General features: G+C 50.8%; 4 protein-coding genes and 1 pseudogene across 10 annotated transcripts; 2 read left to right on the top strand and 3 right to left on the bottom strand.

The window, feature by feature from the left end:
* Positions 1-365: 365 nt before the first annotated feature.
* Positions 366-13771, top strand: LOC133344473 (5-hydroxytryptamine receptor 5A-like). Its single transcript, XM_061554450.1, has 4 exons — positions 366-1358; positions 2496-2660; positions 9087-9278; positions 13237-13771. The coding sequence occupies exons 1-4, from the start codon at positions 627-629 to the stop codon at positions 13399-13401; spliced, it is 1254 nt and encodes a 417-aa protein (XP_061410434.1). The 5' UTR covers positions 366-626; the 3' UTR covers positions 13402-13771.
* Positions 13772-48952: 35181 nt separating this feature from the next.
* On the bottom strand, positions 48953-53662 carry LOC133344472 (uncharacterized). The gene is given in 3 exon segments (XM_061554449.1): positions 48953-50338; positions 50340-50549; positions 52250-53662. Coding segments are annotated over 3 exon segments (1896 nt in total). The 5' UTR covers positions 52998-53662; the 3' UTR covers positions 48953-49400.
* A 721-nt stretch (positions 53663-54383) lies between these two features.
* Positions 54384-86432, bottom strand: SUGCT (succinyl-CoA:glutarate-CoA transferase). Of its 2 annotated transcripts, XM_061554686.1 has the most exons (15): positions 86190-86432; positions 85312-85363; positions 81336-81409; positions 80439-80524; positions 77752-77802; positions 77151-77271; positions 76204-76295; positions 71795-71938; positions 69360-69455; positions 68227-68298; positions 67033-67185; positions 66833-66930; positions 65785-65887; positions 61507-61570; positions 54384-57057 (listed from the first exon to the last, which is right to left on the bottom strand). In XM_061554686.1, exons 1-15 carry the CDS (start codon positions 86272-86274, stop codon positions 56903-56905), a joined length of 1446 nt encoding a protein of 481 aa, XP_061410670.1. In that variant the 5' UTR covers positions 86275-86432; the 3' UTR covers positions 54384-56902. The 2 variants fall into 2 exon arrangements, with proteins under 2 accessions (XP_061410670.1, XP_061410671.1); XM_061554687.1 differs by lacking the exon at positions 67033-67185 and having other exon boundaries at positions 86190-86424.
* Positions 86433-88675: 2243 nt separating this feature from the next.
* Positions 88676-104230, bottom strand: LOC133344650 (ras-related protein Ral-A-like; annotated as a pseudogene).
* Positions 104231-106138: 1908 nt separating this feature from the next.
* LOC133344648 (mediator of RNA polymerase II transcription subunit 1-like) lies at positions 106139-130119 on the top strand. 6 transcript variants are annotated; one of them, XM_061554684.1, is made up of 17 exons: positions 106139-106294; positions 108838-108926; positions 109388-109460; positions 110797-110851; positions 111312-111444; positions 112719-112747; positions 114183-114254; positions 114500-114574; positions 116218-116291; positions 116737-116826; positions 117587-117698; positions 118951-119075; positions 119479-119621; positions 119983-120217; positions 120586-120684; positions 121973-122078; positions 122823-130119. In XM_061554684.1, exons 1-17 carry the CDS (start codon positions 106153-106155, stop codon positions 126607-126609), a joined length of 5439 nt encoding a protein of 1812 aa, XP_061410668.1. In that variant the 5' UTR covers positions 106139-106152; the 3' UTR covers positions 126610-130119. The 6 variants fall into 6 exon arrangements, with proteins under 6 accessions (XP_061410668.1, XP_061410665.1, XP_061410667.1 ...); XM_061554681.1 differs by having other exon boundaries at positions 108838-108941; XM_061554683.1 differs by having other exon boundaries at positions 108835-108926.
* Positions 130120-131815: the final 1696 nt, after the last annotated feature.

The raw sequence follows: 131815 nt of genomic DNA, 5'->3' as shown, positions 1-131815 counted from the left end.
AAGAAAGTGGACTGGGTGGTGTTGAGTGTGGGTGTGAGGAGGCGGGGTTCTGTGGGAGGAGGAGAAGGAGGAGGAGGACGGGGGGGTGAGGGGGGGTCGCGCGCCTGCAGAGACACAAACTTGGAGCTCGCCTCGCGCGGTGTCGCGCGCGCGCCCGGCTCGGCTGCCGCACGAGCGGCGCGCGGAGGCACGCACGCGCGCGCGCGCCCGCTCGCCCTCCCGACAAGCAAGTGGACACACAGGGGACGGACACGCGCGGAACCAGAAGAACCCATCGCGAGCGAAGGGTGTGAAGTTGAGTTGCTTTAAGCGTTACAAAATTCACTAACCGTAGACCGTTGAATCCCCCGTAACCCCCCCCCCCCCACCCCCTCCCCTTCAATGTGTCACCTGAACGGTGGGAAGGTGTAGGAGGACGCGCCTCGGTCGGGTGGGTGCCGAATGCGTCCGCACGGGATGCTCAATGTGGTCACACGCGCGTGCGTAATTGCACGCGAACGGAGAATGCCGAGCGTCGCGGGACAGAGTTAGGGCTCTCCATCTCACCTCGCAGCAAGCTCTCCGCAGTTGCATCTCAACGACATCTGCGCACGGGCGCGAGCGAGCAGAGATCATCGCGGGAACTAATGCTGCTACTACTGCTGCTGCTGTTGCTGCTGCTCCACACTCGCGCCACCATGGCGGATGGCACCCTCGCCACCGCCGCCAGCAGCAGCAGCATCGCATCGAGTGCTTCCGCCAACGTCTCACAGTGGGAACCGAGCGCAAGTCCAGCAACCACCGCCACCACCTTCACCACCACCTTCACCACCACCACCACCGCCGCAGCCGCCACCTTCGCCTCCACCATCGCCAGCACCGCGGCCTCACCGCACTCCTCCCTCCTGGCCGTGCTCACCCTCACCCTCCTCGCGGCGCTCACCTTGGCCACGCTGGCGTGGAACGCGCTCGTGCTCGCAGCCATCCTGCGCGTTCGCAGCTTCCACCGCGCGCCGCACACCCTGGTGGCCTCGCTCGCCGTCTCCGACCTCCTGGTCGCGGCCCTCGTCATGCCCCTGGGCTTCGTGCGGGAGCTGCACGGCCGCAGGTGGCGCCTCGGGCGCACGCTGTGCCACGTGTGGACCTCGTGCGACGTGCTGTGCTGCACGGCGAGCATCTGGAACGTGACGGCCATCGCGCTCGACCGCTACTGGTCCATGGCGAGCCACCTGGAGTACACCCTGCGCTCGCGGAGGCGTTTGTGCGCGGCGATGGTCGCGCTCGCCTGGTTCATGTCGGCGCTCATCGCCGTGGCGCCGCTCGCCTCTGGGCGGGAGCAGGACGGCCGCGGGTACTCGGAGGAGACGCTGAGATGTCAGGTGAGGGTTTCATCGACACCCGGACGAGGGTGGCGGTGGTGCGCTCTGCGTGTCTTGCTTAATAGAGGTGGATGGGCGTGGGGGGGGGGGGGTAATCACCGCGTGGTGACGGCGGTGGTGTGGGTGCGTGGGGGAGAGTTGCGGTGGTGTGACAAAAGAGCTTCATGGCTCATCGGATCCCTCCAGGATAAATGCATACTGCTGATTGCGCGTGACGCGGTGGGAGTGTGCGTGTAACCGACAGCTCGGGTGAGTGCGGGAACTCATGTTGAGTTGTCGGTGCCGAGTAGAATGCGCAGCTCAGAAGAGTGCGCTGTCATTTGGATGCACACGGCGGCGGTGTCTGAATGATGCCGTCGCTTGCGCACGACGCTGTTGCGAATCAGCGCACGCGCATTTATTGCACAGAGAGTGACGGACGCAGGCGGTCCTCACGGGCAGAGAGGAAAGAAAATAGTATTTGAGCCTGGACTTTAAGAGGGGGCAGGGGGTTGGTAGCACGAAGGACTGGGGGCGGGGGGGGGCATGCCATGCATTGGGGGCAGCAGAGGAGAATTAGACGATTGAGCGACCTCACGGGTCCACCGAGAGAGTGACTCACGTGGCCGAATTGGTGCTGCCGGTGAGTCGGTTCTCCTGGGGCGTGTGCGCCTTTATTCAGGTTGCCCTGCGAGTGAGTAGCGCTTCGTGATGAGTCGGGTTTTTCCCGTCGCATCGTACACTCGTTTACCGCCAGGGTGAGCAGGTCCTGCGAATGAGTGGATCCTCCTGGGGAAGGATAAGCTCACGTTGCGCCGGTGCCCCTGTGGATAGGTGAGCGGTTCCTCCCGTCGAATAGCTCGTCCGGACGAGTAGGTTCCCCTGGGGAGAAATGAACCTGCAGGTGAAGGGTTCCTCCTCCGAACGAGTGGACAGCAGCTGCTCACTGCAGGGACGTGGTGCTGGCCACCCACCCCCTGATGTGCCGTGCCGCCCTTCGTAAGTCCAACTCGCAAACAGCATTCGCCCCAACAGTCTGTTCAAGGCTACACGGGGGATCTTTATCCTCGTAATGCGTAGCCGCCGCCGCTGACGCCACCTCCTCCGCTCAACCACCCGCCCAGGTGATGAGGCCCCCACCCCGTGCTGTCTCACCAGGTGAGCCAGGACCCGCCCCTCGCCGTGTGCTCCACCGTGGGCGCCTTCTACCTGCCGCTCGGCGTGGTGCTCTTCGTCTACTGGAAGATCTACCGCGCGGCCAGGCTACGCTTCGGCAGGCGATGCCGACAGAACGCGGTCACCCCCATCTGCAACCCCGTGCAGGTGATCGACCCACCTCCACCCACACCCACCACCCACCCCCCACCACCACCCACCACCACCCACCCCCCACCATCACCCACCCCCCACCACCACCGCACCCCCCGCCACTACCCACCCCGACCACCACCACCCACCCCCCCCCCACCACCACCGCCCCCCCCGCCACCACCCACCACCACCCACCCCCCCCACCACCACCGCCCCCCCCGCCACCACCCACCACCCCCACACCACCACCGCCCCCCCCCGCCACCAGCACCCGCCACCACTCACCCCCCACCACCACCCACCCCCCACCACCACCCCCCCCACACCACCACCGCCCCCCCCCGCCACCGCCCGCTGGCGTTCATCCGTCAAGGCGTCGTGCTGCAGGCGGTAGGGGTTTCCAGATCGCCCGAGCTCAAGTCGATGTCGTCGAACTGAGCTGCGAGAGACCAGGATGACGGCGTCGTTTGCAAGAGAGTTTTTGTTGTTGTTGTTGTTGCGAGCCACTTTGATCTGAGCCGGAACAGTCCGGGAACGATGTCCCTGCCGATCGTTCTAGTCACGCCACATCCATCGCCCCCCTTGTTTGGTAGAGTTCATGCTGTCTATATGTTTTATGGACCCGTTCATATGATTTTTATGAACAATACTAACGAGTCATTGTGAAGAGACGTAACTTTACACTCTAGTGGTAGTGCCTTACGCCAATAATCTTGACACCGAGCCAGACAAACACCGGAAGATACCGAGTGAGATACACGCCCTGGTTGTTACCGTCTGTTGCTCAGGGGAGTGTCCGATGTTTTCGCTGCACGTGCCGGGGAGCTTCTTGAGCTACTCGTTCAAAGGCGTGATGTTCGACGTTTTACTCTCCACGTGCTGGCAGCTTGTTCAGGACATGGCTAGCCCTCACATCAAGCTTGGCGCACCCAACTAAAAGAAAGACAGAAAAAAGCTGATTCGGATGGCCGCCAAATTGTTTCCACTGTAGAGTAATAGAATGTCACTCACAGTGGGAAACGCATCCCATTGCATATATATGCGGTTGTCGAGAATCTATCAATGTGGAGACGAGGGTTAGTGGATCGCACAAATGTTGTGAAACTCCCTTCCCGTGGGCATCGACGAGGTGCCGCTCGGCCAGGAGAAGGCAGTACAGCAAGTAGTCGCCCTTTGTTGCCATCCGCACGCGGGATAGAGCGTTGCTCCCTCGCGCGCGTGGCTTCTCTCCAGGCGCTCCGGTTTCGTCCCACGTGTATCAAGACTCATTTATAATTGGCCGCAAACATCTTAAATAAAATGTCCCAGAATCCTCCTGAAAACTATTTCCTGCGACTGAGTGTGGTTTTCCTGGAAGAATAGTATTAATTACAATAATTTATTAGAATCATATATATATACTACACAGTATACATCAATTAAATATAATGTACTTGCCTTTGGGCACATTTTCTTTTTAAAAAATGAGGGTGCGTCGGTGTGAAATTGCCCCCCATCCGCTGGCTTGGAGAAGCCTACGTCCGTCAGTGGATTGACCGTGGCTGCTGTTGATGATCTGCACTGAGCGACAGCGACCAGCGGGGTCGGCACCACGGCCGCAATTATAGAAGCGTTCCCCCAACAGCGGGGAGGAGGAGGAGGAAGACGAGGAGGCGAATTAACCGCTTCTCATTGAACTCAAAGTTCGATTCACTCCAGGACGAAGCTGTTCATACGGCGCGCCGAGACGTAAGCCCGGCCTGCCACCCCCCTCCCCAGAGCCCCCCCCCCCCCTCCCAGAGCCCCCCTCCTGCCCCCTTCCCAGAGCCCCCTCCCAAAGCCCCCCCTCCCAGAGCCCCCCTCCTGCCCCCTTCCCAGAGCCCCCTCCCAAAGCCCCCCCTCCCAGAGCCCCCCACCCCCCTCCCAGAGCCCCTTCTCTCTCAGAGCCTCCCCTCCTCCCAGAGCCCCCCCAGAGCCCCCCCCTCCCAAAGCACTCCCCTCTCACCCCCCCTCCCAGAGCCCCCCCCTCCCAGAGCCCCCCCCCCTCCCAGAGCCCTCCCACCACCCTCCCCTCCTCCCAGAGCCCCCCCAGAGCCCCCCCCCTAGGTTGACTCAGCGAAAAATGAGTACCCGGTGCGGTGTGTAAACATCGCCACTGGGAGACAAAAGCGGTTGGGCGTGGTGCTGGCCACCCACCCCCTCGTGTACCGTTCTGACCTTCATAGGTGCTCGCTAACAGCACTTGCCCCTACAGTCTGTTAAGGCTACACGGGGAATCTTTGTCTGTGTTAGTGTGGGGGGGGGCAGCGGTAGTGTTGCGGTTAGCGCGCTGCGGCCGATTCCCGCTCACGGTCACCAACAGTGACGATTAACTGAATGGATCCTGGGCCCTCCTCTAGGTCGACTCGGCCTTAAACGAGTATATGGAGCCGTGCGTTCAACATCGCCGCTCGCGAGACGAAGACGTCCTGGGCGCCAAGCGCCGTTCCTGCTGCCAGGGGCATTTGGGGGCGCCTGCCCCACCGAGCTGCCGGAGATGAGAAATTATTTTTAGAACAAAAAGATAATAATCTTTTCTAAAAATAGTTCTGTTGCGTTTCAACGCGAATTGGGCTCGTGAAGAGAACGTTTTAATCCTCTTAGTTTTTTCGGTAAAGTCACGTAGGTAAAAAATGAAATTAAAATTGATTAAAATATATTTTTTATTACTATTTAATTTTGATTAATTTAATTTAATTTTTTACCTACGTGACTTTACTGAAAAAACTAAGAGTATGAATCCTTGCAGTCACGAAAGCTTCAAATCTAGAAACAACGTTTTAAGTTGTTCGTATTAGAAACCACCGCTGCTGCAACACCACAGTCCGATGTGTGCCTCGTCTGTGAAGGTGTCCGAGTGAGAGAGTTCCCCCCTTCGATCGTTGCGATGAGCAGCTTCGCATTGTAGCCACGCCGTTTGAGACCCATTCAGGGCGATGGGGAAAGGCGACCATGGCTGTAGTGACGATGTCACAACGCGAGGTGGCACCGTGCAAACATTGCAAGGTCCACAGCCTACACACTTTGTTACATTGCACTTAATTGTGTAGGTGGGTATGTGGTTTACTTTTATTAAAAAAATTTTTACCTACGTGACTTTACCGAAAAAACCTAAGAATATGTGGTTGTTGTTATTGAACAGTATGCGGTGTCTTGGTTGCCTTGGCTCATTTGTTGAGTCGTGTCGACAGATCTTTAATTGTTCTTGAGGCTTTTGGCAGTGTCACAGCGATTGCGTAGTGTAGACTTCAGGGTCATGGGGGCAGCATTTGAGTGCTTTGTTTTGTTTGTAGATGCCTCCCGTTGGGTAGATAAGACAGTTTTGTCGCTTTCACGGGAAGGCCAATCACATGGCGAGGTTTTCCTTCACGAGAACACCATCCTTAGCCGAGGTCACGACCCGTCACCGCCGCACGTGGCGCTGAGCTCCTGGCCATCGACCCCCTCGTGTGCCGTGCCGGCCTTCATCGTTGCTCGCATTGTGTGTGTCTGTAATGTGCACAGGTAAGTACACGGCGCGTAGAAGATACGCTCGATGAGTGAGGATGATGTCAGGTTTTGTTGAGGCTCAAATATGTACCCAGTGAGATTAATCCGACGTAAAAATCAATGGCAGTTTCCTTTGGGGAATGCTCCTTCTGTTCATGGTAATTGTCACCAGATGTCATTTGATTCCCCAATGCTGATAGATACACACGCGTATGAGCACACACACCACACCAGGTACTAAGGTAAAGCTGAGTCGTCCTGGGGAAGGCTCAGAACCGGTTCACTCCATACACAGACACACTCCACACACAGACATACCCCACACACAGACACACTCCACATACACACACGCAGATACACAGACACACTCCACACACAGACACACTCCACACACACACACACTCCACACACACAGACACTCCACACACTCCACACACAGACACACTCCACACACTCCACACACACACACACTCCATACACAGACACACTCCACACACACACACTCCACACACACAGACACTCCACACACTCCACACACAGACACACTCCACACACACACTCCACACACACACTCCATACACAGACACACTTCACACACACACACTCCACACACACAGACACTCCACACACTCCACACACAGACACACTCCACACACACACTCCACACACACACTCCATACACAGACACGCTTCACACACACACACTCCACACACACTCCACACACAGACACACTCCACACACACCACACACACACTCCACACACACACATTCCACACACACACTCCACACACAGACACACTCCACACACAGACACACTCCACACACAGACACACTCCACGCACACACTCCACACACAGACACACACACAGACACACTCCACACACACACACACTCCACACACACACTCCACACACAGACACACACACAGACACACTCCACACACAGACACACACACAGACACACTCCACCCCCAAAGAGAAGCGTTATCCTCCAAAGAGAAGCGTCATACCCCAAAGAGAAGCGTTATCCTCCAAAGCCCCGCACTCATTCACCGAAGACTGAGCGAATACCGCGCGCGGCTTTGTGACTCCATCAGGTGGGTGTGGGGCCAAGGGAGTGGGGGGAGGGAGCGGTGGGACGAGAGGAACACCACGTGTCAAGGGAGATCAATGAGTGATGCGACACACTCGCGGAGAGACAGCGGAACGAGACACGATGTTGAGCGAACGGAGGGAGGGATGGAGGAGGGAGTAAGACCGACTTCATGAAAAATTCGCTTCCCATTGTATAGCGGGAAGAGGAGGAGGAGGGGTTATTTATTTTCGAAGGAGAGCTTCGATTAATTCTAAAGGTGGGCGGTCTGATCGGCACGTGCGATCAGCTTGTTGAGCATGTTGCCAAGGGTTCACGTGGAAGCCGCAGTTTGTGTTGACAACCGGGATCGGGACTTGACCCGCTTGGCATCGCATTGCCCGTGGTGTCACTTTCGACGGGAGACCAATTACTTCGCCAGAGTGTTGTGCTCAGCACGAGACGTAGCAGCTGTACACGCTCATCGAGTGAAAGCAAGCAACCTTCTAAGGCTGTCGTTGTCTTTATTGGGGGTGGGGGGTGATGGGGTGCTCATCGTTGACATGCTGTGTGTTTGGCGGATTGTTCTGCTTGCGAGCACAGACTTCCGCTAGATTTGCGGAGCATCTTCTTGGTTCTTTCGGTAAAGTCACGTAGAAGGGGAATAATAAAATAAAACATTATAAAATACAATTTTCACGACGTTTCGGCCACAACACAAGCAGCCGTCCTCAGGTGAAGAACAGGGCTGTCGGAAAGACGGCGTCCCAATGAACACCACCAAGCTTGGCAGCGTATATTTAAGCTGGGTTAGAGGAGGAGAGCGCCTTGACAAATGAGTTTACATATCAACAGAGGAATTTAGCATATTTATGGAAAATGCTGATATGGGATTAGTCACTACTTGTGGAATGTGTAGGTGGTGGGGGGGGGGGTCTCAAAGTCATATTATGCTCGTGTATTATGTAGGATTAGTAGTGATCACGAGAGGAAGTAGGATTAGCAGTAATAAAGGCAGGTAAATTTCAATAGTAAGGAGCTGCAGCAGCCAAACCCTTCTACGTGACTTTACCGAAAGAACCAAGCAGATGAATTCCTGCAGTCACAAAAGCTTTAAATCGAAATTTGCGGAGCATCGTTAAGAATTGTCAGACCGCCGCGGCCGTCTGTGGGCAATGAACGTCAGTCCCGTATTTCGTCATTTGTTTGCAACTGTTGTGGCTCTGGTGTACAGCACGCAAGGCAACATTGGGACCCACAGCATACACGCCCGTTCACCACGGGAGTCCAGTTCACGTAGAAGGGAAATAATAAAATAATACAAATAAAGCATAATTAAATATTCTCACAACGTTTCGGCAACAACGCAAGCAGCCGTCCTCAGGTGAAGAACAGGTCTGTTGGGAAGACAGCGTCTGAATGAAACACCCCAGGCTTGGAGCGTATATTTAAGCTGGAGTCCAGTTTACTACAGGAGTCTACTTTACCATACAATTCTAGATTTGAAGCTTTCGTGACTGCAAGGATTCATATTCTTAGGTTTTTTTCGGTAAAGTCACGTGACTTTACCGAAAAAACCTAAGAATATTTACCATACAAGTCCAGTTTACCATAAACATCCAGTTTACCATTGCTCGGTGTGGTTGAGTGTGGTTGAGCGTACCTGTGTGTGTGTGTGGTTACGTCCGGTCGGCTATTCGCGTGGCTGACTCTACTCACTTTAACAACAACAACAGCAGCAGCAGCAGCTGTACAACAAACAAACCGGAGCAAAACTTGACGCCACTCTGATCCGGCGCGTGGCCTCGATCCGCCGGCTCGCCGTGATCCAGGCCGCGTTTGTGTTGCTCTTGATGCAGGACGATCACCAGGAGTCGGCCAGCTCCCGCAAGCCCGAGGCCGTCTTCTCGGCTCGCCATGCCGCCGTCACCTTCCAGGTGGCCGAGGGAGAGTCGTGGAGGGAGCGCAAGGAACGAAGGGCGGCGCTCATGGTCGGACTTCTCATCGGCGTCTTTGCGCTCTGCTGGATTCCGTTCTTCGCCGCCGAGTTGGTGAGGGCAGCTGCTACGCCGAGACTTTAAGAGCGGTGCTCTTCATTGCAAGGCCCGCGGCCCCAGGTGGCCTTTAGTACAACCCCTGACGTGCGGTCCCCGACAATACACAAAGAGTGAAAAGACCCTTTGGAGGCGGTGTGGTAGCCCCTCACACTGATGATGTCTTATCGACGAAAGATGCCCCCCCCCCCTCTCTGAAAGTCAGTGAAGAACACTGCTTTAGAGGATGGCGGTCATCATCACCAGCAGCAGCAGCAACAACAGCAACAGCAGTAGCAGCTACAGAAACAACTGCAGCCACATTCGCACAAGCATCGTCATCAGCAGCATCATCATCAACATGTTGATGCTTTTTTCACAAATTTGAAAGCGCCGATTGCTTCTGGCCGTGTTATGCCAGTGCTCAGCATTCACATTAAAATAATCATATTTATTTAATATCAGCCGCAGCTGCAAAAATAAATTACAGCGGAAATAAGAGAAACAGTTTCAGCAGCAGTATAATCATTAGAGACAGCAGTAACAAAAGCAGTAGCATCATCATCAGCAGCAGCGTAATACATATTCAGCAGCAGCAACAGCAGTATCAACACAAGGGACCGTATCAGTAGCAGCAACAAGGTTGTCACGCAATTTACTACGAAAGGCGTCCAAATCAAGCAGCAGCATGATCTCAAGTAGTTGTTCACGTCGCCCAGTTCGGGGCTCTGGTGGACGGGGCTGCACAGCCCCGTCCGCACTGGGGCTCTGCGGTGACCTCTGCTGTTCTCAGGGTCGCGTGCTCTCTGGCAAGGTCATGGTTGAGGAGGTCATGCATGCGTGACCTATCTCATAAATGAATATATATTTCATCAGTTAAGTTAAAGGATTCATCTTCTTGGTTATTTCGGTAAAGTCACGTAGAAGGGAAGTAATAAAATAATAAAAATAAAACATAATAAAATAATTCTCACAAGAGAGAATTATTTTATTATGTTTTAATTCTCACAAGAGATAATTCTTTTATTATGTTTTATTTTTATTATTTTATTACTTCCCTTCTACGTGACTTTACCGAAAGAACCAAGAAGATGAATCCCTGCAGTCACGAAAGCTTTAAATCGAAATTGAAGTTAAAGGAGTTACCGAGAAAGTAACTGCTTGGTGTTATGGTGAGAGACAGAAATACGAACACGTGGATAATTATTCACCATACACGGGTTCATGACCTCTTCCAAACTGCTTGGAAAAGTAAAGATGCGGTGATGGCTGAATAATAATGACATCGTGGCAGGCAATGAACGGTCCGCGTTGGAGAGAACGTCGAATGAGGAGCAGGAGCTATGGAACTAGCCGGTGTGCAGGTGCTAGGATCTTGAGAAGTGGCAGTGGCTTGGGGAGAGGCATTCGTCCAGCAGTGGATTGACTATGGATGATGATGATGATATTGGTGAAGAAAATCATCAAAAGTCATTGGACAATAATTAATAGTTCACAAGATATTGCTGAGTAGGAATGCATATGGGGCGTTACGTGTTGGACATCGCTCATATAATGTATTCGCTAAAGCCCCTCTTGAGTACGTAGATTTTAATTTGATCCATCCTGTTTTAGATATTCTCCCAGTCCAACGTAAGTCTTGTGTGAGATGTCCCCTTACTGGAGATAATGCAAATTCAAGTTTCTTCACCTTGTTAAACACAGGACATTAATTTAAAGTGATATTTAGGGAAAACAGGAGTGACAGTTCAGGCAATTGTCTTTTCGTCGAAGCCAATTCCTTGTCTGCAACAATAAATCTCTCTTGCCCAAGAGTGATGCCGTGAAAAAAAAATTGCCTCGGTGCTATTTTTCTTAATATACGTATTGACATTTCAAACGACATATTACATCGATATTCACATTTTGTAATCCACACGTCTGTTGCCAGAACGTTATGCAGGACGAAAATTTTATAAAAACGATGTCAGGAAGTCGAATGAAAATGCAAACATTTGTTTTACAGACGTTTGTCGAATGTTGATCAATCTGCCCAGATGGGGGTGCAGATTCAGGCAAATCTGTGCGGCAATGTCAGAGAGGGTCTTGATTCAGTTACTGCGGTATTATTAATTTAGTCAGTGTGTCTTTTAAAATTCTATTAGGCTTAGTCTCGCCAAAAAAAACACTTCAGAAATTTTAGCCAGGGGGTTACAGTCTGTGCATTTTATTTGGTTACTTTTTGCCAGCTCAACCACAGCAGATTTCCTCGACTTTCCAGGCAGGCTTGCACGGATGGGTATTGACTTGAAGCACCTCAAGTGAATAGTTTGGAAGTTTGTGAAGTCCGTTCCGTAATTGGGAAAGGGCTCACAAGCACGTCTCATTACGTTTAACCAATCAAGAGACGACACTCACTGCGCTATTGGTTCTGATGTGTGTGAACCAGGGGTTAATTTCTCACGGAATATGTTGCCGAGTCACTGGCAGACCGGGAGGTGTGGCACGTGACGGGAATTGAAGCCCCCAGCGGGTGAAAAAAGAGAGAGAGAATTTGCACAGAGTTGAATCTTTCACCCATTCGTTATCCGGGTTTTCTCCAATGTAGCCTCGGTTGATACGGCCTTCCACCATCAGTAGATTATTGTCAGCATTTATCTTCACCTGCTCTTTTTATTTAAATGCAAATGGCAGCGAGTCTGTTTAAAAAATGAGCTGAAATTTACCAAACCCTTATAATACAGTACTCAGCTTAAATGTGTCTCCCTCTGGATATAAACCTCACAAGACAGTACTTTTTACGATGGCTATAGTTATCCGTCTGCTGATGATCATGATGAACCTGCTGTTGATACCCATTGCAGTAATTGCTGCTGCTACTACTGCGGTTGATGATAACTCCGTTGCTGTGGACGGTGGTAACATTGCTTCAGTGATGATATCTTTGCTGCTGCTGCTACTACTGATGATTCCACAGTTGCCGCTGACTATGATTCTGCATCTATTATCTTTGCTGATACTGCTGATGATTCCACAGTTGCCGCTGACTATGATTGTGCATCTGTTATCTCTGCTGCTGATACTGCTGATGATTCCGCAGTTGCCGCTGACTATGATTGTGTATCTGTTATCTCTGCTGTTGCTGATGATGATTCCGCAGTTGCCGCTGACCATGAATGTGCATCTGTTATCTCTGCTGCTGATACTGATGATGATTCCACAGTTGCCGCTGACTATGATTGTGCATCTGTTATCTCTGCTGCTGATACTGCTGATGATTCCGCAGTTGCCGCTGACTATGATTGTGCATCTGTTATCTCTGCTGCTGCTGATGATGATGATTCCGCAGTTGCCGCTGACCATGAATGTGCATCTGTTATCTCTGCTGCTGATACTGATGATGATTCCGCAGTTGCCGCTGACCATGAATGTGCATCTGTTATCTCTGCTGCTGATACTGATGATGATTCCACAGTTGCCGCTGACTACGATTCTGCATTTGTTATCTCTGCTGCTGCTACTGATGATGATTCCGCAGTTGCCGCTGACTATGATTCTGCATCTGTTATCTCTGCTGCTGCTGATGATTCCGCAATTGCCGCTGATCATGATTCTGCATCTGTTATCTCTGCTGCTGCTACTGTTGATGATTCCACAGTTGCCGCTGACTACGATTCTGCATCTGTTATCTCTGCTGCTGCTACTGCTGCAGTTGCTGCTGCTGACGACGACAATAATGATGGTACATCTGCCGCTGCTGACGCAGATGCGGCTGCTGCTGATAGTTGTGACCCTGCTGTTGATCATTTATCCTACGCTACTGCTGCTGCTTGTTCGTGACGATGCGGTGATACTGACTCTGCTGCTACTTCTGACGATAACCATTCGTCGGCCGCTGTTGCTGCTGCTGCTACTGCTTGCTGTTGATGTGGCGGTTGCCGCTGCTGCTGCTGATGATGATGCTACGACGATGATGACGACGTCTCTTTCTGCGCAGGTGAGTCCTCTGTGCGGACCAGCGTGTGACGTGTCGCTGGAGTGGAAGAGCGTGTTCCTTTGGCTCGGCTACTCCAACTCGTTCTTCAATCCGCTCATCTACACCGCCTTCAACCGCAACTACAACAGCGCCTTCCGCAGCCTGTGCGCCTGCAGCCAGCGGTGACGCCTCCGTTCGCCGAGGCGACAAACAAGCCGGCACCGAACCAAAACGCCTCGGTCTTAGCCAGGATAAGTCCCCGGGGGGTGGCGGGGCTGGCTTCTCCCGTTCATTCTCACCGCCACCGAGGTGTTCGCGTTATTTAGAGGCAATCGTGTCCCGGTTTTAAAAATAAAATGTAAGATCTGGCCTCTGGCGAGACTGCGGCAGGGGAGATTTGAACGGCCGCGGTGAGATGTGATGTGATCCGCAGCTTTTCTTTGGGTTGCCGAGGGATTTGGTCGAGCGCCATGGAACGTCCAGCACTTGCAAATTGTGTCACTGTTGTTGTGCGTGCTCCACTGGCGATGCGGACAAGAGGGGCGTGACCTTAGTAGTGGGAGGGGCGACCTTGGTAGTGGAACCTTAAGTAGTGGGAGGGGCGACCTTGGTGGTGGGCGGAGCTACCTTAGTAGTGGGAGGGGCTACCTTGGTAGTGGAACCTTAAGTAGTGGGAGGGGCGACCTTGGTGGTGGGCGGAGCTACCTTAGTAGTGGGAGGGGCGACCTTGGTAGTGGGCGGAGCTACCTTAAGTAGTGGGAGGGGCTACCTTGGTAGTGGGCGGAGCTACCTTAAGTAGTGGAAGGGGCTACCTTGATCGTGGGCGGAGCTACCTTAAGTAGTGGCAGGGGCTACCTTGGTGGTGTGCGGAGCTACCTTAAGTAGTGGCAGGGGCTACCTTGGTAGTGTGCGGAGCTACCTTAAGTAGTGGCAGGGGCTACCTTGGTAGTGTGCGGAGCTACCTTAAGTAGTGGGAGGGGCTACCTTGGTAGTGTGCGGAGCTACCTTAAGTAGTGGGAGGGGCTACCTTGGTAGTGTGCGGAGCTACCTTAAGTAGTGGGAGGGGCTACCTTGGTGGTGTGCGGAGCTACCCTAAGTAGTGGGAGGGGCTACCTTGGTAGTGTGCGGAGCTACCTTAAGTAGTGGGAGGGGCTACCTTGGTAGTGTGCGGAGCTACCTTAAGTAGTGGGAGGGGCTACCTTGGTAGTGTGCGGAGCTACCTTAAGTAGTGGCAGGGGCTACCTTGGTAGTGTGCGGAGCTACCTTAAGTAGTGGGAGGGGCTACCTTGGTAGTGTGCGGAGCTACCTTAAGTAGTGGGAGGGGCTACCTTGGTAGTGTGCGGAGCTACCTTAAGTAGTGGCAGGGGCTACCTTGGTGGTGTGCGGAGCTACCTTAAGTAGTGGCAGGGGCTACCTTGGTAGTGGGCGGAGCTACCTTAAGTAGTGGGAGGGGCTACCTTGGTAGTGGGCGGAGCTACCTTAAGTAGTGGGAGGGGCTACCTTGGTAGTGGGCGGAGCTACCTTAAGTAGTGGGAGGGGCTACCTTGGTAGTGGGCGGAGCTACCTTAAGTAGTGGGAGGGGCTACCTTGGTAGTGGGCGGAGCTACCTTAAGTAGTGGGAGGGGCTACCTTGGTAGTGGGCGGAGCTACCTTAAGTAGTGGGAGGGGCTACCTTGGTAGTGGGCGGAACTACCTTAAGTAGTGGGAGGGGCTAGCTTGGTGGTGTGCAGAGCTACCTTAAGTAGTGGGAGGGGCTACCTTGGTAGTGGGCGGAGCTACCTTAAGTAGTGGGAGGGGCTAGCTTGGTGGTGTGCGGAGCTACCTTAAGTAGTGGGAGGGGCTACCTTGGTAGTGGGCGGAGCTACCTTAAGTAGTGGGAGGGGCTACCTTGGTAGTGGGCGGAGCGACCTTAAGTAGTGGGAGGGGCTACCTTGGTAGTGGGCGGGGCAACCTTAAGTAGTGGGAGGGGCTACCTTGGTAGTGGGCGGAGCTACCTTAAATAGTGGGAGGGGCTACCTTGGTAGTGGGCGGAGCGACCTTAAGTAGTGGGAGGGGCTACCTTGGTAGTGGGCGGGGCAACCTTAAGTAGTGGGAGGGGCTACCTTGGTAGTGGGCGGAGCTACCTTAAGTAGTGGCAGGGGCTACCTTGGTAGTGGGCGGAGCTACCTTAAGTAGTGGCAGGGGCTATCTTGGTAGTGGGCGGAGCTACCTTAAGTAGTGGCAGGGGCTACCTTGGTAGTGTGCGGAGCTACCTTAAGTAGTGGGAGGGGCTACCTTGGTAGTGGGCGGAACTACCTTAAGTAGTGGGAGGGGCTAGCTTGGTGGTGTGCAGAGCTACCTTAAGTAGTGGGAGGGGCTACCTTGGTAGTGGGCGGAGCTACCTTAAGTAGTGGGAGGGGCTAGCTTGGTGGTGTGCGGAGCTACCTTAAGTAGTGGGAGGGGCTACCTTGGTAGTGGGCGGAGCGACCTTAAGTAGTGGGAGGGGCTACCTTGGTAGTGGGCGGGGCAACCTTAAGTAGTGGGAGGGGCTACCTTGGTAGTGGGCGGAGCTACCTTAAATAGTGGGAGGGGCTACCTTGGTAGTGGGCGGAGCGACCTTAAGTAGTGGGAGGGGCTACCTTGGTAGTGGGCGGGGCAACCTTAAGTAGTGGGAGGGGCTACCTTGGTAGTGGGCGGAGCGACCTTAAGTAGTGGGAGGGGCTACCTTGGTAGTGGGCGGAGCTACCTTAAGTAGTGGCAGGGGCTACCTTGGTAGTGGGCGGAGCTACCCTAAGTAGTGGCAGGGGCTATCTTGGTAGTGGGCGGAGCTACCTTAAGTAGTGGCAGGGGCTACCTTGGTAGTGTGCGGAGCTACCTTAAGTAGTGGCAGGGGCTACCTTGGTAGTGTGCGGAGCTACCTTAAGTAGTGGCAGGGGCTACCTTGGTAGTGTGCGGAGCTACCTTAAGTAGTGGCAGGGGCTACCTCGGTAGTGTGCGGAGCTACCTTAAGTAGTGGCAGGGGCTACCTTGGTAGTGTGCGGAGCTACCTTAAGTAGTGGCAGGGGCTACCTTGGTAGTGTGCGGAGCTACCTTAAGTAGTGGCAAGGGCTAGCTTGGTAGTGTGCGGGGCAACCTTAAGTAGTGGCAGGGGCTACCTTGATCGTGGGCGGAGCTACCTTAAGTAGTGGCAGGGGCTACCTTGGTAGTGTGCGGGGCAACCTTAAGTAGTGGCAGGGGCTAGCTTGATCGTGTGCGGGGCAACCTTAAGTAGTGGCAGGGGCTAGCTTGATCGTGTTGCGGGGCAACCTTAAGTAGTGGCAGGGGCTACCTTGGTAGTGTGCGGAGCTACCTTAAGTAGTGGCAGGGGCTACCTTGGTGGTGTGCGGAGCTACCTTAAGTAGTGGGAGGGGCGACCTTGGTGGTATGCGGAGCTACCTTAAGTAGTGGGAGGGGCTAGCTTGATCGTGGGCGGGGCAACCTTAAGTAGTGGCAGGGGCTAGCTTGATCGTGGGCGGAGCTACCTTAAGTAGTGGCAGGGGCTAGCTTGATCGTGGGCGGAGCTACCTTAAGTAGTGGCAGGGGCTACCTTGGTAGTGTGCGGAGCTACCTTAATTAGTGGCAGGGGCTACCTTGGTAGTGGGCGGAGCTACCTTAAGTAGTGGCAGGGGCTACCTTGGTAGTGGGCGGAGCTACCTTAAGTAGTGGGAGGGGCTAGCTTGATCGTGGGCGGGGCAACCTTAAGTAGTGGGAGGGGCTAGCTTGATCGTGGGCGGGGCTACCTTAAGTAGTGGGAGGGGCTAGCTTGGTAGTGGGCGGAGCTACCTTAAGTAGTGGGAGGGACTAGCTTGATCGTGGGCGGGGCTTCCAGAGGAGGAGGCGGGGCCTACAAGTCATGGGTGGGCCACACGTCCAGTGTGGAGGGGGGAGATAGTAGTTTAGTAGGCGTGTCTATGTAGAAGTGGGCCGGGCTTTCCGCATCACCGCGTGTCCAAGGTTGAGCCTCCCAGACATGGCGTCGCTTCACCGACCCAACTCGCCAAACGCGGACGTGTCGAATGGCCACGTCAGCCACCACCGCGGGCGGCTTGAGAAGGAAGCCACTTGCACTGACTAAAGAATCGGACAGCAGTGTATTGATTGTTGTTGTATGCGTGGGCTTAACGCCGATTGCTGGATGCTTTGGAGCGATCAGGCGTGGTGGTCGCGGTGATGGTGGCACGCGCAATGTGATTCAGTGCTCTGGAGGCGAGTATTGGTGGATCGCCAAGCGGTTATCAAAAAAAATAGTTGGCTGCGAGGTGGTGACCACGAGATGGATGTGCAGTGATGAGCTCTTGAAGCCATCTGTGCGGAGTTTTGAATGTTGTCCCCTCGCTTGCGTGGCGGACTTTTTTGTTGTTGTTGTTGTTTTTCCCCAGTTCCTCTGGTTTCCTCCCACGTGTGAAATTTCTCCTTTGTAAAAAAGGAATCGGCCAAACTTCCCAAACCGAGCCCCGTTGGACGACAGCGGACAGACACTCGCGACGGCTTTAACGAATAATCAACATGGACACACACGTGGCTGGATGGCGTGGCTGGCTGTAGCCTACGGAGTTTTCTCGTTTCTAAATAGAGGTGGCAGTACAGCAAGTGGGATCGTGACCTCCCCCACCCCCCCATGTATGTGAGAACCGTGCATTGTATGTGTGTTAGGGGGGAGGGATTGGGTGCAGGCCAGCTCTCGGCGTCTGCTGATTTCCTTATATTTGCAAAACACACGTGAGTGGAATCGGCCCAAACATTACGGTGCATCGACCCGGCTGAAAAAAGCGTTGAGACACACTCGGTGATGCTTCTGGGACACACAATACGATTAGCCGCATGACAATGCGATTGGGGGAGCAGGGTGATCGCAAGGAGAGACCGTCCGTTGTACGATTTGACCTCAACGCTGTGTAATTGGAGCCGCGTCTAAGGAGAGCGATCGATGTGAATGTTTGACTATTGGGTGAAGATGAGGTGATAGGTGAGTGTCAGGTGAGTGTCAGGTGATAGGTGAGGGTCAGGTGATAGGTGAGTGTCAGGTGAGTGTCAGGTGATAGGTGAGGGTCAGGTGATAGGTGAGAGTCAGGTGATAGATGAGGGTCAGGTCATAGGTGAGTGGCAGGTGAGGGTCAGTTGATAGGTGAGGGTCAGTTGATAGGTGAGGGTCAGGTGATAGGTGAGGGTCAGTTGATAGATGAGGGTCAGGTCATAGGTGAGTGGCAGGTGAGGGTCAGTTGATAGGTGAGGGTCAGTTGATAGGTGAGGGTCAGGTGATAGGTGAGGGTCAGTTGATAGGTGAGGGTCAGGTGAGGGTCAGGTGATAGGTGAGGGTCAGGTGAGGGTCAGGTGAGGGTCAGCTGAGAGGTGAGTGTCAGGTGAGGGCCAGCTGAGAGGTGAGTGTCAGGTGAGGGCCAGCTGAGAGGTGAGTGTCAGGTGAGCGTCACGTGATTCATTCAAGTAAAGAGACCTCCGTGTGCCAGGCGTTGTGACGTCGTGATGAAGAAGGGCTCTCCCTCTGCCACGCGGTGCCATCGTTCAACAGTCACGTGGCGCATGCGGCGTGCCATGGCCATTGACGCGACCTGTATTTGAACGGAGGAAGGCTGGCTACTTAATTATATTATTATAACGCTCGTGGGCCAAGGAAAGCCTCAATGAGTCTCACGGCTCGTTTACAGGAGGGCCCTGCCAAAGTGTTGTGCAGTGGGGTGGGTGGTTACTGCTCGTGTATATTAATTAATAATAATTATTATTATAATGCGCATTCCATTCTAGGATCCAAATGCGCAATGCATGAAAATCTGGAAACAAAAACATAATGAGGGCCAACCGACCAAACTCGAGAGGGGAGGCTCAGTTTAGAGAGACTTGAATATACAAACTCGCCTTTTTCCCGTCCAAGAACGGGTGTATTGCAGTAAATCTGAAACTTGCAAGCGAAAAGCAGACCGCGACGTGATATCCATTGCATCAATTCGCGTGCAATTTGTAAGGGCGCGGTGACACAGACCTATTTCATTTAAATGTTATAATCCCTTGTTCATCATGACGTCCTTTTTACTTTGATGTCTCAGTAGCGTTACGGAGATCGCGTGACGTGAGGGTTCTGCCTTTGTCGTGAGGGTTGTGAGTTGACGCCGAGGAGGGGGGAGGAGGCGCCTCGCCCCCCCCCCCCCATGTGGAGTGACGTCACCCGCTAATTATTATTAATGAGGGGGGGTGTCCATTTGGAGGACGTCACTTGCTCATGATTATTAATGAGGGGGGCTGTTCGATGTGGAGTGACGTCACCTGCTCATGATTATTAATGAGGGGGGCTGTTCGATGTGGAGTGACGTCACCTGCTCATTATTATTAACGAGGGGGGCTGTTCGATGTGGAGTGACGTCACCTGCTCATGATTATTAACGAGGGGGGCTGTTCGATGTGGAGTGACGTCACCTGTTCATGATTATTAATTAGGGGGGCTGTTCGATGTGGAGTGACGTCACCTGCTCATGATTATTAATTAGGGGGGCTGGTCGACGTGGAGTGACGTCACCTGCTCATGATTATTAATGAGGGGGGCTGTTCGATGTGGAGTGACGTCACGCGCTCATGATTATTAATGAGGGGGGCTGTTCGATGTGGAGTGACGTCACCTGCTCATGATTATTAACGAGGGGGGCTGTTCGATGTGGAGTGACGTCACCTGCTCATGATTATTAATTAGGGGGGCTGGTCGATGTGGAGTGACGTCACCTGCTCATGATTATTAATTAGGGGGGCTGGTCGACGTGGAGTGACGTCACCTGCTCATGATTATTAATGAGGGGGGCTGTTCGATGTGGAGTGACGTCACGCGCTCATGATTATTAATGAGGGGGGCTGTTCGATGTGGAGTGACGTCACCTGCTCATGATTATTAACGAGGGGGGCTGTTCGATGTGGAGTGACGTCACCTGCTCATGATTATTAACGAGGGGGGCTGTTCGATGTGGAGTGACGTCACCTGCGCATGATTATTAACGAGGGGGGCTGGTCGACGTGGAGTGACGTCACGCGCGTTACACACTGACATTCTTGGGTAAATATAGCGGTCAACAATGTTTGCCGACTCCGATTTGCCCGATCGAGTGAATATCCCAACTGAGTAATTCGCGGGGTCCTGTTCCACGTCCAACGCGGATCGCGGGCGATGTGCGCGGCCTGCCGTGCCCCCCCCACACCCACCGCGTAAGTTGTCCTGGTGAGGCTGCGGTGTTCGCAAGCCGCGCCGGGGGGCATCTGCAGCACGCGTTCCGGCGGCAATGTGATGGTGCATGAGCGACCCGTTGTGAGTTATTGCACCATTAAAAGCGGGTTCACCTCTCTTACAACGTCGTCTTGTTCTGTGGTTCTTATATGCCATTTAAAAATATATATATATTGCTCTGATTAAAGCACGTTTCTTTTTTCAAGTACAAGGCCAAAGGGCCCCCCAAAAACGCTCAACAGCCAGCAACAAACTGCACCTCATTGCTCAATTGTGACCGGTCAACGAGGGCGATTGTGCCTTGCACGCAGAGTAATCGATGTGCGCCGACTTTGTCGGCTCACGGTGCACGCTTGGAATCGTGTTCGAGTGGACACGTCTCGCTGTGCGTCGTTGCATGGGCAGGAGACGCGGGATCAGCGGTTGGCGCACCGCGCGCGACGATGTGTTGCGTGCAACAATGTCGTCAACTTGTAGCGCTTACTCTCCGATGGAGACAGACAGAGAGAACGACTCAGAGGCGTGTGGAGGAGCCATTGACAAGCGGGAAGGAAACCAGCAGCAGCAGCAGCCAGGCGGTGAGACGGCGCCAAATACTCGCTCCCTCCAAGCTCTGCGGTCCTCTATATATCAAGGTGTTATCGTCCAACGATTCCCGCTCACGGCCACCAACACCAGTGACGAATGTCTGAACCAGTCCTGGGCCTCCCCGAGGTCGACTCAGCCTCAAATGAGTACCTGGCGAGGCGTGTAAACATCGCACCAGGTACTCGTCGAGACAAAGGCGGCCGGGCGTGGTGCTGGCCACCCACTCCCCTGGTGCGTAGCACCGTCCTTCGTAGGTGGTCGCGAACAGCACTTGCCCTAAAATTATGTTCGAGACTGTCAGCGGTGTTCTATGCATTGTCATTGTAATGCTTAACAGCCCTCAACGATAATGTTACGATTGAATTATTTATCCCGATTCATTTCGCGCGGGGTTATCCATCTCTATAAATAGATCGCCGTGTGTGGCATCGTGTATCGGAACGAATGGGTTGACTGTTCGTCTCTTCCGGTGGTTCTTAACCTTGACTGCAGCCTTGCACCCCCCCCCCCCCCTTCGCTTCTCAATCGGTAACACAATGTATAATTTTAATAAATACATCGGGTTTTGATGAAACAAAGTTCGTTGTGCGTACGTGCACGTGCTTAATGTGTGTTTTAGGTAATTTAGCTTCTTAAAAAAGACAATATCTGCCCATGTCTCGCACCCCCAGAAAGGGACATCTCGCACGAGGTTAAGAAGAACCCGCGGCTCTACTCGCTCGGGATGGCGCTACGGGAAGTCTCTCGCCCGGCACGAACCCTTGCCACGATTTTCGTTCACGCGGCTCAGCCGTCGACTTGTGGCGGGCCGTTTGCTTCGCGTCGATATTCGAATGGGGGAAGCGCGCGGCCAGATGAGTCGGTCGCCACGCCGTGCCGCGGGAGGCTCTGCGGATGATTGCGAGGCGTTGAGTGCAATCGGCATTGGTTCACGGCACCAAATCGTGATTTCTTGGTGCTGATGTTACGTACTATATTGAGCTTTTTTTCGCACCGTACGTAGCCAACCCGTGCTAATCAGAGGTTCGGGGGAAGGACAACGACGGGCGGCCCGTTGGGTCGATCCGTTGCTGGATGACATGACGATACTCTACCACGGTTTGGTGTCGGCCAGGGGCACTGGTGGAGCGAGAAGCATGGACGCCCGACCGCCTTTGTCCCAGTCCCTCCCTTGCCCGCCCCTCCCCAATGCTGATGTTTACACACCACACCAGGCACTCATTTGAAGCTGAGTTGACCTAGGGGCGGCTCGGTGTTATTGCACGTGGGCGGGAATTGAACTCGGGTGGCCTGGTTCGTAGCGCAGTGCGTTAACCACACTGCACTACCGCTCCCATTAACACACACACATACACACACATACAACATCACAGACACTCTAACACGGACACAAAGGTCCTCCCGGCTAGCCTTTAACAAAATGTTGGAGCAAGTGTTGTTAGCGAGCACCTATTAAGGCTGGCACGGTACACGTGTAGTGGTGGGTGGCCAGCACCACGCCCGACCGCCTTGGTCTTCCAAGTGGCGATGTTTACACACCTCGCCAGGTACTCATTTTTGGCTGAGTCAACCTAGGGGCAGACCCAAAACCGGTTCAAATCATCGTCCGTGGTGTTCGTTGCGTAGCGCGTTAACGACCTCACCACTCCCCCCCCCCCCCGTACTCAAATCCCGAAGCTCGCTCCACTGTATTCGAGAGGTCATCAGCACGAGAGCCCAGAGGGCTCCGGCGCTGAGCTGAAGACGGGATTCGCACGTCGCCTGCTCCACGCGGGGGATTCATTTCGCAAAGTCGCGCGCGCCGGGGAGCAAGAGGCCTCGAGATTTCGGGCGAAGCGCAGCATGGAGTCAATTACCGCGCGTTAATTGAATAGGAAATGATGATGATGATAATGGTTGCAACCGGGCTTTATTTATTATTATAAATTAATGCGTAATGCTTTCCATAATGTAATTGTGACAGCTCCCTCCTCCCCACAACCTCCTTCCCCCCGCCCCTCCCCTACTCGGGCCCCCACGACCCCCCTACTGTGATTAAATCTAAAGGGCGGTGGTGGAGGCTGTTACGGTGGGGTGGGGGAATTGGATGTGGCCGTGGGCGGGCAGCAGAGTGAACCAGGGCTCTGTTTCCTTCCTGGAAATGTAAAGTCGCACTGAGACACGCGGTCCCAGTTGGTAGAGGAGGAGGGGCGGGGGGGCAGGGGGGGTGACCGGCTCTGTGTGGTGGGCGGTGAGTGTGGATGCAAGGATGAACCTCACCCGGTGAATTCGATTTAAAGCTTTCGTGACTGCAGGGATTCATCTTCTTGGTTCTTTTGGTAAAGTCACGTAGAAAGAAAATAATAAAATAATAAAAATAAAACATAATTAAATAATTCTTACGACGTTTCGGCCACAACGCAAGCAGCCGTCCTCAGGTGGAGAACAGGTCTGCCTTCTCGACAGACCTGTTCTCCACCTGACAGACCTGTTCTCCACCTGAAGACGGCTGCTTGCGTTGTGGCCGAAAGGTCGTGAGAATTATTTTATTATGTTTTATTTTTATTATTTTATTATTTTCCTTCTATGTGACTTTACCGAAAGAACCAAGAAGGCTCACCCGGTGAGTTTGTGGATTATCCTTGTTGTTATTGATCGTCTCCCCCCCCCACCCCGCGCGCAATGACAATGTGACTTCGCTACGAGCGGCGAGCTGGCACGGGGCGACGTGCAGGAATGCGGTGCCGTCGTTTCGGAGCCGCCACACAGAGTTGGCCTTCGGATCGGCCCCCGCGGACGCGAAATTTCGCAGCAGCCGCTTCTGCACGAGATGCCTTCAAAGTGACCTTCATCACCCGCCACGAGTACCGTGAAGAAGGGCCCATTCACAGAAGCGGCATCGATTGTGTATCAATGCTTCTATTAAGGCCATGGTGTTTGTTGACGAGTGCGCTGGGGTTCATGGGGAGGAGGGGGAGGTAATTGTGATTACCAACGCAGCAGCAGCAGCAGCACCACCGAGCAGCGTACGCGTGTATCCACACTAAGTGGCTGTTGCACTTTTTCCACAAGTTCCCGCACGCTGGAAAGATAGTTTTTTTTATTCGTCGCTTTGTAGTCAAATATATTTTTCCGCACCTCCAATTAGAAAGTTTGGCTACGTACGGTGCGAAAGAAGTTCAACATACATATATACGTATGTATCTTTCTTCCTCTTGCTCTCTGTGGCCAATCTCGCGTTCGATCTGTCTCCCTCCACGCACCCTACCGCTGCGATCAACTTCCCCTGTACATGAAGCAGCCCCCCTTCCTAGCCACCTCAACGTTCCTCTCTCAAAGCCTCACCTCTCCATCGCCCAGTCCCTTCCTCTTCCCTCCCCTCGCCCCTCCACTCCTTCCCGTCCCTCCCCTGTAGCCCTCTCGTGACCCCCGTGTGCCCTCTGCTTCTTCTTCTTCTTCTTGAGTGCTGCCTAACGGCGTGTGCGACTTCACGATGATATTGGTCCCGGTCTAGCACGACGTGTAGAGTTTGTTCTGTTGTTAATTGTAACCATGTTTTGATGTTACTGAGCCATGTCGTTTTTGGCCGTCCTGGTCGTTTCTTCCCTTCGATTTTTCCTTCCAGGATTTGCTTTAATAGCTGGTATTTGTGGTCGTTTCGGGCAATGTGGCCTAGGTAGTAACACTTCCTGCTAATGATGGTCTTCAGCAGTTGCCCTCTGCTACGGTCACTTATTCATCGGCCCTGGCACGCCCCTTGCCATCGAAATCACACAATATTTGTTACCGCTTTTGAACGAGGCAAAGCGCCTTGGGACTAAGGCGCTCTATAAATATAAAATAAAGATTAGATTGCAGAATTTTAATGAACGTGAGCACGGCTCACGATGGTGAGGGTTACGGCTCAGGTGAAGCTGACTCTTCGTTTACGCTCGTTGGGTGATTGGGCATTGTGCTCGTCGTATCTGTGAAACATGAGCACGTGTTGATTTGAAGCTTTCGTGACTGCAGGAATCCATAATCTTTTTCGGGAAAGTCGCGTAGGTAGAAAATAAAAATAAATAACATATCTGCTGGATTCTATTGACTTTATCGAAAGAACCAAAGAGTAGTGAGCACGTGTGCTCGCCTCGATAACAGGTTTAAAATGCAGCTGCGTTATTTAGTTTTTTTGGCAGAGTACGTCTCCTGCATGCGATTCATAATTTCGCTCATTACCCCCCCCCTACCCCCTCCACGGCATCCAAACCCAGTCCCGCTCGGCTCCCGGCTCCCCGCGGTCTTCACCCCGTCCTTCACCGCGCTTACGAATAATATATTTTAATTGCTTCGAGTTTAAAGCAGCGGTGTTAGGCAGCACTGCGCGCACACATTTTCTGATTGCATAAATGCAACGACACTCGCGCGCAAGACGAGAAGGCAGAGAGCCGAAGAGAGTGTGGATTACAAAACAAACCCCAAGGCTCCACGCTCTGAACTGATTCCCTCAACCCCCCTTCAAACGAAAGGATTGCGAAGTAAAAAACCATAGAGAGGGTATAAATGGTCGCCCGCTAAGCTATTTCTCACCAAAGCCACTGCGTGGTAATTGTTTATATCTGTGCGATTTAATCAGCAGTATCAACGCCGATATCATCATTATTGTCATAGCCACCAACTTTATCATTAACCTCATCACTGCCGTAATAGTATCGTCATCATCGCTACCACAAATCAGCAATCGTCACCATCATCAAAAATAATTACTAAAATTGTCATTGTCAACCTGATCCGAATCGTTATCAGCACGCACCCGACTGTCAACCATCCTCACCATCATCACCACCAATCATCAACCAACATCGATCAATCATCTCCATCTCGTCGAAATAATATTATTATTGATTATCATTATTATTACTACGCTTGATTACCCAGGAAAAAGCCTCACCGAGGGTTCTTCCCAGAGAGGGGGGGAGGGGATGAGGGGGGTTGAGGGGTGATGGGTGGGGGGGGGGGGAATTTGTCAAGTAGGGAGCGGTAGTGGAGCGGTTAGCGCTACGAACCTGGCTCACGGCCAACACCAGTGACGATTATTTGAACCGGTACCTGGGCCTCCCCTAGGTCGACTCAGCCTCAAATGAGTACCCGGTGCAGTGTGTAAAAATTTCCACTGGGGGGAGACAAAGGCGGCCGGGCGTGGTGCTGGCCACCCACACCCTCGTGTGCCGTGCCGGCCTTCATAGGTGCTGCTCGCTCACACCACTTGCCCCAACGGTCTGTTGCAGGCGAAACGGGGGATCTTTTTTGTGGGGTGGGTGGGGGTGGGGGGGATCTGTCAAGTTGGCCAGCTGAGCCTCTGTTCTGTGACGAGGCGTCTATTTATTTGGCATCCACGGAGCAGCAACTGCCCACGGGTAACGTGACCGAAGCGTTTGCTTCTAAATTCCCAGATTAATGTCGCGCGTTAGAGAACACCCGGCTTCAACGATCAAAAAGACAAAGGATCCCCCGTGTAGCCTTAACAAACTGTAGGGGCAAGTGCTGTTAGCGAGCACCTATGAAGGCCGGCACGGCACACGAGGGTGTGGGTGGCCAACACCACGCCCGGCCGCCTTTGTCTCCCCAGTGGCGATGTTTACACGTCGCACCAGGTACTCGTTGAGGCTGAGTCGACCTAGGGGAGGCCCAGGACCTGTTCAGATAATCGTCACTAGTGTTGGCTGTGAGCGATAATCGAACCCAGGTCGCCAGGTTCGTAGCGCAGCGCGCTAACCGCTACACTACCGCCGGTGTACACACACACACAAACGTGCACCGCATGCACAAAAGCTGTCGGTCTCGTGTATTTTACACCAACCACCAGTTCCCGAAGAACTGCATTGTGGTCGTCACGTGTTAAGTGGCCATCAATTAAATTGCGCAAACCGTTACGAACCGACAGGTAGCAGCGAGACAGAGGAAACTGTGCGGCCGTTCCCGTCCTTATTAGGACTCACCAGTACAGCAGCCGCCAATGCTCGGTGGCTGCCAAGTCCGCCTCTGGAAATCTCACATCTGCAGAGACGCCACTTCTACGCGACGTGGACCCATTAGCCTGCCCCAATGGCAACAATAAATTAACAGATATTTAATTAACCTGCAAAGCTTCCCGTGCCGCAGGGTTGCTGTTGTGTGACGGGCCCATCCGTGCAGATATGCATCACTGGGAAGAGCAGTACCGTGCGGTTTTTTTTTTTAATGAGACCGATGCTCACTATTTTTTTTGGCCGGATTTAATTCGCCACAAGATCAGTCCATTTTATGGTCAACACGATGTTTCATTGGCCACGGGGACGGAACCATTTTACCCTTCATTTAATTGGCCCCATTGCACGTAAGTGGCCACAATTTGGGCAATTTATGGACCACTTGCCGGGCCACAAGTGACTTATTTGTGGCAGCACTGTGGACCACTTAATAATATTCTATACACGCTTTGCGGTAACTAATTCAGACCCGACAAAATACAGAAAGGAGGGTTCGCGAGTGGATAAAACATTTTTTCGATTTAAAGCTTTCGTGACTGGAGGGGTTCATCTTCTTGGCTCTTTCGGTAAAGTGAAGGACGGCTGCTTGCGTTGTGGCCGAAAAGTCGTGAGAATTATTTTATTATGTTTTATTTTTATTATTTTATTACTTCCCTTCTACGTGATGACTTTACAGAAAGAACCAAGAAGATGGATAAACATATTCTGATTTCCACTCCACCCCCCCCCCCTCCCCGGCCGTGATCTATGAATGTGAAGAGAAAGCTCAGCTGAAGGGTGATAGAGAGCGAGACGAAAGTAGAAGGGGGCGAGTGAGCGGTGTCGGGCGAGAGGTTCCCTTGGTGGAGGCGAAGGGAATCAAGTCGAGGGATAAGGATCCGCGAGAACATCGTCGCGTGCAAGGTGGGCCACTCGATAGCCCCACCTCGTGTCGATTAACTGGTCACAACGTAAATAAGCAGACAATACGTAGCATTCATTTCTCTGTCACTCCGATATTTCTTTGTTTAAAATTACGTAACTTTAATCACGATGGGGTGTGATAAAACCCGTATTTTTTCGTGCGCACATCCCATCATCATTTCATTCGTCACGGCGTGCAGCACTTCAAGCTAATTCAAGAACAGTTGCTGTGCGCGTGGTCGTTATCGAGATGTCTGCCATCCCCTGTCCTAACTCTCTCTCTCTCTCTCTCCTCGCTTCTCTCTTGCCCGCCCACAGCCCCCTCCGCCACCGCCGCAAGTCTCAAACCCAACCCGGGGGAATGGATTTGTGGCCTTGCAGTTAATGGGAATTTGCCTGTCGTTAGGAGCCGCGGTAATCTGTTTTGTCGCGTGGGATAAAAACTATAATACCGTTTAGATGGATGTGGCGCGCGAGTGGCCAGGCTTGGCAACGCGATGGTATGGGTGGTGGTGGGTGGTGGTGGTGGTGGGGGGTAGTGGTGGTGGGTGGTGGGTGGTGGTGGTGAGTGTGTAGACGATGTGGTGGTGGGTGGTGGTGGTGGTGAGTGTGCAGACGATGTGGCAGTAGCCGCCTGTCCCGTGTTAACGTAATGTACGGTGACCAGACCACGGTTCGTTTATCTCTTTTTTTATTACATAAAAAAACAACTCCTGCAGCTCAATGTAATTAAATTATTGAAACGCTCGTATATACTGGGTGCTTCAAAAAAATGCAACAATAGCACGGGAAATATGCAGCCTCCGGGCTCTGGAGACCACCTGGGGAAGATCCCAGGCCACGCGTTGACAATGATGGCGAACACGTGGAGACTTTGATTTGTTGAAGTAATTAACATAACATTTGTCATCATGTTGAAGTGTATATTAGCCGTTATTTTTCCCTTGAAAACGATAGTACCATAAAAGCGTAAAAAAAATATTTGAGCACCCTGTATATAAAACTAGATTCGAAGCTTTCGTGACTGCAGGAATTACTCTTTGGTTCTTTCAGTAAAGTCACGTAGAAAATAACAAAATAATACTAGAATACGACGTTTCGATTGCAACACAAGCAACCATCATCAGGTAAGAATGAATGATAAAACACAGACACGGGAACAGCATAGGCAGACACACATGCAGAGAGAGAGAGTGTCTCTCTCTGCAAAGAGACACTTTGTGTGTGTCTCTCTCTGCACTTTGTGTGTGTCTCTCTCTGAACTTTGTGTGTGTCTCTCTCTGCACTTTGTGTGTCTCTCTCTCTGCATGTGTGTCTGCCTATGCTATCCCCGTGTCTGTGTTTTATCATTCATTCTTACCTGACGATGCTTGCTTGTGTTGCTACCGAAACGCCGTATTCTATTATTATTTAACTTTATTTTCTACGTGACTTTACCGAACGAACCAGAGAGTGTACCCTGTATATGGCATTGATAGTATGCCAATTTCGTTGCTACTTATTGCAAAGCCGTGGCGTAGTTGAGAGCGATATAAACCGAACGTGATCAGAGTTAGATTCCCGACCACGGCGAACATCAGTGTCGAGTGACGTCGGGACAGTTCCTGGACGCCAAACCACCCCACCCCTCTCTCCACCCCTCACCAATCTGCTCTGACTACCGGGGTGGAGTATGGCCACTGTAATCCCCATCAATGACTCGGAGTGGGGAGTCTTCATACAGCAGTGGAGTGACGAAAGCTGTGCATTGGTAATTCGTAGCAGTGGGATTAATTTAATGTTCACTTTCATGATTGATTTTATTCATCACTTTGACCAAATTTTGTTCAAACTTGTTGCAATGTCGTTCTCTTGTCATACCACGGATACATTTACATTTGGAGCTTCACAGCGACCAGTGCATCACTCTGTGCCAGAGAACCGCCCGTGATGATGACTTCGCAAGAGATACGACTGAGGTGTCTTTATCCACACGTGGAGGGCACATCTTTTGTATTCTCTGCCATGAGTTGGAATTTAGCCAAAGCGTGTTTAAAATTGTTTTAAGGTATCCAGTCAATAGTGACCGTACTAAGATGATACATTCTCGAGAGAACACGGCTGCTTGATGAAACCTATAGATTGGATCCCAGGATTTAATTGTCTGACCCTCTGAGCCACCAGGCCACCTTTTATCAATCTTTTAACTCCTAAAGCCACCAAAGACACAGCTCGCTTCTACGCCACTCTTAGCGAACGCTAATCTTCACCGACTTCCAACCCCGACTCGCATCTCGCCCGTCCGTCACCTCCACGAAGAGTTCACCTGGCCGTCACGAACTCGCCCTTCAACCCACGCTCACTCACCGCCTCCCCAGGTGTAACCTCGCCACTTCTCTCCACACATTCCTCACGCTTGGCATCATCCGAACCTCCACGCACACACATACACACACCGCCCACACCTCCTTGGCCATCTGAGTCTGTATTGATTGGTCCGTCATTGTGCCGCAACTGCACAAAAACGTGACCTGGATGCAGATGCAGAACTGTGTGGGCTGAGTTAGTGTGTGTGTGTGATGTGTGCATTAGCTTAATATCACTATTCACCAACAGTCTCTATATGGGAGATCTTACCCCTATGTGTGTGTGAGTCTGCGTATGTGAATGTGTGTCTGTGTCACGGCCAACACCAGTACCGATTATCTCAACCAGTACTGGTCCTCCCCTAGGTCTACTCGGTCTCAAATGAGTACCTGGTGCTGTGTGTAAAAATTCCCACTGGGGAGACAAAGGCGGTCGGGCGTGGTGCTGGCCACCCACCCCCTCCTGTACCGTTCCGGCCTTCATTGGTGCTCCCGAACAGCACTTGCCTCAAAAGTCTGCTAAGGCTATACGGGGGGTCTTTATCTATGTACTCAGCGTAGTGCTGGCCATATTTGAACCTGGTGCACCACGAACCCGACCGGCCTTAATGTGTTTTAAATAACAGCGCTTCCCCTCAAGGTTTGCGTGGGCTACACGGGGGATATTTGTTTTTGTACTATGCATGTACTCTCAAAGTGCACCTAGCCTGGCACAAGCGTTAAGGTGACGTCGCGGTCACTTGGTGGCAAATGCCTGCTGATGTCCTCTGCAGGTGATATGTGTTTGTGTCTGCTTATTAGGTGGGGAGCGGTGGCGCAGTGGTTAGCGCACTGCGCTACGATCCCGGCGACAAGAGTTCGATTCCCGCTCGCGGCCAACACCAGTGACGATTACCTGAACCGGTCCTGGGCTTCCCCTAGGTCGACTCAGCCTCAAATTAGTACCTGGTGCGGTGCGAAGCGTGGCCCTTAATGGGTGCTCGCTAACATCGTTTCTCTCAAAGGTCTGCATCGTCTACATCGATATCCTTGAGCTCGTGTCTCCATAGACGCGGTGGCGAGATGCTAACTACCTCGCCTGGTGTACAGGAGGTCGTGGGCTCGATCCCGACCCTGACGCCTGCTGCTGTATACTTGTATTTTATTATGTTTTATTTTTATTTTATTTATTATTATTTATTTACCGAAATAACCAAGAAGATGAATCCCTGCAGTCACGAAAGCTTTAAATAGAAATGTATATTTGTAGTTTGCGGTGTCTCCCTCCCCGTGGTCGCGTGGATTTTTCTCCGGGATCCTCCGGTTTTTCTCGCCACAATCAGAATAATCATCACGCGTTTAGAGAATTTGTCCGCTATACATCTCCACGTGATGATAACCCCCCGCTTCGATTGCGCTGTCATCTGTGGCCAGGTAGCTTCCGAAAAAGAGCTACGTAGCTCAGTGGGCCTGACCTGGTAAAATAAAATAAAAATAAACTGTTTAATTTGAATTACCAGCGCGCACTCGCCGCGCGTATCAGGAATGGCTGAGGTCACTGGACCGTCAAACTTCTCTTATTATTTGGGTCGTTTGAAGGCGCCCAAACCCATCACCGCCGCCTGCCGCTACTGCTGTTGCAGACGCGTTGATGAGAATTGACAGCCGGGAAGAAATAATAACAACTCGACTCGAGCGCGCGCGTGAATGATTTATCATGCGGCGTGCGGCGCGGATGGCAGCACACTCAGAGAGGAGCGAACGGAGAGGATGATGATGATGATGACGGTGATGATGCGAATGTTTTGGCGTCTGAATTAGTAGTCCCCCCCGTGTGAGAGTGAGCGAGGATTGTGGGTGTACCCGTCGTGGCTTGAGCCATCGTTACGAATCGCCCTCAGCATCGTGACGTTTGACTGTCACGGATGACGTAGGGGTTTGGCTCATTTTTAATCGATACCATTGAACTGTTCCCTAGGTCCGCCGGTCAGAAAAGCCAAAACTAAACTCGGTACGAAGAGAGCGACTCGTGAGCTCACTCGCAGACTGGCGCGCGGGGTCACTGCACGTGTGTTTGTTTGAGCCCGTGCGTGTTCGTGCAGACGTGTGGCGTAGCCTCCGCTAGTTCGGCTCAGCCTTAAACGAGTGCTTTTGTGCGGCGTGTAAATATCAGCGCTGGGGAGACAAAGGCGTCCGGGAGTTGTGTTGACCACCCACCCCCTCGTGCGCTGTGTCGGCCTTCATAGGTGCTCGCGAACAGCACTTTCCCCAACAGCCCGTTGAGGCTATACGGGGGATATGCGTCTTTGCGTGTGTAGTTGGAGAGGGGGGGTTACGGTGTCCTTGCCGGCCCGCACGCCCTGACCCTAAGCATCCTCGCCAAGCTGTGGGGTTCACACAGACCGAGGGGGGCGGGTAGGGCTCGCTGTCGACGGGAGGCAGCGAGCGCGCGTGAAGTGCCAGGGGCCGGGGGGGGGGCTGGGACGAGGTCGGGGAATCGATTGGAGGGCGCGGAGAGCGAGCAGCGAGTGACCCAAGGGGGTATATCATTGAGTCGGTGTTGTGTCTACGGCTTGTGTATACGCGTGTGTGTGTGTGTCTACGCCTTGTGTATACCCGTGCGCGCGTGCGTGTGTGTCTACGCCTTGTGTATATGCGTGTGTGTGTGCCTCCATCTGGGTATGGGTGTGTGTGTGTATGGCCGTGTATGTCTTGGGGAGCGGTAGTGTAGCGGTTAGCGCGCTGCGCTATGAACCTCGCGACCCGCGTTCGATTCCCGCTCACGGCCAACACCAGTGATGATTATCTGAACCGGTCCTGGGCCTCCCCTAGGTCGACTCAGCCTGAAATGAGTACCTGGTGTGGTGTGTAAACATCGCCACTGGGGAGACAAAGGCGGGTCGGGCCTGTGGCTGGCCATCCACACCCTCGTGTACCGTTCCGGCCTTCATAGGTGCTCGCTAACAGCACTTGCCCCTACAGTCTGTAAGGCGAAACAGGCGGGGGAGGTTTGGGGGGTGGTGGTCTTTGTCTTTGTGCATTCTCCCCCCTTAAGCAGCACAGCATGAAGATAACGTCCGTTGCTTCCTCGTGTCCGTTGTTTATGGACAGGTGAGATGGGACTCTGATGATACATTCCCCAGCCGTGACAGCGAGGATGCGAGCGCTTGACGGGTGATTTGCTGGAGTCCCGTCCTCTCTCTCTTCCTCTCTCTCCTCCTCTCTCTCTCTCGAGACTCCACGAGTGCGTCTCCGCACGGCAGCCGACGTCACCACTCGTGTCCTTCCCTGAACTCGTTTCCACGTTCGTCAGGTGTTCCTCGAGCTATTGCTCAAGAGAGAACACGCGTGCCCCTGTTTCACAAATACAGGGGTACGCTCGTTGAAACCGTCACCCTGTACGAGCTGTCACGATGGTGTCGTTAAACCCGCCACCACCCGACACAGCCAACTAGTAAGGGTTGTCACGTAAACAGAACATGCCAATTCGTCACTAGTACAGCACCACGCCCGACCGCCTTTGTCTCCCTAGTGGCGATGTTTACACACGACGCCAGGTACTCATTTTAGGCTGAGTCGACCTAGGGAGTCCCATGGCCGGTTCTGATAATCGTCACTATGGTGTTGGCCGTGAGCGGGAATCGAACTCAGGTCACCGGGTTCGCAGCGCAGCGCCCTACCCGTAACACCACCAAAAGACAAAGATCCCCGTTATAGCCTGAACAGAATGTTGGGGCAAGTGCTGTTAGTGAGCACCTACGAAGGGCGGCACTGTGGCACACGAAGGAGTGGGTGGCCAGCACCACGCCCGGTCGCCTTTGTCTCCCTCGTGGCGATGTTTACACATAGAACGAGGCACTCATTTGAGGCTGAGTCGACCTAGGAGGGGGGTGGGCAGGACCGGTTCAGATAATTATCGTCACTCGTGTGACGAACTGGGGTCGCTGGGTTCGTAGCTCAGCGTAGCGCTAACCGCGACACTGCCGTGCGCGCACACGCGAGAGTTGCATGGGGCCATGCTGCTTCTGCTGGTGGTGCTGATGATGGTGCTGATGATGGTGGTGATGATAATGATGATGATGGTGCTGATGATGATGGTGGTGGTGCTGATAATGATGGTGGTGCGGATGATGATGATGGTGCTGATGATGGTGGTGTAGGTGGTGGTGCTGATGATGATGGTGGTGGTGCTGATAATGATGGTGGTGGTGATGATGATGGTCGTGGTGCTGATGATGGTGGTGGTGGTGCTGATGATGATGGTGGTGGTGCTGATGATGATGATGATGGTGATGATGATAATGATGATGGTGGTGGTGCTGATGATGATGGTGGTGGTGCTGATGATGATGATGGTGCTGATGATGGTGGTGGAGGTGATGGTTCTGATGATGATGGTGGTGGTGCTGATAATGATGGTGGTGGTGATGATGATGGTCGTGGTGCTGATGATGGTGGTGGTGGTGCTGATGATGATGGTGGTGGTGCTGATGATGATGATGGTGGTGATGATGATGATGGTGGTGGTGCTGATGATGATGGTGGTGCGGATGATGATGGTGCTGATGATGGTGGTGGAGGTGCTGATGATGATGGTCGTGGTGCTGATGATGATGATGGTGATGATGGTGGTGGTGCTGATCATGGTGGTGGTGCTGGTGGTGGTGGTGCTGGTGGTGGTGCTGCTGCTGATGATGATGGTGGTGGTGCTGCTGCTGATGATGGTGGTGGTGCTGCTGATGATGATGGTGGTGGTGCTGCTGCTGATGATGGTGGTGGTGGTGCTGCTGCTATTAATCGCGTTCCCCACGCGCGTTCCAAGTGCCGCGTGGACACAGCTCACAGGGCTAATTACTGCTGCTCCGACGGCCGTGGCTAGCTCAGCCCCCCCCCCGCCCCCGTGTGGGAGTAATGGATAAGGGTAAATATGAGCAGACCTCCATCCTTTCCGTGTCTCCACCGCGTAAAATAAATAAGTGAACGAATGTGTTTTGTCCATCAGCAACAGCCCATTGGCTTTTTGCCGACAAATGGAAGTTAATATCAGGCTGTGAATTGCATTCTGGACCCGTTTCGAATACTCTATAGGATTCGTGTTTATTTTTGCGCAGCCACAGGATGGAGTTTCGGATTAAATTTGCTTTTTTTTTTGTTGCCCATAACGCCCCACGGCTCCAGCAGTGAAGCGAGCGCTTTAACGCGCGGAGCCCCGACGGTTATATTCCTGTTACGGCCGATGTATTTTTTTCATAAATATAGGCCGTCGAGTTCTCGTTAGGCTTATGCCAAAGTCGCGCAGTCGCCTGCGAAATTAGACGTTGGATACGCGGTCAGCCGAGAAAAGTAATAACTAAGAACCCGCAAGACCATTGGAGACGTGGCCGTCCTCCCCTCCCTTCGTTTCCCTCCAGGCAGCCAGTTAGTTATCCAGCAAACCAGTCAAAAAAGCCCCCCCCCCCCCGCCACGATAATATGATAATACCGCATGATCGTGTTTAATTTGTATTTCGTTGTACAGTATTTATATGCTCCCACGTTGACCTTTGCCAACCCGTGGTGACGCATGGTACAATTATTAATGGCCGTGAGCGGGAATCGAACTCGGATCGCCGGGTTCGTAGCGCAGCGCGCTAATCGCTTCCAATTCTGGAAGGATTCACATCTTTGAACGTGGCTTAGCGAGATCGACGCAGCACTCCTCACGCAGTGCCGTATCACAAACATGCGTGCAATGAATGAGGCGTGGGGGAGGGGGGGTGATGGAGCAGTGGCTGTGCCCAATATTTTGGTCCAATTTGGCCAATTTCAAACGGATATTCCTGCAGCCCAGGCCAATCCTGGAAGGAGTCCCATCTCTGAGCGTGGCTTTGGGTGATTGGTGATTACGAATGCATAAGCAATGGGGAACGTTAAGGGTGCGCGCGGCGCCTAGTCCACGCGACCAGAGATGAACGGGAGAGCGAATGAACTTGGCTCTCGGAGGGAATTAAGGGGGCGGCAATTAACGGAGCCATAATGGGCCCGCTTTGCTATTGATTGTGTTGGCGCAATTAATTAAAAGCCACTGACCGATAATGATTCTCACTGCCCAATATCGGAGAAATGTGTGTGTGCGTGCGCACGCGTGTGTGTGTATGTGTGTATGTAGTTATTATGAGAATAAATCAGAAGCCTTCAAGTCGCCTTTCTAAAGATTAAGTTATAGCGGTGAGGCATGCAGCTTGTGCGTGTGTGTGAATGTGTGTGAATGTGTGTGTGTACGCGCTGCGCTACGAACCCGGTCACCCGAGTTCGTTTCCCGCTCACGGGCAACACCAGTGACGATTATCTAAACCGGTCCTGGGCCTCCCCTAGGTCGACTCAGCCTCAAATTAGTCCATTGTGCGGTGTGTGTAAACATGTAAACTAGGGAGACAAAGGTTGGCCGGGCGTGGTGTTAGCCATCCACCCGCTGGTGTGCCGTGCCGGCCTTTATAGGAGCTCGTTAACAGCACTTGCCCCAAACAGCCTTCGTCTTTGTTTGTGTGTATACAGGACTGTGAATAAAAATAAAAAAAATACATGTGAGAGCCGTTGTAGCGTGGTGAGCGCACTGCGCTACGAACCCTGCGACCCGAGTTGGATATTTTAACAGGCCCTGGGCCTAGGTCGACTCAGCCTCAAATGAGTACCTGGTGCGACGTGTCAACATCGCCACCACGTGTCCAGGAGACAAAGGCGGCCGAGCGTGGTGCTGGCCACCCACCCCGTCACGTGACGGCCTTCATAGATAGCAGCCCGTGCCCTAAGTTTACACGGGGGGGTCTTTGTCTATATATATATGGCTAAATATTGTTTGTTGTGCGTAGATAAATAGACGACCTGTATAACCACGAGAGAACCTGGTCAAACCATAGGTCACCCGTTCGAGGGAGACCTGTGGTGTACGTGTGTAGTGCTGTTATGATTGTGCGTGTGTGTGTTTGTGCATAAGGGAGCGTTTTGTCCAGTCGAAGCCATTGACCTGAATTCGAGTTGCAGCCACGGATAACATCAGTGGAGAGTGATTCTCAGCACCGGTTTTGGGCCACCCCCTAGGTTAACTCGGCCTTAAAACGGGCAACTAGTGCTACGTGGAATCTTCCGCACTGGGCAGAGAAAGACAACATGGGCCGTTGTGCTGGCCTCAACAGATGCTCGCTGACAGATTCTGCCCCAACATCCTGCAAGTGTCACGTCATCGTCATCGTGTGATGACGATGACATGACCGTGTGTACACACATGTGTGTACTCGTCAAGGCCGTAGCCATGGAGTCAACATTGGGGGGGACAAAATCTTCCAGGGGGTGTGCCCCCCCCCCCCAGAAAAAAAAATCTAAATTTGAAAACCAATTTCCTGCCTAAAATATTTAAAAAATTCTCTAACACATAGGATGGATTTTTTTTAACAATAATGTCTAATAGTGTATTTTATTACATTGCTCTGTTTTATCTTTTTTACCTTTTCTTGTTTCATTGTGTGTAATGGCAGAGATTAGGGATTAATAAAGTACAACCATAACCACAATCATATAAATAGAAATCTATTTTATAGCAATATATGGGGGGGACATTTTGAGCATATTTGAATATTGGGGGGGGATGTAATTACGGCCTTGGTACTCGTATATTAGGTGTGTTCCGTGTGTGTCCGTGTGTGTGCCGTGTGTGTCCGTGTGTGTGCCGTGTGGGTTCTGGTGGTGTCGCGGTTCGCGCGCCGCGCTTCGAACCCGAGTTCGAATCCCGCTCACGGCCAACACGAGTTTATGCTTATCTGAACCTGGTCCTGCCCACCCCCGCTCCCCTAGGTCGACTCAGCCTCAAATGAGTACCACGAGGGGTGCTCGCTAACCACAGTCTGTTAAATTGCTCACTAACAACAGTATGTTAAAGTGTCCACTAACAGCAGTCTGTTAAAGTGTTCACTAACAACAGTCTGTTAAAGTGTCCACTAACAACAGTCTGTTAAATTGCTCACTAACAACAGCCTGTTAAAGGCGATGGCGCGCGCGCTCCGAAGCTGTCCGTCTGTTGGTCTGTGACGCTGCCTGCCTTGACAGCCGCTGCCGCAAGAGACCGAGGCGTCGGACGCGCAGTCGCCGTGACATCTCTCAGGGGCCGACATCTCATCAATGCGAATCATGACAATCGCAGGTCGAGTCGCGGATGAATGAGCCCCGGGGCGTTCGTGGTCCGTGCCTGTAACGCGGCGCTTTGGAGGCAATGGTTGGTGGATCACGCAAGAGGTTTGTGAAACTCCCAAATCCGCTGGCCTGCGAGCTTGAGGACCAGGAGATGGCAGTACAGCAAGTAGGGTCTTTGAATCTGTGCGGGTGGAACATTTTGGGTGGCTTCCCCCCCCCCTCGGATGCGTGGCGGGTTTTCTTCCGGGTGCTTCAGTTTTCTCCCTCGAATTCTCGGTCTCACAATCCCTGAGGGGGCATTTCACTGAACATCTGAATGTGTTCCGTCTGTGGCTTTGAAGAGCTCCCAGTGCACACGTCGTTACTAAATGTCAATACGCAATGTACCACTTTACGAATGGGACAATGACCTCCCCCCCCCCGGGTATTTCCTGCATAGGTTAAATAAAGAACACCAATCGCCCACTTATTGTATCGATTGAATGACTGTGCCAAATTCTGAGTCGAACCGTCGAAATGGTGCGGTGTGCAGGGTGCGCGCTTTCCCTTCTAGCGGGTTTCAGGTCCAATTCAAACAATAAAATTCATCATGGACGGTGCTTTGTCGATCCACTGCTGGCTGGATAGCGGCCTCCCCACGCCGTGATGGTGGTGGTTGACCGAACCTCACCACGATTTACAATTCCTCGGCTTGCCACGCCGTCATTCTTCCTGGACCACTGACAATCATCCCCTTCTAGCGGCGTGTTCTTCCCGAGACCAATTCATTTACCTACAGGCCACAATGGTGAAGTACGGTCAAACAACCTGAATTGACCGACACTCGCCGGCGTTGGGAGACTTTCGCCCACCAGTAGATTGGCAACAAGTGACCACGGTCATTCAACGTGAAGCACCAATGAAACGATTACGCGCGGCGCACGCTCCAGTTGGCTCGGAGAGCGCCGATTAGTTTGAATCGGCCTGGCCACGTCACGTGTACCGCACGCGTGCACGCACACACACACACGAGATCTTGTAGATGCAAATTGGAATCAAAGGCTCTCAACTCCGCAACCCCGTGGGTCAAACGCACGAGATTCGATGAACGCGCAAGATCGCGAGCCAGAGACGATACGGATGAGCCGACGGCATTAGCGAACCCCTGCAATGTACACGGACTCCCTTGTCAGTCATCTTTCCGATCGGAATGCCCCCAGAATTAGCCTCGCCGATGAGCAACTTCGTTGGGGTCAAACGTGTCCCGCGTCCGCGTCGCGTCTCCCGTGTTGTTGTTGTTGTTGTTTTTTCTGCCGAAATCCTAAAGCAGTGTTCGTCGGCAACATTTGAACGCAATAATTGCGGCGCCCTGGAAAATCCACGGGTTTTCAAACAACACGCAAGCCACGTGTACACAAAGCCGCGTGCATTATGCAAAAGAAAAAATGAACACCGTCAGCATTTCCTGAATATGAACATCGTGGTCCTCTCGTCTTCGACTCACTTGCAACGCAGTTGCCTATCACTTCATCACGGCTGTCAGTCGCTCACATTTGCTTCACGAGATATATTTCTATTGTTGGATGGTGACTTCAAACAAAAGAACCACCATGCGCTTCTCGAGAGGCTGCTGATGGATTGTGCACGATACGCAACGCAGGTGTTGTGCTTCGCGCTCGCGTTGTTTGAAACTCAAACTCCGTCTGTTTCGTTGATCGCGTCTCGATTCGAACTCACGACGTCCAACCTTGGCCCGATACGACGCCGCGGGTTGCGAGTCGGGTGACGCGACCAACACGTGAGGCACGTGGCCACGCAACCCAAACTGTGGCCCCGTGGAGTCATCCGCTGCGGTCTGGAGGATGCAAAGCAAAGAGACTCCCACTGTCTCCCACTCTCTCCTGAAGCTCTCTCGTCGTGGCTAGCAGGAGACGCTCGACATCGGGATTCGGCTGCTGAACTTTGAGTATTGCTGCCATCGCCATGCGCGAGAAGAGACGACTCGGTGCCGTTGGAGGAGAACACCAACGCGGCTCCCGGCACTCCGTCGCCCCCTCGCGGCCACGTGGACATTGGGAGCGTGGGCAACACCCACGCTCGGCTCACCGATCGGCCAAGCGGCTTCGAGCCAGAACGCGCGCGAAGGGTTTGAAATGTCCTTACTTTGAAGGTGATGAAATATTTGTTGTTTCGCGAACGAAACCGTTGTGTTGGATAAGTCGCATATGTTTGAACTGCGGGGTGTTTGCTCGTGGAAAATCATTCTTCTCATCCGGGGGTCGGCAACCAAAATGACGGGAAGAGCCAAGATTTTTTCGATTTCGGAAAAAAGAAACCCTCAACATTTCAAAAGCCGCAATGCAATGTGAAGATGAGAAGGTCCTGAATGAATACCGTCACGAAGCATTCCTGAACGAACCGCGTGCGGCTCTGGAGCCGTAGGTTTGCGACCCCTTCCCATGGTAAACTGGACTCCCATGGTAAACTGGATTCCCATGGTAAACTGAACTCTCACGGTAAACTGGAATCCCATGGTAAACTGGAATCCCATGGTAAACTGAACTCTCACGGTAAACTGAACTCTCACGGTAAACTGGACTCTCACGATAAACTTGACTTCCATGGTAAACTGAACTCCCATGGTGAATTGGACTCCCACGGTGAATTGGACTCCCACGGTGAACTGGTTTCCCATGGTAAACTGGAATCCCATGGTAAACTGGACTCCCATGGTAAACTGGAATCCCATGGTAAACTGGACTCCCATGGTAAACTGGAATCCCATGGTAAACTGGAATCCCATGGTAAACTGGAATCCCATGGTAAACTGGAATCCCATGGTAAACTGGAATCCCATGGTAAACTGGACTCCCATGGTAAACTGGACTCCCATGGTAAACTGGAATCCCATGGTAAACTGGAATCCCATGGTAAACTGGACTCCCATGGTAAACTGGAATCCCATGGTAAACTGGAATCCCATGGTAAACTGGACTCCCATGGTGAACTGGAATCCCATGGTAAACTGGAATCCCATGGTAAACTGGAATCCGGTAAACTGGAATCCCATGGTAAACTGGACTCCCATGGTCAGGGGTCTGCATAAAAAGAACAATTCGGTAACCCCCCCCCCCTCCTCAACATTTCAAGAGCCGCAAAGCAGTTCTTAAAGTGCCGCGTGCGAGCGGCTCCGGATCCGCAGGTCGCCGCCTCCTGTTCTAGCCGCAGGTACAGACAGGGCACGTGATTACACCTCCAGGGTGTTTAGTTTGTGAGCCACGTGATGATAGCTTCGGGAGTAGCGCGCGACCAGCGTCGGAGAGCGGGCGTAGAACAATGCAGTTTGTTCACGCGACGCGGTCTATTGTTCTGGTCGGTTGGTCGCAGTCGCTTTGTGCCCGTGGGTCGTCGTCACCTTTAATGTCCCAGCGAGCGCTCATTGTGTACTGAAGCGGTTGATGATGGAGCCGCCGCGACCGCCACCACCAGTTTTGTTGACAGGACAAAGCCGTGCGGAGAGCAGTGGCGGGGGGCCCCGATGAGGCTTTCATTCGGAAATTTTTGCAGAACTCCACAGCGTGAGCTAGCGGTCTTCCGTTGACCCTGCCCCATCCAATTTTCTGAAGCAATTGTCCGAGAAACGAGAAGAGAGAGCTCAAGTTCACCACGGGCAGAGCGCGTGGTAGACTTGGCACGCAAAAGGGCACGGGAAGGTGGGTGGGTCACCGATTGCGTCTGCTTTGGGTGACCTTGCAGCCCGTCGAATTTTTTTCTTGACATTGTCTACTACGTGAATTCAATGGCACACGGGCACACCGATGGCGTCGTCCTATCACGTGCTCTGCGAGTGGAGATGATGCGCTCACTTTCGAGAGGTTTTCGCTGTCGAGGCTGTTGTCCGCATGCAAGGGCTGGTGAACAGGCTTGAGAGAGCGACGAAACTAGTGAACATTTGTCTTCTTAAGAAAGCCTTGCTGAGTCTCACAAACTCGTGTTCACGAGGGCCCTGCGATGGTAGATTTGGTAATAATCACGGGGTGGCTCACACAGACAAACAAGAATCGCCAAACACAATATGTGACACTTATACCGAGATGGATACGTAGAGGGACAGACACACACACAGGCACACCGCACCATACTTTGGGAGCTTGCGGTAGGGGGGGTGTGGAGGTGGGGGGGGATCTGTGTAGGTGCATGCGTTGCATCGCTTGTTGGGGTGCGTGTGTGGGTGCGTGTGTGGGTGCGTGTGGGGGTGCGTGTGTGGGTGAGTGTGGGGGTGAGTGTGGGGGTGAGTGTGGGGGTGAGTGTGGGGGTGCGTGTGTGGGTGCGTGTGGGGGTGCGTGTGGGGGTGAGTGTGGGGGTGAGTGTGGGGGTGAGTGTGGGGGTGAGTGTGGGGGTGCGTGTGGGGGTGCGTGTGGGGGTGCGTGTGAGGGTGCGTGTGGGGGTGCGTGTGAGGGTGCGTGTGGGGGTGAGTGTGGGGGTGCGTGTGGGGGTGCGTGTGGGGGTGCGTGTGAGGGTGCGTGTGGGGTGAGTGTGGGGGTGCGTGTGGGGTGCGTGTGGGGTGCGTGTGGGGGTGAGTGTGGGGGTGAGTGTGGGGGTGCGTGTGGGGTGAGTGTGGGGGTGCGTGTGGGGTGCGTGTAGGGGTGCGTGTGGGGGTGCGTGTGGGGTGAGTGTGGGGGTGCGTGTGGGGTGCGTGTGGGGGTGCGTGTGGGGGTGAGTGTGGGGGTGAGTGTGGGGGTGCGTGTGGGGGTGCGTGTGGGGTGCGTGTGGGGTGAGTGTGGGGTGAGTGTGGGGGGTGCGTGTGGGGGTGAGTGTGGGGGTGAGTGTGGGGGTGAGTGTGGGGGTGCGTGTGGGGGTGCGTGTGGGGTGCGTGTGGGGTGCGTGTGGGGTGCGTGTGAGGGTGCGTGTGGGGGTGAGTGTGGGGGTGAGTGTGGGGGTGCGTGTGGGGTGCGTGTGGGGGTGCGTGTGGGGTGCGTGTGGGGTGCGTGTGGGGGTGCGTGTGGGGGTGCGTGTGGGGTGCGTGTGGAGTGCTGGTGGGGTGAGTGTGGGGGTGATGGTGGGGGGTGCGTGTAGGGGTGAGTGTGGGGTTGCGTGTGGGTGCGTGTGAGGGTGAGTGTGGGGGTGCGGTGGGGTGCGTGTGGGGGTGCGTGTGGGGGTGCGTGTGGGGTGAGTGTGGGGTGCGTGGGGGTGCGTGTGGGGTGAGTGTGTGGGTGAGTGTGGGTGCGTGTGGGGTGCGTGTGAGGGTGCGTGTGGGGGTGAGTGTGGGGTGCGTGGTGGGGTGCGTGTGGGGGTGCGTGTGGGGTGCGTGTGGAGGTGAGTGTGGGGGTGCGTGTGGGGTGCGTGTGGTGATGTGGGGGTGAGTGTGGGTGTGCGTGTGGGGTCGTGTGGGGGTGCGTGTGGGGGTGCGTGTGGGTGGTTGGGGTGCGTGTGGGGTGCGTGTGGGGTGAGTGTGGGGGTGAGTGTGGGGTGTGCGTGTGGGGTGCGTGTGGGGGTGAGTGTGGGGGTGAGTGTGGGGTGCGTGTAGGGGTGAGTGTGGGGTGCGTGGGGTGCGTGTGAGGGTGAGTGGGGGGTGCGTGTGGGGTGCGTGTGGGGGTGCGTGGGGGTGCGTGTGGGGTGAGTGTGGGGGTGCGTGTGGGGTGAGTGGGGGTGAGTGTGGGGTGCGTGTGGGGTGCGTGTGAGGGTGCGTGTGGGGGTGAGTGTGGGGGTGCGTGTGGGGTGCGTGTGGGGTGCGTGTGGGGTGAGTGTGGGGGTGAGTGTGGGGTGCGTGTGGGGTGCGTGTGGGGTGAGTGTGGGGGTGAGTGTGGGTGTGTGTGGGGTGCGTGTGAGGGTGCGTGTGGGGGTGAGTGTGGGGTGAGGTGGGGGGTGTGGGGGTGAGTGTGGGGGTGAGTGTGGGGGTGCGTGGGGTGAGTGTGGGGGTGAGGTGGGGGTGCGTGTGGGGTGCGTGGGGGTGAGTGTGGGGGTGAGTGTGGGGTGCGTGGGGGGTGCGTGTGAGGGTGCGTGTGGGGGTGCGTGTGGGGGTGCGTGTGGGGTGCGTGTGGGGGTGAGTGTGGGGTGCGTGTGGGGTGCGTGTGGGTGCGTGTGGGGTGCGTGTGAGGGTGCGTGTGAGGGTGCGTGTGGGGGTGCGTGTGGGGGTGCGTGTGGGGGTGAGTGTGGGAGTGCGTGTGGGGTGCGTGTGGGGGTGCGTGTGGGGGTGCGTGTGGGGGTGCGTGTGGGGGTGCGTGTGGGGGTGAGTGTGGAGTGCGTGTGGGGTGCGTGTGAGGGTGCGTGTGGGGTGAGTGTGGGGGTGAGTGAGGGGGTGAGTGTGGGGTGCGTGTGGGGGTGCGTGTGGGGGTGGGAGTGTGGGGGTGAGTGTGGGGGTGAGTGTAAGGGTGAGTGTGGGGGTGAGTGTGGGGGTGAGTGTGGGAGTGAGTGTTGGGATGCGTGTGGGGGTGAGTGTGGGGGTGAGTGTGGGGGTGAGTGTGGGGTTGCGTGTGGGGGTGAGTGTGGGGGTGCGTGTGGGGGTGCGTGTGAGGGTGCGTGTGGGGGTGCGTGTGGGGGTGTGTGTGGGGGTGAGTGTGGGGGTGAGTGTGGGGGTGAGTGTGAGGGTGCGTGTGGGGGTGCGTGTTGGGGTGAGTGTTGGGGTGAGTGTGGGGTGAGTGTGGGGGTGAGTGTGGGGTGAGTGTGGGGGTGAGTGTGGGGGTGAGTGTGGGGGTGAGTGTCGGGGTGAGTGTGGGGGTGCGTGTTGGGGTGAGTGTCGGGGTGAGTGTCGGGGTGAGTGTCGGGGTGAGTGTGGGGGTGAGTGTGGGGGTGAGTGTGGGGGTGCGTGTGGGGGTGAGTGTGGGGGTGAGTGTGGGGGTGAGTGTTGGGATGCGTGTGGGGGTGCGTGTTGGGGTGAGTGTGGGGGTGAGTGTGGGGTGAGTGTGGGGGTGAGTGTGGGGGTGAGTGTGGGGGTGAGTGTGGGGGTGCGTGTGGGGGTGAGTGTGGGGTTGCGTGTGGGGGTGAGTGTGGGGGTGAGTGTGGGGGTGAGTGTGGGGGTGAGTGTGGGGGTGAGTGTGGGGGTGAGTGCGTGAGGCGTTCACCCAACTCAGTCGCTCACTGCATCGCAGGCCGAGCTGACGCCACAACGCACACGGACGTCTCGCGCCATCACCACCCACGTGGAGCTTTATTAGCGAGCCTACTCTACAATACACACGCGGCACTAAGAGCCAAGCGGAGAATATGAATGTACACCTGGACATATATATATATACCCGGCGGTTAAAGCCGCTTGAGAAAAGTTCATCCGATCTGTTACCGTCAAACAAACAGCGACATGTGCTGTAAAAGTGAACGCTAATGACCATTGCGGCGTCATTTGCCAGAGTAAGACATCGTGTGAAGTCATCGGAGGCGTTTTCCGTTTCTGACGCTGAATTGTCACTAAACCGTAAGTACGCTGGACTTCTTTCGCACCGTACGTGGCCAACCGTGCCAATCGGAGGTGCGGGTGAGGGATACCAAACAAACACAACAAAAATATATAATTTTCGGTCACGGGTTTTGGGTTTTTTCTTTTCTCTCACTCGGTCAAAGGTCGTGCATCAACAGCCGTAGGTCCTTGGCTCCTTCCGGTCAGATTGAGCTTCCTTGACTGTGTACAATGACAGCTACTCGAGCAAGTTTGATGACTAACAGACTTTGACTCGCAAGTGAGTATCTCATCTTGGTTAAGGATTTAACCGACGTCCCCGTGTCTCCCTCGTAAAGTGATAGAGAGATCATCTCTGCGTGTTGTCACCTGGGTCACATCGTTTAACCTTGACTGCATTCAGAAATGGCATTGTCAACATCGCCGCCTCCTCCACGGTGACCTCAGAGACACAGAGATTTACACAGTCTCATCCGCGTGGCTTCATGTACACCAGTGTTCTTCACTAATATTCAGAGGGTGGGGGGGGGGGGTGCCACTTTCGCCGATAGGACATCATCAGTGTGAGGGCCAGCCACACATGTGAAACCATTGAGGTCTGACAGCACGATGGGGTGTTTGTCACGTGTCGTTGTGTATTGTCAGGGGCCGCACTGAAGGCCACCAGGGGACTGCCAGTGGCCCACGGGCCTTGCACTGAAGAACACTCTTCTTGGTTCTTTCGGTAAAGTAACGTAGAAGGAAAATAATCAATAATAAAAATAAAGCAATAAAATTCTCACGACGCAAGCAGCCGTCCCTTCTACGTGACTTTACCGACAAAAAAAACAAGAATAGCTGTATCCCTGCAGTCACGAAAGCTTTGAATCGAAAAATGAAGAACACTGATTTAGAGATTCGCACACAGGTGGAGGGCCATGTGGAGTGGACCCGCACACTCTCTCCTCTCTATGCAGCGCCACCAGCCCATAGGCGGAGGGGTGAGGGATATCGGGTGGGTGTTGACGAGAGAATCACCCTTTTTACCAGCTGTGACCTGGGAGCTTGATTCTGGCACTAGTTGTGACCATCGGTGATTTCTCATCTGTGCGGTCCACACCGACACTCCTCGCTCTGCTCACCCCCTTGCAAATGTCTCGACCGTCCCCTTTCTTCACCAAGCCCTTGTAGGTTTGCTCAGCGCAACAGGCGTACAAACTCTTTATCTTTTACAACATTCATAACGCTGTTTGTTGCTGGCCGCTCGACGTTTCGGCCCTTCGCTCGGCAGAAACGCCAGGCTTCGTCCACTCCAGCCAGCCTCACTGGCACGCCACGGCGGAACTTTCCACGTTCACCAAACGTCGTCGCACACGCCTGATGATTGGTAAACGTCCCACGTGGCAGAGATAGAACCCTGTGTGTGCACGTATGTACGTGTGCATCACGTGACGTACAGCACACCGATTCCACCTAAGGAGATTCCTCTCCATTGCATGGGACGTATTCGGCAATCGTCAGCTGCGTGCAGCGGGTAAGGACTTAATTCGTATTTAAACGGAGGAGAGTGGTAATGCGAGCACCGGTGTTTGGAACATCCTGAATTCGAGTGACACTCAGCTGGGCGATACGGGAGAGCGATTCACAAGTAACATTTGTAGGCGGAATAGAATTTCAAATTGTGTGGAGCACGGATCATGGAAGCCATCGCCCTCAATTGAGACCTATTGACACCCTCTACAGAGACCCCCTTAGTAGCACGAATTCACTGTGTTGTCGACCTCTCACAAAGCGTGGGGTCACAGAGGGGGCGCTGCGCATCGCCGTGGCGGCGAGGTCAGAGGCGACGCTTCCACTCCCGAGGCTGGTCTTGGCCTCGCACGTGAGATCTGCGTTCCGTTTCGCCACGAGTTCACCTGGTTCACGTGGACACGTGAACGCGGAGTGACGAGACATCAGGTGGCAGGTGACGGTCCCATCAGGCTCATCCAAAATAGCGAATTCATTTTCTACACGGCGATGATGGTGGTGGTGATGGTGGTGGTGATGTTGGTGGTTGGTGGCAGGGTTAATGATGGCTGCTGCTGATGGTGGTGGTGATGTTGGTGGTTGTTGGCAGGGTTAATGATGGCTGCTGCTGCTGGTGGTGATGGTGGTGATGGTGGTGGTGATGTTGGTGGTTGGTGGTTGGTGGCAGGCTTAATGATGGCTGCTGCTGGTGGTGGTGGTGATGGTGGTGGTTGGTGACAGGGTTAATGATGGCTGCTGCTGGTGGTGGTGATGGTGGTGGTGATGGTGGTGGTTGGTGACAGGGTTAATGATGGCTGCTGCTGCTGGTGGTGGTGATGGTGGTGGTTGGTGGCAGGGTTAATGATGGCTGCTGGTGGTGGTGGTGATGGTGGTGGTGGTGGTGGTGATGGTGGTGGTTGGTGACAGGGTTAATGATGGCTGCTGCTGGTGGTGGTGATGGTGATGGTGGTGGTGATGGTGGTGGTTGGTGGCAGGGTTAATGATGGCTGCTGCTGCTGGTGGTGGTGGTGGTGATGGTGGTGGTGATGTTGGTGGTTGGTGGCAGGGTTAATGATGGCTGCTGCTGGTGCTGCTGGTGATGGTGGTGGCCACGGTAGCGGTGTTGTTCCCGTGTCGTTCTGCTTCCGCACCAGCGGTCACACTCCGCCATGTCCTTGTCCCACGTGCTCGTTTGTTCACGACACGGCACGTGTGGCGCCACTCAATCGGTTTTTTGCCGATGACGATTGTGCGAGTGAGTGGTGGTGGTGGTGGTCGTGGTGGTGGTGGTCGTGGTGGTGGTGGTGGTGCTGGTGGTGGTGGTCGTGGTGGTGGTGGTGGTCGTGGTGGTGGTGGTCGTGGTGGTGGTGGTGGTCGTGGTGGTGGTGGTCGTGGTGCTGGTGGTGGTGGTCGTGGTGGTGGTGGTGGTCGTGGTGGTGGGCATTGCGTTGCAGCGGGCAGTGGTGGGGAGCGGTGGCGCGCTACGGACCCGGCCACGCGAGTTCGATTGCCGCTCACGGACCAACACCGCTGACGATTATTTGAACCGGTCCTAGGCCTCCCCTAGTTCGACTCAGCCTCAAACGTGTAGTACCTGGTGCTGATGTATAAACATCAGCCACTAGGGAGACAAAGGCGGTCGGGAGTGGTGCCAGGCCACCCTACCACTCCCTTGTGTGCAGTGCCGGCCTTCATATGCTCTTGCTTGCAGAACTTGCCCCTAATGGTCTGTCAAGGCTATACGGGTGATCTTTGTCTTTGCATGCGTTTCGGACCATGTTATTCACAACCTCAACACACGAATCCATTCATCCATTAATCCACCAATCATCTACAGATGCAACTTTCCATCCAAGTGCAGCCATACACTCATTCCTTCCTACGCCCATCTGTTCTCATTTTTCAATCCACTTACCCATCTATCGTTTAGTCTATCCACCCATCCATCTGCCAATCTCTAATATCATCCATCCATGAATCCTCTATTAATCAATCAATCAATCCATCGATCCACCAAACACAAATCCATCCACTCACCCTTCCACCAACCATCCATTCACCAACCGACCGACCGTGCACGCACCCACCACCACCACCTGCCCCCCTCCCAAAGCACGAACCCATCACACGCACCCACACTCCTCCACGATCATGTTGGGCACGTCCTTCTTCACGATGTTCTGGTCCTCGTCAAAGTACAGCATGGACATGGCGCTGAGGCGCGTGGGGATGCAGCACGAGCCGGCGCCCGGCGCCGTCGTGTCTCGGAGCCGGTACTGACTCAGCACGGCGCTGTGGAAGGACGCGGCCGTGCCGAGCGCGCCGCTCATGAACGCGGGGCACTTCCCCTCGCAGTAGTTGGCGAAGTACCCCGCGGGCGCGATGATCCAGTCGGCCCAGCCGATGGCCCCGAAGTCCACGTAGAAGTGCCTGCGGCAGCAGAGCGGCGCCGCCACGCCGTCGCACTCCAGTCCCTCGCCGTCGCTTCCTTCCCCTGGCGCGCGTCGCTCCGCTGTCGCGTGCGCGCAGCAGCAGGAATGCGCGGTGCGCGCTCGGATCGACGCGCGCCGCCGACGCCGCCGCCCCCGCAGAGACGCGGCGCGGCCCCAGCGCCACTCCCGCGGGCCCGCAGTCGGGCACGACACCCGCAGCGAGACGCGGCCCCCGGCCCGCTCGAGCGCGGCCCGCACGGCCGCGGCCTCCAGCGGCACGGCGCGCCAGCTCGCCCGCCGCAGCATCAGCCTCTTGGAGAAGGAGGGGGAGGAGGGCGCCGCACCGGACACTTGGATTCTCACCGTGACGAGGGCGGCGCGTTGCCGGCTTCGTGCTTTTAGCCGCTGCCGCTGCTGCTTGTGCTGCTGCTTGTGCTGCCGCTCGTGCTGCTGCTGCTGCTGGTGGTGCCACTTGTGCCGAGGGTTGCTCCTAGCTGTGCCCCCACCATCCGCACCACCACCACCAGACCTGCTGTCCACACCTCCCGTCACATCGCTACTTTTGGTCTTATCTTCTCCCGCTGCTACTGCTGCTGATGCCGATGACGAATCCAAGTCGCCTCCTCCCTCCTCCTCGTCCACCAGCCTCAACATTGGCTCCACCTCTGGGCCCACCCTTGGCTCTGCCGCCGCCCCTGACCCCGCCGCCAGCAGCACCTCCTGCCGTACCGCGTGCGCCCTCCATCCTCAGGTAGAGCCACAGCGACGCCTGGTTCACGTGGAGGCGACGGCCGCCCTCGCCCAGCACGTGGAAGCGGAGTTCCCCGCTCCATCCGCGGTCTGCACTCCTCGCGTTCAGAGACAACCACGAAACATGGGGGGGGTGGGGGGGGTCGCGTCCTGCGTTTACGGATACCGTGCAGGAGAAATGTCGCTTTGTCGGCGCCACAATGCAGCGACAGGAAAAAATTAACCCGTAAAAACAAAGTTTTTCACTATAAATCCTTTATATGCGTGGCGGCTTGAGTCCTCTCGTCCTCTGGCTTGCGATGGCTGCCACCTATGGGTCAGATGATTGTCTGCCACCATTAAATATTTAAAATATTTTCCCTAAACATTTTGGAAAAAAAAATCACGAAAATTTATTGTCACGCACAACGAGTCTGTGTGCAAAATGTCAGCTCGATTAGATCACGGGAAGTGGGTTAAAAAACGACCGAAAGATTTGCATGGTCGTAAGCAAGCACGCAAGCACGCAAGCAAGCAAGCAAGTGAACTTAATATAAAGGATTTAAAAACGCCACGGATTCACAACGCGAGCCATGGTCGCATCGCGTTTTGACCGGAGGCACGGACACGTGATGTCTCTATAGCTCTGTGTTTTCTGGCCTTTAGTAAGATGAGAGGCGTGGGGGCGGAACAAATGGTCTTGATTGGGGGAGAGACGGGGCGGGGGGTCTACCAAATAGGTTGAGAGCCACTGGGACACGTGGATAGCGCCATGCGATACGAAACCTGAGTTCGATTCCAGGCAATTGATTTCATTTATTTAATTCGTACGGCTGCTGATGCAGAGCAACGACGACAATGTCAGATTCAGGCGGTCGAGCCGGACAACCGCGTCAGCGGATTGTGTCGTCATCATCGCCGTGATGACGTCTCCTTCGTATGTGTGTGGATCGGGGCATCGCGCCGTGACACGTTGCACGGTCTGTTGTGGATGACCACAGTCGCACGCTGCTGGAGAATCGAATTTTTTTGTTCTAAGTTTCCATTCGTGCATCAGGTGTCCGCATCCTACTGCCATGGCTTGTGCGGTTTCGGTTTGCGGTGTAACGCGAGCTTAGAGACAATCGCGAACACGTGGCACGAGTGGCGGGTGACACGTGAAGCATGGTGAACAAACTGTCGCCATGATCCGCATGGCAACCTCCCAGCAGGAGACTGGCACAACGTTGCACGTGCTCATAGATCGAGATGCCTCCAAAAGCGCCGTTCCTCGATGTGCGTATGTATGTCGAACCTCTTTCGCACCGTACGTAGCCAACCGCTCCGAGGTTACGAATTTAGCGGTTCGTTGGGGTTCTCTACGGTATTTTTTTTTGTCGTCTGAGTTACCGATGCCACTCTTATAGATGATGAGACATTTGGTCCCGGATTCGTATAGAGTTCTCGTCTGGGTTTAAACAAAATCAACTTGACATTTCTAAAAAATTGTCTTCCGTCAAAATTTAAATAATGACAACAACAAAAAGTACGTGCGCTCAACATGTTCGTAAATACCACTGCTATAGAAGGGGGGGACATACAAAGGGCGACGTTTCTGGAAATGGGCCTATTTCAGAGCACATTCTCCTGGCTCACTCCCGAATATTGTCACCTTCCTCAATCTGTCACCTGATGCACCAGCTCGCTCCCTCACTTCGCCCACTCACTCACTCACCTGGCTCACTCACTCACTTACTCACCTGCCTCACTCACTCACCTGTTTCACTCACCCACCAGGCTCGCTCACTCACTTCGCCCACTCACTCACTCACCTGGCTCCGCGAAGCTCACGATCTCTGACATCTCCCCGCGCTGCCTCCTCTCTCCACGGCGAGACGAGTGTCCATACTTGGCACGTCCACCACCACCATCATCATAATCCTCATCCTCATCATAATCATCATCATCATAATAATCGTCATCATCATCATCATCAGCAGCAGCAGCAGGACCCCCCTTGTCACTACTGCCGCTGGTGGAAGCGTCGTCGTCGCGCGCGTACCCCGCCCTCCTCCGTGCGTGTCCGGCCCAGGTTTGGTGGACCCCGTGAGCCGGGGCCCCCGTTAGGGGTCGCGACCCCCCGTGGTGGTGCAGGCGCCGGAGCGCGCTGAGCACAGCGCGGCGCGGCACGGGCGCGCGCGTGCTCACGTTGGGAGGCGCGCGCAGTTGGAGTCGGGCAAGGATGTGCTGCTTCACGGCCTCGGTGAGGATCGAGGCAAGCTCTCCTCGCTGCCTCGTGCTTTGCTGCTGCTGATGATGGTCGTAGTGCTGACGATCCTGATGTTCATGTCGACGCTGTTGCTGCTGCTGCTGCTGCTCCTGGTGAGTCGTCGCCTCGTGATGGTGACGACGTTGATGGAGCTCGTGTTGGAGCGGAAGGGAACAGGTCCAGCAAGCGCCCGCGTCGGGAATTTGGACTCGCGTGGACGATGAGAGGGAGAGGTTGTCCATCGGCTGAGAGCTCCGAGCGCAGCCCAGCATCGCAGATAATGCCACCGTCAGCGCTATCATCACTCCCATGACGACAATGATAATGATGGTGGTGGTGGTGGTGATGATGATGGTCATCAACCAGCCATGAAAGCTCGTCGCACTAGCCGGGCATTGGTGAGTCAACTTTCTTCTGTGCTCCTTAAGCTACGTGAAGTCGCAGTGGTGGTAACAATGACGTCCCGTGTCATCTCACGAAACGCGGTTTGTGGCTTTTAAGGATAACTCCCCTTCGATTGCTCTACACTGCGTGTCGCAATATCTTCCAATGAAAGCCATCAGAGTCCACGTTAACAATGCATCTACGTAACGAATTATAATAGAAAGACGCCCCAAATTGTACGTATGTTCGACTTCTTTCGCACCGTATGTAGCCAATCGTGCTAATAGAATGCGCGCGCGCGTGTGTGTGAGCAAAGTGCGCGCGCGCGTGTGTGTGTGCGTCTGTGTGTGCGTCTGTGTGTGAGGGCAAAGCGGAGAGTGAATTTGGCGAGAGTGACTTTTAGAAGGAGGCTGGAGAGAGCCGGAGGCGATTTGGTGCCGCGGAGTCTGACGCTTTGGTGAGGAGTGCGGAGGTGGGGGCTGGAGGATGTGTGTGTGTGGGGTGTGTGGTGTGTGTGTGTGTGCGCGCGTGGGTGTGTGTGCGTGTTGGGTGGATAGTTGATTGGTGGTGGTGGTGGCTGTCAGGGTCTGTATAGGGGCGGGTCTGAGTTCGCGTCCTGGACCCAAGGGACTCATTGAACGGGAGGTGGGGAGGGGGAAGAGGAGGGGGGTGATAGTGAGGAAAGCGGTAGGGAGGAGGAGGCGGTAGGAGGGATGGGAAAAGCCACGAGGGAGCCACACACGAGGAGCGGCGACTGTAATAATAATTGCGCCAGGTTCAACTGGCAACTTACCGCGTGCGCGTCGCGCGGCCCTGGGAGTCGTGAGCCCCATCTGTTAGGCGTAATGAGTCACGATGCGCAGAGCGTACAGCGCGAAGTGTCCACCTCGGGCGGTTAGCTACAGCGCACCAGGATCAAGGTGATGGGCTTGATGGGGCCGATGATGTACGCACACGTACGCTGGACTTCTTTCGCACCGTACGTAGCCAACCGTGCTGAATTGGAGGTGCGCGCAAGAGCCGGTTTGTGAACCTGTGTGGAGAGTGGTGTATGGTAATGACTTACAGATATTTCTCAATCCACTGCTGGATGTAGGCGTCAACCCGCCGTAGCATGCCGGTCGTGGGCGGATGTTTTTTTACCATACTTCACGACGCCGGTTGAGTGCGGATTGGTGAAGAGAGGGGGGAGGGGGGTTGCATATTGCTCAAGACTGCCACTGATGATAACCGTGGCCCAGAATCGAACTCGGTTGTAGCTTGGTTCATAGTGCAGCGCGCTTCACCGCTTATTATAGAACATAACAACCATGTGATGTTGTGCTCAAGAAAGCAATAAAATGTTTATTTCTTTATTTAACATAGCGAATTCAACATGGGCACACGCACAGCTGCGGGTTACGTGTACAGTACACCGCGTGTCCTATAATTTAATTGAAGATAAATTACATTTTGTATGTGCCGATAACAAAAATTACAAGTAGTTATTTTTTTGGTTTCGGCTCCCCACGCTTGTTAATGTTTAATAGAGTTCATGGGAGGTTTGAAGGTCCTGGTTAAATCTGCCATGTCTCTTCGTACATACGATATACATTACGTAACAATCATGATCACCATTAGTCTTGACAACCACAGATGAGCTTGATTGTTATTCAAATGCGATCCTCGTATTTGGCCCAAATTAACCGTAACCCAATCGAGAGAGTCCAGGTTCTTGAGAAGACATCTCGACTTACGCGGGTCTCTGCCTTTGATCTTTCACGAAGCGTATGGGCAGAAACCCGACACCGCTACAAAATATGGCAGCAGCAGCAGATGCGGATACCTGATGATGCAAAACGTGGAAAAAGAAAAAAAAATATCCCATCAGAGCGCGACTTGTGGTCGCGCAGAACAGACCATGGAACATGTAATGACTCAATGCCCGATTCGTAAATACGAAGGAGTCATCGTCACAGCGATACAACGCTCCGCTTGCAAACTGCCAAGACATTTATACGATTTCTTGCAAACGAAAAGCGAGACATCAACAATGTTCGTCACCGCTGACTCAAGGCCCGATCCCCTTTCTGGGCACTGCGCTGCAGTCACCATGATCTTAAAGGTGCATTGAAAAATTATAATACTCCGATTGATGCTCCTGCTGTTGTGGAGTGACTCATGCAGCCAGCTATGGCTGCAGGGTTTTGGTAATACATGCTGTTTATGCCATTTATTGTGAAAATTCCGTCACAGTTCCTATGATCACTGTTTCATTGATTTCATGGCTTTATTTTGGTGATTTCGAAACGTATATTGGTTTAGCCATGTTTGTTTGTTGTAGTACAGAGTTAGACTGATGGCCTTAATCTAAGTTGTCTTGTGGTTGTTGTTGGTTGTTTGCCTTGCATCCCACTGGGATTTTTGCACACAGCGTTGGTGTACGGTGATTTTTTCTGCAATATTTTGCTGTCTTTTCTTGTATTTCTGTTTGAACTTAGTCACATATTCACTTTAAGATGTTTTTTGTTCATGTTTTTGTTTTTTTGTTTGTTGCGGTTGCACCCGATTCAAGAGCCGAATGGCTCACAGGGCTATACCTAATACATGAACTTGAACTATCCGAGAATCTCATCGGAGATCCAGAAGAACGCTGGCGAACAAACAAAGCGGTCGTCCAGAATAAACACCTCCCTGGGGACTCAACCATCGCACCTCCTCACTCCGACATCCTCCTCGAAGACACTGTTGGTGGCACCATCAGCAGCATCATCCAGAACACGAGCAGGCCGATCGTCACACATCTGCGTCATGAATGAGAAACTAAAGGCACAAGACACAGTTGTGCGATTGTAGGCCACGCAACCCAAACCAGGGGCCATGTCGTAACCCCACTGTAGCCTGTGCTCCTTCAATGCAGGAGGAATCGCACAACGACGCGAACTCTCTCCTGAAGCGCTCTCGTGGCGAGCACACCTCGACATTGGCATTTAGATCCTGAACAATTTGTCGTCACACGCAAGTTGTAAAAGGGCCACTCCGCTGCTCCTGACGCAAGCTATCTGGTTCAACCACCTCAACGTCCAATTATTACAACCACGGCCGTTGCTCCACGTCGACGCGAGCCAGCGCGACCAACGGATGGTCCGGATAACGACCGCAATAAACGTCGCTATTCATTGCCATTATTTAGTGACGGTCGCCGCTCTCTCCGCCTCGCCGAGGGAGCTCACTGGTCATCATTGCCGGATCTGTCTCCCTGGGGCGGTGCGGTGGGCGAGCGGGTAGGGGGGGGGTGGTGAGATGAGAGGTGCTCTGAGCCCAGGGGAGATGTCACTGGCAATTATCTCAATTTACAGTGAAGTGATTCCCCAGCGCTCGTCATTGCGAGCCTGCTGGTTACATAAGGTCACTCTTGATTTGTCATCTGATTGTGATAAACTATCGGCGCCACGGCCATTAACACCACCACCACCACCAGAACGACATCATTACGCGAATAAAACGGCAACGTTCATGGACAGCTCCTCGTGAATCCACGACGCGCGAGAGGTCAACCGCCGGAGCGAGACGCGACGCGAGCTCGTGGCGTTGACGGGGTTCGCTGAATAAACACCTCCCTCGGGACTCAACCATCGCACTGATGGTGGCACCATCAACAGCATCATCCAGAACATGAGCAGGCGTGGCGTTGACGGGGCTCGCGACGCGAGCTCGTGGCGTTGACGGAGGATCGTGCGGTCCGCCGCATCGCGAGACAACGGGCGGACGTCGGGGGCTCGCTTCCAGCAGTGGACGGGTCGTTGGCCGACGACGAAGGCGGGCCACGTGGGGGGGTGGGTGGGGGGGCTCCTCACAGGGACACGGCGCCGTCGCGGCTCAGCTCGGCGACGGCGGCGTCGCTGTAGCCCAGCAGCCGCGTGAGCACCTCCCCCGTGTGTTCCCCCAGCAGCGGGGGCGGCACCGCGGGGTACCCCTCCTCGTGGTCCCCGTACCGCACGGGGGGCCCTGTGGCGGGGAGGGGGGAGCAGTGAGCGGGGGCACTTATCGAAAGCCCACATCCCTTACTTGTCCCACACAAAGATAAAGATCCCCCGTATAGCCTCAACAGACTGTTGGGGCAAGTGCTGTTAGCGAGCACCTGTGAAGGCCGGCACGGCACACGAGGGGGTGGGTAGCCAGCACCACGCCCGGCCGCCTTTGTTTCCCTAGCGGCGATGTTTAAACATCGCACTAGGTACTCGTTTTAGGCTGAGTCGACCTAGGGGAGGCCCGGGACCGGTTCAGATAATCGTCACTGGTGTTGGCTGTGAGCAGGAATCGAACTCGGGTCGCCGGGTTCATAGCGCAGCGCGCTAACCGCTACACTACCGCTCCCCACACACACGCGCACACACACACTCTCCTGTTCAGTGAGAAATCGCCGCAACCTCCGTTTGGCAAGGTTGGCTACGTACGGTGCGAAAGAAGTTCAACATAGGTGCATGCACATCTCAACGAGACAGCTGCTGCAGAATGCTGTGCCCAGGTATTCGCGCGAGGTAACTACATTCATGAACTCGCAGCTTGTATCAGCTAGGCTATCACGAGCATGCAATGTGTATACATTGTAAGCTTTGTTAGACACCTCTGTCTTGCATGTTCTACTGCGCGGGTTAAATATCTGTGAAGAGTCTCGAATATCGCACAGTGATATTCGAGACTGGAAATGTGAGTTGGACCATTGAGTAGTTGAGTGGGTGGGTGAGTGGGTGAGTAGGTGAGTGGGTAGGTGGGTGGTTGAATTCCAGACCGATGTACTGCTGAGTAGGTGAGTGGGTGGGTAGGTGGGTGAGTAGATGAGTGGGTGGGTGAATAGGTGAGTAGGTGTGTGGGTGAGTAGGTGAGTAGGTGAGTGTGTGGGTGAGTATGTGAGTGGGTGGGTGAGTAGGTGAGTAGGTGGGTGAGTAGGTGAGTATGTGGGTGAGTATGTGAGTGGGTGGGTGAGTAGGTGGGTGAGTAGGTGAGTATGTGGGTGAGTAGGTGAGTGGGCGGGTAAGTAGGTAAGTGGGTGGGTGAGTAGGTGAGTGGGTGGGTGAGTGAGTGGGTGGGTGAGTAGGTGAGTGGGTGGGTGAGTAGGTGAGTAGGTGAGTGGGTGGGTGAGTAGGTGAGTGGGTGGGTGAGTAGGTGAGTGGGTGGGTTAGTAGGTGAGTGGGTGAGTGAGTAGGTGAGTAGGTGGGTGAGTAGGTGAGTAGGTGAGTGGGTGGGTGAGTGAGTGGGTGGGTGAGTAGGTGAGTGGGTGGGTGAGTAGGTGAGTGGGTGGTTGAGTAGGTGAGTAGGTGGGTGAGTGGGTGAGTAGGTGAGTGGGTGGGTGAGTAAGTGAGTAGGTGAGTGGGTGGGTGAGTAGGTGAGTGGGTGGGTGAGTAGGTGAGTGGGTGGGTGAGTGGGTGAGTAGGTGAGTGGGTGGGTGAGTAGTTGAGTGAGGCAAGTTCCAGGCCAATATACCGCCGGCCGCCCAGCTACGAGGTCCACATCTCGTGGTCCGAGTGTGCAGAACGATGGAGAGTGGAGTGAACCGGCACTCTGGGATTTACGACTGTCACGAATCAGGGACATTCCATTCAAGAGCAGATTTTTGTTTTATGTTGTGGTTAACGCGCGTGCTTTGGTGATGCATCCTCGTCAAACTGGGTAGCTCTCTGGAGACTCTGGCGGCTTTGCGCCTTGGTCCTCTGCCCGAATCACCCACCCAGAAACCCTAGCCCTGGAGGTAAAGGAACAGCAACAGCAGAGAGGCTGCACAGCAAATGTGTGGATTCAATTCCTGGGCAGAGTAAACGTTTTCTCATCATTATCATCATCATAACCACCACAGTCATAATCATTACCATCATCCTGATTATCATGGCCATGAATAAGTAATATCATCAACTCCATTGTAATCATCTATCACTGTCATTTTTATTGTCATCATCAGCAACACCACCATCTCCACTGTCATCGTCATGATCATCCTCATCATCACCATTTTACCATCAGCAGCAGCATTGCTTTTATATCCATCACCCGAGCCATACGAGAACGGCGTTGAGCCGCTCCACACATCGTGAGCGCACTCCGGCTCATCCGTCATCATCATCATCCATCGTCCATCATCATCCATCATCATCCATCATCATCCATCATCATCATTCATCATCATCATCCATCATCATCATAATTATCATCCATCATCATCATCCGTCATTATCCATCATCTATCATCAACCATCAATTATCATCATCCATAATCATCATCCATCACCCATCATCATTCATCATTAACCGATCATGCCCATCGCCCATCATCATAGTCATCATTAGGAGAAGTCACCATCATAATTATCAATACCTTTGCTATCATCATCATCATCATCATCCTGATTATCTTTGCCATCAATCATCCTCATCTCCGTCATTAAAACCGTCACCATTATCCTCATCATCATTGCCATTCATCATTATAATCATCTTCATTACCATTGTAAGCAACATCATCACCAATCTTATCTTCACTCTCATCATCATCGCCACTATCATAATTATGTCAATAAGTCAAAGTCATTGCATGCGCAAATGAACATTGAGGCAGTGCTCATTGCATGTTTACAGCCCTCAGCCGGCAGTGTAAATGTCACATTCCCGTTGTGGTGGTGAATCTATCCTTAGGACAACCACCGTCGACTTCCCTGCCACGTGGTGCTCATTTCATCGACCCGCGGATGAGCCGATTCAACTCCCCCAACCAGGATGAGAATTCGCAACCTTCCAATCGCGAGCAACTCGCCATACGGCTGATCCACGTGGCCATCGTCTCTGTCAATCGTCACACCATCAACACCCTCCTCGCCCCACCCCCACCGCGCACAAGCTATGAGAGTTAACCTAAACGAAAACTATTTTTTGTTATTTGACCAGGTAAGGCCCACTGACCTATACAGCTCTTTTCGAGAAGCCACCTGGCCACAAATGATAGCCCAACGAAGTGGCTTATCACGTGCACATTTACAGCAGCCAAATACTCTAAAAGCATGTCGTTTCCAAATGTGCAGGGAAAACCTGGAGGACCCGGAGAAAAATCCACGTGACCAAGTGGAGAGCACGCAAACTCCAAATACACAGCAGGCGTCAGGGCCGGGATTGAACCCACGACCTCCTGTACACCAGGCGAGAGAGTTAACATCTCGCCACCATCTCGCACCACTTGCGGTGGGGCAGGTCATCCCCCTCTCCACCCAACTCCCACCTCCCCTTGCCGGGCGGTGAAACCGTGAGCGGCCTCCGTCCTCCGTGCTCGGAGGTGCCCGGCTCTCTTCCGTGGCGGGGGGGGGGGGAGGCAGCGGCGTTCCCGCGGGAGCGCGGAGGGGCGTGATGACGCTCGCGGCCGCGTCGCCACGGTGAGGCCGGCAGGGGCCTTCCCCTGGCGACCGCCGTGCGTTTGTCTCTTGCCAGCAACAGCTGCTGCTGCTGCAGCGGCAGCGGCAGCTGCAGCAGCTGGGGCAACAGTGGCAGCCGCTGAGCTTTAATGGGCGTCGCAGGCAAGCGACATCTGGACACCTCCACCGGCCGCCCAGGTGTGGTGCGGTCAAAAAAATATAAACACTAATTAGACACCGAGTTATCAATCCACTGCTGGATGAGGGCCTCCCCCACGCGGGGTTGTTGCCACGCCGATATCGGTCGCGAGCTGGCGAACGAAAAGCACAGCGGTGCGTTCGCACGATTCATCGCAGGGCGCGGTTGGCGTAGGCCGCCCCCGGTGGGCGAGGCGGTGAGCGGGCATGCCGAGACGGTCCGCTGCTGGCGGAACACCCAGTCTTCCTCGTAAGCCGCTCACCCGCAGCTCGCCGCGTGCGACGCGAGTGTAGCGAGGCCACCCCCCCCCCCACCCCCCGGGGGGCACGCTCGCCGGAACCCTCAACCCTCGGAACCCGCTCCTCCGCCTGGGAGTGCGCGAGGCGAGGTGTGAAGTGGGGCGGGTGGAGGAGTCTTGCGCGTGCCAAACACCGCCGCCGCCGCGGTGTGGTGTGCGCGTGGCTTGGTTCCTCCGGTGCAATTCTCCGCGTGAGCCCTTGTTTTGGCAGGAGTCACGACGTTGGTGGCGTACAGCGAGGCTACAATGTCGGGCCGCGGCTAATATCAGCGGTGCGCGATACTTCAACTGGTCCCGGGCCTCGCATAGGTAGACTCAGCCTTAAGCTAGTGCCTGGTACGGTGACTAGACTGCGGCACTGGGGACACAAAGGCGGTCGGATGTGAGTGGTGCTGGCAACACCACCACTCACGTGCCAGTCGGGTCTTCAATATTACGGATGATATTGGTCGCGAAAGCCAACGTGTTAAACAGGTCTTAAATATCTGCTCACGAGGTGCACTTTCCTCAACAGTCGACAAGGCTAAATGGGGATCTTTACCTCAGTGTGTTTGTGTGTCTCATACCTGGCACCGCTATGTGGCCGGCAGTCGGATGATCCATGTGCTGAATTAACCCATTGTGTAAAACCTAGACAGAGAAATCAACAAAGCAAATACTTAGACGAGGAGGACAATGGTTGTTTTTCTGCTCAGACCTATGACCAAATTGCTCTGAACGTGCGCAAACTTGCCAGACCTAGCGAGGATTTGTTGAGCCTGATTCGTGGTTGCATGGCAGGCTACCTGGGAAAGCCAAGGTGTTGCAGACCTGGAAAGCCGAGTGGGCAGGAGATGGCGGTACAGAAATGATTCCTTGAATCCATCTGTGCGGATAACTTGAGTGTTTCTCCCTCGTGGTGGGGTTCTTTCCGGCTCCTCCCGTGTTTACATCATGGGACCTCCTTTGCCAGTACCAAAATATACTAATGGGGTTTTTCCCCTTTTTTTCTGGCAACAAAACTGACACCTTTTGCAAGGAATCATGTTTACATTAACCACAATACTTGCAGTCAAATGCAAACAAAAAACAATACCCTGATAATTTATGCATTATCCTTGACACTGATTGCTCCACACCAGAGACAGCTTTCTTTAGAGCTTAGTCTCATATGGTGTCAGTTTTGTTGCCAGAAAAAAAAGAGGAAAAACCCTATTAGTATGTCCTCCCGTGTTCTCCCACGTGAAGCCAAACAGCCGCTCGTGGCAACAGCCAAACGTATCCCAAGGCAAGGACCCTCTTGAATAAAATAATGTTGAGAATCAGTGAGACTCTCTTGGGTAAATATAGGGCATTATATTAATTATTATCATCATTATCATTTTACATACAATAAATACGAGTTTATGATGCCGTGATTAACGAGTTAGAGGAACTGTGTGGCCGCATTATCCGGGGTGAACAGAATCAGCAGCCCTCCTCGGAAATCTTCCCTCTGGAACTACAAATGTCTCAGTCGCTCACAAATGACGAGATTGGACTCAGGGGGCTCCCGCCTGGTGACATACAGCAGAGTGGTGAGGCTCCATTGAGATTCTTAGGTTTTGTCGGTAAAGTCACGTAGGTAAAAAATTAAAATTAATACAAGTTAAATGAAAATAAAATAAAATAAAAATCACGACGTTTCGGAGGCAACACAAGCTTCCGTCTTCAGGTGGAACCGTCACAGCACGATAGCTGCATCAAGTAACAGCTATCAAGTAACAGCTATCGTGCTGTGACAGTTCCACCTGAAGACGGAAGCTTGTGTTGCCTCCGAAACGTCGTGATTTTTATTTTATTTTTATTTAACTTGTATTAATTTTAATTAAAATGTTTTACCTATGTGACTTTATCGAAAAAACCTAAGAATATGAATCCTTGCAGTCACGAAAGCTTCAAATCTAGAATTAGGCTCCATTGAGCTGGAGAGGTGCAACGATTCACCTCCGCAGATGCCTGGAGAAGATCAAGGCCAACCTACCGTGCCTTCTGCGCTGCTGCGGCCGTCTGGAATGCCCCCCTCCCGCCACCCCCACCCCTTACGATATGAGGAAGCCAATGGAGCTATGCACTTTATGCACTTTTAAATCCAGATTGAAAACTTATTTCTTTAGAACTGCTTTTTGCGTTTATTTTTGTTGTCCTTCCCCCAATTAGCACGGTCGGCGGCTCCGTACGGTGCGACAAAAGAAGTTCGACATACCGTACAAACATACAACATACATACAACATACATGCAACATACATGCAACATACAACATACATGCAACATACATGCAACATACATGCAACATACACACAACATAATACAACATACATACAACATACACACAACATGCACGCAACATACAAGCAACATACATACAACATACACGTAACATACATGCAACATACACACAACATACACACAACATAATACAACATACACGCAACATACATGCAACATACACACAACATACACACAACATACACGCAACATACACGCAACATACACACAACATACACACAACATACACACAACATACATACAACATACACGCAACATACACGCAACATACATGCAACATACATACATACACGCCCGCTGCTGCGTATTCTATGACTACACCCGCCGCGGTCCAAACGCGCGTTCCGTGGCCTCGCTAAGAAACGAGGCAACTGCTGGGGGCTCTCGCCTCGTTAAATAAGTACATTCTTCACAATGCGCTTGCTCCAATGGAGCATCAAGGCATCGACGCTCCTCTCCCGTTCACAGCGCTGCAGAGCCAGTGGTGGAAATTGGACATTCCTACGGAGCAGAGATGAGTCCATCCAATGGACAACCCCCCCCCGCGCCCCGGGAGGGATAATTGTAATGGGCCGAGTGGACCGGCAAGCGGGGATGTGAACTCGCAACGTTTCCCAATTGCGAGCCGCTCTCCGTGCCTCCAAGGCCCCCCCACTCCACTCCCCTCCCGGCCCCCTTGGCTCTCTACGAAGGGAGAGGCATGCGGCGGTTGCGGTGAGCAGAGCCCAGCATCTGCTGTAAACATCCTCTCCGTTTCAGGGTCGCAGAGCACGAGGAAAAACAACAACAACAAAACAACAACAACAAAACAACAACAACAAAACAACAACAAAACAATAACAATTCAACATCAACACTTTGTGTCAAAAATGTCTGGCCGTGCCTCGAGAAGGACACAACTTTCCACGTGAACCCCGCCGCTGGAAGACGGAGGGAAAAGTAATCCCAGATTGCGCTGGATTTTATTTTATTTCTCTCTCTCTCCGGACTTGACGTCGCAGAGGCCGCGTGTTGTTTTTACCACGAGTCGCCGCTCCTGACATTTGCACGCCCTTCCTGGAGTCGAGAGCGCAGCAGCAAGCGGCGATGTTTAAAAAAAAAAAGAACACCGCGTCTTAATTATTTTCCAAGAATTTTGCATGCCATTTTTAAACACGTGATTTTTTTTCCTCCTTACTGTAAGTAAAAGCTGATTAAGCTACCAGCTAACGGGTCAAAACATTTCCCAAGCATGTGGTTCAGTTCCATAATCATGCCTTATGGAAGAAAACATGTATGGTAAAAAATGATTATATAGTAAAGTATCAAATATAATTTCACTAAAATACTTGGGTTTAAAAATATATATATTTAGAATCGTAACATACTCCAGAGATTTCAAATGTAATGTATCATATAAAAAAAAAATCCAAGAATGTTTCATTCTGCTATGGAATATTTGCCAAAAAAAGTTGCAAGAGGATCAACTTAAAAAGAAAAAATGTACAGCCCATTCTCAATCCGCTGCTGAATGGAAGCTCCACGCCACGGGGTCCGTCACGTGGGTTGTTTGACCATACTTCACCGCACTCGTCAGTGGGGGTTGGTAAAGGGCTGGATTAGAGGGGAACCTCATGACGGGTTGAGACGTCGCTTGCCACTGATGGTAGCCGTGACTGCGAATACAAACTCAGCTTGCCCCGGTTCATAGTGCAGTGTACCAATCACTGTGCCACCACTCTTACCATTACTTGAATGCTAAATAAAATACATCAGCACTGTCTGAAGTCAGAGGAGATGGCTATGAAGCTGATATTTTTATATTCTGCTTTAATCAACGAATTATGAGGAAAAGTTTTTGAATTTCATATTTAGCATAGAATAACATTCAAACTATGCCTCAGTAGCACAGATAATGGTTTGAGGCAGGAATGATGTATATTCCCATCTCAGTCAGAGAGCTGTAATTCAACTTAGCAACGAGTGAAGAAGCCGCTTGTCTTTGAATGCAGGCGCGTGTGGAGCATGCTTCATATCCCACGGTAGGATAAGGGTGAGAAACTTGCAAGTTTGGGAAATATGGCAGAAAAGCGTTGGAGATGTATGCATGCTGAACTTCTTTCGCACCCTGCGTAGCCAACCGTCCTAATCGGAGGTGCGGGGGGAAGGACAACAAACTAAACACAAAGAACGGTTCCAAAGCAATTCGTTTTCAATCGAGATTTAAAAGTGCACATCGCTCCAGTGGCAGCCTAACGTCCGAAGGAAGAGCCGCAGAAGTGCGTATGAAAGTGCGCGATGCGGTGACCGTCTTTGTTTGATGGCCAGCAGCCAAAAGCCGAAGGTGGCCAGAGTTTGCGCGATGATGGTTGAATGCTCCCCGACGAAATCATCGAGGCGTGAACCAGGAGGGGGGAAGGAGGTTGCGATGGACGGGGACACGTGGGCAGGGTGGAGGAGGCAGTGGGCACGTGGCTTCCGAAGCCGGGCATTGGAGTGGCAACCCGGGAGCCGGCGAGTGAGGTGGGGTGAGCGTGGTCACTGCGTGGGGACTCACCTGGGGGTCGGAGAACACCTGGCGCATGCTGTTGATTGGTCCGTAGGGCACGGGGCAGCCCTCAAACAGCGCCATCCACTGCGCGGTCGTCTTCTCGGCGAACCTGCACATGCCATCGAGTTGAATTGTTTAGCCAGGTGAGAACCAGGTGAGTGAGAACCAGGTGAGTAAGAACCAGGTGAATGAGAGCCAGGTGAGTGAGAACCAGGTGAGTAAGAACCAGGTGAGTGACCAGGTGAGTGAGAACCAGGCGAGTGAAAACCAGGCGAGTGAGAACCAGGTGAGAACCAGGGGAGTGAGAACCAGGTGAGAACCAGGGGAGAGAGAATCAGCTCAGAACCAGGAGAGCAAGAACCAAGTAAGAACCAGGCGAGTAAGAACCAGTTGAGAACCAGGAGAGCAAGAACCAGGTGAGAACCAGGTGAGAACTAGGTGAGAACCAGGTGAGTCAGAACCAGACGATTAGGAACCAGGTGAGAACCAGGTGAGTCGGAACCAAACGATTAGGAACCAGGTGAGAACCAGGCGAGTGAGAGCCAGGGGTAGAGAGCCGAGCGTGTCCGACGCGCTAGGAAGCACGCTGGGCAGCAGTTTTAGCGTTCGGCCTCGCCGCGCAATTTCAACCTCGGGCCACGTTTTGTCGCCAGCGGCTACGCCGCGGTTCGTCGTCGTTTTAACGGAGCCGACGACGTTGGTCGCCGTCCGTCATTTTACACCGAGTCGCCACGAGCCCGCGCGGCAGGCCCCCTTGGCGGCACCGACAGAGTGTTGGCCGTGAACCGGCAAAACCCCACGAACGCATCGCACAACGTGGCTGGAGAAACGGAACCATCGACTCCGCCGTGCTCACCATCCACTCGCGCCGCCACCGCCTGCCCCCCGCCCCCTGCGAGACTCGAACGCCCCCACCGACGACACTGAAGCGACCACGAACGCCGCGACGCTGGATTGTTGACTGCGACACCCCCGCCCCCCCCCCCCCGCCGCCCCACCACCTCAACGCAACCCCCACCGCTCTGCGATGGTGGCGCCTGCCGCCAGCACGCACCTGTCAGCCAGCGTGGCGACGAGCTCCTTCCTGTGCCGCACGCGCAGCTCGTTGGTGGCGAACCTCGCGTCCCGCGCCACCTCGGGCAGCGACATCACCTTGGGCGTTGGGGAGAATTAGCCGAACGCTCGTGGCGGCAGGTGACCTCGCTCGCTCGCTCGGGACGGGTGCTGTGAACACTGTTGGGAAGTTCTCCGCACCTGTGAGTCGCGAACTGGGGTGGGCGTTGAAATCGGGTTGCTTCGTACCGCGAACGGTCCACGTGGAATAAAGTGGGAATCGTAATTGAGACTGCAGGAATCCGATGAGCTATGAAGCTCTTTTTTCAGAGATGCCCAGCGGGACATACGGAACTGTAAATCATCCATAAACGTTAGAACGTTACAACACAAGCAATCATCATCAGGTGTGAAATCCACAGCAATACATTTATCTTGCAATTTTCTGTTGCTGGGAAACGTCGTGAGAAATTTTATTGTTTTATATTTGTATTATTTTATTATTTCCCTTCTACGTGACTTTACCGAAAGAACCAAGAATATGAATCCCTGCAGTCACGAAAGCTTTAAATCAAAATTAAAAATAAATGTTTATTTGTTTGTGTATCTCCCCTGTGATGGGACTTTTCAGGATGAACGTTGAGATGTATAAGGGCTGAATTGGTCTGTAATAAGGTCGGCACTGATAAGGGGTCGACTGATATGACTTTGGCATCTATTTACTTACGGACAGGTAATTGAACCTCTGTTTATCGGCTGTCGGAAGGAATTAAAATGTGATATCAATAACACGAGCTTCAAATACAGGCTTTAAATATATATAATGGAAGCCAAAAATGCCAACGTTGTTTCTTTTGTGGGCGGAAGGAGAGTACCCGGAGCGATTCCAACTACCCCTTATGAACGCGCAACATTCAGCATCGGTCACACATCCAAGCAGAAACCGCACACAAATCGGGCTTAACTCCTCGGCTTTGCTTCTGAGATCTGACAATATTTGCGAGTATTCAGGGCGACTTTGTTACAGGCGCTGTATTAAATCAAATATTTATTTATACTGGAGGAGCTCTTTTACACAGACGTCCAGTTGGGGCGGGTCAGAACGTTACAACCACCAACAATACAAAAACACGATGGGAATATAAAGTAGAGGATAGGTAAAAAAAATAACTTTAAAAGTTTTTAAGAAACTATTTTTTTATCTTACCAGTTAAAGCACACTGAGCTATTTCTTTTTTAAAAGGTCACCTGGACCACAAATGATAGCTCAACAAAACCGGCTTACCGTGTGGAAATGTATAGGGTGGATGTGACTCAGGCAAGGGCTTTGTATTGTGTTTGTTGGGGGGCATGAGGAGCAGGAGGAGGAAAGGAACCTCGACCCGCGTGTCTCACCTCGCACGTGGCAACAAAGTGGTCGTTGTTGGTGGCGCCGATCACCAGGTAGCCGTCTTGTGTTTTGAAAGCCTGCGGAGATCCATCGCAGCACGGCGGGCAAACGGAAATCCCCGCGACGTTGTTGTTGTTGTTTTTTTTCTACCACGGTGCAGTTCACGAAGCTCGGGAACATTTCGTAGTTTATTTCCCTTCCATTTACTTTTGATATTTGAAATGCAAAAACAAATTGCCGTTCTTACATTTCCCAAATCCCATTGGCATGCGGCGAGTCCGGCTGAAACACGAGAGCACCGTGTCAAGTGGATTTACGGGGTCGAAACTGCAGCTACGCGCTCGAGATGAAGACCCACCACACACACGAGGGTGGGGGTCACACGCTGAGCTCCGCACAGATAGATTCAAGAAATCCATCGCCATTATGCCGTCTCCTGGCCGCCTCGCAGCCCACGCCTGCAGTAGCTGATGCTCTCAGGCAGCCTCTCATCCAAGCACCCTCACCAGGCTGCTCAACCGCCCTTAGCCTCCGAGATCTGACGAGATCAAGCGCACGCAGGCATGCCGAATCGGTCGTAGGACCCAATGGACGGTGAACCCAATTAAAACTAATTTGACCGAAACATGTTAAATAAAATAGTGCGCAGTGACGTAGCTATCGGAGTGTGCAGGCGGTGCAGTCGAAACCGGGATCCACGGTTACGACGAGAGGGGATCAGACGTTGGAGAGGTGGGGGGGGGGGTGCCCGTTTCATCGCTTGCCACCAGCGTCCACGCGACACCGCTCGCACACTCACAGCAACCTTGACCACGGACGGTCAGGGCAGATGGGCATCTCTGTCCCCGTCGAGGCTCCGGAAAGGCTGAGCAGCTTGAAATGATCGTGGTGCGTGTGAGCCCATGGCTAAGGGGACCCTGAGCCGGCACCGCTGAGATTCTGGGTTCAAATACGGGTTTCAGGAACCGTGATTACACCATGTTGTTACCCGCTTGTAGAGAGTCCATGGCCTCAGCCTGGTCCCGATGACCACACATCCTTTGTGCAGAGCCCCCCGGCGCCAACAATGCTACGCCGCTGGTAGTGCGTATCGCAAAGGGTTTCCGCTTCCGCAAAGCAGCGCATGTGCGTGCGTCACCTGGTAGGGCACGATGCTCTTGTGCGCAGTGCCCCAGCGAGTGGCCTCCGCTCCGGCCGTGAGAAAATTGGCGGCGACGTGGGAGAGGCAGGCGACCTGCGCGCCCCGCACGGCGGCGAGAGGAGGGGGGACGCGAGCGAGATGAGTTGGTGGCTCTCTTGCCACCCCCCTCCCCCCCGTGCCACGCAACTCGGACGATGGTCGTTAGCGACGGCGTTTGGGGCCCACGGGCTACGCGGGGAGGACAAGCGAGCAAGTGAGCCGCTCAGTTGTCGCAGAGCGGTCGCTTGAGTGGACGGTGAACTCAGGTGGATGGGTGGCGCAGAGGTTGGAGACGGCACGGCTGAGATCCTGGGTTTCAAATCTGGGTTTCTGCTGCCTCGTATGTACGTATGTACAAGGAAGTAAATTCCTTGTCTGTGCGAACTTTCATGGTGAATAAAACCCTTTCTGATTCTGATATGTTGAACTTCTTTCGCACCGATCATAGCCGACCGTGCTAATCGGAGGTGGGGGGGGGGGGGGCGGGGGGAAGGACAACTAACAGAACACAAACAGTAAGTTATAAAGAAATTATTTTTTTATCTAGATTTAAAAGTGTATAGCTCCAGTAGCTTCCTAAAAAGTGTAACGAGCTGATGTGGTCTGCACCCAGTCACCAATGACGACACGACAAATATACATCAATTTGTATTTCTGACTTAATTGCCTTTTTGATGTATACACAGTATATATTATATTGACGAATGCATTGAGTGGTCTGCTATGTGTGCTCTGAGATTGAATGATGTTGTCTTCATCAACACGTGGATGAACACTCTTTGTATAGCGTACAAAGACCATGTCCCATCTGTGGGTAAAGAGGCCGACAAGAGTTATTTCAACAGAAGCGGTGTCACATCATCTCCCAGGCTATCCTCTCACACTTCCAGCTGCGAAAATTTCAAGCGGAAATAAAATCTCGCGGCGTGTTCGTCGAAAGCGCAATTTGATTCTAATTTGGGTAAAAACGTGTAATCAGCACGGCCTGTCTCGAAGAAGGCGACGGCATATCAGAAATTGGCGCAGGTGTGAGTGGGTAACCACGAGCTGTTTGTGCCTTTCCTCTTGTGATTCACGGAAGCCACTTTCTTGTGTTCAGCGAGAGACGGAGTACGCCAATGTTCCCAACTCGGAACGCTTCAAGAGGGACAATTTCGGTGTTTGGTAGCACAAACATAAAAACAACCTCAGCTGGCAGATCGGTTACGCTGCACTGCAACCGAAATTCATGGGAACCCGAAACGCATTTTGGCATTTCACGTTATTGCTTTTGTTCTACCCGCGCTGTACAACCGCGAAGGGGTTCATCTGTCTGAGCAAATCCATATCCTGTGCCTGCGTTGGCCTTAATTACCCTGCGAGTATGGCGCACATATGTTGGGATCGTTGTGAGTTTCGAGTAGTTTAATTGCTTTTGAACTACTGTTAATTTCATATATGTAAATAATTAGAACGTAACAGATATTTGGCAACGCGCGCCGTTCGATACTGCCTCCAGAGGTCTGCGGCGCGCCAGGAGAGGCGTGGGCTGCATGGCGTAAAGCGGGCTGGCTTACGCAATCAACACAAGCTTCCTCGGGTATCCAGTAAACAATGACCAGTTTCCGCAGGCTTAATTTCTCGCTCAATATTGTCTGGATCTATGTGTTCACCGTGAGAGGTAGATGGCACGTGACTCATAGCGAGAGCCACAATGAGAGATACTGGATGTGGTGTGTCAGGTCCCACAAATGTGTTCCCGAGTCCAACTGAAATCAAGCTCCGGAAATATCCAAATGCTAACCGAGACCGCTCCGTGCGGTGAAATTCACGCCAGGATGGCGAATGGAAAGTTGTGAGTTTGCCGACATTATTATGAAGAGGCCACCGATGCAGCCCATCAAGGGAACATGCCCATCGCAATTACGACGAGAGATGGCGACGGCTTTCATCCATTAGTGGATTGTTCATTGCTGATGAAGACAATAACAGAACATGATTATTATAATAATGATCATGTCCTATTACTTGCTGTAGCGCCTCCTACAGCCATCATCTCGTTGCTCTGCAGTTGGGCTCTGCTAATGCGTGACAATTTAATCTCTACGTGTGTCTATTCTAAACTATTTTCATTTTACCAGGTAAGGCCCCACTGAGCTATACAGCTCTTTCTCAGGAGCGACCTGGCCACAAATGACGGCTCAATGAAGTGGGCTTATCATCACGTGGAAATGTACATCAGCCAAATACTCTAAATGCGTGATGTTGATTCTAAATTTGGAGGAAAAAACCAGAGGACCCGTACAAAACTCCACATGACCACGGGGAGAACACACAAACTCCAAATATTCTGGCACGGGAAATCGCGTCGGACGAGGCTCGCAATCTCTTAACCCCCCCTGGGGGGTGGTCACCTGGGACGAGAGGAGGTTACAGTCCAGGTGCTGGCCCCTCCCAGTGCGGGCCCTCTGCAGCAAGGCGGCCATGATGGATCCGTGAGCGAACAGCCCCGTCGCCAGGTCGGTCATCGCCACGCCGGGACGCACGGGGTCGCCGCCCTGGGCACACGCGGCGGCAACGGCAGTATCAGTCGTCTGACCGTCAAGTGTAGCTGGCTCGCCCTGTCCCTCTCCTGCACGTATGCATGTTGGACTTCTATCGCACCGTACGGCAGCCAACCGTGATAATCGGAGGTGCGGGGGACGGACAACGAACTGAATACAAGAAAAAAAGCAGCTCTCCTGTGTCCTGATAATTGTGCGACTCCACAAACAGATGGGCACCAAAGGTTTGTGAAACGTCAACACTTTATTTCAAGGTATTCTTCCGAGGAGCGTTTGCGTACATGCAATCATGGCCAGACCCACACCCTCATCACCCTCCACGTTACGCAACACCTCAGCTCAGTCCCTCAACACGGAGTCCAACTCGAAATCTCTGACCCCTACGGTTGCCACCCTTCTCACAGTCCACACCTGGACACATTTCCCAGTAAACCTGTGTCTGTGATCAAAACCGTTGAAGTAAACTGGTGTGACATTCAACTCTATACTGGCTCCAGACCTCGGAACGAAATCAATTCCTGCTGCCACGCGAACGTCGGTGCCAATTCCTCCCAACTGTCCGGGTCAGACCTGGACAGATGGCAACCCGAGTGAGCGCCCTGCATGTGTGCGCACGTGCCCCCACCACCCTGTCATTTTGACGCGAGAACGAGTCCTCAAGCACCACCACGAACCCCGCAGCATGACCTTGTACAAATGAAACCGCAGCCCTCCCCCCGAATCCAAGGGCGCTAATCAGAAAGGAAATTAGTGGCCCGGCCGCATGTTTGATCGAAGCACGTTTCCCGCTATTTACATTTCCTGGAAGTTATCAAAGGGGGTTTGGGAGCATTGATTTGTTTTGCAAGGGCTCATATTCTTATTGCACCGTGGCTGAAGAGGGAAACGATGAGTACTCTCCATTCGGGGTAATCAAAGGCTGCTCTATCGAAGCCCCCCCAGTCAACCTCAGCTGAGTGGGAGGTCGCTTCCCACCGCCGGTGTCTCGCTGGTCTCGGACTGCCCCCCACCCACCCCCAGCGGTCTTGTGCTGTGAACTGCGAGGGTCTCCCGAGTGGATACTTTTTTTGTTCTCATTTGGGAGTATAAAACGCCGATTGCACAAAATCGAATTTAATTGGATGGAAAAGTTGATTGGATGAAAAAGGTTAACCAAAAAGTATGTATTGCAGGCACAGTGCTAAAAAAAATATAGGTATATGTCTCATAAATCACTGAACACGTGCCAGGCTTACGATTCTGAGGCTCAATATTTCTGGTTTTCAAAATAATACAGCAATGTACACACAAAGTAGGGGAGTAGTGGAACAGCGATTAGCACACACCACACTCTGAATCAGACGACCGGAGTTCGATTCTTGGGCCACGGCTAGCGATATCTGAACTGGTCCTAGCCCAGCCAGCACCAAGTACGTACGGTCATACAACCTCCATGACTAACACACCCTGGGACAGGGCCTCAAGCCAGCAGTGGATCGCCAAAGGGTTGCGTTTATTTAAATGTTAAATTTGACTTGCCTTATAATCATATATTTTTTTACTAAATTGCTTCCTCTGAATGAGCTGCTATTTCAGAAATATTTAGCTTTTTAAATCAAATGTTCTTACACTGTCCCGGCCTCGCTGTGCGCTGCGTTGCACCAATATCTAAGTAGTTAACCTCACATGCAATAAACTTTCAGAGCCAGGGTGAACATCCGACAACAACCTATTTAATGAATAGAATGAGGTCATACTGATGGAAAAACACAGCACAAAATATAGCATCTGTTAATACTTACAATATCAATACAATTAATGAACACTGCAGTATCATAACATTGTCTTAGATAACATGAATCTCAATAATAGGTCCTGGATGAACCAGGCACCTACATTAGCACTGAATAGCTATACAACAAGATAATAAGCTACTGAGTTGAATAAAGGTCACTTTGTGTAATCACCATACTGCAGCCAAAATGTACAGCACTGCACTTAACACTGAACTCTGGATGAGACACTTCGTCCTCCTTGCTCTCAAGAACACATTAAAGTTAAATGGGCACAAGTCTGGCTTGACTTATCCAACTACAAATAACATTCACAATAATGCAGTGGCAGGCTTCGTTGTTAACTAGGCCTCATATTTATCATAACAATTTAACAGCATTATAAAGGCATTTACAGCATTATAGCGGCAATCCTAACATTATAACAGCATTCCCAGTATTAACATAAACGAACTTAAAGACAATGCTTCTTAAAGTCCCACAATGAACAGATGAACCGATCTTCGCTGATACGCTAATTGTGCCTCCATTTTGTACTCTTTGTAATGGCCGACACCCCCTGCCTTGCCTCGTGGCTTCGAGACCCTTAACTCGTAACTTCCTGGTCACGTGACCAAACTCAACACCATCATATCAGGAAGTTCCTGTGTAAACACACTCCCATATCTGCCGTGGGGCAGAACATACACCACTTTGCCAAAAAGGGAGCTGTAAAACATTCTCACCAAAAAATGGTTGGGGGGGGGGGGTCTTAAATGATGTTTTTTTGTTAATAAATCCACAACATTTATTTAAGAATCGCAGTACAAAACAAATAACATGCAGCCTCAACCTTTCTCCACTGCGAAGGAAACATTGCCGTGTTTATTGTTCTATTCACGTGACTTAAGAATTCTATTTTTTTTTCACGGGCCATTGATAGCATTTGGTCTCCAAATGACAATCGGGGACATTCAGAACTATACCATTTCTGGATATTCTGCACGGACGCAGTCAAAATTGTAAAATAACACACGGTGTTTTTCCGAAAGAAAACGCATACTGATGCTTATCTGAATGTAGAGTCACACCATCACCCCACACAGAAATCTGCTCTTATCAAGACGCTCATTCATCGAGCTAAGAAAGTGTCAGATGATGACAGTCTGATTTGTAAAATTCAACATGTTAAAGAAGCGCTGCAAATGAACGGTTACAATGATGCACAAATCAACAGGGCATTGAATGCCAAAACCAAATCAAATAACACGAGCAATAAAACTTCCCAAGTAATAAAAACTATCAAAATACCGTACATTGCGGGAGTAACTGAAAAACTAGCCAGATGTTTGGAAGAACCAAACATCCGAGTCAGATTTGGCACAGTACATGAAATACAGAAATTAATATCTGGTACAAAAGATGTATTACCGAAGCTATCAACAGAAGGTGTGTACAGGATTAACTGCACGTGTGGTAAATGTTATGTTGGGCAAACAGGACGAATGATCAGCACGAGACTAAAAGAACATCAGAAAAAAATAAAATTCTCCCAAATATAACTGTCAGCAGTAGCAGAACACACTTGCCAACAAGGACACTCAATTGATTTTGGTAATGTTGAAGTTCTGTGCAAAACTAGCTACTACTGGCCAAGACTAATTAAATAATCTATCGAAATTGAAAGAAATACAAATAATTTTAACTGTTCGAATAGCTACCGCCTTAGTGCTGCATGGAAGCGAATCATCAAATAATACAGTATTTCAATGCATGCCTATAAACGGCAGCATACTTCAATAGGGATTACCATTGGTAAGGCTATTTTAATACACACAATAGACAGGAAGGACAAGATCAAAGGGCTCGCATAATGCACATGCATAATGTGCGTTGAATCAGTAATCCCTCCCCCCCCCCACTTTGCGCAAGAGCGCAGAAGCGTGGTCACCACATCTACGCCTCGATATCAGGAACGAAACAGTTAGACTTCTCCACAAATCTGTCTGTCGCCTGATGAAGCTAGTTGTAATTACTGGTGAAACGTTGTACTGAGATTGTAAATGTTGTGGCTTGGCTCTCCAACACACCGGTGTGCTATACTAATGACGAATTGTCATGTTCTGTTTACGTGACAACCCTTACTAGTTGGCTGTGTCGGGTAGTGGCGGGTTTTGATGACACAATTATATATTTATGCGATCTAACCCCAAAAACCTCTATTATAGACATGATACAGACATATCCTAAGGGCATGTGATGGCTTTGTGATGGACTACGATGGCTGGTTATTTGTGATGACGACTTGGTGATGACTTTTTAAGAGAGCCGGTGATGGTAGATGATGACTGGTGATGGCTGATAATGGCTGGTGATACCTTGCGATTTCTGATTGAGGCACCTTCATTATTCGTGATAGCTGCTGATGGCTGACGGTGGCTGGTGATTGTGATTTCTGATGGAAGCTGGTTATTATTAGTGATGGCTGGTGATGGTTGGTAACCTTACCTCAGGCCCCGATATGTGTAGGAATCCAGACACGGCTGCTGCCACGGTATCGATGCCACCTCGCTGCACGTACGGTCCCGTTTGCCCGTATCCTGATGGGTCAAAGCAAAACGCTTACCAGATGACACAACCCAACAAATATTTATTTTCATTTGTGATCAGGGGGTCGAACCAAAGTTGTTATAGTGATGTCCCTTGAATACCGAGGAAAGCCTCAATGAGTCTCAATATGGTTTTCAGGACACTCTTGCACTTTGGATATTTAGTCAATTCCAGTTATAAGTGTTTCGCCATTATATGGGAGGAAACCAGAGCATCCGGAGAAATCGTAAGAGTCAAAAGTTCAGCCCAGATAGATTAAAGCATTGAAGAACTCATTGCCGTCTTGTCATCTCCTACAGCGGCCTCTTGCAGTAACATATATCACTGAGGGGTACATTAATAGCCCCGCCAAATGTGTTTGAAAGCTCCACTCGGCAGTTAGTCAGAGCTTCCCTACTCCTGTCCTCGCCAGTAGCACCACGATGGCGAGATGTTAACTCCCTCGCATGGTATGCAGCAGGTCGTGGATTTGATCCCGACCCCGATGCCTTCTGTATATTTGGAGTTTGCATGTTCTCCCCGTGTTCGCGTGGATGTTTCTCCAGGGTTCCTCCAGTTTTTTCCTCCACATTTAGAATCAACGGGCGTTTTAGAGTATTTGGCTGCTAAAAACACAAGCCACTTCGTTCAGCTATCATTTGTGGCCAGGCTGCTTCTGAAAAAGAACTATTTAGCTCAGTAGGCCTTTCCTGGCGGGATCAAAAATAATAATTTATAGCTGCTCAACAGTGGTGTATGTCCACCTGGACATCTGTGAAAGAGAGCTTCATAGCTCATCGAGATTCCTCCAGTCCGAATGAACATTCCTATTCTGACTTTGTTCCACGTGCATCGTTTGGTGAGACCTGTTATGGAACAGTAGATCAGACGAGGCGCGTCCTCCCGCAGCTGCTCGTATCCCAGCCCCAGCTTGGAGAGTTTCCCGGGAACGTAGTTCTCCACCAGCACGTCGCTCACCCGCGCCAACTGGGGATGGGTTTTTCAAATGTCGTGCGGTAATAACAAGAAATAACCGTCCGTCTATTTATCCAGGAAAGCCTCACCGAGACACACAGGACTCAGTATTTGTTTACAGGAAGCCCCTGCGTACTTCCAGTTCAAACACTGAGAATGTATTTGACTTTTAATTAAAATAATGGGGGGGGGGGGGGGGGGGGGGGCGAGAGTGGTGGGTGCAGCGGTTTGCACACTGCGGCTTGAGTTCCGCAACAAGAGTTTGGTTCCCGGCCGTGGCTATCTGCGGTGAGCGGAGAGAATGGGGGGGGGGGGTCATTTAATTCCTTGCACTAGGGCCCGTGCCAACCCCGCTCCACCGCTGCGTGTAGGCCCCCAGTGTGGCGCCACTGCAATCTCGCTTGTTGTCCTGCCCCCGCACCTCCAAGTAGCACCGTTGGCTTTGGACGGTGCCAAAGAAGTTCTACGTACGTACACACATACATCTCTCACCTCCTTGACCACCGTCACTCCCTTGGGATGCTTCAGGTTGATGGCCACGCTCTGCGCGAGAGGAAACGGGTGGATAAAACGCGGCGACGCTCTTGTGTGTTGCCGCTGCGGTGGCCCAGCGGTGATAGTCGTGCCTCGCAGCAAAAAAACACCCCCTGGGTTTGATTCCCGACTTGGGCGTCTTTCTGCGCGGTATTTACAAGTTCTCCTCATGCCCTGCATGGATTTCCTCTAAATTCTCAGAATGTTTCGATTTGCAGGGATTCAGCTTCTTGGTTCTTTCGGTAAAGTCACGTAGAATGGAAATAATAAAATAACATTAGAAAATAATTCTCACGACGTTTCGGCCACAACGCAAGCAGCCGTCCTCAGGTGGAGAACAGGAGAACAGGTCTGTCTTCTCGACAGACCTGTTCTCCACCTGAGGATGGCTGCTTGCGTTGTGTCCGAAACGTCGTGAGAATTATTTTATTATGTTTTATTTTTATTATTTTATTATTTCCATTCTACGTGACTTTACCGAAAGAACCAAGAAGATGATTCTCAGAATGTATTTGTTATTGTTTATTTCTTTATGTAGGAAATATTCAGACGTCAGATGTTTTTACAAGAATGGCCCACAGAGTAATAGCATAAAATCATAACATTTGTGGAAAACAACATTGAAGTCGTGCGCCATTCAAGTGACACTGGCAGGTCATGTGAATCAAGACTGAAACACCAACTCACACCAAGTCCGCTAACCACATGTGCAGGGATGGAGTACGTATCAGAAATATAACACCAAATCGCGCGGGGTCCACTAAGCACATGTGCAATAGAAGGGAGATGTTAAGTCAAGAGAGTAATTAAAAAAGAAAGGTCAGAGAAGGGAGAGGGATTTAAGCCAAAACCACGAAGCGAGCTCGTTCCAAAAGTGAGGGGAGGACACGTGAGATGACCTCTCACCGTGGCCGGACCTCACTCGGGGTGTATTCAGGGGAAGTAGAGAGGAGCTGCTAAGGCCACGTGACGAGGACTGCAGTGTAAGGTGGTCACCGAGGTGATCAGCTGATTTGGAGGATTTTGAGGATGAATGATGTGCAATGACGCTGTCTCTGAGTATCAAGGAGAGTGAGGTTTGCGTTGAGTACAGATCACAGCGGTGCGGTCTGTACGGGGTGCCGAGTGCCCAAACGAAGAGGGGCTGAATGGAAGAGAGGGGGACCAAGCGTTGGAGGACAGCCTGTGAGGCCCGTTTGTAGACTCACACGTTTAGATTATTGAGGTTGTTTTTCTGCTAAAAATTCCCACGTGATAAGCCACTTCGTTGAGTTATCATTTGTGGGCAGGGTGCTTCTGAAAAAGAAGCTAACAGCCCTGGGATTTACCTGTTAATATAAAAACTAGTGTTTTTGTTTATTCTGTATTTTTGTAAAGTTATTTGTTTACCTTTCCTATACTTTGCACGACTGTCGTGTTTTGTTTTGTTTATTATTGTAACGGTCTGACCTGCCCCTAGTGGACATCTGTGACAAGAGTTTTATTGCTCGTCGGATTCCTCCAGCATGAATAAATATTCTGATTCTGACAGACAACATCACAGCGAGTGTGGTAGCTTTGACGATGTTCAGACTGAGACGGAGGGGAATACAATGCTTCTTTCTTTCTGTAGAGGAAAGCAACTTTTATTTTCTTAGAAATGTTCTACATGAGCCTGGAAAGAGATTTTGGGATCTAGGATAACACTCAATTATATATATATAAAAAACATGTTTTATGTTATATAGCGTCGTTCATGCAAAACTACATCTCACAACACTGTAAAGGACAACCGCAATAAAATAAAATAAAAACAAACAATACTGCCCCTCGCAAGACACATGCACACCAAAACCACGGCGATAGTAAACAAAAAGGGTTCTTAAACGGAACGTAAATAGTGAAAGCGACTACATTTTGGTGAATACGAAGTGGGAGTACATTCCACACTCAAGACAGGCGAGGTTATTTTTGGTGAGGAGACGAGGTTTGGTCGCAGCATGGGCTTGAAGTGCCCCGCGTATCTCTTCTATACATATGTAATGAAAGTAGAGCCTACATGCGCTGTGAGTGGACTAGTGGCCACGGGAGGTAATGACAGGGGAGTCAGCCTACATGCGAATGCACTAGTGGCCACGGTAGGTAATAACAGGGGTATCAGTTGTGAGTGCGAAGAGACTGGTGGCTACGGGAATGATCGAGAAGTCAGTGTGGTCAGGTGACGGAAGAGGATGGCGGAGTCTGCCGGTGGAGCGAGTGTTCAGAGTCAGCGAGAATGATCGAGAAGGGGGGCGTGGCCTCGTGTCGGTATATTAGGGAGATGCGTGGGAGTCTCGGGGCTGTTGCAGCGGGGGTCTCCGCCTGATGTCAAGTGAACGTGTCGTCAATAAAGTGCCATCTCAAGAGAAGTGTGTCAAGTCGTCATCACACATATGCTAATCAAGCAACTGCAAGCTGCGCACACCTGATGGTTGGCGATCACAGAAAGCTGTACCACAGGGGATTGTGAGGACTGAAGTAGAGATGATCCCAAATGGCACGAACGATTCTTTCAGTTTACTGCAGCATTGGGTGACAGTTTTGAAAGTGAATCATCTTAAGCCCTCTGCCCCCCCCCCCCCCTCAAACTGCCCCCCCCCCCCCCCCCCCCCCCCCCCCACTCGTACCTTCTTGTTGCGATTGACGCTCAGGAAGTAGACGCTCTCCGTGTTGGCAAACGGGGGCCCCCACCTCCGCGTCTCGTCCCCCAGACCTGCGCCCCAATTTCCCACCGACCCCCAAAAGTTACGTGGGCCGATTGGCCGGATCAGATTGACAACGCGACGCAGTACAAACCGCAATCGGCGGTACAAACGAGACAGACTTCGCAGACGAGGCAACAAGACAGATAAGAATAAATGGCGCAGGCAGCACTTTTGAAACAAATGGTATCAATAGGAGACAGAGAGGACGCATGAGCCATTGAGTAGCAACACGCTTTTTAAATAAATGCAAAGCCAGGTACTGGTGGCTACGCTGCACGTGGCCTATAGTCCAACGAAGGTTGGTGGATCACACAGATTCATGAAGCCCCCTATCTGTGGCTGGGGAGGTCACAATGATCTGGCTTACCAGTTTACTGCAGCATTGGGTGACAGTTTTTAACGGCAGTACAGCAAGTGGATAGATTTCCATCTGTGCAGAGAGTGAGTGTTGCCACCGTTGCGCACGTGGGTCTTCCCCGTGTATGCCGGCCTCCTCCCACATGCATAAACAATCAATAATTGAGTTGGCCAAATATGCCAATATAGGACGGCAGACCTTGGGTAATTATTGGCGCCAACTCTGGCTACCTTGCTCCCACTGGTCTGTGATTTCACACGCCTCCTTGCTAAAACTGCGCGCCTCGTTTAAAATAATCCTACAACATTGAGATGCAATTTTCCTAGATTACGCTCTTTATCTTGAATCTAATCGTGACAATTTCATGACTATCTGTGGGCGGAGGGGGGGAGGTGTCAGCCTCTAAATCTTGACACGTCTAGTCGGCGATCTAGCCCCGTGTTCTCTGAGTTGTTTCTTACCTGGACGTTCCACCTTGATGACCTCTGCCCCGAGGTCGCCCAGGATCATGGTGGCAAAGGGGCCGGCCAGCACCCTGTGGGGAAGAGAAAGGTGAGGGGGGGGGGGGGGCGCAGGTGTGCGTGGAGGATCGGGGGAATGGGGTGGAGAAGAAATCAAGGAGGGAGAAAGAAGAAGACATTTGAGTCCAGTCCATAGTCAGCACGTTGTAATAACAACACTGATTTAAGTCTAATGCAAAAGTGGCTCATAAACTGGGTCAAGGATGGATCCCGGACATTTGCCGGTAACTGGTTGAGACATTCGCAAGGAATCCGGTTGAAAGTCTGTCAACAGCTACGCATCTACATAGTAACGTGAGATTTAACGTTTTTTCAAGATGCACCATTCCTACCTCTGATAGGGCAGTTGGAGGAATAGTTATAACAATAATAATTTACAGCCTGGATGAAGAACTACCCATGCCGTTTTGGTGGTGGAGGTAGTTTCACCATACAGTACTTCCCATGCTGATCTTGCAGCTTTGGTGAAGAGAGGGGGGGGGGGGGAGAGAACCCATATCCGGGTACGACCCCACTCATTATTGGCGTTTTAACCGTGGCCAGGCATTGAACGCAGGCAGCCAGAGGTCCGTAGGGCGGGTGTATGAGCCACAGCGCGACGGCTCCCCCTGGAGGAGCGGTGTGGAAGATGAATTCCGTTTTTAGTCCCAGGTGCCGGACGGAGAGGTTCCCACGGAAGCACCGACGCGCCTACTGAAGAGCTTTATAGCTCATCGGATTCTTCCTGACAGTGTAGATATTTAATTCTGATTCTGAACTGCGCAAGAGAGGTGAAGCACGTGGTTGTACAAGGGGACAATTCTTTGCACCCGCAATGGCGATCATTGGCCATTGTGGGGGCGAGTAACGGTAGGCCGGCAGGCATCCAGAACCCTTTAGAGCAGTGGTTCTCAACCGGGGGGGTACGCGAACCCCTGAGGGTAATGTGGCAATGTCCCAGGGGGGGGGGGGGGGTTTAAGTGAGGTGATTTATAAATGTGTGAAATTATATCACGTACGAGAGCCACTGGTGACTAATCGTGTATGGATGTGCCAACATTAAATAACTACGATAACATTTAAATCCATATGGTAACCTGGAACGATAATAAACTACCTTTCTATGCTCATCGATTCACGAAAAAAGTGGTTTCCAGGAGTTACCAACGAGCGCGAAACAAATTGGCGTCACACATGCAGAGCATCCTTTGGAATTGTTTGTATTCACTTGCAGTTACTAGCTAGTCGGGATCAAGGCCGTAGCCACGGAGTCAACATTGGGGGGGACCAAATCTTCCAGGGGGTCTAGGGGTCCCCCCCCCCAGAAAAAAATCTCCATTTGAAAACGAATTTCCTGCCATTTCCTGCCTAAAATATTAAAAAAAATTCACTAACATAGGATGGACTTTTTTTTTTTTTACAATGTCTAATAGTGTATTGTATTACATTGCTCTGGTTTTTTTACCTTATCTTGTTTCATTGTATGTATGTAATGGCAGAGATTACGGATTAATAAAGTACAACCATAACCACAATCATATAAACAGAAATCTATTTTATAGCAATATATTGGGGGGGGGGACATTTTGAGCATATTTGAATATTGGGGGGGGGGATGTGTCCCCCCCCCAATATATAATTAATTACGGCCTTGGTTAGGATACCTCGCAAAGTAGTCGATTGGTTCAAATGTTGATGTTCCCGATTCATATACAGTATTTATTTCTCAGAGCCATGTTGGGTCATGCAAGTGGGCACTCGGTTGAAACAAAACTCAACAAGGGGGGGGGGGTAGAGCAGCCCGAAAAAGTTTGAGAACCACTACTTTGCATGGGAGATTGGCAGTAAAAAAGCGCCCTTCTTTGAAGGTGTGCGCCTGGGTGGTGTACGTGTGTGCAGAGGCGGGGTGAACTTTGGATGCAAGTTGTGGCTTTATAAAAGGACAATAAAACCCCAACGACCGACCGGTGGTCACGGTTCCATTGTTCCGACGACCACCGTGCCACAGGTTGCTTCAACGGGTGACACAAATTACTGGGACAATGTAAGTAATCGATTATTTGAATTGATCACATTTTGTTCCGGAAAGCTTCGATGAGCTTCAATGCACTCATTCAAGAGCGTCATATATTGGGATGTTGTTTGGCCAGTTCCTTCTCTTTAAAGTGTTTTACACATAAGATAAAATTACCCAGAAAACACACACGTCATGGGAAAACCACGTGGCCTTCACAGACGAGTCGTCGCCAAACCAACTTGCTCTACTGCCGCCTCTTAACCAGCTTGGAACCTGGGGCTTTTTGGGATGTTCTGCATGATCCACAAACCATATACTCCAAATCTCTGGATCGCAGGCATGTGACGTCATGCTCTTGACTCGCGATATTTTTTTTTGCTTTAAACAAAAATGTTTCCGCAATTTTGTCCCAAAGTCTATGTATTTCAGGAGCCGTGAAACGAGGTCTCAATGCGTTTTCTAGGAGAGCAGTGCAATCTCCCCTATTGGTTACGAGCCTCTGGAACGGTATCGTAGAACTATTTGAGATCCCAGAATAGGTTTTTACCCTTTTTTCTGGCAACAAAACTGAAATCTTTTTATGAGGAATCATGTCTGCATTAACCACAATACTTGTGGTCAGAATGCAAACAAAAAACCCACTGATAATATATGCATTGTCCTTGAAACTAGCACTGTTTGAGATGAGGCTCAAAAGAAATCTCTGGTGTAGACCAATCAGTTTCAAAGACAATGCATATCTTATCAGAGTGTGTTTTTTGTTTGCACTCTGACCACAAGTATTGTGGTTAATGCAGACATGATTCCTCGTATAAAGGTTTCAGTTTTGTTGCCAGAAAAAAGGGGAAAAACCTATTCTTATATTTTGGTACTGGCAAAGGAGGTCCCATGATATTTGAGATCCCCTTTCAAGTGACCCTCTGATCCACAGTTGGCGGCACCACTTCGCAGCTGCTCTGCCACCGGGAGTAAGATACGAAACATTAACAGTCAAACCGATAGAAATATTTTAATTCTCAAAGATGGAATTTTAGCCGTAACTAAGTGCATAACCAAATTTGAATGTATATTCTTGGTTCTGTCGGTAAAGCCACGTAAAAGGAAAATAATATAATTTTAAAAATAAAACAATAAAATTATCACGACGTTTCCATTGCAACACAAGCAATCATCATCAGGTGTGCAACACAAGCAATCATCATAAGGTGTCACACCTGATGATGATTGCTTGTGTTGCAATCGAAACGTCGTGATAATTTAATTGTTTTATTTTTTATTATTTTATTATTTCCCTTCTACGTGACTTTACCGAAAGAACCAAGAATATGAATCCCTGCAGTCACGAAAGCTTTAACTCGAAATCAAATTTGAGTGGTTTTTGCTGTGTGCAGTCATGGGTGGCTGGGCTGAGACCACTCCCTACCCTTAAGGGACCTCGTTGGATTCTAACCCAGGCTCTTGGTGCTAGCTCAACGATCTGACCTCGGAGCCACTCAGCCACCTGATGATGACTATTCTGATGATGAACATATAGGTATGTTGAACTTCTTCCGCACCGTTCGTAGCCAACCGTGCTAATCGGAGGTGCGGGGGAAGGACAACAGACTGAACACAAAAATCTGTTCTAAAGAAATGCGTTTTCAATCTAGATGGTTTAAAAGTGCATAGCTCCAGCGCCTTCCTAACATCGGAAGGAAGAGCGTTCCAGACGGCCGCAGAAGCGCATCTTTGTTCGATGGCCAGCAAAAAGCCGCTACTACGAGGATGACCGTCTATCCTGAGCCAGGAGAGTCAGACTTGACGCTACATCTCGTCAGAATCAGAATAAACACACTGGAGGAATCCGATGAGCTATGAAGCTATTTTTTATCACATATGTCCAGTCTTCCTCAAGGAGACCTCACGGCTTTGCTCCCATACCTGCTGAGATCAAGGACTCGGATGCCATCCAGAGGTCTCCCTCCATCCTCTCCTGCAAGGGAACAACACAGGGCTCAGTGAGTGCTCCACTTCACCACGATATCGCAACCGGTGTGGCTCCCCACGTTCTCGCAGCTCTTTGATTTCTATTTTCTATTCGACACGAACGCGAGCAATGTTAAGGGAAGGCGGGGGGGGGGGCACAGAAATGCCGAGGGGAAAATCCCGAACAATGAGCTCATGGGTTAGGGAAGAGAGAGAGAGAAAGGAGGAGTGGGGGGGGGCTCACAGCCCCACTTACGTAGAGACTGCGAGCGGGAACGCGAGATTTGTTTTTTTGATACGGGGGAAGGGAAAAGCAAGGGCCGAGTAAAGGGAAGATATTCTCGCGGCTCGCATTTGTCCCTGGGCATTGTGTGCATGTCCATGGACGGCCTGTGTCAATCCACTGCTGGATGAGGACCTCTCTCCGCCTTGGGGGTGGGGGAGGGAGAGGCGATGCGGAGATTACTCGACGATCGATGTGTCGCCACTGCCCAGGATGCCTCCTCATCCTCCTTTCCTCCTCTTCTTCTCCTTCGCGTGTGAAGAGCGCACGGTGGCAATGAAGATCAGCGCGGAAAACACTCCCGAAAGAGGACAATCCGCACCCCCCCCGCAGCACCGTGGAGATGGAGCTATGAAATCGCGGTGTCAAACGAATGCATCGTCAGCGCAGCGAGCGCTTGCGACGGCTTTGGGAAGGCGTTCGAGGCAGCTGTGGAGAGATCAAAGCTGCTGACAATGACGTGCACCGCACACGGTGGGCAAACGTCGATGTACACACGTGTCATGATAACAGCAACCTTGCACGGCACGGCTGCGTTAGGATCTCTTACCAGAAAGCCTTCTCAGTTGTGTGACGGCCGGTCGGGAGGGTCGTGGAATGCGCGTGAGCTCCTTTAGAAATCCGTGGAAGATCATCGCGGGACGCGGAGCAAATGAGTGGACAGAGTGAAGGTTAGCGGCAATGATTCGCTTCCAATCCGCCCTCCAGCGTCGCCAATTAGGCACTGCAACGGCCCTTTAACTGGAATCGACTGCGGGCTCGGGGCATTGCAATTGCTTGCAAGTAAATTAATAAATATTCTCACGCAGCGGAAACACGTGGCTGGTTTGGACACCACGTCGCTCTCACGCACGCACGCCCCCCTGCGCCAACAGATACCAGAGTGAAGTGAGTGGGGGGGGTGTTAGCTCATGGTCTAAAAATAAATATGTATGGACATTGTATGTTGAACTTCGTGCGCACCGTACGTAGCCACACGTGCTAATCGGAGGTGCGGGGGAAGGACAAGAAACTAAACACGTTGTGGCAAGCGCATTATTTTAAATGGGGGTGGGCGGGTGTGACATACAAATTGAAAATTTGAAGTGCATCAAAGAGATATTCTAGATTTGAAGCTTTCGTGACTGCAAGGATTCATACGCTTAGGTTTTTTCGGTAAAATCACGTAGGTAAAAAAATAATAAAAATAAAATAATAATAAATTAAAATAAATCAATTAAATCACGTTTCGGAGGCAACACAAGCTTCCTTTATCAGGTGTAAAAAGGCTAGTGATTTTGCTGTGCCTTTCTACACCTGATAAAGGAAGCTTGTGTTGCCTCCGAAACGTCGTGATTTCATTGATTTATTTTCATGTACTATTATTTTATTTTTATTATTTTTTACCTACGTGACTTTACCGAAAACAATCTAAGAGTCAAAGAGATATCTTCTTGGTTCTTTCGGTAAAGTCAAGTAGAAGGGAAGTAATAAAATAATAAAAATAAAACATAATAAAATAATTCTCACGACGTTTCGGCCACAACGCAAGCAGCCGTCCTCAGGTGAAAACCAGGTCTGTCGAGGCGACATCGTCTGAATGAATAGCACACGTGCTTGGAGCATATACTGTATATAAGCTGGGTTGGAAGGGGGGAAAAGGGCGCCTTGACAAAAGAATATGCATATCAAGAGGCATTTAGCATATTTATGGGAAATGCAGGTATGTGATTAGTACTACTCATGCCTGTGCATTATGCAGGATTAGCAGCATCAAAGGGAAGGGATATGGGAAATGCAGGTATGTGATTAGTACTACCTAAGCATATATATGCTGGGTTATATATGCTCCAAGCACGTGTGCTGTTTCATTCAGACGCTGTCGCCTCGACAGACCTGGTTTTCACCTGAGGACGGCTGCTTGCGTTGTGGCCGAAACGTCGTGAGAATTGTTTTGTTTTATTTTTATTGTTTTATTACTTCCCTTCTACGTGACTTTACCGAAAGAACCAAGAAGATGAATCCCTGCAGTCACGAAAGCTCTGTATGATTCACCATTACCTTAAGCACTGGATCGCAGGCGTATCTTCGTTGGCTGGGCTGATTTTGACGATGTTCTTGAGTTAACATCTACTGAGTCTACTGGGGGGGGGGAGTCGGCGAATTGGAGTGTCCTGTCCGTTGTAGGTTGTTGTTGTTTTAATATGGGGGGGGGGGGGGCAACTGCAGTTCAAACCACTGTAAGTTGGCTATTGCTTAAGCACTGATTGGGCTGATAGCCCTCTATTTTCCCTCTGCTGAAGTCTTGGCCGAGCCTGCATTTTGTTACAGGATTCGGCTGCGTAAATATTAGTCATGGTTTGCTTAACATTGACATAGACAGTAGGGGTTGGGGTAGCAAATGATTACAAGATGAAGTAATTTTAAAAAATACCGGGGGGGGGACTCAACATAACCAAAATGTGTACTTATTCAACCGAACGTGATACAGCAATCGATGTACAGCATTAAAAAACCGAAATGGTAACTTCATACGAATTCCATAATGTATTTCGCAATGCGAAACAATCCAAACTACATGGGAATGGTGCCAAGTTGGTATAACCGAGAATGGGTTCGAATCCTGGCAGATGCTTGTGATTGAACTGCGTTCTCAAGCGTCAATTGGTGGTCTTAACCACACCAAAAACTGACATTTTTAAAATCACATTCAATTCGGTTCTCCATTTAATTTGGCGATGTTCCAGCTCTGAGAATTACAAATACCGGATTAACTTTCTTGGAATGTACATTTTCCTCTCTGGCAGGAGAGATGGGAAAATGCTATCCCCTCTAAACCAGACTTCAAGGGTACTCAGAGGGAGTTCTTGTGATATCTGCATCTGTGGACCGCTATCGAACAGAACGGGTTGCACTGCTTTGTGGGAGATCTGAACGGATACGACAGCCTCATTACGTAACGCCGATGCTTCGATTGGTATAAAATTGTACCAAGCTCTTACAAAAAAACAATACAAATTCAAGATTGCAAGTCGTCAGCGACACAGCCAGTTCCACGTTCATCAAAACAACTTTTATTAAATGAAATAGAGATTACGTTTCAAAAAAATACATTCTGTACATAGTGGTTAAATGATTGGTGGCAAATTTTTAAATAAAAAACCCCAATGTACAAGTCGCGAGCGGGTGGGTGCAAGAGAAAGCGGTGCCAAGGCTTGGGTTGAGTTTCAAACGCAAGGGCAGACATTGACGGCGCAACTCTGAAGCGTGCAAGCTTCGCCTCGCAGAACGACGAGTCATTGATCTTGTGCAAATATTACAAGGCTGTGACTATCCCTGTAGTTCAGTGGCATGGGTTTTTATAAGGGGGGCAAATATGGTAATCAAGTCACAGTGTAGGGTGAGGTTCCGTGCGTGCTACAGCTTTACCTTTGTCTTTAGCAAAGAGCGAAGGAGAACATCAGTGATCAGAACATCCGTGATCAGATACAAATACACATGGAGGGCGACGTGCAGACTACCAGTTGTATCATTGCATTGGCTTTTGTCTGCTCGAGTTTTAGCAGAATCTCTTAACACTTTATAGTGTACATTTTGGTTTAGATTGTTATTTTATTATCCAAGCCTAGCGTGTCAACTTGCACAAGGCTTGACGTTGCGAAAAGCCCATAATGCATGGAATTGGCCCAACATCTCAAAACAGGAACCCTCCTGAAAGTGAGTCTTGAGACTCGGCGAGGCTTTCCTGCATTCGAGGCATTGTTGTAAGCGTATCATTAACTAAGCTGTCCTCTAACCGTGTGGATGGCAGTAGGAGTTTGTTCATTGCAAAAATCACCACTTTCCATTCTCTTGCCACTTACGCTACTCAAGTGCTCCGTAAAACACACCACTTATACATTTGTGGTTTGTTAAAGCAAAAAAAACAGCAGGAGAGCCCGGTGTTTATACCAGGTGAAGGTAGCGTAAAAACAGATTCGAATCGATATTTCTTTTAAAGCCATAACAAAAAAAATGCCACACATACAAATGAAAGTACATTTTTTTGTAACACTTAATTTAAATACGGTCATGTAATTTTTTTGTATGCCGCTTTTGGAACAGCCTGATCTAAATTGCACACATTTTAGAAAGGTTGTACATGCCAGGTGTACCCAATTTAGGAGAGCATACGCAAACAAGAAAAACAACAGGGCCACTTGTACATCGCGGTGCGAAAGAAGTTCAACATACATACGTACATACGTCACACCCCAGCATACAAACATTAACACTGCGGTGGGTACGGGAAGACAAGCGACAGAGATTGTATGTGGGCGTCCACCGGCACACGACGCATATCTCACACGGACCAAATCACACACGCCATGTGTGTTGTGAATAACCGATGTGTCTTTTGCACCCAATCTCCACGTGAATGGACAAAGGGAAGCACAGAGAGGCAATGCCATGAGCAAGTTGTGACGTCGATGATGAGAAACAGCTTTGGGCTGACTCAATTCTGCTCCCCGTGTTGACCACAATGACACAACCGATGTGGGGCAATACCTCTCATGTTACATGCAAAATGTGCACAACGATCAATGCTAGGCAAATAACGATTCACCACCCCCGCCTCCCAAGAAATACAACGAATTGTTACGATTTGGGGTCACAATAAAATTGTCTCAAATTTTTGCCACCTCATTTGTAGTTGTGTTCCCCCATGAGAACAAATGTTGAAAAAAAATGGCAATGAATTAGCACGTGCATGATTGAATGCATGTATCATGAGAATCAATGAATGGATGCATCCGTTATGCGTTTAGTAAGCGTGGAACGGAGAGTGTGGAATTTTACATCTGTGCCGATACAGGCAGATGGCGTTTGGCACAATCATTCTGAAACGTCTGGAAAGCGAACCCCAAGTGTAGAGTCGCATAGAGCGGTCACAAATGCATTGGAGTTCAAGCACCACGTAAAGTACATCATACCGCTGGGTAACGGCCATTGGTTTCCTCCAAGTTCTTGCTGCCACGTGTTCAATGTGTCCCCTAGTAGAGGAACAATTCCGCATCGTCGCAATTTGGGTTTTGCGGAAAGTTCAAGAATTTGACTTTTTTTTTTGACATGGTCGTGAACAGTAGTGCCTCTAGTAGGGATAATACAAATCGAAAAAATATTAGTTTCACTCGATATATGCCTTCTGTAACTTCAGCTTAATAATCAATAATTCAGAATCGAAGCATCGTTCCACTCCTAGTGGCAGCACAAGAAGAAAACATTTAGTGGAACTGAACCACATGTGCTGTAATGTTACACCACAGCATTCCAGTCCAACTTCACGGTTTATAGTACAGGGCAAATACAGATAGTGTTAGTGAAATACGCACGCGGACAGAAAAACACAATTTCCAAATGCAAATTAAACTGAACGACCCAAACTTATAGTAAAACTATCAAGGTAATGCTTAAGCCTGGATGCATTACTTGAGAATCAAATGCATTTAGAATGTTACATTATTTCGCAGCATTACCTTGAATGTGTTTACATTTTTGTTTTTACAAAAACAAAAATAACTTCAGCAATACAGAATAAAGGCAGCATTGTCCATGAATTCAGGACAGCAATGACCAACACGGGCAAAGCCAGTGTGTGTTGTGTGCGTCAAATGGAGTACATTTCACTCTGCGGTTCATCGCAATACATCTCAGAGTACACAATTCAGCATAAATCGGTAAGCAAAGCACGAGCGAGATAATGGAAACATTGCCACGACCCTCTGCCACGAAGGCATAAACACCACTCATTCAATAAAAAGACTACTTCAAAAAAGGAAGAAAAATAGCTCACTGAAAACAAACCGCTAAAATCGTTATTTTACAGCCCATTCACCCAATGACATTAGCACAATAGCGACCATTCAACAGTTCAGCAAACAACGGCATCAACTCGCAAAGGCTTAAATGTAACGTGCAGCAAATGAACAGCAGAAACCACAGCAGGAGGAGATTGTTTCAAACGAGGGTCAGTGGCATTTATCAAGGCAGGGAGGGGACTTTAGCCCTGCCGTTATGCTGTCCTTGGCTTTAAACTCAGCTCAGGAACAAAGACTGAAAGAGCCACCGTGCACTTCGCTTGGAGCTACATTAATAATTGGTTCATTTGATCTGGATTCGATTGGCACCAAATAAACTGCTAGTTCTGTTTTTTTCCCATCACCACGTTCACAAGAAACTAAGCATACACTTCAGCACAGGGGGAGGAAATGTCCTGAATGTGTTTTTTGGTTGTTTTAATTTTACTACAAAAGCGACAGAAAATGGAAACGAGTTATAATCATTGTTAATAATGGTTGTTGTGAATTTTACAGTACTATTTCTTTTGAGTCGGGTATGGGAGACAAATCTAAGAGATGTATTTGTAAGCTAGGCAAATAGCCTTTATTGCATGATCAACCAATTAAACATGTGTTAAAAATCCATGCCATTCAAAACGCTTGACTGCAATGCTTTTTGTGCAGCCTCCACAGTGCCCAATGAATTGGCACTACCAAATTCTCTTCCGCAGATGAATCAGCAACTCCTATCCCCGCTTCCACCAAGTGCATCTCACCCCACTAGCATACGTATGGGGCAAGTGAAAGCGCCAGGTAATTTCAAAACCGAAGTGAGCAAATTTCACAATCTACACACTGCACTGCATAACAGCCAGGATAGCTCAAGTTGGCTGAGCGATCCCGGCCACTTTGTAAAGTCACGAGTTCAAATCTGGGGTCGGGTTAAAAGCTCCGCCCATGTCACTCTGCTCTGGCGGGTAAAAATAAATCACCGCTAGATGGCAAGCAAACAGTGGCCATCCTCACAGAGAAACTGGTCCCCATCATAGGGAATGTGGAATATCCACGACAGTTTAAGGACCGCTGACAAAAACAAGCAGTGCTCAGCGGAGCACAGGGCCAGTGTGACTTGCAGCGGATCGGCCTGCACGGAGGAGCCTTCCATGTTAAACGTGATCATGCAAACAAGGCTAGTGGCGGTGGTGTGCGCCAAACTCTCACAGGAGTGTGCACCGCTCGCGAATCCTCTTGGCCAGGCTCTTGTTGTTCTTTTTCTTCTTCTTGCCATTGTCCTTGCTGTCCTCCATCTTCCTCGTCCGGATCTCTCGCATCAGGTCAAAGAACACCTTCGCAGCGACAAGAGGCAGTGCAGCCGTTACACGTTGAAGTTTTGTTTCATTCCGTTAACGCGCCATGCGTCACGAAGGAATATTTGCCACGTAAATATTCACTAGGAAAGGGTTGCGATTCAATGCAAGGAGAGATTATTTTTGCCTTGTTTTTACTGACCTCTTCTGGACAGTTTTGTACACATTTAATTTGCAGAAATATTAAATTAGAATATAATTAGCTTAAATATTAATTAAATTATCCCGACATGTGCATTTCCACTTGTATGAGCGTAAGAATCAATTTTAGTCATTAATTTTTTTTTCATTGTCTTCACAAATGATTACATCAAATCGTTTTGATGAAGTTGTGGTATTTAATATATGTTATTAACTGAACAGTGAATGCTTGTCTTTTAAAATCTGTGTTATTTTTTTCAATATTTATTTACTTGTTTTATTTCTTATTCATTGATCCAAATCAGTTCTGTGATTTGTCTGCTGCCAGAGGCAATGTTAAATTAACCTTCATAATGAGATTCCTCTGACCAAATCGCCCACAATGCGCTCAAATCTCATTGGCTCTCGGAACCCAAGCAGGCCTGAGCCTGCTTATCGCTTTGGTGGACGACCACCATGCATAACAGGTGCAATAGGCCACAGAACTTCGCTGTGATCAGCAGAGGATAGTGCAGCAAAATACATCGCTCTACTGTACTTCTACACTCTCCCCCTTCACCAATTCTCACCGGCCGGCGTGCAGAGCGAAGTATAGTCGAATAACCCCCCCCCCACCCCTCCATGACCACGGGTCGGCAACCAAAATAACAGGAAGTGCGATGTTTTTTTCGGGAAAATATTTCCAGAGCAGCAATGCACGTGAATACGAGACGGTGGCCCCACTGGGCAATCATGTTGCAAAGTGGTCCTTAAAGAGCCGCATGCAGCTCCAGAGTCGCAGGTTGGCGACCCCAGTCCATGACCAAAAATCAAGCAGAGTGGATTGACGAAGGGGTAGTGTGTTAGTCGTGAGATACAGCGTTGGTGCGTAGCAACTAATCTGCATCATCAGGACAGCGATACACTCCGCTGCTCCTGACGTGGTTGTATCTGGCTTGACCACCTGAATGTTAAATTGTAGTTGCTGCTCTGCATCTACATCAGCCATACTATAAATTGTATTTATTTATTCTACCACGTAAGGCCAACTGAGCTATATACCTCTTTTTGAAAAGCGAGCAGGCCACAAATGATAGCTTAAAGAAGTGGCTTATCACGTGGAAATGGACTAGCAGCCAAAAACCGGAGGACCCGGAGACAAATCCACGCGACCACGGGGAGAACACGCAAACTCCGAATATACAGGCGTCCGGGTCAGGATCGCACCCATGACCTCCTGTACACCAGGCGAGGTAGTTAACATCGTGTCACCATACGAAAGAAGAACAGGCAAGAACAGGTGGGAACGAGGTGTGTTGAGGGGGGATACTGGTGCAGCACCTTGTCGACGTTGGCCCGTGTCTTGGCCGAGGTCTCCACGTAGCTCACGCCCCACTGGTCGGCAGCGCGACCGCGCCTCCTCCACCGACACCTGGCGCCGCTCCTCAAGATCCGACTTGTTCCCCACGAGCAGGAACGGGATGCTCTCGTCTTCCTTCACGCGCAGGATCTGCTCGCTGTGCGCACAAGACGGCAAAACACCGTCGGTCACGCTTACAACTTCTTCGCGTTTGCGACGCATCCCGCGGGGGCGCACGCTCTGGCCGACTGCGCCGAGGAGGTCGGCGGCCAGACGGAGGAGATCGATCGTATGCAAAGCGCATCACGGGAAAATATCAATGCAGGCGGTCTCCGGCTTGCGACGTTCCGATTTACGGACAATGCACATTCAAGACGTTCTTATAACGCCACCGCGGATCGATTTACGATGCAGAAATTTGATTTACGACGCGTCTTCCGACACGACCTCCGAACGCATTTGAAAAGTCGGTCTGGTTTCCGATGTGACTTGGAGTGCGGCTTTTTGGATTCTCAATGTGGTTTTGTGTATTTGTACCCATTAAACCCTGTTAAAGATGGCTGATAGGAAAAAGACATCGGCAAGTCATGTTTCTACCGTTTCTACAGTCTACGGGAAAATTAGGTTCGCTGTACGGCGATCCGATTTACGACGGGGTTTCCAGGAATGTATTGTGACGTCGTAAAAGCGGGAACTGCCCGTCTTCCCCACGTTTGTCCCACTCACGTGGGGTCCCGCTGTCCTGCCAACCTTCTCCACGCTGCCCTGTCCTGCACCATCTCTCTTTCCGCTCCTCGGGCCACCAAGGTCCGATCGAAACACATCGCTCCCCCCCCCCCACCTCTTCTTTTGCCTTCTTCTTGATCTCTTTCCTTCCACTTGCATCACTTGCACCTTCTGCCCCACATAATTTTCCTGCTGTCTCTCCACATGACCGAACCACACCAAAGCGGTGACTGCCTGTACATGTAACAAATCAAGTCATCAGCCATGCTCTGTCCACTCCTGGTTGAAGGCCTCAGAATCAGAATGTTTATTTAAGCTGGAGCAATCCGATGAGCTATAAAGCTCTTTTTCAGAGATGGGACCCCCCCCACCCCCATGGTTCTGCGATGTAACAATTCACCAAGTACCTGCACACGAGCTTATTATAGCCCTTGAACTAGTGAGCATCCTCTTAGAATTCGTTCCCTCCTTTGGTTGCCACGAGGTCATTATTCTTGACCACCAGCATTCATCCCAGCTCGTGGTATGTCCTACACAACCCAGTTACTTTTCTTAACAGACTCAAGTTCTCTCAAGTCCTCTATTATGCCACCTCTGCTCCTTCCATTTGATGGAACTCCATTCTTTTTACGCAATCAAAACAAAGACATCCGTGCTTTTTTTGCATCATTTGCACTCACATCTCCTGCTGGCTAAGCTCATTCCTCATGGTCTCATGCTGATTCTCCCAAACATCCTTCTCAACCAGTTCATCTCTGCTACCAGTAATCATCATCTATACAGAAGCCTACCTTCTGTCTGGACAATGAGTTCATGCGGGTTATAAAGTTTATCCAGGACACTCCACCACCCCCACGCCACCCATCTCCCCCAAACAACGCTCACCGGAGCTCGGAGGTTGCGGCGAACGACTCGTGCTCACAGATGGAGAAGACGCAGAGGAAGCCCTCGCCGCTGCGGAAGTAGTTGTCTCGGATGGCGGCGTAGTCCTCCTGCCCGGCCGTGTCCAGGATGTCGATCTGCACCTCCTCGCCGTCCAGCACCACCTTCTTGCGGTAGCTGTCGGCCTTGGTGGGCTCGTAGTCCTCCACAAACTGTGATGCAACGGGATCATCAGTGCAGTGTTCTTCACACATTTTCATAGGGGGGGCACTTTCACCGATAAGACATCATCAGTGTGAGGGCCGTCACACCGCCTGCAGAGGGGTGTTTTCACATGTTGTGTATTTTCGGGGGCCACACGTCACAGGCCGCAATAAAGGCCACCAGGGGCCGCCGGTGGCCCGCGGGCCTTGCGATGAAGAACACTGCATGAGTGTCACATAGCTATGACTCTGCACGCGATGGATCGATGAGTTAATCGTCGCTCACATCAACGATCGTTGTCCAGCACACGTTTTTGCAGGAGGTATTAATGGATCCACTGGGCAATCCCAGGTGCCATCGAATGTCTTTCCAAACTCGACATGCAGTTATACACGCGTCCGTTGCCTTTCAGATGCCGTATAAAATAAGAATGAGAGCATCGATAATGATCAATAGTTACGCTCGTGACGCAAGCATCGAATCGTGCGCATGTGTATGCAAGCACTGATCAATTTAGTTAGTGCTAATTTCGTGGGAAATGTTTTACTTAAGGCAAATGGTCAAAACAAGTGAGATGGGACAAGTAAGACAGCACGATATGAGGGTATGTCCTGGAAAAACTGATACCCACAAAGTAGAATTGTCCTGAAAGCAGGCTTTTGTTTACAGAAGGCAGATTGTGGATGAAAATACATTATTAGGTTCATTGTGTGGCCATCTGTGAGGAGATGATAATATAAAAACAAAGAGTATATTATCAAGTATCCTGTAAAGCTAGCAAGGCTTATCTTAAAACAATGAATTAACCTTATGGCGGACCCCGTGGTCCCATAAGCTCCCGGCTCTCGCATAAACTGCGTTGCGACGTCATTTTATGTCTGTTGAAGGCGATCGATACGACAAACTATTCCTCTCGACGAGCTCGACACGATGCACTCATCAAAGTTTAAAAGTTTTGTTTCTTCAGCGCATTCGTCCTCGCTGCGCTTGGACAAAATGATAACAGAATGATCCGTGCCAAGCGGGTCGCGGCGTTTATATAAGCGGTGGGATGGAGTTGGCAAAAATTAATTAATTAATTACGGTTTCGACTTCCGTTTATTCGGGACCCCGGGGTCCCGCCATAGGGTTCAAATGTGGGTTATATACATTTTCCAGGAGAGCCCTCGAATGAGACAGTAATAAGTGATTTACAGACAAGGCGGAACAAATGAAAAACGATAAAAAAAAACAAGAGAGACGGTGAAAATGACAGCACAAACGAGATAACGCAAAACACATTCCTGCAGAGGGAGCTGGTAGGAACACGTTGGGTTGCTCGGTCAATGGCCAGGGTCAACGGCGGCGTGGTGTATTCCGCAAATATGCCCAACTGTGAGGGCGGGCACAAACCGGCATGAGTAGGTTAAACGTTGAGTTTTATAAGGGCACCACGGGGTGACCAGCCCCTCCCCACCCAGCCCCACCCCTCCCACCCCCCACCCAGCCCCACCCTCCCCACCCAGCCCCTCCCCACCCAGCCCCTCCCCACCCAGCCCCTTGCCACCCTCCCCTCCCCACCCTTCCCCTCCCCACCCTCCCTCTCCACCCAGCCCCACCCTCCCCACCCAGCCCCTCCCCACCCAGCCCCTCCCCACCCTCCCCTTCCCACCCAGCCCCACCCTCCCCACCCAGCCCCTCCCTCCCCACCCAGCTCCTCCCTCCACGACGGACGCAATAATCCCCTTTGGGCTGGTGTAACCAGGAGGTTCCTACCAGTATAAGGCAGCACAAACAGTACAAGCGTTCAAGCAAGATGATTCAAATGAGCCAGGCATGACAGTTACACTCCTGTACCAGTTAGCAACTGTGTGAAGCACAGCATAAATATAGACATGATCGTGATAATGATTACAATAAGAACAAACATCAACGTGGAGTACGATTTGGACTGACAGTATAAATAGCACAGACATGATAAATGAAGAGCATAAACATGCCAATACCAATTGATTCTAGAACCACAATCCCAAAATATTATCCCAAATTATGACTACTGAATTACATGAGGGACCCAATCGTTACATGCCTAGTCACTAGCTTAACACGTAACTGTTTTGCAACAGGGTTTATGAAGCATGTATCCTTTTGCACAAGAACAGCCCCCAAGGCCCTGTTTGCCTATGGGCAGTTCCATGATTTTGTAACCTACATTTCAGACACTTTGAAGATGTGGGTAATCACTAGTATAATCACAAGGGGCGTTTTGCTTGTATACAGTATGTCAACCAATTAGGCCTGTAATGCAGATAAAAAAATAAAAAGTACTTCTTTCTTGATAAGTGAGAAATACTCATAAAATACCAGATGTCAGATGTACTGATAAGAACTCACGTTTTCACCCATTTTGCAACGGTGATGGTGCATTCAGTATTCAGTGTCAAGTACGTGCCATTTCCTAAACATATAGATAACTATAATTAAAATTACACCAGTGTTAAACATTATGATGTCTTTGAAATTTTGACTGAGACACCGCTTATGATGTGGAGCCGCCCAATATGAAGCCACACTTAAACCTAAATATTTCTCGCTAGATTTTATCGTGGGCGTGCTTTCAAAAATACACACACATCCTGTCTCATTGGGCTCTCACCTGATTATATTTTGACCAAACTGACTCACTCACGGGTACCCGGACAAACTCAGAACACAAAGCACACGCTGCGTTGTGTTATATTGTACTTGCAAGGAGAACCATTCATTAATATGGAAGCCCAGGCAAAGCGAAACAATCCTGACTCATTAAAATTGCAACGGCTCTGTTGTGCATAGGTTGCCTGGTGGAAACGGAGCAAAAACCTGCACAGGAGGCACTTCTCTATGAGCAAGTACATACTTCAACATGATAGTTTTATGGTAATAGCTTTAGAAATTATTCAAGTTTAACTGCTTTAGACAGCAAGAGAATGTATATGAGAGCCAGACAATATCTATTCTAGGAAGATCTGCCGAACGAACGTTCAAATCTTCATTTAGGTAGTGCAAGCAGAATGTCGTATTCCTGCACCGAAACTCATGAAAACGCTAGCGTATCGCTCCCAAGGAAATCCTTATCGAGTCTCAAGACTCAGGATCAGGTGGGTCCTGCACAGGGAAGTAAACATTTGTTTGGCTTAATATCAGAGGAGACCAGAGTACCCCGAAGGAAACCCATGCACATACAAGGATCTCAGGACAAATGGATTCAAGGTTACCGTTCAATCTTCAGCGGAGCTGTTAACCACTGCCTCGCAAATGGTGTGTACACACGTGGCTGCAGGTGGCGTAGAAGCTATAAGACCTGTGGTGCGTGCGTGCATGCATGCGAGAGAGTGGGCGAACAGGGGGCCTCACCTCATCGTACATAAACTGCAGGGTGAGCGCCGACTTGCCCACTCCGCCGCTGCCCACCATGATGACCTTGTGGAGCGCCAGCGAGTTCTGGCCCTTGCCCTTGTTCCCCGACATGGCTGTGGTCCTCTGAAGCGAAAGGCAATGGCGTTAGTGTTCCAGTGCGTGCTCCTATGGTAACATCAATTGTGGATCTGCTGGGTCATTGGTGTACATTACCCGGCGTGTGCTTCATTTAGTCAGATTTCGAAAGCTAAATCATGATTGCGCCTTGATAGTGCTTGATAATAATTGACATTTATAAGACAATTCATCCAGGGTGACCACCATGCACAAACGGGTTGTTGTAGGCTGCAGACCTTTGTCATTCCACTGTTGGTTGACAGCCTTTCTACACTATGCAGTTCATGGGGGTTATTTGACCATACTTCACAAAGCTGGTCAGTGAGGGCTGAAGGCATAGAACAGATGTGGGAGCATAGATGTATATTGCAACAATGGAGTTTTTCACACTTCCCTATGCTGCTTGCCACAAAGTTTCAGCCTATAACACCTATTATGTATGGTGCGTATCCATCCAAGCACTATCCAGGGTCAACCCCTGCTAAACTTCTGATATCCGTCGATCCTAGGCTATATGTATACATGCACATAAAATCACTTAATGTACCGTATAATATATACTAAGCTCAACTGAGAAATACCAAAATGCAACCACTGCCATTTCACTGCTCCAAAGAATTTGAATGTTTCTATTTTTTGGTAACCAACGCGTGCCCTGACAACGTCTACAAGGAAGCTTATTTACCGCCCTCAAGCATGCTACTCAAGACGGATGAGTTCAGCCCACACGACCGCAAAAAGCGCGACCAAGGAGGCCCTGCCCTGCCAATTAACGTGACACATTTTTCACATTTGGCAAAGCATGGCTCATTTGCTCGGAATTTCCTCCTCAGCTGCGTGTTCATTATTTTTAGTTTTTTTTGTAAAACAAGCCAATGCCAACAAAAGGCATTTCCTTCTGCAGCGAGTCTTCTGTTTGTGCCTTGCAGTTTAATGTTTTATTATTAATGCGGTGCTTTTATGAATGCCCTCTTTGTGCGGCGCTTTAGCTTGGCCAGGCAGGCCCTTGAGCGGCTCGTTTAAATTCGCAACGACTGGGCCTTGAAGGGGGCTTTGCTGGAACACTGCCACGCATGTCAATGCAGGCCCTTCATGCAAAAACATTTAAAAAAGGGCACTTGCTCTTAAAGCGCTGCTTAGCCTTTGGACTTTAACACAGCGGGCACAGACAGAGCGGTGACATGAACATGCATTGTTCATGCTCACGGATGTGGTGCTTTACAGCAGTATTGCCAGAGGAAAATTTGATTTGTAATATGTACTTAAATATACATAAGGCAATATATAAGGTAATTTAAATCGCCTCTCTGTAGGGAATGAATGAGGGCTGGATTATCGTAAACTCACCCACTCACGTTCTCGAAATTCAACATTATCTGCTCAGTGATAGGATGTGTACAGTAAGTCCAATATGGGTTCAAATTCCAAATACTGGATATGCAGAGATACTGGTATTGCTGTAGGACATCAAGCACCTTCCTGTGCGCATTAAGACAAACATCAGGGGGCTCTTCACATGTTTAATTTACATACTGAAAAAAATCAGACAGATGGGTGTCGTAGTCACAAGTGCACTGTACTGTGAAACTCCTGGCCATCAGTGGTGAGTGATATCTTAAGTGGTCCTGGAACCTCCCCTTCACCACCACTTCACCAACCCAAACCGATTCGTTTGATGACGGTCATGGACTGACATGGCATGAGGAAGCCCTCATCCGGCAGCAGACTGACAAAGGGCAAGACATTATGATATAATTCTATAACGCTCTCGTAATAATAATCACACCAGCAGAGGGGAGAGTGTGGTGAAGTTGTGGCTTCAGAATAACCCCCGTGGCTCTGGGTTTCAATCTGACCACAGACCTCTGATAGTGCATTACAGAGATATTATCACACAAGCCCACAAACTACTAAATTGTCTGGACGAAAAAGATTATGGGAGAGAAGATTGTTTTCATTTCAGTTTTCAATATATTGTTAGATTAGGTCGCTGCTCAAACATAATGTAAACAAGTAGATTTCCTTGTTTTTCACTTGCACAATACTGTCAGTTACGAGACTATTCATCAAGGTTAAAAAACTACTATACACCCGGCGAATACTGCTAACTGTCGTAGTAGCATTAGAGTCACTGTGGATAATATGAGTAATAAAATAGAAAACTAACAAAATATCTCCATAAATCTGTCCCTCCGCAAAACAAACTTTAACATTTCCTGCCAACCACAATGCCTTCTAGACATGTGTGTATATATATAAAATTCAGCAGCATTGCTTCCACACAAATTATGCACTTACTGTACAGGTTTCGTCGTTGACAGGAAGTGTAAAAAAGTACTTATTTACGCGAAGGGACAGACATGAATAAGATATTTTGTCTGCTTAATTCATTGCTGTAGTAGCAGATGAAGGCCTCCCCAATCAGTGAAAAATCACTGCGGTTAGTTGACCACACTTCACGCTGTTCGGTGCAAGTTGTAGGCGAGTAGCCAAGACTGTGGGGGGCACATAAGTACAATACAACAATACCCTCCGATGCAGACTACGTAGCCACGCAGCAGCCTGTGACAACATCTTAAGGTGCAAGACGATGACCCTCCCCAAAGTGCTATCCAGGCTCAACCCTCCTCATTAGCTTCTGATGTCTGATGAGATGGGACACATTCCGGCTGATTTGGTCATAGGCGACGCGGTATACACCGTATTCTTGGTTCTTTCGGTAAAGTCACGTAGAGGGGAAATAATAAAATAAAAATTCAACATAATAAAATTTAATTCTCACGACGTTTCGGCCACAATGCAAGAAGCAGCTCTGTTTCTTCACCTGAGGACGGCTGCTTGCGTTGTGGCCGAAATGTCGTGAGAATTTTATTGTTTTATTTTTATTATTTTATTATTTCCCTTCTACGTGACTTTACCGAAAGAACCAAGAATATGAATCCCTGCAGTCACGCAATCTTTACATCTAAAGGTATACACCGTGTTACACATACTTCTGCCATAAATAATTCTCGGGATGTTATAGAATTCAGACGCTGCATTACTCACATTTGAAATTGTGAGAATATGCCAGGGCACATTGTGTGCCTGTTTCGGTGTAACAACAATCCAAGGTGATTCTCAGCTCAAAGCATGCTGGAGGCGCTCACGTGTCAAGAGTCCTGAGTCAGTGGCGTACATTCCACGTTTCTATGGTAAGAGAGACGTATTCCACACGGGCAATCACCGTTGATTTATCCACCGGACATTAAAGCATAGCCGAGTGCGTTTCGTATAGCCTCTGCTGCTTACACCACGACATGGTGGTTAAATACCCGGCTCGTGTTTAACGCAAATCAGGGAGGCATCACGGCCAATTCATTTTTCTCAAGCGCAGGGCCACATGATTAACACACACACAGTACTATCGTGTATAATACAGTACAGGTTCGTGCACAGATAGGTGATCTACCATAGAGTCCGCAGGTCTAGGTGGTGGACAGCAGAGGGCAGTACAGGAACATCAGCTGTTGTACTGTATTCATACGCTCCCACGTATCTGTTCGCCGTCTTCACCAACCCGCAATGACCGTCGTGGTTTCAGTTTTCAGTTCATGTATTAGGTATAGCCCTGTGAGCCATTCGGCTCTTGAATGGTGAAGTTATTTAAATAACCCCCACGACCCACAACGGCATGAGGCTCTCATCCAGCAGCAGTTGACAAACGAAACGTAAATGCTTAGTAGCAGGACATTCATAGTACAAACACAGTCTTTGCCTGTACACAGTGCGGCAACAATGTTATAATCGCATAGCAAGTCACACGTGGCTTGTCATTGTAGGGCAGCCCCGTTATTAATCCACTGTTCAAGGCCCACCCCAACACCGGGGTTGTGTCAAGACCGCGTTCACCAACACAATGATTTATTCTTTGGTTCTGTCGGTAAAGTCACGAATAAAGAGAACATAATAAATTAAATAATGCTCTTATGCTATTACCTAATTTATTATTTTCTACTCTTACGTTTTTTCAGTAAAGTTACGTAGGTAAATTTATTATTTTAATTATTATTTCTATTATTTATTTTTTTACCTACGTGACTTTACCGAAAAAACCTAAGAGTAGAAAATAATAAATTAAGCATTAGCATTCTTTAATTTATTATTTTCTCTTTTTACGAATCCTTGCAGTCACGAAAGCTCCAAATTAACACTGATGTGTATATATAGCACAGCAACGTATTGTTCTGCACTCCCTCCCCCCGCCGTCCTCCGCCCGGCCACAGCACCGTGGAATTTCCACCACCGGCTTCAGCGGCCGAGCGAGAACCCCGACGGCGACACCGCGATGACACCCGCCGCCTGTTAACAACGCCACGGCAGATCGCCTCCGTGCTTGAGGCAAAGCCGTGATGTGTTAAGAGGCCTCCATCACCACCACCACCACCCTGTGTGTGTGAGGTGTGTGTGAGTGAGCTCAGAGCGAGAGGGTAAAGAGAGACGATTTACTCGATTTCCTTCTCTTCACTTGCTCCCCACCCACCCCCCTTCGCTCGTCACCTCGGCCGCGTCTCCCGGACGAGGCTCAGCTCCTTCGATCTCTTATTCTCCTCCGATTCTCAACGCGATGTGTGAGCTTCCCACCGCTCCCTCCGCTGCGTCCGCTCCGTGCGCGACCGACAAGGAGCGGCGGCGGGGGGGGGGGCAGCAGCTGCTGTGCTGGGGGGGGCGTGGGGACCGGGAGGCGGGATGCGTTTCCCTGATAGAAACCGCCCCCAGGGCACAAATCGCCAGTTGCGTTGCGAGGAGAGGGATGGTGTCAAGCATTAAGAATGCGCCCTGAGGGCGTCTTGCGCGTGAGAAACTTAGCCGGGGCTGAACCGGCATCGGGGTGGGGGGGGAGAGGAGGGTGACCCGCCCCCAGAGGGGGAGGAGCCTCGTCCCACCCGTGACGTCACAAAAGCGCGACCGCGTGGATTGACGGCGGCCATCTTAGGCAGGGACGGCCTGGACCCGCCAATGCGGTGCCCCCCCCCCCAACGCGCCCGCCCCTAAAGTGGTGCCCCCCAAAGCGGTGCCCCCCCCAAACGGTGCCCCCCCCCAACGCGCCCCCCCAAAGCGGTGCCCCCCCCCAATGCGCCCCCCCCTAAAGTGGTGCCCCCCAAAGCGGTGCCCCCCCCCATGCGGAGCCCCTACCCCCCCAACGCGGTGGCCCCTGCACGGTGGGGGTGGTCGCTTGTGGCCTTACGATTCAGAATCGGAATCTTTATTTAGAGCGGAGAAGGAGGAATCCGATGAGCTATGAAGCTCTTTGCCCCCCCCCCCCCCCCACACAGATGTGCAGTGGTAAATGGAGACAGCGTCAGAGCCTTGACAAAGAAACCTCTGGGGGTCATTGTCCATCTGTCCGCCGCTGTGGTTCGCCGAATGCCTTCTGTTTACGTGACAAACATCACTGATTGGCTGTGTCGAGTGGTGGTGAGTTAACGACACAAATTTACGAGATACAAACCCCCCCCCCCAAAAAAATTATAGTTCTATTATGATGTTTTTTTTCTCTCGTTTAACCACCGATGTGATTCTTGTTGGCACGAAGCCTAGATAAGTTGGTCCTCGCAGTGTGGATGTGGGGGGGGGGGGTCTGTGCTTAGTTTAAAACGTCTTTTATTTCACCCCCCACCCCCAGCCTGCACTAAGTAGCATTCTGTAACGCACTCAGCCACTCGTCATTTACACAGAGTCCTGTGATGCTCGCCTGAACAAAAACACAAATAGAGAAACAATCACGCCTCATGCTCTTTGGTTTTTTAGGTAAAGTCACGTAGGTAAAAATAAAAATAAATAATAATAAAAATATTTAAATTATAATAGAAATAAAATAATAAATCACGACGTTTCAGAGGCAACACAAGTCTCCGTCATCAGGTGGGACCGTCAATCACCCCCCAACCCACCAACCCCCCCCACCTACCAACCCCCCCACCCACCAATCCCCACCCAACCCCCACCAACCCACCAACCCCCCCCCACCCACCAACCCCCCCACCCACCCACCAACCCCCCCACCCACCAACCCCCCCACCAACCTCCCCCACCCCCCCAACCCACCAACCCCCCCCACCCACCAACCTCCCCCACCCACCAACCCCCCCCACCCACCAACCCCCCCACCAACCAACCCCCCCCACCCACCAACCCCCCCCCACCCACCAACCCCCACCAACCCACCAACCCCCCCCACCCACCAACCCACCACCCCCCCACCCACCCACCAACCCACCAACCTCCCCCACCCCCCCCACCCACCAACCCACCAACCCCCCCACCCACCCACCAACCCCCCCACCAACCTCCCCCACCCCCCTCACCCACCCCCCTCACCCACCCCCCCCACCCACCCCCCCCACCCACCACCCCCCCCACCCACCAACCCCCCCCACCCACCAACCCCCCCCACCCCCCATGAACGAGCCTCGGTTCTCCCCACGCAAGATGGCCACCACCACCCCCACGGCCCCCACCCTCCGCCCCTACCCCCCACCGCCCCCCCCCGCCCCCACCGAGCGAGGGGCCTGGCGCGGCATGGCGGCCTCGCTCGAGGTGTGCGCGGCCCTCGGCTCCCTCGGAGGAGGAGGAGGAGGCGGCGGCGGCGGCGTTCGAGGCGCCTCTGACGGCGGCGGAGGCGGAGGGACGGGGAGCGACCCGGGCTGTGCGGCGGGCGAAGGTGTGGGCCGAAGGGGGGCGCGGGGAGAGGCTTGCGGCCCGCTCGCTGTCCCATGTCTCGTGTGTGTGCGGTGTCTCCTTCTTGTCCACCACCACCACCACCCGCGTCGTCTCCTCCCTGTGTAGCAATGTTCTCTCTCCACTGTCTCCATTGCATTGGCCTCGTTTTGTGTCTCTCATAGTACGCTCTGCCCCCCCCTCTCTCTCTCTCATCGTCTCCCCGTGTTTCTTGCCACTCGCGTTCTCCTCACCTGTCGCGTCTCCCATGTTCCCGATCTCCATGCCTCCCTGTGTCCCAACGTTGCTCCCCTTTCTCCGTATCCCTCTCTCTTCCGCCTTATCTGGTCCTCGTCTCGATGTGTCCCCCCTGTGGCTCGTCTCGTCTCCTTTGCACCGAAATCGTTCTCTCCGTGGCCATGTCACGAATGTCAATCTAACCTCTCAATCTAACCTCTCAATCTGTCCTCTCAATCTAACCTCTCAATATAACCTCTCAATCTGACCTCTCAATCTGACCTCTCACTCTAACCTCTCAATCTAACCTCTCAATCTGACCTCTCAATCTGACCTCTCACTCTGACCTCTCACTCTGACCTCTCACTCTGACCTCTCACTCTGACCTCTCAATCTGACCTCTCAATCTAACCTCTCAATCCGTCCTCTCAATCTAACCTCTTAATCTGTCCTCTCAATCTATCACGTTCCCCTCTCTCCACGTATCAACGTATCCAATCTTAGCCGTCTCGGTTGTCTCTATCCACGGCCACCGACCGGCCTTGCCTGTCCACGTCTTCTCCTGTCTCGCTTGTTTTCCCCGTTCTCATCATGCCTCTTTGTATACAGCACACGAATCTATACTTTCTCATCACCTTTGTATTCCCATTCAATGAATGTACTCAGTAACAGGTGACGTAGTGGTTATAGCGAACGGCGGCCACTCAGAAGGTCGTGAGTTTATAATTCGCTAAAATCAACACCACTTTGTAGATTATCAACATTAGTTTTCATTTGTACTATTAACACTCCTGCTATAAGAGTGTGGAGTTTAACTCACTGACTGTAAAAAGGACACTATATTCTCACCGGGCTCATTGGAACTGGAACTCATTGACGCTTTTGACATGAAAATCATGTTAATGTGTACATTTTAAAGGTTTGTTGATTAATTTGTCAAAAGCAGCCAACACACTTCGCTTATTATGAGAGTTATTGACACTAGGGCAACTCATTACACTTCAGTGACTCAGGCAGTATCCTTTATTTAACCAGGCGATGAAATAGACGCATTGAGTCACAGGAAACAACTTTGCTTAATTATAAATCATTCTAAATACCCCGAAGATTAAACAAAATACTTACCGGAACAAATCTGGCCAAATTTTAATAATACATCAACTATATGTTTTAAATTATTGATATCGATCAACCAATGCCACCCAAAGTGTAGAAATGCCGTGTGTTTATTATAAAAGCCCGGCGTTCAATTTGTCCCTCAACTAAATCATGAAAGCCTTTCAGAAGACCTGAATCACAAATTTATAGAAAGTGGGCCCGCCCCCCCCCCCAAAAGAATATTTATTTTGTAGGCGTATATGCCTACACACCCTACTTACAATAGATTCAGTCGTATCTGTACACATGGGGGGGGGGGGGGAGAAAAGATCAGTGGAATATAACTGCACTAGACTAGTTGAGTAATGTATTCGGCTGTCATGCCATCCATGAAGCACACTGGTTTTCTGTGAATAAACAATGCTGAAAAAAATACAAGTCGCCTTGAAATTCATCATATACATATCTGCGGATGTAGCACCCACTTCCTACCTCACTGTAATTGATTTAATTCAATGGAAATCTTTCAGGATTATTGATGATCGAATACTGGCCGATTCACTACCGTCACTCACTGCCAGCCAGTGACAACATAATCACCACTCTGTTATCACGAATACCGTGGTCACTGTTCCCTTCAACTTCACTCGCAGATTCCTACAGCCACGTTGACTAACTCGGTCTACTGTTTCATCTTATCCACACTGCATTTCTAAAAAACACTCCTCTTTCTGCGTCCTTTCCTTTCACTTTTCAACGTTGGAATTGCCTTCTATTATCTCTCTTCCCAAGTTATTATACAACCTTGCTCAATTCAAGAAACATTATCTCATATCCGTTTCACCGTCCAGAGTGCTGTTTTTGGTTGCTCTGCGTTTTGGGCCTTTACTTCGCAACGACATAACTATGCGCTGAGTGTGTGTGGTTGAATCCATCCCACGAGTTGAGCAATCATTGCCTCTTCTTCTCCCATATTCTAAACTGTGACTCTATTCCCCCAACCATCTGTGCTGTCTACTCGCTAATTCTGCCACAATAAATATGCACAGTGGTTTTATTATACACCACTTTGGGATATGGTCACACGTAGACGCTATAAACTCAGCATTGTATTGTGAATGTGAAGCGAAGCGAAGTTATGTTTACCGCAGCCATATTTCGGTTGAAGCTCTGGCAAAGACCTCTTACATCTGTCACCGTTTTTTTCAGAAGAGATGAAGGCGACGCAGCTCAACGCACTGATGGAGCGGCTGAGAGCCAAGCACGCCCAGCCGAGGCCCTGGGGAGACACCATCAAGATGGTGCGCCAGGCGATGGTGCGGTCACATGCCCTGACTCATCATTTAGGCTATGTTATTCTTTTTCTTAAAATGTCTTGATCTTTTGTCTCCCATGATATTACAATTGTCTTTTCATTGGCATGCTGTTGTGAGATGAAGGAATTTTAATTTTAATCTCACTTCACCACCTTGTGTCAGAGAATAGCCTCGGGACATTGTGTCACATAACTAAACCCAGGTTATTTTTGGGTGTTGAAAACCCAGATTCGAACCCAGGATATCAGTGACCCCTGATGCGCCTTGCAACCTCAATTCAGACACTTACAAGGATTCTCACCAGCGATCCTGGGTGCACTCATGGCTGTAATGATCTTGCTAGGCTGGCTGCAAATGAGTACATGAATAATTAATACGCTTTGAGCAGTGGCGCGTAACATCCTGTTGTCGTGCTTGCACGCATGTATCCAATGTGCTCTGTGCAGGAGCGCCGACCGGGCAATGACAGTCAGCAGCGTGTACTCCGGTGCCTGCAGACTGTACAAAAGGCACTCAAAGGTAAGAGTGGCTCTCTATCCCACACCACTAAATTGCACTATACCATGGAAATGTAACTCACATGGTTCTCAATCATTCTCTGTTCATGCCCTAAACACCTGGAATTCCATCACTTGAAAAATGTCCTTCTTTGAATCACAATTTTATTCTAAGCTGTCAGTTCTTTATAACTTCACTTTAAATTGCATTTGACGTCTATACTTATCTGTTGGCAAATACTTCTGAAACTAATTTTTTTTATTTGACTGATCAAGTACATTCCAGGGAATGTATTATTTAACATTGATTCATGTACGTGCAATTTTTTATATTTCTTAATCAATAGAGTTGTATTTACTCCGGTTATTATTTGCTTCATTGCTGTACTTTATTTGTATTTGCTTTTGTTACTTTTTGTGACCCAGGTCACCGTTGTAAACAAGGCTGTCCTTGTCTCTTCAGTTCCTACCTGTTTATTAACAAATGCACTTTAAGCCTGTCGGCATCGCCGTCACACAAACATGCAGGTTGATACCTCAGCAGAGTGAGTGTGTCGCTCGTGAGACAAGGGTTCGAATTTACTTCAAATGAGATCCACACCTCCGATTAACACGGTTGGCTACGTACGGCGGGAAAGCGGTTCAACATACATACAAACGTTCTAAACGTCCCGCAACAATATTTTTACAGCACTTGCAATCTTCTTAGCCGCACTAAGGTACGAGAAGGGAATATTTTTGTTATTTTGCAACAAACACATGTGTTTCAAATTTTATCACACTCTCAGGCACTTCTGTCCCAGCAAGGACCTTTTTATAGTTGGTCCACATGCACGCTATTTTTAGTGTCATTATTGGATGAGGCTGCGGCACATGTTCATGTGTGGTCCGCCACCTGTACTTCAGAGACCTCCGGAAAAGTGTTCCTCAATCCTCCTGTAAACAAAGCAAGAAGTCACGAGCTGGAATCCAATCATCTTTGTTCAGATATGAAATAACCTTCGCATTTTTTTCCCGAGTTTAATATCCTCATCATATTGATAGTAATATAGAGTGCTTTACAGAAATCAATTAAGCATGCAATAATGCGTAGATTATTTAATCAGAACTGATACTTCTGCTCATGATAAACCGGTGGAATCATACATATGAGAATAGATTCTCTGCAATGTGTTCGGTGGACGGTTGCACCGTACCTCCTATTATCACGGTTTGCTACGTATGGTGCAAAAGGAGTTCTAGAAACATACATGTGACAGGTTGTGGAGAGCTTCATCCAGTGGAAGATTAATCATGGCTGACGATTCAAAATTAAAATGATTTGGTGCTGAAACTAAACTGACATTTGTGTTATCCAGTTACATCCCACTCTGCCATGGTGAGCAGACTAGAGGTCATCGCCCGTGAGCACAGGTAACGTTCCTCACCTTTCCACAACAACAGCCCTCACCCTTGTCAGTGATACTTTGTTGTTGTTTGCGTTGTTCGATCTGCTCTCGAGTGAATATCGCTTAAGAGCCAGGGATGCAGTTCATAACGAGTGTACTATCATCGTTGCAAAACATATACTTGTCAAAATTGCCTATTCTCCAGACTCTTTCTCTCGGCATGTAATGATTCACTTGGTGGTAAAGAATTGCCAGTATTTTAATGACATATGATTTGGGGTCACGATGGAATGCAAGAATAAAATTCATAAAAAATAATTAATTTTCACACGGACAAAACAGTTATCTTATCCGGAGCGCAATGATCCATTTGAACCGTCGAGGAATGGACTTTACTGCCTGGCATCTCCTGACCTGGCCTGCGTTCTGGTTTCACATGTTTGTCACTTGTGCGATCGACCTCCATTTGACCCCCTCCCCGCCAGGCTGAGCTGGCACTGCAACCCGTCGAACTACGAGTGCTACGTGTCGTCTGACATGTTCTACATGGTGATACACGCGGACGGCGCCGGCGCCGTGGCCGACGTCAAGGTCGCGCACCACGGAGAGAACCCAGTGGTGAGCGCCCCGATCCACGCACACTTCCCTCCGCTTTAGCGGAAGCCGGGGCCAGACCCCGGCGCAGTCAGGCAAACGGCTGCATTCACACTGAATTGGAGTCCATGCTCGCGTGGAATTGTTTTTCTCCAGGTCCTCCACGTTTAGAAACACGCATTGAGATTATTTAGATTATTTTAATGCTATAAATTTCCACATGATAAGCCTCTTCGTTGAGCAATCATTTGTGGCCAGGTTGCTTCAGAAAAATAAGTTAATACCTCAAGTGGGCTTTATGTGGTAAGATAAAAAAAATAGTTTCGTTTAATTTGTATATTTTTATATTCGTTTACCTTTCCTATACTTTGCACTCATGTTCTTGTATTATTTGTTGTTGTAATGTTCTTACCCGCCCCTACTGGACATCTGTGAAAAAGAACTTTATAGGTCATCGGATTCCTCCTGCAGTATAAATACATATTCTGATTATGAATTCTGCATTCCGATGGTGCATTGTTGGTGGCGGCCTCGCGTGCCATCATCCGTGTCCAGTTTTCTCCTTGTAGGGCCGGTTTCTCTTTTGCGAGGATCTTTGGTTGAGGTGCCGGTCAGCTCTCACCCGGCGTAAACAGTTGTTGTGTTTACCTTTCCTACACTTTGCACTCCAATCGTGTTTCTGTATTTTTTGTTGTTGTAATGTTCCTACCCACCCCGACTGGACATCTGTGAAATAGAGCTTTATAGCTCATCGGATTCCTCCAGTATTGATAAATAAATATTCAGATTCTGATTACGTAAGCGTGTAACGTCATCACAACTTAAGCCTCGCTTCAGCGATATCGCGGCGTTGTGAAGTTAACGTCGCCTCCGTCTTCACGAGGTTTGAACTTTGGAACGTGTAAGTAAATCTTAAGTGACCTGGTGGCCAGTGGTGGTGAAGGTGCAGCAAATAGCAATATTGGTGTTAGGATGTCAAAGCTCGTTCTAAATGTGCTGTACCTACCTATGAGAGGAGACAGTGCCCGCAATAGGGGCTCTCTAGAGCTCCCTCAGGGAAGCCCTTCTGCCAACAGAAGCATAAGTGAAATTGCAGCACTGCTTCTTAACCTTTCCATATTCCGATATGTAGTTGTCACCAGTTATATGCAGATTATCAACAGTCAGTTGCCCTTTGACATGAGCAAGCCACTCTGCCAGCGTCAAAAAAATTATCTAAAACTAACTTCTGTTCTTGTTTCCGCCTGATTGCTGCCCTGATGCTGGGGACTCCTCTACAACCCTCTGTATATACCCAGAGCTGCCCGGGCCTTACTAAAATCCTACGGTGAGTATTTGCATGTTCATTTCCTGGAGACCGTTGCAAATATATGGGTGTGGTGTCAAATGGAAAGAAAGAGTAAAGAGGAAGTTCTAAAGCGGGTTCAAAAGGACAGACGTCTAACTGGAATAATTCAGACAAAGAAAGAGATCTGGAATGGTGATATTGTCAGAGGGGAAGGCTTTCTGAAGGATTTCTAGCCGGAAGTTAAATTGGAACAATTCCGGGTAAGCAAAAATATCTCATTGGACATATTGTCATCGGAGAAGGCTTTCTGAAAAGGTTCTATGAGGATGATGCAGATAATTCAAGAAAGGTAGAAGTTTAATAGGAGGTGAGACGTCCCAGTGGGACAATTCGGAGATGATAAGATCTGAAGTGGGTATATTGTTAGAGAGGAGGGCTTGCTGAAGGAATCTTTCGGATGAAAGATGCTGGGCAAAAGGCCAAGAGGTAGACAAGGAAAGGCGCTGCTTGAAAGCACAAGGTCGGACAGGATTGAGGGAACTTGAACCAAGAACCAGCCCTGATGCAGAGAACTCAAGAAGAGATGCATATATATATAAGTTTAAAATGTGCAATTACTCATCTGCATAACTCTGCACAATGCAAATATTATTTGGAGCGTTTTCACAGATTCAACTGCAGCTGTTTGCCAATGTGATGGGCTGTTGGAATGGACCTAGTTATCAGGACAAGCTTTAAAAATGATGTGTAGATGCACACCTATTTTCCTTTTCAATGCAAGTCGGTCCTTAACGCAAGTGCACAGCGCACAGCGATAACACTGTAACACATTTTTTATTATTTTTGTTCCGGGGTAGTAAGTGTTATTTCCTAATTGCTTATGCCTCAAAAATACAGAAAATGACTTATTCCCCACAAACTTTGCTTTTGTAACCAGGACAGTGATATTTAGAAAATTTGTGTCTTTTCATCATTCACGTAAAGTCAGAAAAAAACCCAACATGAATCTAAATTAACGTGTATTTATTCTAAAGTAATACAAAAATGACTACAAAAGATTTAGACACCAAGGCGCACTACCACAGGCGGGACTGGCCACAACAGACCGAATTCTCTGTGGGAGGAACAATCTCGAAAAACTGCTCACTTCTAAATCTTTTGTAGTAATTTTTGTATTACTTTTGAATAAATACATATTAATTTAGATTCATGTTGTTTTTTTCTGACTTTATGTGAATGATGAAAAGACACAAATTTACTCCCATTTTCTCATTGAATATAGATAAATTTCAAAATATCACTGTCCTGGTCACAAAAGCAAAGTTTGTGGGGAATAATAGCCATTTTCTATACTTTTTATGCATAAGCAATTATGAAATAACACTTACTACCCAGGAACAAACATTATGTTATATAGTGTAACGTGTCATTTTTATATCCTCAACATTGGTATTTCATTTCTTTGTCATTGCAGCGAAGGAAACTTTGAAGAGTTTTCCCAACACCTGGATGCCTTGGCCAACCTCTACAATTTACCGGGCGACAGGTACGTTTGCACACCAAATACACACATCCGATTTAATCCTCTTTGAAAACAGAAACTTAAATATTGAGAAGAACCTTATGGCCATTTTAATTCATGAATGTTTTGTCCACACTTGGGTGCAATTGCATTTGTCCATATTTTGTATGAAAATGAAACACAAGCAGTCTGGTATGTGACGATCGCCATGTCTGTTGTTATTTACTGGGCAGCCTCTTGTGCGTGTGACCGTGTGTCCTTTGTTGCAGCGATCTCAAGAACAAGATGTACCTCGCCCTGCAGTCCCTGGAGCTCGACCTGTTCAAGATGGCACAGTGGTACAAGTGGGTCTCTTCTCGACATCCACCCCAGTTTCATGCCATGCAGCAGTGCGAACGTGTGATTTCATGATGTTGTCATTTTACGATAATGTATTTGCTGCTAAAAGGCTGATCTATAATTCTTGCCGTCTAATGCACTTTGTGTGCGTTCGTACACGTGTTTATGTGATGCGTACACGTGCTTATGCGATGCGTAAACATCAGCACTGGGAAGACAAAGGCGGCCGGGTGTGGTGTTGGCCATCCACTCCCACATTTGCCTTGCCGGCGTCACAAGTCATCCGCTCACAGCTCTTGCCACAACGGCCTGTTAAATGCTCTAATGGGGGGTCTAGGTCTTTGTGGTACGGTGTACGAATATCAGCACTGGGGAGACAAAGGCAGCAGGACGTGGTGCAGACCACACCGCCCCCCTTCTTCTCTGCACAGCACTTAGAGGGGGTGGTATGGTCAGTACCACAAAACAGTCATGTTAAAGGTTAATGGGGGGGGGGGGGGGTCTTTGTGGTTAGCATGCTACAATGCATCACTTAATATCGATGTGTATGCTCATTATATACACATTGAATTGTATATATGAGAATTAATTATTTACGATGTATGCAAATTACATACATTTTAAATGCTAACGTTACATTTACCTTAATGGGCATATATAAATGTACAAGCAATACAGAACTAAAATGAATCAATATAGGCCTGTGGACAAAAACAAGACAGAAAGGAATGAATTGTTGAATAAAATTATGATCCCAAACAGTAAGAAGCCATCGAATTGTTACATGCCTATACAATGCTGGCGAATATAGATTCCAAACGATTCCATGGGTGAATCATATTCGATTCCAAATATATTGCACTGGTGCAGTGTTTATTTCTAGTCCTGTGTATGCTCACGGAAGGCTGTAATGTCCTGCGATTGTCTGATTGTGTATGTTGGTGTGCGGTCTGTGATGCTCATGTGCATGTGGTGTGATGAATCATGTCTGCATTTCATGCCAGTGATCATATCTTTGTGTGCTTTTGTGAATATTTTGTGTGTATTTACCGCATCTGTTAGCATCTTTTTATGCACGTTTCGTGCCTTGCATCTATATATGTCTACTTGTGTTTATTTATTCCTAACAAGTAACAATGTATTTTTTCTCTATTCAAAAATGGAGGATTTTTTTGTTTGTACTTTTCTTATGTTTTCAAATTTTTTATGTCTCGTTAAATCAGTAAATTTACCCCGTTAGTTTTAATGTAACGTTTGCATATCACTCCTATATCATTTGTATAAATTGTAAGTACTATAATCGATTCTTACGTGGATAAATCATTTACTCTCACCCTAATGATACTTTAAATTGTTAAGTGCCTGGCAATTTGTCTACTTGCGTACGGAGAATTCCCGAACACCTAATTACATCCTTTGAAACGGCAATCGATGAATTCTCGAAATTAATTGTGCCCAGTCTTTGCTTTGCGCTCATACGAAGGCACGCTCTTGGCCGGAGCTGGATTAAAAATCTGCCGAGCTGCTCAGTGTGGTTGACACACGCAAGGGGTCGGTGGTAGTGCTGTGCCACTGAGCCGAGACGTGTATCTGTGTGTGTGTGCGTGCGTGCACACGCGTCACGCTTTTGCTGCTCTTGTTGCTGCAGACTGGCGACGAACGCCGAAACAGTCGACGCAATCCTGCATGGCAACGTCGGATTTGTCTCTCCCAGGAGCGGCGGTGAGTGTGCCCCGATTGGCCTTGACACCATCTCACGCTCATCCACGCCTGCCCACCTCGAAACATTTCAAGTTGCACACGTTTTGTTTCGCCCCATGCTGTGTTTTTCTTAAAGGCTTTTTATATTAACTCTTAGACCATACGGTGGAACAGTGGCTCGATGGTTAGCGCGTTACATTATGAACCTTTCAAAACCTGAGGTCGATTCCTGGCCACGGCTAACACGAGTGGCGAGTAATACCTAAACTGGTCCTGGGCACTCCCTTCACCAGTGTGGTGAAACATGGTAAAAATAACCTCCCGTGAGTCCCATTGCATAGAGAGGCAATGGGACTCACGGGGGTACACTGTGAGAAAAAATCGTCTTCTTCTCGAGCTCTTTATTCCAAGTTCCGCCCAGCCAATGTTCTCTTGTGTGTTTGATCGCTGGCCAATACTGTTGCAGAAAACCTGATGACCCTCAAGTATTACGTGTCTCCCTACGACCTCCTGGATGAGAAGACGGGTGGAATGCTTACCCTCACAGATGACGATGGTCAGTACAATGTGGTTAGGATTGGCAAGGCCTCTGTAGGCTGCGCAAATATGGGGGATGTGCACCTAGGGCACTCTTTAATAGCGGTACTGTTTTGAACGTGAGTTGACTTGCATCCCACTGGGATTTTTGCACACAGTGTTGGTGTACGGTGCTTTTTCTGCAATATTTTGCTGTCTTTTCTTGGATTTTCTGTTTGCACATAGTCACTATAAGATGTATTCTTGTTCATGTTTTTGTTTTTTGCTTGTTGCGGTTGCACCCGATTCAAGAGCCGAATGGCTCACAGGGCTATACCTAATAAATGAACTTGAAACTTGATGTGTGTGTTTACTCATGTGTCAGTGTTTGTGCTTGCATATTTGTATTTCTGTTTGGGGATACTTGCGTTTGCTTTCTTGTGTATTTGTCTTTGGGTACGTTTTCATGTTTTTTGTGTCTTTATATTTCAATATGTATGTGCCCCATATTTGTGCTTTCGTACATATGTACTTGTTTGTGGATATGCATATGTCTACGCTTTTGGTTTGTAAACTCATCCATCTGTCTTTGTACGCATGTACTCGTGTTTGGATAAACACGTGCCTGTATTTGCGTTTGAGTACATGTGTGTGCTTCTGCTTGTATATGTACATGTTTGTGTTTGCATGTATGTTTCCCGGTGTCTGGGTACCTTATTTCCGTTTTCTTTGTTTTTATGTACCAGTACGCATTTCTCTGTGCATGCATCCTCAACTTCCTCTCTCCTCCCGTGCTGTAGTTCCCCGCTCGCTGGGGTTGGGCGTGACGGTGGCCGTGGAGGGAGTGAGCGGGACGCACCGGCTGCCTATCGCACCGCTCATCGTCGGCACCAGGGCCACGGACGACAAAGGGTGAGCACGTGGCACCACGCACCTCCCATCTACCCGACATTGCACCTGGGTTTCCGACACGAGGAGCAGCAGTAGTAGGTTTGAGAAATACATTATTATACAAGTGCGCTGTCACCAATTTGTCCACTAGAGGATAAAGCACTTATTTTCAACTCTGCAGCTCGCAGTGCACTATCCTGTGTGAGAGAGCGGTCCCATATGATGACATCACGTAACTATTCATGAAGTTTCTTCATTAGGCTTCTGTATGCACACTCGCGTCATGCCTTTTATACTCCCCATAAAGAGTGTGAGTTGCCTGTCAATCAAGCTGTTGCTTTGAAATTCTTCTGGCTGATAACACAGAGGCTCATTTATTGGGCATTTTATCAGCAATTAACTATAAGCTATGGATACATTGAGTGCAGAACTTGAGGCAAATTAAGTGCAAAACCAAATGTAAAACGATGGTTGTTTGTGCAATCGTCGGTGGCCAGGCTGAGACCATCAACTTGCCCCAATTGAGAATCGGGTTTAATCACTGGCATCTGGATTCGAACCAAGGACCTCAGTGGTGCCAGCCCATTGCTCCGATCCTGAGCCACCTGGTCACTCCCCAGTTTTGACCAGGGCAAGCGGTGATGCTTTCTGCACACTCAATTACTCTAGTCTACAGTTTTGGGTGTAATTGACAATAAAATGTGAAATAAATAAGCCAGAATATGGCCGTACCGTGTTAAATAAATAACCATACGTCCTATGGGCTTGTGCATTAATAACATTGCCAGGCCATTGGGTGAATGTGCCTTATGCTAGGCAGAGCTCGCTGGTGCATGCTCACAGCTCACTTAAGCGCTGAGCGTTATCACAGCCGACTAATTAATTACCTTGGCTGAACATTCCTATTCCTCTGGCAAGAACACTTGCATTATTTACCTCCAGAGCAATTTTCTAGGCCACACCTGCATGTGTATTTGTGTGTTCATGTGGCATAGTACAGTGTGATGATGACATAAAGTGTGCTCTCTCTCCTCTCCCTGCAATGCCCCCCTCACTCACATTCCCCCTCTCCTGATTTCTTTACCCCCCTGACGTGAACATCTCCCCATCGTTGCGTGCGCTGTCTTGCCCTCCTGTCTTTCTCCGATTGCTGTCCCACTTCTGTACACTCCCCTACCATTCCAATTACCTCTCCCTGCCCCGTCTCCCTTCGCACCGTGCACATCGCTTCCCCACCTTCCACCTCGTGTCTATGCGGCTCAACGTGGTGCAGAACACCGCAGTTCGCGAGCGTCTCGCAGGCCAACAGCGTCGAGCTGCCCGGCTGCTTCTTCCTGAAGTTCCCGTCGCCCGTGCCAGTTTCTGAGGCCACCGTGAAGCAGCTGCAGTTGCTCACAGGTCCACACTGCAGACACACGGCACCGCACCCGAGACACCGTACCCAAGATCGATGCTGCGTTTCGGCAGTGCTGGGGGTATTACACTTGAATTCCTCTTATCCGAGGCTGCATTATACGATAATCTGATTAATGTGTGGCCTGCCAAACGTATTTTAAAGTACATTTTTGTCCTTGAGGAAAAGGTTCCCCAACCCTGGATAAAGTCAATCTAATATCCACAAATCAACGGATAACCTTGTTGATAAAAGGAGTAATTTTCACAAATAAACTTGGAAAATCGATTTCGCTACCAGTGCCCTTCCCACATCAGCTTGGACGAGAAACAGTTTATTGAAATTTAACAGAGTACGAATTCCCCTCTCGTCACGGAGGTAACTGACCCTGCCCTCGGTCCATCGCAGGTGTGAACGTGGACCCCGTTGGGGAGAGGGACCACATGTTTGTGCTCATCCGCCGCTGTGCACTCGACAAGCTGCCCAGCGGCGGCAGCACCGCCGACTCGATTGCGAACGGCGGCGCAGGAGATGCCAGCTACCACACCGTGGTGAGTCTCACCGCACGTCCCCGGTACACGTGGGCCCCGGTGGGGTACGTGGGACACGGCCAACCGCCCACCTAGCACTTTGATAGGAGACCACTTCGCACTTGCAGAATGATTTTGATTAGTGTATGAACAACCCAAAATAAGTGGACAAAAAAAGAGAATAGTCACAGGCACAGTTTAGCTTTTCAACTTTGTTTATTCTTGATTGTTGCGTGCATCGTTTTTACCGCATCATTTTTTCTGGCACCTAGAGATGCACTGCATGGGATGCGCGGCCTAAATAATGCATGATAATTCTGATGTGCATTTTCTTTCCAACATTGATTTAGTTTCGGTTCGATCGTTTTTCCCCTCTGTGAAGACGCTGCCAGACCAGAAACACAACTACTTCCTGAACGTGGGGATGGAGGGAGCCACGGCGACGGCAGACCTTGGCGGGGTAGCGGGCCCTGAGACGCGGGGGGTCCTGGTCGCCAAGATCCCCTTCGTTCACCCGAGCCAGGTCCCCGCCGTGCTGGCGGCAGTGCGGCGCCAGGCGCTCTACAACGCGCTGCTCGCGTCCTGCATGCGCGGGGACGCCGCGCCCCGCTGTGGAGGTGAGCGAGCGGGTTAGCGGGTTTGGGCGTGTGTGTGTGTTCCACAGTTCACACCCGCCGCTTCTGATTGAATCGGCGTCATTCCATCCGTATGAGGCAGCACGGCAGTATAGGTTCGCAAAGCCATTGTCGGTGAGTTTAATTGTGGCTTGTATTTACGTTGTGGTTCGCACACTGAACTTGGAACCCGAGTGCCCTTCCTGGCTACTGTGGCGAGTGATATCTGAATCGGTTGTGGACCCCCCCCCCCACCCCGTCCTCCACAAACCTGCAATTCACCAGCGTGGTGAAGTATGGTCAAGCAACCCCCATGTGGATGGAAGGTGGCTGACGGTGACGCTTACACTTGCTTTTTTTTTTCTCCCCAGAAGAGTTGTCGGGGCGGATCCAGTTTGAGGTGAACCCACTCACCCATGCGTCCTTCACCGTCTCCTTCCAGCACCCCAAGCATGACACGCTGCTCAGCGGTGAGTCCCACCCTTCCTCGCCCGCACCGCCCCCCTCATTTATCATATCCAGGTTGCTTCTCACAAAATAAGCGAATAGCCCAGTGTGCTTTTCCTGGTAAGATAATAAATTATTTAAAAAAAGTGTTTTAAAAACAACGGTTTTATTCACAACTTCGTTTAACTCACGGTCGAGAAGTACGTCAATGATGCGGCGCCTGCTTAATTGAATTAATTGATTTTACTTTATAAATGAATCTTCAATGTACAACTTTTGTTTGTGTGGAGTGAGGGTGCCCGTGACACGTGGCGCATGAGAGAGACACGTGGCGCATGAGAGAGACACGTGGCGCATGAGAGAGACACGTGGCGCATGAGAGAGACACGTGGCGCATGAGAGAGACACGTGGCGCATGAGAGAGACACGTGGCGCATGAGAGAGACACGTGGCGCATGAGAGAGACACGTGGCGCATGAGAGAGACACGTGGCGCATGAGAGAGACACGTGGCGCATGAGAGAGACACGTGGCGCATGAGAGAGACACGTGGCGCATGAGAGAGACACGTGGCGCATGAGAGAGACACGTGGCGCATGAGAGAGACACGTGGCGCATGAGAGAGACACGTGGCGCATGAGAGAGACACGTGGCGCATGAGAGAGACACGTGGCGCATGAGAGAGACACGTGGCGCATGAGAGAGACACGTGGCGCATGAGAGAGACACGTGGCGCCTGCTTCTTGGGCGAGGCGATTCGAGAGCTTAGGGAACGCGGCGTTTTTGACCTACACAAAAAATATATAATTAATAAGGCGTCCATACAAAAAAATTTCATCGCTTTAAAGGAGCAAATTAATTGATTGTCGCCGGATCTGAGTACATGTGCAAAATTTGGAATTGATTGGACAACAGGAAGTAGACTAAATTTTGATTACAAGATTTGACCACGACACAGGAGTCAAGTTTTATTTGTAATATTTGAAGTGATTTGTTTACCTTTGCTATACTCCTATCATGTTTTTGTATTGTTCGCTGGTGTAACTTTCTTACCCGCCCTTACTGGACATCTGTGAAAAAGAGCTTTATAGCTCATTGGATGTTCCAATATAAATAAAGATTTTGCATTCCGAGGGTGCATTGCTGGTGGCGGCCTCACGTGCCACCCATTTGTGTCCAGTTTTGTCCTCGCAAGGCAGGCTTCTCTTTTGCGCGAGGATCCTTGGTTGAAGTGCCCGGTGGGCTTTCACCCGGTATGAACAGAGTTGATGTGGTGTCGCGCGTGTGTGTGTGGCGGCTGGAACGGCTGCAGTGCTCGTTGAGGTGTCCGAAGAGGCGCAGGTCAGCGCCAAGCTGTTCACCAGCCCCGCCGATGGGCCCTTCTGCACTGACGACTACCTCTCCCGTGTGGTGCAGCGGTAAGCGCCTTCCTGTGTCGCTGCACCCTCTTGTTGTCATCATCATCGTCAGCCATGATAAATCCATTGCTAGATGAAGGCCTCCCCAGCCGTCGCGATTCCTTATTGGATGCGTTCCCTCATTTGGCTGTCACTCAGTTGGAGCCAAACCCGCTGGGCTTTGATATAGCCAGTAGATGGCAGTACAAGAAATACATGTAGCGGATTCATGTGTTGCCGTTTTTTGTGCGTGGTGCTCCGGTTTCCTCCGACGTGCAAAATATTTCTGAGAAAGGAATTTTCCAAATATCCCAATGCAGTAGTCCCCGGAAACAAAAAAATCTTAAAACTCATTGAGGCTTTCGTGGATAAATAATAGGCATTCAAATAAGGGTGGCTGTGATCTGGCGATACTACAAAGTGTTGTACGATATAAATCAATGATCATCAGATCTTTTTTGTAGCAAAACATTGTGATTATTGGTCAAGTAATGGTTAGTCACACTGGAAGTACAGCAAAGTGCAAAAACAGTGAAATTAAAATTCAACGCACATATACAACAATATACGAAACTGTTGTGAAAACTGATATTGTATAACTTTACGTAGTGAAAAATTATATCGCGGCAGCCCTAATTATTATCACTACTCAACAGCTGGGCATCCAACACCCCTCTAACCTTATGCCGGCTTATGTGTTAAGTTACCGCGATTACACAGTGTCCATCTCCGTTCCCCCTCCGCCTCTCCCCATTCCCACGCCAGCTGCGCGTCGCTCCCCGTGACGATGCGCGCCGTCTACAAGAAAGCGGAGACGGCCCCCGTGAACCCCGCGCGGCCCAGCAACACGGCGGAGACGCGGCGCGCTCTCGCCGCCCTCGCCTCCAACCTCGACGCCACCCTCGAGGAGTTGCACCGCAGCCACCCCGCGGCGGCGGCGGCGACGGCGGCGCCACCCGCCGACGCGCAGCGCCACCATCACCAGCAGCAGCGGGCGCATCTCACGGCGGCCGCCGCCTTCGCGCAGGCGCAGGACGGCCTGGGCGGCACTGCGTACGGCGACGGGCAGGCCGCCGGCACCGCGGCTGGCCTCTCGTCGTCGGCGGCGGCGCAGCAGCACGGCGCGGGCCTCTCCTCCCCGGCCGCCGCGGCCTTCTCGGTGGGGAACCTGGGCGGTGCGTCCCACCACCTCGACTCGGAGTTCTGCAAGGTGGCGCAGAATCCCATCCTCACCAGTCTGCTGATTCCGGGCGCGCACGGCAGCGGCGGTGGTGGCGCCGGCGTGACCGTGTCGGGCGGCTCTTTGGGGCCGCCCGGCGCGGGTGGCCCAGCCCCACAGACGCCGACGACGCCGGTGACCCCGACGGCGCTAGCATCGCCATCCAGCACCAAAGCGCATCCCATGCTTATGACACTGCTGCGCGACTCGCCCGCCGGGGAGGGGTCCACCTTGCTACTCGCGGCGCCTGCGTCTGCGCCGTCCTCGTCCGCGGCCTCGTCCACGATGGCGACGTCCGTGATGTATGGGGGTGGCGGTGGAGGAGCAGGAGGTGGGCAGATGCACCACCACGGCCAGCTGCATCAGCACGCGCCTTACCACCACCATCACCACCAACAGCAGCACCACCACCATCACCACGGTGGTGGTGCTGGTGGCATGGGGGTGGACTCGTCATCCCCGCCGCTGCACTGGAAGCCGCGCAAGAAGAAGCGTTCGTCTAAGTCTCCGCGCGACCCGCAGAGCGAGGACGAGTTCCAGAAGGAGCTGTCGGCTGTCGAGGGTGACGAGTGCCCCGTTATCGGCGGCAGCGGCGTGCTGGAGGGTTCCCCCATGGGCGCCCCCCCTCCTCCGCTGCCTCCTCAGATGCAGCCACCCACCCTGCAGCAGCAGCAGCAGCAGCAGCATCTTCCGGGCTCTGCGCAGCAGTCGCACCACCATGGGATGCTCGGCCACGTTCACGTGGCATCCGACGCGAGCAGCATCCTGGAGCAGGACCTGGGCATCATCCTGTCGGAGATCCAGTGGCCGCATGGCGGGCAGCAGAGTGGGATGGGCGGGCCAGAGGGCGGGGGTGGCGTGGGGCCCGGGGGGCGGCGCCCCAGCCTCGCCGACGACCCCTGCGGCTCTCCCGTCGACCCAGAGCTGCTGTTCGGCGTGCCGTCCAGCACGGCCATGGCCGACTTCGACTCGCCGCTCAACGCCAACGTATTCACGCCGGACAGCGACGACGACAGCCTCCCCGACCTCCTCATGGAGGGAAATCTCCAGCCCAAGGCCGGCAAGGCAGGCCAGGGCGTGGACCCGTACACGCCGTTTCCCGGAGCGTCTGGCGGCGAGCAGGCGTCCTTCGCGGCGGACGTCGCGGGCAACCGCGCGCGGGCGGAGACGGAGAGCTCCGAGACACCGGGGCAGGCTGCCGGGAAGATTGGGGGAGGGGTCGGCGGTGGTAGCGGTGGCTTGGGGGCCCCGACAAGCGTGGCGGAATACATGCAGTCGGCGTTCCCGCTCTTCAGCACCGTGGAGGTGGCGTCGGTGAAGGTGGCGGGGGCGTCGGGCCCCGCACGCGACAGGGAGCAGCGCGGCGAGCGCGAGCGGGACGACGCGCCCAAGGGCGTCAAGCGGGAGCGTGATCCTTCGGAGAGGCCACGCAAGGACAAGCCGCCAAAGAAGAAGAAGCGCGACCGCGGAGACGGCGAGTGGAGGTTAGGATCCAGCCTGACCTCCTCGGGTGGGTCGTCGTCCTCTGTGTCGCATCACGTTCGATCGCAGACCCCGCCCGCCTCCACCGCACCCTTGAAGATCACCATCCAGGTATCCACCAAGAAGGTAACGCTCGGAGGGCAAAGTAGTAGCAGCGGCAGCAGTGGCAGTGGGGGAGGGGGTAGTGGAGGAGGTGGGGGTGGTAGCGGCGGAGGTGGTGGTGGAGGTTCATCGCTTACAGCCACGGGGAAGAGCTCATCTTCGGCGTCCGTGGTCGCGTCTCCCAGCCGCCAGAGCACTCAGTTTGTAGGCAAGATAAAGAACAACAAGACCGGCTCTTCTTCTGGGGCACCCATGCTCAAACCCTGGTCTACGCACGGAAGTAGTGGCACCAACAGCGGCGGCACCAGTGGGGGCAGTGGAGCTTTCCCGAAGTCCGGCGTGTCATCGCAGCCGCATGTGACGCGCCCCGTTCATAACAACACTATCCGAATCAAGACTCCACCAAAACCCCCTCCCCTCGCATCGGGCCTGAGCAGCAAGCCTAGCGGCTCGCCATCGCACTCAAGGTTGGTGCCAGGCTCGGCCGCCGACCGACAGCACATGGGGAAGGGTCCGCCGGGCGCGCCGCCCCCCATGAAGTTGAAGACACCGGGAAGCGGAGGCCCCCCCATGTCCGGCGGCGGTTCCGGCGGCATGGGCAGCCACTTCCGTGGCTACAAGATGGGGCCGTCTCACCCGCGCAACGTCCAGGGCGGCGTCTCTGGTTCATCCTCGGGCCACGGCCTATCGGGATCTGGGCCGGGATCAATGTCTGCGTCAAGAGCGGGCTCCGGAGGGCCGGCTCCTGGCTTCAAGGTGTCCAGCCCGACCGTGTCGGCGCCAGGCTCCGTCTCCTCGCTCCCGTCGAAAACAGGCCGCTCGCCGAGCCACAGGTCATCCCTGACGGCCGTTATCGACAAACTCAACCATAAGGTGTCAACTACGGGCCATGGCGACGAGGTGGCGCAGCCCCCGCCTCGCGAGCGGATGCAGGGCCCTGGCGCGGGCCAGTCCGGCCCACAAAAATCCCACCCGCAGCAGCAGGCAGCATTTGACGAGGCGTGCAAGCGTGATCGAGACACCAAGGCCGGCGGCGCGCCGCAGGACGGCCCCAGAGCGAGGCCCGACGAGGCACGGAGTAGCCCCGCTTCGGCCGCAATCGGCGGAGTGGGCAGGAGCGAAGGCGGTGGCTCATCTCCCGCCAACTTCAAGCACAAGTTGGCGACGGCTGGCGGCAGCGGCGGCGGGGGTGGCGGCGGCATTTCCGTTTCAAAAGGGGATGACACGGGGCCGTCCCGACTGTCGGCTTCAGCCCAGGGCGGCTGGGGCCACGACGTGACGGGCTCGGGCGTGACCCGCGTGCCAACTCCCGTGTCTGCCTCCTCCACGCCCAAGGTGGCCGAGCCGCCAGCGTCGTGTGCAGCCGGAGACTCGAACTCGCAAGTGAGCGGCGGTGGCGGCGGAGGTCTGTCGAGGAGCCAGCAAGCGAGCGGGCTGAGCCACTCGCTGGGCGCCGGATCTATGGGCAGCGGTGGAGGCAACATCGGTAGCGACAGCCCCAGTTCAGAGGACGACAGCGTGATTCTCATCGGGGGCTTTCCATCAGCGGAGCGGCAGCACGGCAAGGGCAAGCACAGGAAAGAGCTCGCCAAGTCCGGCACCGACTCAATCACCACCGGCATGGGATCGTCAAAGTCGCCGGCCGTTTACGACCAGGCCCTGCCGGGGAGCGTCCAGGCCACGCCCACATCTCCAGAGGTCATTGCCATCGACCTCATGGATGAGGCTCTCATCGGGAGCTCTCGCTGAGCCCTCGGTCCAATACTCCCAACCCCATCCGCTGCCTTCACCACCGCTGTGCTCCCGCCCGGAACATTAGGGTAGCTTTGTCATGTTGGAGTTCGTGAGCGCTGGCGTGTGGGCGGGGGTGGTGTTTGGTCTGAGAGGTGTGAGGAGGGTAAGGGTGGTTGCCCCCCCCCCTCCCCGTTTAACTGTCGGTTGACTGACGTTAATTGAAGGAACGTGGCGTGTGCACGTGTCAAGGTTTGTGAACCCAAATTGGTTTATTATCACGGTCCTGTGTGTTTTTTTATTTGTTTTATAAACTTAAGTCATCGTTCATCTCATCATTTAGGCTAACGTCACTAATTATTAACGTTCGTGCTGTTAAATGACATATATCAAGTCAAATGAAAGTATCCATTGAGTATTAAGTGAGGCTTATCTTCATTGGCAGTTCTGAGCAGGTGGTAGAAATTCCACATCACAGTGTTTATTCAAAGGACAAACACTGCCTTACTTCCACTAAGTGGATGCACTAGACGGTACTCATTTTGCCAATCACATTGGGATGATATTCTGAATACTTGTAATTGTCCTAAATCATTTGGGATGCTGTAATGGTAAACACTGGACTTACAATGCAGAGAGGTCACTGGTTCCATTCCTCAGCGTGGCAGTTTAAACAATGGACAAGTTTATTAAATTGCCTCTGTCCACCCAGCAGTATAAACGTGTACACCCAAGTCAATCAGTAGGCCACGTGTCGTGGGGTCAAGTTTACGTACTTTCACCTATTTCAAAATTACTGGTCAGCATGGGAAAGTAGGCCAAATGCCCTTCGGATGGGCTCTCTAGAGCTCCCCATAGGCAGCCTTCTCCCAGCGGTGGCGTGAGCAAGCAGTTACTGGGCTGCAACTGTACCCTTTGCGTGAATTCATATGCTGTCAGTTTACTCGTTGAAAAATATTTTAAAAGGCCACTCTCACCTATAGCCATGGAAAAAAAGGCTTTGGGGCCCTAGATGTCCCAACAGCGGTGGATGTGACGTCTCGTAAGTTACATTCCGAAAGAGGCGCAGTCCATTTCATGAACCATTTAAACAATGTGAGGCGCATGCCGATGTATTACAAATATACAGTATGTAATTGCTACTTTTTTAGATGACTACGTGCACATTTTTATTTTAAATAGTATTATATTTTGTGTTTGTCTTATGCAAGAACCGCTAACTGTATTGGAAAGTTTTAGAATGTGAATGAGGTCAATTTATAAATGGCACGCAATCCGAATCTTGCCCGGAGTTCAGAGGTTTATCCGCAGGCTGGGTTGTGACGCGCAAGCATCTCTAACGTACACATGCAGGTGGCCAATACAATGTGTGTTCTCAAAATAACGGGGGGGGGGGGCTATACCGTGTCCTGTACATGACAGTGTTTTTTTGGGGTGTGGGAACCCCAACAACAAAAAATTACGTCAAAAATAGTACTCACGAATTTAACAGCCTGCAGAGCAGTTTTGACTTCCTGTTCGCTGTATCTCCGCCCTACGCAGAAACACCACGCACCACGTCGTCTGAGTTTGGTGCTGTGCTGTACGGTGACTGCTGGGATGTTGGGTTGTGCTCTCGAGAATTGCCTTGTGATATTAGGTAGTTTAATTGGTGTTTTTGTTTTGTTACTATGGGATAAATTTGGATATAACTGGGATTTTTAAGAAAAGGGATATGCCGGGGCAACCGCCACAATTGCATTGATATGGTAATTGAAGGCCACGCTGCAGTTAGCTTTCATGTAAATATGAACTTGATCAGGCTCCCAAGGTAAGATTGAGGACTGTCCTTTCACAGTGTGACTTTTCGAGGTGGCAAAGGGTGATTGATCCCCACGAAAATTAAATAAAAAATATTGGTTTTAATCGTCAGTGGGTTACAACCTAGCCTCTAATCATACCACACAGTTTGAATATATGCCCACAGTTTGTCTTTACACGTCATTCACTGGTAAGCGTGTCTTGAGACCACAAAAACATTGTCCTTGTTTTCGCGACGCATACTCGAATGTACAGCCAGAACAACCTCTGCTAGGCAGGTTATAAATATTGGACACGTTTTTGGCATGGGACACGGGGGGAAGCCTTGCTGTATCCTGTTAAGTGACTTTTCCCTGCATGGATGTGTTGCTCTTCTGTCGATTGCGGCTGCCAAAAGTGGAATTTTGTTTTTAAAAAAAGGTTGATATTGCAAAACACCAGGAGATGGAAGAGTTAAAGAAATGTCGTGCGATGAGGTGTCGGTTTTGTAGCCTTGATAAGTAGTGTGCACGCGTGTCATTTGGCAATACTACATCCACAAAAAACAGGCAAAACATTTTGAGAACACAATGCTGTAATGGAAACTAGCTCACAAAGTGCACATTAAATACCCATGTTTGTTGCACCAATTAACTGTGGGTATGGGGGAAGCAGTGATGCAATCGGTATACTGCACCTCGAACCCAAAGGCCCTAAGTTTGATTGCTGGTGTAACCGGCGTGTACTTGTCTACAGTAAATTGCACTTGTGATTGTGCACGGGGCAACGTTTTGCACTCTGGTGGTCACAAGTTGCTGTTCTGTGCTACATCCTGCCGTTACATGAGGCGTCTGCACCCTTCACGCGGTGCAGTACTGACTCAGGGATTGGTTCCTAGGCCACACGTGCACATTGGACCACGCCCGGACTGATGTTGTGTATGGTTCATGTACGGGGGGGGGGAGGCTGTTCAGTGCTGGCTCGGCGAGCGACTGGGATTTGAACAGCGTGGTGTTTTGTGGCGTGTGGGCTGTGGTGGCTCTTGGTCACCGTTTGCAGAGATGCAAAAGCTACCCAGGAGAGCACTTGAATAAAGTGTTGCCGTTACAAGACCCACTCGCCAAGTAGTCCAGTCATCTCGACCAACCGCGTGATGCGGAGAGGGACACGAACACAACATCGAACAACATATATGGTCCTTGAATGCTTTTTTTGCCGACCTCGTTATGATCACGCCAGGGAGGGAGGAAGGACCAGCGACACTGGCCATGGCTAACTTGAGTGGAAAGTGATGTCTGAACCGGCCATGCCCCCCACATCCCACCAACCCACACTGACAGGTGTGGCCAACACTGCGTGGGGAGACCTTCAGCAAGGGGGGGGGGGGGGGGCGAGACAAAATATTGAACATAATTTTATTCTTCGAATATTGCGTTGATATGGGATACTACATTGAGAAGTCAAGTTGTGCGATTCCCTCTTATTTTAAATCACACTTTACCAAAACTGTTTTACTGCTCCTTGTACAAACTGTCCACCCCGACGAGAGATGATGATGTGCTGTAATGTAACGGTAATAACGGGGACGCGTTCTTGGAATGTTCAAGCAAGGCGATGTTTCAGCATTAGCATGTTCAAGCTGGCATGAGTCATTCTTGGTTTTATATGTTTTAGGTAGCGCTTTTAAAACCAATGGCTTTTAAGTTGTAATGTAATGAACAAATTTAAATACAATTATATTTCAACTTTTGCGAGCTTTCCGTTGTGCTGATTTTTTTACCACATTTTTTTCATAATTGTGAAACACGTGATATCCAGTGACGTCACTTGTTAGACAGGAGACGTAATCCGAAAAACTTAAATTAAAAATCTGACAATGTTGAATCTCAAAAGGTATCCCTAGTCCCTGCCGTGTAGGATTCCCGTCAAGGATTAGGCATTGTGACACGCCCAGTCAGAGGACAGCACTGCAAAACAAGAACGCATTTGCAGTGCATTCGACATACTGTGGAACGACGACACCTTGTTATAAACATTTCGCCTGTCTCTAAAATTTCACAGGTATTAATGAAGAATGCACTGCATTTCTGATAATGCGGAGATGGGAATGGCGCTTGCAGTTATCCCACCACGTGCTGAAGATGGGCGCACCGTCCAATCGTCTACACTTTTTCTTTTCAAGGGCCTGTGTTCAGTTGGATAAAAAATAACTTCAGTCACTATTCTTTTAGTTAGCATTGCACACCATTGTGAGCTCAGGGCAAATTTCACATCTTGCGAAAGACAAGTGAATCCACATTTGAAAGCCAAGTGACGACTTAAGGTGGTGACCAAATTAATTGCTGCTGGTACTGTGCCTCCGTTGAATTTCCGAAGTTGGCAGTGGTTCTCAATGTGCCCTATTCTTTGATTGTGATCTCTGCAGACCCCGTATTCTGGTCTTAAAGAGTTACGGTGTTCCATTGTTTTTCAGTGAAGGTCGGCACCAGGTGATTCATTGGTGGGATCCGATATTAGATTTGTTCGCATCGCTATTAGCCCAGAGTTGTCTCCAAGATGATACTGTAATAACTTTTAACCAGTTCATTTTTTTTTATGGACCGCAAAGTGCCTGCGCGACTTGGAGGCGCGGAGCCAAGCTCAGAGTTTATTTGAAAGCTTTTTGGAAGACAACCTTCACGTGATCCACCTGTCAAGTGTTTCTCAAACGCTGTCATAAACTTGGCACAATAGTGGCAGAAGAGTAAGAATACATGCACGGTGCAAATTCCTACTCCACACATATCTCCGAGTTATTAATCGGAGTCTACAAGTACTGTAATGTCGATTCATAACATGACAAATCTTCCCAACGAGAGGAAATCATCACACTACCAGTACCTTTAAAATATATTCTGAAACTCGATTTATATTAATAATGACTACGCATGCGCTCAATAGGTTCCCAACCCCAATTACTGCACAGGCATCATAAGGGCTTTGGCAAACGTGGCCCACATGCTGCGTGTTCTACACAACAGGGCCATTGTTAGTTAAATATTGGTAACACATTGAGATTCATGCAGTATTGTATGTGTGGTCGTGGTGCTTGCTGTGCCTTCTTATGCGCCGTGTAATCTGTTGTTTAGTTAATCATTCAATAATTATCACTTTCTCATTGTCTAGTTATCTTTATTATAGGACCTCATCCCAAAAACTGTCATTAATCTAAACAGCAAGAAACAGGATTTAATCGGTGGTGAGTTATCTCTGAACCCGTCCCAGACCTACCCTACGTTGACCTGGCCTTATTAAATTAATATTTGGTGCAGGTAAGTCCTGGAGCCGTGAGCACCCGATAGACAAAGACAGTCGGTCATGCATGGTGCTGCCTACCCCAGCGCCTCGTGCGCCGTGCCGGCAAATCGGTGCACCCCCACAGCACTTTCTCCGACAGCCTGTGTAG

The sequence above is a fragment of the Lethenteron reissneri genome, chromosome 20 (genome assembly GCF_015708825.2).
Source record: "Lethenteron reissneri isolate LAM-NWPU_2019-01 chromosome 20, ASM1570882v1, whole genome shotgun sequence".
NCBI classification, from domain to species: Eukaryota; Metazoa; Chordata; class Hyperoartia; order Petromyzontiformes; family Petromyzontidae; genus Lethenteron; species Lethenteron reissneri.
This window is presented reverse-complemented; position numbering and strand designations above follow the sequence as displayed.

Excerpts from the sequence above, each read along its gene's own strand:
- LOC133344648 (XM_061554680.1), top strand. The coding sequence starts at position 106,153 with ATGGCGGCCTCGCTCGAGGTGTGCGCGGCCCTCGGCTCCCTCGGAGGA. Across the intron at positions 112,748-114,182 it reads GGCCTTACTAAAATCCTACG|CGAAGGAAACTTTGAAGAGT; the intron begins GTGAGTATTTGC and ends TTGTCATTGCAG. Across the intron at positions 116,292-116,736 it reads TGTCTCTCCCAGGAGCGGCG|AAAACCTGATGACCCTCAAG; the intron begins GTGAGTGTGCCC and ends ATACTGTTGCAG.
- LOC133344473 (XM_061554450.1), top strand. The coding sequence starts at position 627 with ATGCTGCTACTACTGCTGCTGCTGTTGCTGCTGCTCCACACTCGCGCC. Across the intron at positions 1,359-2,495 it reads AGGAGACGCTGAGATGTCAG|GTGAGCCAGGACCCGCCCCT; the intron begins GTGAGGGTTTCA and ends CTGTCTCACCAG. Across the intron at positions 2,661-9,086 it reads CCATCTGCAACCCCGTGCAG|GACGATCACCAGGAGTCGGC; the intron begins GTGATCGACCCA and ends CTCTTGATGCAG.
- SUGCT (XM_061554686.1), bottom strand. The coding sequence starts at position 86,274 with ATGATCTTCCACGGATTTCTAAAGGAGCTCACGCGCATTCCACGACCC. Across the intron at positions 80,525-81,335 it reads CATCAAGGTGGAACGTCCAG|GTCTGGGGGACGAGACGCGG; the intron begins GTAAGAAACAAC and ends ATTGGGGCGCAG. Across the intron at positions 67,186-68,226 it reads ACTTTGTTGCCACGTGCGAG|TTCCGTATGTCCCGCTGGGC; the intron begins GTGAGACACGCG and ends GATGATTTACAG.